The sequence below is a fragment of the Bos mutus genome, chromosome 28 (genome assembly GCF_027580195.1).
Source record: "Bos mutus isolate GX-2022 chromosome 28, NWIPB_WYAK_1.1, whole genome shotgun sequence".
NCBI classification, from domain to species: Eukaryota; Metazoa; Chordata; class Mammalia; order Artiodactyla; family Bovidae; genus Bos; species Bos mutus.
In genome coordinates, this window is record NC_091644.1 from 43,307,536 (window position 1) to 43,451,714 (window position 144,179).

At 43.5% G+C, this 144,179-nt stretch overlaps 2 protein-coding genes across 5 annotated transcripts; one reads left to right on the forward strand and one right to left on the reverse strand.

Moving 5' to 3' along the window:
• Positions 1–235: 235 nt before the first annotated feature.
• TAF5L (TATA-box binding protein associated factor 5 like) lies at positions 236–34,069 on the reverse strand. 3 transcript variants are annotated; one of them, XM_070364608.1, is made up of 7 exons: positions 33,857–34,069; positions 32,292–32,451; positions 27,039–27,390; positions 21,928–22,072; positions 18,677–18,781; positions 11,263–11,987; positions 236–4,051 (listed from the first exon to the last, which is right to left on the reverse strand). In XM_070364608.1, exons 3-7 carry the CDS (start codon positions 27,081–27,083, stop codon positions 3,254–3,256), a joined length of 1,818 nt encoding a protein of 605 aa, XP_070220709.1. In that variant the 5' UTR covers positions 27,084–27,390; positions 32,292–32,451; positions 33,857–34,069; the 3' UTR covers positions 236–3,253. The 3 variants fall into 3 exon arrangements, with proteins under 3 accessions (XP_070220709.1, XP_070220710.1, XP_070220711.1); XM_070364609.1 differs by lacking the exon at positions 27,039–27,390; XM_070364610.1 differs by lacking the exons at positions 27,039–27,390; positions 32,292–32,451 and having other exon boundaries at positions 237–4,051; positions 33,857–34,067.
• An 82-nt stretch (positions 34,070–34,151) lies between these two features.
• On the forward strand, positions 34,152–64,203 carry URB2 (URB2 ribosome biogenesis homolog). Of its 2 annotated transcripts, none has more exons than XM_070364607.1 (10): positions 34,152–34,463; positions 36,190–36,323; positions 38,326–38,502; positions 40,322–43,643; positions 47,569–47,729; positions 49,747–49,857; positions 50,336–50,578; positions 54,187–54,274; positions 57,250–57,389; positions 60,990–64,203. In XM_070364607.1, the coding sequence occupies exons 2-10, from the start codon at positions 36,198–36,200 to the stop codon at positions 61,185–61,187; spliced, it is 4,566 nt and encodes a 1,521-aa protein (XP_070220708.1). In that variant the 5' UTR covers positions 34,152–34,463; positions 36,190–36,197; the 3' UTR covers positions 61,188–64,203. The 2 variants fall into 2 exon arrangements, with proteins under 2 accessions (XP_070220708.1, XP_070220707.1); XM_070364606.1 differs by having other exon boundaries at positions 34,152–34,396.
• The last annotated feature ends 79,976 nt before the right edge of the window (positions 64,204–144,179 follow it).

Genomic DNA, 144,179 nt, shown 5'->3' on the forward strand with positions numbered 1-144,179 from the left:
TCCTTCAGTGGGTGAAACTGACAAGGAATGTCTGCATTCTTTAAGCTCCACAGTGAAGATTTTCTGTTCCCCACAAAGCAGTTTGAGTCATCTGGCTGCTATGTAGTGACAACAGTTTGGAGTCTTGGTGTCAGTCGGGCAGAGATACAACCAACACTCTTCTAAAACATGCAACTGAAAGACGACTTGAAGTACAGACTAATCTTTTAATTCATATACTTAATACCAATCTGGGCAATAGCAAAATCAGAAGCCTACATATGCAAGTTTTTTTTTTTTTTAAATACAACCAAGACATTTTAAATACAGGCATAAAACAAATGAATAACTAGGAATCATAGATATCCTTAGAAGCTGGATCTTGAACATAATTTTAAATTGTTTTCTGTTTTATGTCTTTCATTCCTTCATCCTAATTTTTGCTCTTTTGGCCAGTCTATTGCTAAATTACAGAGATTTTTCTAAGAAATTTCAGCTGTTTCTTCCCCCCACCTTACACACTTCGCAAAGATTTATCATTGTGTTTTAAAGTAACTTAATATTCTCAGGTGTCTTTCATCTATATGTTTTTTCTTACTGCCAGTTCTTGATCCTGCTTATTGTTGACTTGACAGAGAAGCATGAGTCTTTTAACTATTGCCAGAAACATTGTTACTATAGACCTCAGGCCACGCTTTACCTGGTTCTGTGGGGAGGAAGGGAAACTGCAAGAAGCATGGACCCTGAGCCAGACTGCCTAGTTTAGATTCTGACCTCATCAGTTATTAGCTGTAAGCAATGACCCTTGGCACGTGACTTAACCCTTCAGTGCCTCAGTCTTCATCTGTAAAATGAGGATAAAAATGGCACTTAACTTACAGGGATGTTATGGAGATAAATTAATTTTCATAAAGTAATTGGAGTTTCTGGCAGATAGAAGGCACTATATACATGCCTTTTAAATAATTTATGTTTCCTTTCCAGAGTTTTTTAAGTTTTTCTATCTTCAGGGCTATATCCTTTATCTAGAACTTGAAGATTTGAAATATAGACCCTCTCTATAACATATCTGAGACGTGACTATTCCATGTTGGGTACAGATAGATAAAACAGTTCTTCCGGGTATCTTAGTATTTCATCTACAAACTGGTAATATCTCTAGTCCTATCTGCCTCACAGGATTGCTCTGAAGATAATACAAGAAAGGAACCTAAAGAATTGAGTGTAACCATGTTCTTAGGCAGCTTGTGGACATAAGGACACATACAGACCCTTACAATATTTCTAAGATTCTGGGAAAATAGTGAGGGGCATTCTATAAAGTTAAATTAGTTCACATTAAAATTAATCCAGAAAAGAAAAGGGCCAAAGATGCAGATCATTAAGAGCCTGACATGAAATCACAGTGTGTATGAGATCCGTAGTATGAAGGCAAACTAAGGCATTTATGTGTTTAATCAAAGAAATTCTGCATTAAAAAACAAACATGAAACCTAAAATCAGTGATATTTTCACTTCTGAGAATGATTCAGCTCAATTTAGGAATTCATGGTTTCTAGCAATATACCACACAATCTAAGAGCTCATTTATTATAGATAAGAACACATTTGAATCCCAGGCTTTACCAGTAGACCATGTGGAAGGTGTCTGGCTAAGTTGCCAAAGATTTCTTACAATGTCTCAAATACATGAGTTTTTATGAATAAGAAACATTTCCTGTTAATTAGTATTTTAGGCTCAAGTTAAAAAAAAACTTTCTGGGCATAGAATTCTAGTGTCCTTGTCAGAAAATTATGTTTTAAAAGTACATTAAAAAATTTCACACATCATTTACATCTTTAAATAAGTCCTTTACCTGAAATGGTACAATAAATGGTTGGAGTTAGTTAAATGACATCATTTGTAATGCCCCTTAGGGATTTTATCATGGGGTCTTTAAAGAAAACGCAAATAGGATCTCACCAAATAACTACAGATAAAAAAATATATGTCATCTCTGGTCAGCAACTGGCAAGCTTGGATGTGTAAAAAAGTGTTAAATGCTTTCAATAATCCCTGTGAATGCCAAGAAGAAACACAATTTGAGGCCAGCTGAACAGAATACAAGGGGAGACAGGAGGGCAGCTGGAGAGTCCAGTCTGCACAACTGGCTGTCACTCCAAAGACAGGTGACCTGTGCCTTCCAAAACGGCCCACACACCCGCCTGTTAAAAGAGATGCCAACACTGTTTTTTGGAAACTAAACACATTTTAATAGAAAACAAAATACAAAATAACTCTTTTCAGAAAACAGAAATATTTAATCCTTTTCACAGACTGTTTATTAAACTGCTATTGCAAAGCAGGTGGGAGGGATGATCTCAGGAGGAAAAGATGCTGGAAAAGCCACACCTCGGAATCATTTGGAAATTCAACGTTTTTTAATTCTTTCACTTTTAGACTTTCCACTTCTAGTTACTTTCATTTCTTTACCACAATCCGTCCTTTCGGGGGAGAGAATCGTTAACAGAAGTGCAGCCACAAAAAGAATCTTTCTTTCCCACCATCGCTGCAAGAGCCCAAGACTTTCTCAGTCAAACGTGCCCGCCCGCTTCTAGAAACACGCCGGCTGGAGTGGTCCAGCTGTCACCCAGGAACTTTCCCTTTCTCCCAATACACTGTATGACCAAGTTCTCTGAATTCCCTGAACCTCAAAATTCCAAGTATCACAGCCAGTGCCAGGAGTAAAACCTGAAAGATGAGAGCAGAGAAGGCCCCCTCTGCCAGTGCTAGGTTTCCTCTTCTCAGTAATAATTATAATAACAATAATAAAAAATCCTGGTTCTCTGTAATCACAGAAAAGGAAAGACATTTGCCAGGATGACCCTGCCCCCTTTCCTAATTCTCACTCCCACTTTCCTACCTGGATAGAGTCCCTTCCACCCAGTGACCCTGCGGCACTGCTCCCAGGGAGGGTGCCTGGCAAACATCCTCAGGTCAAGTGCAGCCCCAGCGAGGCAAGGGCACCTTGGCGCCAGAGATAGGGAGGGCCACACGAGGACACAGCGGAATCTCCGTGATTCCTATCTCACATTTGCTCCCCATCACCACCCTTCCTGCCCCTATCCTTCCACACTTCGGGGCTAAGTCGAGAGTGGTGGTTTCAGGACATCTGCAGGGCAAGGGAGGACACGGGGAGTCTTTCACAGTCTGTCAGTGATTCCATCTGTCTGTCCTAAGACTTGCCGTCTGGAGCCTTTCGCACGCCCCAGTCTGTCATATCAAAGATCCAAATCAATGTTCCTGATTTTCTTGTGTGATTCCAGTCACCAGCAGGAGGTTGCAGGCCATGAACTGCACGCTCAGCACATTGCTCATCTGGCCGGTGTAGACGCCCACGAGCTCGCTGGATGAGCCATCGGCAGGTGTGCTACAGTGTGAGCTTCTGATGTCCCAGACACGCACGGAGTTGTCCATGGACGCTGACGCGACCAGGCTGCTGTCTGGGCTGAAGGTGAGGCTGGTGATGTTGTCCGTGTGGCCCCGCAGCTCTTTGTAGAGGGTCCCGGATGCCAAGTCCCACAGCTTCAGCCGCTGGTCCTCGCCTGCTGATGCCAGGTACTTACCGTTGGGGGAAAAAGCCAGGGAGAGCACAGGGCCGCGGTGGCCCGTGAAGAGCCTCACGGAGTTCCCCTGCTGAGTGCTCCACAGCCGCACCGTCTTGTCGGTTGAGCCCGTGGCTAAGTAGTTTGAATTGGGGTGGAACTTGACGCAGTCCACGTCTGCCAGGTGCCCGGCGTAGATTCGCAGCGGGTACGTCCGATCAAATGACCACAGCCGGGCCGTGCGGTCGTGGGACGCGCTGGCGAAGTACAGGCTGTGCGGGCTGATGTCCAGGTCCCACACGGGGTAGGCGTGGCCCTGGTACAGCACGGTGTTGGTGAAGCTGCCCAGGTCCCAGTACCTGATGGACATGTCTTCAGAGCAGGAGAGCAGCCCCGAGCTGTCCGCGAGGAACCTGGTGCTGTACACTGGCCCACAGTGTCCCCGCAGGACCTTCATCTCTGTGCCTAAGTTGTCGTCCTCGTCATCCTGGGGGTAGTGGGGACACACACAAGAGAAGAGAGTTTAGCGGTCTGCCATGGAAAACAAAATGTCCAGAAACAAAGAGAGCTGCTTGGGAAATAGCATCTACCCAGTAAATGGCTCTGTCCTTCAGGGCGACCCCAGGATAGCACCTTGTAATTGCAGAACTGAATAAAAAGTCTCCTACAACTTACAAATTTGCTTTCTTTAAATTCACCTTGCAGCTAACACTATAGCGAGGCTACTACTGCAGAGTAATGACCGTGGACCTTTCTCTTATGCTGAGGACAGACTTCAAAAGTCAATCACTCGAAAAACTTTATTTTTCATTTTATGTTCTTAGATTCTTTTATTCTACAGGCATGTCTTCCCCTGTCAGTCTTGACTGCTTTGTAGGCCACAGTGCTCCCTGTTTCTAGTCAAGAAAAATCACCCCCAGAGCTGGGGTCAATGATGGAGGCAGATGTGGCTTCACTTCAAGATGCATACAGAACCACTGTGGGAATTTAGCCAAAAAATAAAATAATGATGGAGGCAGATGTGGCTTCACTTCAAGATGCATACAGAACCACTGTGGGTGGTTAAATAAAATTTAAATAAATTTAATAAATAAATAAATAAAATTTAAATAAAATTTAGCCAAAAAATAAAACCTGGACATATCACAGAAATAACTGTGGGCCAGGAAAGTGCAGTCATCAGTAACTTACACCCATGCCCTGTAACCAGACATGAACGGCTGGTACCCAAAAAAAAGAACAGTTTTGAAACCGTGACCTTCTGGATGGGCTCAAATATTTCCCCAAAGTAAAAAAGGAGGCAAGGATTCAGAATTCCTCTCAGAGTCAAGTGACTCTTGTGATTCCTGGAAATAAACCCCTATGTGTGGGGATAAGAAAGACAACTCCTGGTAAAAGGGGCAGGGGCGGGGGGGGGGGCCCTCTGACACACGCCCAAGCATATTCTATGGGTTCAAATCTACTTTCCTTTCATTCTCTCGCAGACAAGCTCCTTACAACTTCAACTATCTCAATCCTGGAATTCATAAAGTCAAATGAGTTTCAGTTATACACTGGAGGAATAGAGTTAAGATGAAGCTTCCTGAACCAAATGGGCCTTGCTGGCTTAGAAATAAATACCTTTGTGAGCCTTTGTACAGAAAAAAGCCATCCTTTTAATTTCTATTTGAAAACTATTAAATTAAAAATAGAATGAATGCCTCCAACGTATACATTTTTGAGAAATGAGAAAATAAACATTGATGTTCATGGATATTCAAAATGGCTATTCCAGATAATCAACATTGAAAACACATAAGCATTTGGGAGCTTAAGGTTCTACTGAGCATTACCAAGAATATTAGTAATTTTCCTTTCCAAAGAGGTTACAATAATATTTTAAAATTTCAGGAATGACTCACTGCTCTACACCAGAGTTTATTGAGGCGTAAGACGTCTTCGTTTGGAGCAGGAAGTCCTGGCAGTGGGTCCTGCCTCTGAGTGCTCAGGGGCAGAGACAGGAGGATGCACTGGGAGGCAGGTGGACTTCTCAGGGGCCCCATGACTGTCCTGAGCCTGTGTAAAGTGCCTGTTGACTCTATAAACCAAGAAATCAGGAAACGAGAATAGTCCTGCAGGCTAGCCCTATCAACTCCCTGCCAGGACCACAGCTTAAAATAGTTTGGCCACATTTTCTTCTGTGGCTCAGCCAGCCCCACAATGGCCTCAGTGCAGTTGAGCTGAAACCCTGAAACAAGCAATGGGTCACCCAAGCCTGACCACACAGACCCCTCCCATCCCTCCCACGCTAATAGGACAACACCCCAAATGTTCTACAACTGTCTAACCCCGCCCCCCACCACAGTAAATTCTACCCCAGATGCATCCCAAATATGAATTTTTAATTTGTAAAATACATTCATGTAATAATAAACTGTATTATATACATTATAAGATATGCTTAAAATAGAAATTTTAAAAGAACAAGAAAAAACAGCTCTTTGAATACTACAGTCTGCTGATGCTGCCTTAGACCAAGGAGCCCTGAGTCTGCTTCTGGACTAGTGTGTCCCCAGTGCCCTCGTTACAGCGCAGTGAGTCCTAGGTCAGGGTGCTCTGGGATCTGAACACGCCTTGGGTTGTCTCCAATAAGCTACCAATGGAGCCAAAAGAAATTAAATATGGCTGGGCTTGGGAGTGGGTAACACCTGGAAGCAGGTGAGACACTGCTACTGTGTGAGCAGACAGCAGCCTGATGGAGGAGAGAAAAGGTGGCTGCTGGGCAGTGTAAATGGACATGTGCTATATGTGTAAATACACAACGGTTTCCAAGGCTTAAGACAAAAAGGCAGAATGTAACAGATTTCATTAAAATTTTGAAAATATTGCTTATATGCAGAATGATAATATTTTGGCTACAATGAATTGAAAATACATTATTAAAATTAATACCAACTACTTCTTACCTTTTTAATGTGATGACTAGAAAAACTTAAATTACACATACGGCTCACACTATATTCCTATTGGCTAGCATAGATCTATGACAGTCTGGTACACAAACTACAGAACTGAGTATTATTGACAACACTGACTTTACTTTTCAAACTTAAAGATGACCAGGTTGGGGCAGAATGACCAGACATTAAATGAACTGAACACAGGCGCTGCACTGCTGGGCTGAGGTTGCAGGGAGGCTGGTGTCCTATCCACATAACTGGAAAGGAGGGCAAGTTCTCCTTTTTGGTCCTGTGGTTTTATCATGCTGCATAAATATTAAAAATATGCAAGTGACAATCGACAAGCTCTCTCCGTTGTCCGGTATGGCGCAAAGTGGGAGAGAATGGAAACTGTAATCAGAAATCTTCCAGCAAACAAAAGCCCAGGACCAGACGGCTTCACAGTTGAATTCTACCAAAAATTCAGAGAAGAGCTAACACCTATCCTACTCAAACTCTTCCAGAAAATCACAGAGGAAGGTAAACTTCCAAACTCATTCAATGAGGCCACCATCACCCTAATACCAAAACCTGACAAAGACGTCACAAAAAAAGAAAACCACAGGCCAATATCACTGATGAACATAGATGCAAAAATCCTTAACAAAATTCTAGCAAACAGAATCCAAACAACACATTAAAAAGATCATACATCATGACCAAGTGGGCTTTATCCCAGGAATATAATATCTGCAAATCAATTAATGTAATACAACACATTAACAAACTGAAAAATAAAAACCATATTATTATCTCAATAGAAGCAGAGAAGTTTTTGACAAAATTCAACATCCATTTATGATAAAAACCCTCCAGAAAGCAGGAATAAAAGGAACATATCTCAACATAATAAAACCTATATATGACAAACCCACAGCAAACATTATCCTCAATGGTGAAAAATTGAGAGCATATCCCCTAAAGTCAGGAACAAGACAAGGGTGCCCACTCTCACCAGTACTATTCAACATAGTTTTGGAAGTTTTGGCCACAGCAATCAGAGCAGAGAAAGAAATAAAAGGAATCCAGATTGGAAAAGAAGAAGTAAAACTCTCACTGTTTGCAGATGACATGATCCTCTACATAGAAAACCCTAAAGACTCCACCAGAAAATTACTAGAGCTAATCAATGAATATAGTAAAGTTGCAGGATATAAAATCAACACACAGAAATCCCCTACATTCCTATACACTAACAATGAGAAAACAAAAAGAGAAATTAAGGAAACGATTCCGTTCACCATTGCAACAAAAAGAATAAAATACTTATGAATATATCTACCTAAAGAAACCAAAGACCTATATATAGAAAACTATAAAACACTGGTGAAAGAAATCAAAGAGGACACAAATAGATGGAGAAATATACCGTGTTCATGGATCGGAAGAATCAATATAGTGAATATGAGTATACTACCCAAAGCAATCTATAGATTCAATGCAATCCCTATCAAGCTACCAATGGTATTTTTCATAGAACTAGAACAAATAATTTCACAATTTGTATGGAAATACAAAAAACCTTGAATAGCCAAAGCAATCTTGAGAAAGAAGAATGGAACTGGAGGAATCAACCTCCCCGACTTCAGGCTCTACTATAAAGCCACAGTCATCAAGACAGTATGGTACTGGCACAAAGACAGAAATATAGATCAATAAAACAAAATAGAAAGCCCAGAGATAAATCCATGCACCTATGGACACCTTATCTTTGACAAAGGAGGCAAGAATATACAATGGAGAAAAGACAATCTTTTTAACAAATGGTGCTGGGAAGACTGGTCAACGACTTGTAAAAAAAATAAAACTAGAACACTTTCTAACACCATACACAAAAATAAACTCAAAATGGATTAAAGATTTAAACATAAGGCCAGAAACTATAAAACTCCTAGAGACATAACAAAGGCAAAACACTCTCCGACATAAAATCACAGCAGGATCCTCTATGCCCCACCTCCCAGAATATTGGAAATAAAAGCAAAAATAAACAAATGGGACCTAATTAAAATTAAAGGCTTTTGCACAACAAAGGAAACTATAAGCAAGGTGAAAAGACTGCCTTCAGAATGGGAGAAAATAGTAGCAAACGAAGCAATGGACAAAGAATTAATCTCACAAATATACAAGCAACTCCTGCAGCTCAATTTCAGAAAAATAAATGACCCAATCAAAAAATGGGCCAAAGAACTAAACAGACATTTCTCTAAAGAAGACATACAGATGGCTAACAAACACATGAAAAGATGCTCAACATCACTCATTATTAGAGAAATGCAAATCAAAACCACAATGAGGTACCATTTCACGCCAGTCAGAATGGCTGCTATCCAAAAGTCTACAAGCAATAAATGCTGGAGAGGGTGTGAAGAAAAGAGAACCCTCTTACACTGTTGGTGGAAATGCAAACTAGTACAGCTACTATGGAGAACAGTGTGGAGATTCCTGAAAAAACTGGAAATAGAACTGCCATATGACCCAGCAATCCCACTGCTGGGCATACACACTGAGGAAACCAGAATTGAAAGAGACACGTGTACCCCAATGTTCATCACAGCACTGTTTACAATAGCCAGGACATGGAAGCAACCTAGATGTCCATCAGCAGACAAATGGATAAGAAAGCTGTGGTACATATACACAATGGAGTATTACTCAGCCATTAAAAACAATACATTTGAATCAGTTCTAATGAGGTGGATGAAACTGGAGCCTATTATACAGAGTGAAGTAAGCCAGAAAGAAAAACAGCAATACTGTATACTAATGCATATATATGGAATTTAGAAAAAAGGTAACAATAACCCTGTATGCAAGACAGCAAAAGAGACACAGATGTATAGAACAGTCTTATGGACTCTGTGGGAGAGGGAGAAGGTGGGATGATTTGGGAGAATGGCATTGAAACATGTATATTATCATATGTGAAACAGATTGCCAGTCCAGGTTCGATGCATGAGACAGGGTGCTCGGGGCTGGTGCACTGGGATGACTCAGAGGGATGGTATGGGGAGGAAGGTGGGAGGGGGGTTGAAGATGGGGAACGCGTGTACACCTGTGGCAGATTCATGTTAATGTATGACAAAACCAGTACAATACTGCATAGTAATCAGCCTCCAAAAAAATAAAGTGGAAAAGAAAATATTACTGATAAAATGAAAAAAAAAGTGGGAGAGCAGTCCTGCTCTCCACTCCGCCTGTCTCTACCACAAGGCGGCTGCCGGCAGCAGGGTGACAGAAGCAGCAGTGCTGGGCCATCAAACAGATTCCCGAGGCCAATCAAGATTACCTTCCAGTACAAACGGCAGAAGCTGAGGGCAGTGCTGTAAATCCAGCTGAATTGGGGGTAATTTTATGCTTACACAGAAGATTTTGGTTATTGCTCTTTTTTAAAAAATGAGATAAAATTCACATATTATAAAATTCAGTGGTAGCTGGGGGGGATCTTAAAAATTTTTATTTTAATCTAATGTTCTTTCTATCTTTGCAGCTATCTTTCTGCCTTTGCTATCTTCCTTTATATTATTTTTTAATGCCTAGACTAATCCCCAAACCAGTATCATATCATCAAAACTAGTAAGGTCAGCAGAAATAATTTTTCTAAATAGAAAATTCAGAGTAGATGAGGGCAGTATCCCTCACTGCATGTGAAGAGCCCCCAAGAAGCTAAAACTGTCCCCAATGAAAAGAAACTTGATAATTCAAATATGCAATGAAAAGTATTCTGGAAGGCACTACAGATTGTAGAAATCAAAGTTTGTGCATCAGAATTTAGATTCTTTATTCATGATAACAAACTCCTCTAATTTTCCTCTCTCAGCTTCAAGAAGCAAAGACTCAAAGGCCATGCTAACTGGAAAATGACTCAGAAAACAGGAATAGGTAAAAAAGGCTGACTTTATACATCCAATATTCTTGACATCGTATCAGCAACTGGAAATTAACTTGGGTGACTTTTTAAAAAAACCCTTAACCTTTCAACCTAGTGCAAAGAATTTTCTATCCAAAGTAAGCTGAGTCTGAGCTACCTGAATTCCAATGGTGATATGACAAAGGTATTCATCCTGCAAATTCTGAGGCACCACTCTCAGGCAAGGTGAACTTTGTGAAGTTCCATGTCTATCTCCCTTTGCCCTCACTTTTTCTGAACCAGTGCTTCTCAGTGACCTGAAACTCAGGCCACTAGGCCTGCCCTTTCCAATGACCACCCCCAATCAAAGCAAACAAAATCATTACACAGACTGCTGGACGAAAACAGGGCACCCTGGGAGAAGTCAGAGGACTGCACTGCTGTGAAAGGCCAAGGGCACCCAGGGTTGGGGGGAGGGGAAAGACAAACCGCATCCTAGTTTACCCTTGGGAAACAGCAATATACCTTTTGACCCAGTAAACCTACTTCTGATTACTTATATATGTACACATGCACACTCACACACATAGCTAAAGGTCTTTAGGCTCAGCAATGGTATCCACATTTCAGGTAGTAATACATACTGACCATTCCTTAATGATGTTCAGCTCATATTAACATTTCCCTCTTGGCCAAGGTTGGCCATTAGCAGGAATTCACTGGTTACAGGTTACTAGGCATTAGTCTGGCATTAGTTATATTATGAGGAATATAATGAAGTCCATTTGCTGTAAGATCTGTCATGTTTGGTAAGAATACTCGAAGCACATTAGTAAGGCAGGTGCAGGGAAGAAAAATCGATATGCCTACCTCCTCCTCTAGGAAATCACAAGCCAAGTGGATGCGGGACACATCTACTTGATGGGGTTCGGACTTTAACTTCTTGGAACGCAGACTCCACAGTTTTATACAGGAGTTGTCAAAGCCTGCTGCGAGCAGCTTGCTGTCCGGGGAGACCTCTGCAGTGTTCAGCAGCTGCTCTGTGTTGTAGAAGGCATAGAAGTAGATGGTGGTGAGGGAGGGGGGGCCGTCCTTGACGCGCTTGATGCTCTCCTGCAGGAGCTCCAGCGCGGCCTCATTCTGCAGGATGGGCGCTGGCATGTCGGCGGGCTCCAGGCCGCCACCCTCGCCTCGGAAGGAGCCACCACTGGTGTAGAGCTGGTAGTCTGTCCTCTTGGCGGGCTGCACGTCCAGATGGATGTGCCAGGCGAGGATCCTGCACAGCGCAGTGTTGTTGTCACTCTGGAGGTAGCGGAGAAGGTAGTTGTAGCTGTCTTCCTGCAGACGAACCACGTATTTGTTGTCCAGGAAGGCTCGCAGCCGGAAGTTAGACAGGATGTCCTGGATGGTCTGAGTGGTCTGGAGCTGCTCGATAACATCCTTCTGGCTGGCATTCTGCAGAAACATTCCATGGAAGCGGCTGTAAAAGCTTTCCACTGTGCTCTTCGGACTGTTCTGGATCAGGGTGAGATGGAGGTAGACAAAGAGAGGGTAGAGGAGAGGCATCACTTCATGGCTGTGCTGGGAGTCAGAATCTGTAAGGAAAAACAAGTGAAGCCTTTATAATCAGCATGGTCTCCTGTGGAGCGCACAGTCCCCTTCTGGCCAGGACCCTACTTTCTGAGGCTATGGATTGAAGCATAAGCCCAACACAAAATTCTGGAAACTTGAAGCCGAAGACTTTGGACCAAGGAAGGAAGATCAGACCCAGAAGGCCAGCAAACCTGGAATTTGATGCCCAGAGGCTAAACAGTGTGCCTCTTCTCACATACATTCAAAGGAGCTTGTATCCAGGCCTTTGGGTTAGTATTTTCCCCAATGTATTAGCGTTGCTTAAATTGGGATCTCAGGCCTTGGAGAGACCTTACGTGGATTCTGGGGAGACCGAGTTCTTCACAGAAACTTTAATTTGATAATTTAAAAAGTAAACACAGGTAAATTCAGAATTATCTGGATAGTCTTTAGCAAGTACTGGCATACAGTTTTAGTGCTCTCATCTCCTGCAATAACATCAAAGTTCTTAGTTTAGTGGGTTCACTTACACATACAGCCCCCTGGTTGGCATGTCCCAATGCTAAGATGACATTGTTCATCCCTAAGTGTCTCACACCTGTCAGTGTACTTATTTTGATTTTGTTGGTTAAAAAGGACAACTTCTCTTTGCAGTGATAATTTATAAGAGGAATATTTTCATGTCATTAAAACTAAATAATTTACCAATGTGAGACTTAAACACCATGAAACCACATGACAAAGAATGTTCAAATAAGTGTCCAGTTTTGTCACAGGCTAATGAGAATAGCACAGAGGTGTGTGTGTGTGTGACACCTAAGTGAGGGAGGGCAGAGAGCTGTGACAGAGCAAAGGTTCCACGGCCACGTGGACAGAGGCAAGTGGCCAGCAAGGAGGGACGCCTGTGCACCAGCACCTCGGGGCAACAGGGGAACATCAGCCCTCGGTCCATGTGGAGCTGCTGCTGCTAAGTCACTTCAGTCGTGTCAGACTCTGTGTGACCCCACAGACGGCAGCCCACCAGGTTCCCCCATCCCTGGGATTCTCCAGGCAAGAACACTGGAGTGGGTTGCCATTTCCTTCTCTAATGCATGAAAGTGAAAAGTGAAAGTGAAGTCGCTCAGTCGTGTCCGACTCTTAGCGACCCCATGGACTGCAGCCTACCAGACTCCTCCGTCCATGGGATTTTCCAGGCAAGAGTACTGGAGTGGGGTGCCATTGCCTTCTCCGCCATGTGGAGCAGTGAGCTATTTATGGCAAAATCCATCTGTTACATTCACTGGCTAATCTGAACTTTATTTTTTGTGATTTTACTTGTACTTTATTTGTAAATGAGTTTAGGTTCAAACAAAATAAAGGAAGCATAAAAGTTTCATATCTAGTGTAATGTCTGTATGTACCTAAGTAAATTAATATAAAAATGCTTTAAGTTAGCACTTATATAACATTCTGATATTTTCTTTTTTTATTCCATGGAAAGGAATCCAGACCTGTCTCAAGACTCAGGAATACTGAATTAGGGCACTTATCTCTCTAATCAGAAGGGAGATGATTCCAGCATGTTACCTCTGCTTAATGCTCTATTTCATCTTACCACAGGTGAATTAACTGCATAGTATGTGCATTTAAGGATAAACATGCCCCCACTCAAACGCATTCTTAGAAGATGAACTTCAATTACAGCGATCCCACACTGAATCAGGGCTGCTGCCCAGCTGCTGTAGGCTCCTGCCTCTGAGCCAACAGGTGCAGGGTGCTCTGGTGCTGGCCCTGGGTGACTGAGCCTGACTGCCGAGAGGAAGCTGCACTGCTGCTCCACAGGGGGAAAGGAGAGCGTGTCTGCAACAGAGGAGGTCACTAACGGCATCTTAGTGCTACCATCCCTGAGGTGAAGGTGAATAAACAAATGCAGCAATCCAACCAAGGCAGGACTAGTAGTGGCCCAGACCCTTCAGGAACGAAGGTTTGTGTCATCCCACCATGTAAAGAACCAGGACCAGCTGAGGTGCTAACTAAAGGTAAAAGCAATACTGAATAGGGAGTAGAAAAAGGTAGTTAAAGACCAGCTATGACCATGTGACCAGTTTCAGACCTCAGAACTGTACCTATCATGAGTACTCCTCCTTATTATGAACATGTTGGTGTGAGTATCTGTACAGAAGCAAATACCTTTGTTTCCTTTCTTTTCTTATCCCCTTACCATAGAATGTAAGTTACACTGACTTTGCATCATAGTATTTACTCCTTTTTTTGGCTGTGCCACGTGGCATGCAGGGTCTTAGTTCCCTGACCAGGGACTGAACCCATGTCCCCTGCAGTGGAAGCACCGAGTCCTGACCACTGGACCACTGGGAAGTCCCTGTATCACAGTATTCAAATCACGGAGTTTCGAGAAGAGTAAACATTACCTGTGGACTTTGTTTCTTCTTCTGAGAAAGTGATTGGGGAATTCTTGGTTGTTGTTCAGTTGCTAAGTCTTGTCTGACTCTGTGTACCCCCACAGACTGCCAGACTTCCCTGTCCTTCACTATCTCCCACAGTTGGCTGAAATTCATGTCTGTTGAGTCAACAATGCAATCTAATCATCTCATCCTCTGCTGCCCCCTTCTCCTATTGCCTTCAATCCTTCCCAACATCAGGGTCTTTTCCAATTAGTCGGCTATTCGCACCCAGTGGCCAAATATAGCTGTACCGAGTGTTAGGCAGAATTATGACCTTGTTAATCATCTTTATTTGGAGATTAATTATCTTTTAAGAAGTTGGGTATGGGTGCCAAGTTCAGTGGGTAGACTTATGATGGTTAATTTTATGTGTCAATGAAGCTAGGACACAGTGCTTAGATTTTGCGTCAAACATTCTAGATGTTTCTGTGAAGGAGATTTTTTAGATGAGATGAACATTTAAATCAGTAGACTAAGCATAGTGGGTTCCCCTCCATATGTGGGTGGGACTTATCCAATCAGCTGAAGGTCTTAGGAACACAAAGAGGAGAAGAGGGAATTCTGCCAGCAGACTGCTTTTGGACATGAACTGTGGCTCTCCTGGGTCCCAGTCTGCAGGCCTACCCTGAAGATTTTGGACTTGTCAGTCTCTGCAATCATATGAGCCAACTCCTTAAGATAAATCTCTTTCTTTATATATACATTCCATTCTGTTGGTTCTGTTTCTCTAGAGAACCCTGACTAATACAGATTTTGGTATTTCTTTGAATACTGTAATTCTTTAGAAGACCTCTGGAAAATTTCAATCTCAAAATACTAACAAAAAGATTCAATTTTATCAATTAGACATTCAATATGTTCTATTGGGGTGAAGGGCTGTTTTCAACTCCTTACAATCTTAAGTTTCAGGCTTATTTTTGAAAATGAGAGGTATTTTAATTTACTAAGCTCAGAATAAAAAAAAAACACAAAACACTAGCCATCTAGAAATAGGGATGCGGTACTTTAAAAATTCCCATCAACATATCTGGAACAAGGTGAGATTAACTTGAAGTTTTAGCTCAATTTTAATCTTGTTCCCTTGTAATCATAATATACACCTTATGTTTTACTGAAAGGACACTAAGTCAAACAAACACCAATTCTCATTCCCTGGCCTTTCTCCACAGGGTTGGGCCTTCAGACACAACCCAACACCTTCCTTTGTTTGTAGGCAGCACCACTGACCTGACCCTTCCCATCCATGCCTGTGAGCTCCTCTTCCTACCTTGCTCTTCAAAGGCTCACCTCACTTTAAGGAACTAACACTGCGTGTGTGGCTTCTATGAGCCAGGCACTTACACCCAAACTGTATCTAAGAGTCCCAGGTATCTGCAGGTTCAGATCAGAGTGACTGACTCCAGTCTATGCTCTTCCTACTGAGTGTCTTAGAGAAAAGGCCCTCAACAGGCGAGCTCACAGAACCTCTCACCCCATAGCTTCTAGAGAAGAAACATGTTGCAGGTGCTACAGCCTTGGTACTCACTTTCTCCATTATTTCCTTTAGGATTTTTCATCTCCTAGCCTTTAATTTGTACTTTCCCATAGCTGATGCTGAGTTATGTACCTTACATGCTATGCAGCAGGATGCCATCATCCTAACCATTTAAAAAGTAAAACCTGACTTATTTCTGCCCAGTATACCTCCCCCCACCCCCCACTCCAAGCCCGTCATTCTCAGCTCTCCCTCCGTTACTCCTGGATATCTCACCTTGACGATAGAACTATGGACTCAAAACACCGCTTTCCACTTCCGCAGCCCTGTCTCCCTGCTCAGGGCCTCTGTGCACTTGGGCTGGCCTCCATCGCCCCGTTAACACACACTCTGTCCACTGCTCCCCTATCCACAGTCACACCCAGGCCTGTCTCCATCACGCAGGATGAAGGTCACACGTCTAAGCCTGTGGTCAAATCCTGCCTCCATTCTGTCTTTATCTTCAATCTGAAAGCCCATTTTCAACAAAGGGCTTCTTCAAGGTTCCTGAAAACATAATCACCACCTCTGCCACTCTGTCCATGCCTCTGCACAGAGCCCAAATCCTTCTACTTCTCTTCCACAGATGTCTGAAATCCAAGTGCTAATGTAAAGCCTACCCTCCTAAAGAAAGCCGCCTCTAACTGCCACACCCCAATCTCTCTCTCCCTTCACTTCAAATGCAGACTCAATACCCCACGACTGGTTCCATACTGGTTCAGGAAAACACTTCCCCTACTGTCACATTTCATGCAAAAACTGTGACTTTTAGCCCTCTTAGGATTAATCATCAATTCAGATTAATGACTATATGTTATACTTCTATCCTGGGGCTCAGGAGATAATTATTCATTTGATTTGGCTGACTACTCTTCAGAGACCTGATGGTAGAGAAAAATGTTCCAGGAAAAAGCATTCTGTAAGGAAAAACCATATATATTCTCCCTTTCAAAATAACCTGTGACCAAGGACTGAAGAATTAAATTATAGACAAACAGGCAACTTTCTCAGTTTTGAAACAAGATGAGAAATTACACAGGAAAAGGCTAATAGAGACTATCTCAGTGACAGATTTGGAGCTTCCCAAGTTGTCTGGCTCCGTCATCAGAGGGCAGGCCCCCCACCAACACACTCTACTGTTCCCCCTAGCCCCAGTGCAATCAGTGCCTCATGTACATACAGTCTGAATGGATGCAAGAGAGGGGCTAAATGAGGCCAGGCATTTCTTTCTAAACCAACTTCCTCATCACTAGATTGATGAGAGAACTCATCTAGAAAGGGGAAATCATAGCTGTATTTTAAAAACCAAGTGAAATAATTTTCTAAAAACAGATTTTAAAAAAATTTAAAAATTGCTTAAAGCCTCAAAAACCAATGCCAATAGTTAAAAATATCTCATCTCCAAGTTCTTGCTTACCTCTGATTGAAATTCTTTTTATAAATCCAGTTTTTCTTTTTTTATCTTTAGCCGACACAGAAAGCAACTAATCGCTGTTCTCAGAGATTTAACATTCATACGATATAATGATCTTACTGGAGTTTCTTTCTTTACAGTTTAAACATAATAGATTCTTTTTATTAAACTGTTAATCTTCACAATTTTTTAATTTCTGTAACAATTGAACAGACTATTCTCTATTTATGAATCCCATCACTCAACATCTGTGAAACTGATAAGATAACCCTCTCTAGGGTTTTATTTTGTAACCTTTATCTCCTGAAACATACTGGTCATTTTGCCCAACTACAGAATGCAGGAAATGTGGATTCTTTGCTTTAAAACACTAGCCACTATGAGGGTGAAGTAAAATTAGAACTCTCAGTGTATAATCAGGTATATTATTTTTGGTTTATATACTTGATTGCTTACTAAAATTATTAACTCAAGGATTGTTCAAATAAGGAAAGAAAAATAAAAAAACTTCAAAGTATTTGAACTATAATTTTCTACTAACCAATACGTGGCTAATTACTCTCCATCTGTTGAGGACAGAGAAAGTTTTGTATTTCTTGTACCTCAAGATGTTTTGTTTAAGGAAAGTACTCAACAAAAGACTTTGATTAATAACCAGAATTAACGTAGTCACTTTTATTGTAATCATCTTTCCAACATTAAAATTATAATCAGTTGTCTTAGGACTAGTCAAAATCACTTGGTTTTGTCTTTGAATAGCCTTGTTTATGCTACATATGAGGAACTAAAGGCACCAACAGGCTACATGACTTCATTTTTAAAAATGACAAAGTCAAACAGTGAATTATGAAACCTCATTATAATTAATTCTACTGGTTCTGTATTTCCACGGTTATTACACCACCACAAACTGGTCTAAATTACAACTTTTAAATTTTATGTTGCTGATGCATGAGTATTATTACTCTCTTGCACTTTTGGAAATACGGGAAAAAGGCCATTTTGAGATGTACTATCTTACTGGCAGTGATAGCAACGTCCATTTCACATCCGCTGCATGTAAGGAGGCATCCTTACAGGGCTGACTGAGCCTCCACTTATTCAGCACAAGTCACAATCACTGTGCTGAAGGCCATGGACTAGTGAATAGCATGCTCAGAGCCCTTTAACCTCCTGATTTAACTCTCTCAGGAGTTCCAACAAACTATAAGTTTGAATACAAGACTTGTGTTCAACTACCTTTGGATCCCTGGCACCTAAAACATAGCTGGAACATAGCAGGTTCTGAGGGAAATGTGCATCACCCCTTTTTGATAAAAAAGGGTGCTGGTGCTGAGTACTTACCGGTGAGAAAATTCCGCAGCCGTCCGAACTGTACTTCATATTGCTGGGGCTCTGCCTGGCAAGGGGCTGCGGACACTATGTTGGCACAACCAGATTCTGATTGGACTACAGAGGAAGAGACAGACAAGACGCGTACAGAAAGACAATCATTAGCCTAAAATGTGGCAGGATGGGTGGCAGCTGGTGTTGAGGGGCATCAGTAGCATCGGGCATCTTAGTACATTTTCAAAGGACATTGGGGCTTCTGGTTAAGTATGACTGACACATCTACCTGCCCTTCCTGACACCCAGTGACGTGACAGCAGAGGAACAAAAGGTATAAAGCACAGGATACACAAGCTGGATGAGAGGAGAGGTGCAGAGACTCATGAAAGACTCCTCTGGACGCATCTGAGCCTAGGACCTGGTACTGCACCATCATGTGCCCTGGGATGGGTCTACCTTCAACCTTGGTGCTGGACATTCAGGGGGCCCTTTCAATCTGGAAATTTACATCTTGCAATTCTGAGAAATTTTCTTGAATCATTTTGTTGACTCTCTCTTGTGTTTTCTTCTGGGACTCCTACAATTTCTAGATAGGCTTCCAGAACTGATCCTTTAACCTCTCCCAGATTCCATTTTTTATCTTTCTGCTGTACTCTCTGGAAGGCTTTCTCAACTTTCAACTCTTCTACTGATTTTTCAGTTGTACTGTCATGTAAGTACATGTACATACATAAATACGTGGTTTTGAACTGTGGTGTTGGAGAAGACTCTTGAGAGTCCCTTGGACTACAAGGAGATCAAACCAGTCAATCCTAAAGGAAATCACACTGAATATTCACTGGAAGGACTGATGCTGAAACTGAAGCTTCAATACTTTGGCCACCTGATGCGAAAAGCCGACTCGTTAAAAAAGAACCTCGATGCTGGGAATGACTGAAGGCAGGAGAAGGGGACGACAGACATGAGTTTGAGCAAGCTCCAGGAGTTGGTGATGGACAGAGAAGCCTGGCGTGCTGCAGTTCGTGAGGTCACAGAGTCGGACATGACTGAGCAACTGAACAACAACAACACAAACATTTGAATGTTCTTTTTTCTCTCAAAATAGCATTCTCTTGTTTTAAGACTATCAGTGATGGTATTTCTGAGGTTTCTCTTCTTTCTGCTGTTTGTTTTCTCCAAGATGCTTCTCATCATTTCTTTTCACTTCCATTTTTCACGTGAAATAGATCAGTTTCTTTCAAGGTCTGAACCAACAGTCTCTAGTTTTCTGAAAGTCAGCATCACAGAGCTGATAAGAACTCTGGGCGTGGGTTTATCACCCAAGAGGACGTGGATGGCATCTTCCTGGTGATGTCTTTAGGTCTCTTTTGTTGGGCAGGGCGGATTCACCAGGGACAAGCGATAGTTAATCACTTTCCTGGTCAGTAGGTGCTTGGCTGCCAAAGTTCTCAGTAATGTGAGGAGGAAGAAGGCTGGAATCTCAATACTCAGGATGTAAACATATACTTCATCACCATTCTGTGAGTTCATGCTTTCCAAAAAGAAAAGCAAAGTTCTCCTACCCTTTTTTCTGGGGGTGGGAACCTCAGGACTGGGAAAAGGTGGCTGGGGACTGAGGAGCCATCTTTAGCAACAATCTGGATGAAACACTGACACACATGTAATTAAGCACGGATGTAATTTATGCAACGAGGAAGCAGAGTCATGACATACAACACACGGAGATGGAGAGATGGGTGAGAAGAATCAGTGTCCCCTATGAAACTCAAGAGACTTGATGGAAGACTGCACATGTAGGAACAGCCTCCTTCTCCTGCTGCCCCTCCATGAGGAAGCCAGTCTTGAGTCCTTAGTCACAAGTGCTCACCACATTCTCCCCTCACTCTTCTGAGCCTTTCAGCTCAGGCTGTCCTCACTTCAGACTGGATCATACCGTAGCCTTCTGAGTAGCTCCCCTGGTTCTCATCTGGCCCTTCCTCGGTTAACATGGACGCCAGAGTCATCTTCCAAAAATCCACATTTGGTACCTTGGATGCTCCCCTTCAACTCTCCCCCTGATAAGCTCCTAATGGTTCTTTGGAAACTCAGCTCATTCTTTCTATGATTTACTGACCCCTGACTATATGCTGGGAACCACTAGACCTTTTGGGAAGCCTTTTTGACCTGTTGATCTACCTGTAAAGAGTATGTTCTTTGTTTTCATGGAGGCTGAGCATCCCCCTCACAGGACTCACCAAGTCACTCTCCCACGAATGCTGATTTACCTGCCTCATTTCCCGACTATAATATGAAGCACCTCAGAAGCCAGGATCAAGTCTCAACTCTCTCTAGAACTTCTCAGCACCTGGCCACTGGCAGGCCTTCAAGATGGTCTGCTGAATGCAGACATAATTATTCGGATTACTCAATTAAATTATTCAGGATAAAATTTTATGGTCATCACATTTCATGCTTCTCATTTTTCCTGGCAATTTTCTAGAATTTCTCCTGATATGCCATTATATCTAAATCAAGACAACTGAGAACACAAATTTTACAGTGGTTGCCCTACTGTCTATCAGCAGCAGCACAGGTTCCAAAGAAGACAAGGCAGCAGGCGCTTACCCAAGACTGTGATGACAAGCTCAGAAGGACTTACTCATGTCTGGTACACTGGCCATCTTACTAGAAACAGTAAGGCATTGAGGAATCTATTCCAAGTCCATCACCTGGCCCCTCCTTTGTCAGGGGAACCCATCTGAGTCTGAAGGTGAGGGAGAGTGAGTGAGTCTGACATGGAAGACAAGGAGGCAGATGCCTGCTGGGCTTCTTATGAGGAGCCAGGGCTGAGCGAGAGAAGGCACTGTAATCTCAAGCTTCACCATTGGCCATTTAAAGACACTTATAACCAATCTAAAAGTACTGCAGGAAAAATTTCTCAAAATTTTTTCGAAAAACTCCAAATCCAATTTCAAAACAATTTCAAACAACAAAAGCAAAAACACATTGTAAGTCTCAGGAATATGTGTATGATGCCAACACTTTCAACCACTTCCCAAAGGACTCATTCTGGAGAACCTAGCCTTCCATGAATGAGGTCCAGGTGAGATGGGAGGGGCCCATGCAAGAGGAAAGAGACGACCCTGGCCCCGTTCAGGGAAGGAGAAAGTTGCACACAACATCAGGAACAGCTCAAAAGCCCTGGGATTCCAAGGGAGGGTGTGTTATGATGGGTTTTCAAAGAGGCACTTGGGCCAGCTGCTGCCTCTGGGAGAAGGGAAAGGTACCTGTGAGGCTGGCGGCCATCTCCTCAGTGCTCTGCGATAGCCGCAGGCCTTGCTTCAGCGGACCGTCTGCATCCCCGTACTGCCGGCGTTTGAGGTAGCAGGACACGGCCATCTGGATCTGCTCCGTGCGGACCCGTTTCATGACCTGTAGGGGAGTCACACGGACAGCTGGATGTCATGCATGGGTAGGGGCCATCGAGCCGACTTGAGGGCCTTCATGACCAACCTCATGGTCTCTCCCACCTTATATACTGTCCCAATGACCACCTGGCCAACTTCCATCATGGAAAATGAGAATACCCTAGATATTAGGTTGGTACAAAAATAATTGTAGCTTTTGTGTTGTTAAATTTGCTGTTTTATACTGGAATACATTTTTAAATAAATGTGGTTATAACCATTCAATATCACAGTAATCCAAGTCTATGTCCCAACCAGTAACGCTGAAGAAGCTGAAGTTGAATGGTTCTATGAAGACCTACAAGACCTTTTAGAACTAACACCCAAAAAAGATGTCCTTTTCATTATAGGGGACTGGAATGCAAAAGTAGGAAGTCAAGAAACACCTGGAGTAACAGGCAAATAAGCAGGGCAAAGACTAACAGAGTTTTGCCAAGAAAATGCACTGGTCATAACAAACACCCTCTTCCAACAACACATGAGAAGACTCTACACATGGACATCACCAGATGGTCAACACCAAAATCAGATTGATTATATTCTTTGCAGCCAAAGATGGAGAAGCTCTATACAGTCAGCAAAAACAAGACCAGGAGCTGACTGTGGCTCAGACCATGAACTCCTTATTGCCAAATTCAGACTTAAATTGAAGAAAGTAGGGAAAACCACTAGACCATTCAGGTATGACCTAAATCAAATCTCTTATGATTATACAGTGGAAGTGAGAAATAGATTTAAGGGCCTTGATCTGATAGATAGAGTGCCTGATGAACTATGGAATGAGGTTCGTGACATTGTACAGGAGACAGGGATCAAGACCATTCCCATAGAAAAGAAATGCAAAAAAGCAAAATGGCTGTCTGGGGAGGCCTTACAAATAGCTGTGAAAAGAAGAGAAGTGAAAAGCAAAGGAGAAAAGGAAAGATATAAGCATCTGAATGCAGAGTTCCAAAGAATAGCAAGGAGAGATAAGAAAGCCTTCTTCAGCGATCAATGCAAAGAAATAGAGGAGAACAACAGAATGGGAAAGACTAGGGATCTCTTCAAGAAAATCAGAGATACCAAAGGAACATTTCATGTAAAGATGAGCTCGATAAAGGACAGAAATGGTATGGACCTAACAGAAGCAGAAGATATTAAGAAGAGGTGGCAAGAATACACAGAAGAACTGTACAAAAAAGATCTTCATGACCCAGATAATCACAATGGTATGATCACTGACCTAGAGCCAGACATCCTGGAATGTGAAGTCAAGTGGGCCTTAGAAAGCATCACTACGAACAAAGCTAGTGGAGGTGATGGAATTCCAGTTGAACTATTTCAAATCCTGAAAGATGATGCTGTGAAAGTGCTGCACTCAATATGACAGCAAATTTGGAAAACTCAGCAGTGGCCACAGGACTGGAAAAGGTCCGTTTTCATTCCAATCCCAAAGAAAGGCAATGCCAAAGAATGCTCAAACTACCGCACAATTGCACGCATCTCACACGCTAGTAAAGTAATGCTCAAAATTCTCCAAGCTAGGCTTCAGCAATATGTGAACCATGAACTTCCTGATGTTCAAGCTGGTTTTAGAAAAGGCAGAGGAACCAGAGATCAAATTGCCAACATCCGCTGGATCATGGAAAAAGCATGAGAGTTCCAGAAAAGCATCTATTTCTGCTTTATTAACTATGCCAAAGCCTTTGACTGTGTGGATCACAATAAACTGTGGAAAATTCTGAAAGAGATGGGAATACCAGACCACCTGATCTGCCTCTTGAGAAATTTGTATGCAGGTCAGGAAGCAACAGTTAGAACTGGACATGGAACAACAGACTGGTTCCAAATAGGAAAAGGAGTTCGTCAAGGCTGTTTATTGTCACCCTGTTTATTTAACTTCTATGCAGAGTACATCATGAGAAACGCTGGACTGGAAGAAACACAAACTGGAATCAAGATTGCCGAGAGAAATATAAATAACCTCAGCTATGCAGATGACACCACCCTTATGGAAGAAAGTGAAGAGGAACTCAAAAGCCTCTTGATGAAAGTGAAAGTGGAGAGGGAAAAAGTTGGCTTAAAGCTCAACATTCAGAAAACGAAGATCATGGCATCCGGTCCCACCACTTCATGGGAATTAGATGGGGAAACAGTGGAAACAGTGTCAGACTATTTTTCTGGGCTCCAAAATCACTGCAGATGGTGACTGCAGCCATGAAATTAAGAGACGCTTACTCCTTGGAAGGCAAGTTATGAGCAACCTAGATAGCATATTCAAAAGCAGAGACATTACTTTGCCAACAAAGGTTCATCTAGTCAAGGCTGTTTTTCCTGTGGTCATGTATGGATGTGAGAGTTGGACTGTGAAGAAGGCTGAGCGCCGAAGAATTGATGCTTTTGAACTGTGGTGCTGGAGAAGACTCTTGAGAGTCCCTTGGACTGCAAGGAGATCCAACCAGTCCATTCTGAAGGAGATCAGCCCTGGGATTTCTTTGGAAGGAATGATGCTAAAGCTGAAACTCCAGTACTTTGGCCACCTCGTGCGAAGATTTGACTCATTGGAAAAGACTCTGATGCTGGGAGGGATTGGGGGCAGGAGGAGAAGGGGACGACAGAGGATGAGATGGCTGGATGGCATCGCTGACTGGATGGACGTGAGTCTGAGTGAACTCCGGGAGTTGGTGATGGACAGGGAGGCCTTGCGTGCTGCGATTCATGGGGTCGCAGAGAGTCGGACACGACTGAGCGACTGATCTGATCTGATATAACCACATTTTTATAAATGTGGTTATATATTATGTTTTAATGACATTTTCTCACATTATTTTTTTTTTGCTAATGACTTTATTACTTGCTGTTTATATTTATTTTAGACCGTGGAAATGAGGTGTGACAAAGTTCAAAATGGGTCATAAAGCAGTGGAGAAAACTTGCGCCATCAACAACGCATTTGGCCTAGGAACTGCTAATGATCAATTAGCTAATGTGGTGGTTCAAGAAGTTCTGCAAAGGAGACAAGAGCCTTGAAGATGAGAAGAGTAGTGGCTGGCCATCAGAAGTTGACAACGAGCAGCTGAGAGCAATCATTGAAGCTGATCCTCTTACGACTACACAAGAAGCTGCTGAAGAACTCATTGTCGACCATTCTACAGTTATTCGGCATTTGAAGCAAATTGGAAAGGTGAAAAAACCTGGTAAGTGGGTTCCTCAGGAGCTGACCAAAAAAAAAAAAAAAATCATCATTTTGAAGTATTGTCTTCTCTTAATATACACAACAACACACCATTACTCAATCAGATTGTGATGTGGGACAAAAAGTGGATTTTATATAACAACCAGTGATTGTTTTATATAAATATATATATATATTTATTTTATATATGTATTATTTATTTATATATATATTTATACGTTTTATATAACCAGCTCAGTGACTGGACTGAGAAGCAGCTCCAAAGCACTTCGAAAAGCCAAATTTGCACCAAAAAAGGGTCACAGTTACTGTTTAGTGGTCTACTGCCTGCCTGATCCACTACAGCTTTCTGAATCCCAGTGAAACCGCTATATCTGGGAAGTATCCTCAGGAAATCGATGAGATACACTGAAAACTGCAATGCCTGCAGCCAACACTGGTCAACAGAAAGGGCCTAATTCTTCTCCATGACAACTCCTGACTGCAAGTCATACAACCAATGCTTCAAAACTTCAATGAATTGGACTACGAAGTTTTGCCTCATTCGCCACATTCACCTGACCTCTCGTCAACCAACTACCACTTCTTCAAGCATCTTGACAACTTTTTGCAGGGAAAACGTGTCCACAACCAGCAGAAGGCAGAAAATGCTTTCGAAGAGTTCATCAAATCCCAAAGCATGCATTTTTATGCTACAGAAATAAACTTTTTTCTTGTTGGCAAAAATGTGTTGATTGTAACAGCTCCTATTTTGATTAATAAAGATGTGTCTGAACCTAGTTATAATGATTTAAAATTCATGGTCCAAAACAGCAATTATTTTTGTACCAACCTAATAATAAAGCCCCACAGGGAGAATGGTTACATGTATATGCATGGCTGTTGGCTTGAGTCCCTTTGCTGTTCACCTGAAACTATCACAACATTGTTAATCGGCTATACCCCAATACAAAATGGTTAAAAAAACAGAAGCCCCACAGATTCCCCCCACAAACTCCATTTAGATCAGTGTGTTTACATTTCAGTCATGTTGCTTACCTCTTTCACTCTTCATCTATAACACCAGGTACAGATAAGCATCAGAATAATAAGAGGATATGTATACATATTAGAAAATTTCTCAGGAATTCTTTTAATTTTATTCTTGGCTGTGCTGGGTCTCCGCTGTCTTGTGTGAGCTTTCTCTAGTTGTGACAAACAGGGGCTACTCGCTATTTGAAGAGCACAGGTTCTCACGGCAGTGACCTCTCTTGTTGCAGAGCACCAGCTCTAGGGCACATGGGCTTCAGTGGTTGTGGCTCTTGGGGTTAGATGCCCCATGACACATGGGTACTTCTTGGACTAGGGATTGAACCCACATTCCCTGCACTGGCATGTGGACTCTCAACGGACAACCAGGGAAATCCTGTCATGAATTCTTAGAAGGGAGGAAATGCAGGGGTAATATTCAAACTAATCTGAGGTGGTAATTCAAGCTAGTTTGAAATTTCCCCTTCAAAAGGACTATCTCCCTTCACTGCTAAATTTATGATCAAGAAGGACAGAGACTCCCTGGACTTCCCTAGTGGCCCAGTGGTTTAGACTATGCGCTCCCAAGGCAGGGGGCCCAGGTTTAAGCCCTGGTCAGGGAACTAGGGGCTTCCCTGGTGGCTCAGATGGTAAAGAATCTGCCTGCAACGCAGGAGACCCCGGTTTGATCCCTGGGCCAGGAAGATCCCCTGGAGAAGGGAATGGCAACCCACTCCAGTATTCTTACCTGGAGAATTCCATGGACAGAGGAGCCTGGTGAGCTACAGTTCATGGGGTCACAGAGAGTTGGACATGACTAAGTGACCAACACTTTCACTTCAGGGAACGATTCCACATGCCGTAACTAAGACCTGATCCAGCCAAATACACACGCGCACGCGCACGCGCACGCGCACACACACACACACACACACACAGAATATCAGGAACCCCTGATGCTATTGGCCTCAAACACTCCTCTGCCTGAAGTGAAGAATACTGCAGTCCAGATGAACACTGACAGCTGGATGAATTTTCTAGGTTCACTCCAGTGATGTAAAAAATATTTTCTTCTTCAGAATCAAAACATGGTGTCCACTCTGGAATGCAAACAACATTATCCGTACACAAGTGATTGTCCCCATCAGGGTAACTTTCTCTAAATCAAGAGCTTCTAATTTTTTTGTCTGTATGTGGAAGATGTGTTTTTGATAATTTATTTGGATATGTTTAAGTTTTCAGTTTCAATTATAGGCATTGGACTTCTCTTTTGTGATTTCCTCCATTTGTTTTAAGATTTAAAATACCTCATATTCCAAAAATCTGTTATTCTTTAAATATTAAAAAATTTATCCATATATAATTTTTATCCATTGAAATTTCTTTCACTGAATAACTAAATAACTGTTTTATCCAGATACTGCACCGAACAAGCTGTTCCAAAATCACTGACAAATAATCCTTGCAAACTGATTCATGTTGACTCTTTCAAAACATAATCTGAAGATTTTTTAAAACATAATCTGAAGATTGATTTTTCAATTGCATAAAAGTCATACAACAGAACAAACAGTAAAGGCTGGAGATATGCATATACAAAAATACATATATTTATATACAAATATAAAATGCTGCTGCTGCTGCTAAGTTGCTTCAGTCGTGTCCGACTCTGTGCGACCCCATAGACGGCAGCCCACGAGGCTCCCCCGTCCCTGGGATTCTCTAGGCAAGAACACTGGAGTGGGTTGCCATTGCCTTCTCCAATGCAAGAAAGTGAAAGTGAAAGTGAAGTCGCTGAGTCCTGCCTGACTCTTAGCGACCCCATGGACTGCAGCCCACCAGGCTCCTCCATTCATGGGATTTTCCAGGCAAGAGTACTGGAGTGGGGTGCCATTGCCTTCTCCGACAGATCATTCTAAGTAGCATCTAAAAACCTAAGGTTTTTCATTAATCATCATGATTAAATACTCTGTGGAAATATAAATCATAGCTTAAAAATATATGAACCAGACTATCCTCGGTTTTGGTCATACATGATATAATTTTAAAACTTGCAGAATAACTAAAAGCTGTGCTCTTTCCCATGGAAATAATATGCCACAAGAATAAGGCTCACAGCTGGGGGCTTAGGAAGCAATGTACAATCTGGGAGGGGATAGGGTGGAGCAGAAATCATACAGTCTGGCAGCCAGATGACACTAGAAATTGATCTTCTCTAACATCAGCTGAGACCTCCATAAAGTCCCAGAAGTCTTTTCTTGTCAATTACTTTCTTTTCCCATAGCTTCCTACCCCCAGCCACTCCAAACCTGCAGCAATCTCCTTACTCAGCCAGCCAACATCAGCGAGCTGTTTACTTAGACTTAAGATTCCTCAACTCTTGTCAAATCTAAGTCATTTTCCCCTTATTATCTTTGCATGGTTTCCAGGATGCTGAATACGCCACCTCCCATGCAAGCGTGTCTTCTGGCTCCCCTCTTCCATCCTTCAAACAAAACCAACCAAACAAGCAAAAACTAGTGGTCATCTTCTCTTGGCTCCCCCAACCTGACCTCTAAACGGTCTTCATCTCCTTCTATTCCAGACAGGATTCTGTCTTGTAGCCACTGTGCTACATCCTCACTGCTGCTTTTTGACAGCACAAATCACTTCTCACCTGGACTATTCCAATACCCTCCCACCTCTAGGCCTACCTCAAACACCCTTTTGAAGGTGGTCAGAGAAAAAGACAAATCTGATTATGCTACTCCATGCTACAAACCATCCTCCACAACCAATGCAGCTGCCCTCTCCTGCCATCACTGTTTCTTAGTTGCCCCAGAACAGGGCTTTTATCTTGGAAATTCACATTAAAAATAAAGTGAGCTTTGTCTAGCTCCTGCTTGAATTCCCAACGGTTTACTTTGGGCACATGATTTCTCTGTATTTTTATGAACCAAGAAAGCCACAAATATTTAATTCCTACTTCAACACTTGTTTTAGGGCTCAGAAAACTTATTTTTATACAAGTTTGTTAACGTGGAAGGGTATGGCACAATCTATAGAATGGCTACGTATATCTGCTGCTGCTGCTGCTGCTAAGTCACTTCAGCCGTGTCCGACTCTGTGTGACCCCATAGACGGCAGTCCACCAGGTTCCCCCGTCCCTGGGATTCTCCAGGGAAGAGTACTGGAGTGGGGTGCCATTGCCTTCTCCAACCTATATCTACCATGTCTGATTTTATAAAGAAAACTTTTCACATGGACTCCATTTACAACGTCTGCACACAGAAGAAACAGGATATTGTGCTCTCAGAATAAGGGGGATACAGTTTCCTATGTTTATCATTCTCTCTGAAACAGGATTCAAATGAGGTTCTGGAGATGCTTTAGTGACATTAAACCCTCGTGTGTGTCTCAGTGGAAAGATCACTTTTTTATTCTATAGTACTGCCCATGGGCTTCCCAGTCTGCCAGTGCAGGAGATGTGGGTTCAATTCCTGGGTCGGGAAGATCCCTTGGAGAAGTAAATGACAACCACTTCAGTATTCCTGCCTGGGAAATCCCATGGACAGAGGAGCCTGGCGGGCTATAGTCCATGGGATCACAAAAGACTGGGACACGACTTAACAACTACAACAACAGTACTGCCCATAGGACTTCCTGCAATGATGGAAATGCTGTACCTCTGCACTGTTCAGCGCGGTAGCCACCAGCCACAAAGGGCTATTTAGCAATTAAAATGTGACTAATGCAACTGAAGAATTGAAGTTTTCATTTTAATTAAAGCAACCACACGTGGCCAATGCTTACTGTATTGAACACAGTTCCAGAGCATGGTATTATTTTGTGAAAATAAAGCAGCAGTATCATGACTTAAAAATGTCAATTCACAAAGTTTTGCAAAATACTTCTGATTACTGAACTGCCAAATCTCCAAAAGTTTAGTATTTTGCTTGTAAAAATGGTACTACCTTTTTCTTATTATCAAACCCTATAAGGTTACTAAGATACAGATACATTTAAATACATCTTACCAGAAAGATATCTTATCTGATTGCTAAACAAAGATTTATGAATAGGAATTTTCTATAATATTTTCTAAAGCTTGCCAATACACAAAGTTCTTTAAACCATCTTCAAGTTAAAAAAAAAATGAGAAAGGAAAAAGGAATTTGTTTCAGTAAACAAACAGAGCAGCAGTTACTGTCTGTAAAACATTCAAATAAAAGCAAGCTCAAACCTAAGACAACTTTACCCTTGCAATAAGAAAATTAATAAAGAAAAATATTTGGTTAACTTAAAAAAAAAAAAGGTTCCATTCCTGGATCAGGAAGATCCCCTGGAGGAGAGCATGGCAATCCACTGCAGTGTTCTTGCCTGGAGAACCCTATGGACAGAAGAGCCTGGCAGGCTCTAGTCTATAGAGTCAGAAACTACTGACCAGCAGAGAGGCAGACACCACTGAAGCGACTTAGCATGCACGCAAGCATCCATTTATATCTTCAACATCTATGCCTCTGTGGTCACTTTAGCCACCCTGAATCATCAATTCCATTTTCTAGAACACATCACCTTCGTATCTATCAAATCACCTATGACAGAGCACTTCTTGAACCCGCACATTACTGGAAATGTCAACAAAGCCATCAATACCCATTCAGGTAGGTATACCTGTTTTACTTATCACTTATTAATACTATACTGATTGTATAAAAAATCCCAAACTAGCATTGACTGAGATTGTTTCAGTCCAGTACATTTCCCAAACGGCACCTTAGTTGTTGGAAAGCGTAATTACAGTGTTTGTAATAGGAGACACTTAAGCGTGTGGTGACACTTTCTTTTAAGTGGGATACTTTCAGGGACATTTTGTCAACAAAGGTCCGTCTAGTCAAAGCTATGGTTTTTCCAGTAGTCATGTATGGATGTGAGAGTTGGACTATAAAGAAAGCTGAGCACCGAAGAATTGATGCTTTTGAACTGTGGTATTGGAGAAGACTCTTAAGAGTCCCTTGGACTGCAAGGAGATCCAACCAGTCCATCCTAAAGGAGATCAGTCGTGGGTGTTCATTGGAAGGACTGATGCTGAAGCTGAAACTCCAATACTTTGGCCACCTGATGCGAAGAGCTGACTCACTGGAAAAGACCCCGATGCTGAGAAAGATTCAGGGCAGGAGGAGAAGGGGACGACAGAGGATGAGATGGTTGGATGGCACCACCAACTCAATGGACATAGGTTTGGGTGGACTCCAGGAGTTGGTGATGGACAGGGAGGCCTGGTGTGCTGCGGTTCATGGGGTTGCAAAGAGTCGGACACGACTGAGCAACTGAACTGAACTTCATGGGGGAGGTGGGGGGGAGATCCTGTCTTGTAGTTAGGCATATAAAATATATCCCTGAAGATCTTTTCAAGAGAAAAAGTTGCCTGGAATGGTCTCCAGGTTTCTTCATGCCTTCTCAAAGTGCTCTCCAAGCTTCCAGATTTGGATTAAAATACCTGCCTCCAGTAAGCAGTCCTTTTCCTTTCAGAGTCAAAGGCAGACACAAAGCTACCAGGACAAGTGGCTGAGCCTTCCCTACTTTCAATTCCACATTACTACAGGTATAATCTTTCCAAAAAGCTAATCTGATGCCATCTGTGCTGAGCTTAAAAACTTTCTCCTTCCTCCACCAGTGGGGAAGATAAAAAAAAATCCCATCTCCATCTAGTCATCTCAAGGTTACTCTGATCTGTCTGTTTACAAAACAGGTGGGTACCACCCCGCTGTCTAGCCTTAGGGGCTTTGGTCAAATTCTCCTTCTTTAATTGGAGGAACCCGTCCCCTTTCCCTCTCCCCAAACTGGCACTCCTATCTGGTTTACCTAAGTCTCACTCAGGCTTCACAGCCCAGCTTGGCCATCTCTTCCTCAAGCCTGATTCTCTCTGTCCACCAAACCCTGGAACAAACTTCTATCCTGGGAATCACCACACTATTAGTTTCCTACACCACCATTATACTAATACCTAGCACTTACTGACCATAGGGGAGGGAACATTCCTCAGATGAGAAAGTTGAGGCTCACAGAAGTCAGACAGGTGCCGTGGGGTCCACAGTGCCCAGGTTGAGGGGGGGCGCTTGGGTCACCTGGCTGCTGGGTCTGAGCTCTTCCCCTTTATGTCTTGCTGCTCCAAGGGTTCTCTTGGGGAACAGAACAGTGAGAACTTACCACATGCTTGTTGAAGGCATGATCAGAATAGTTACTACCTGAGAAGCTACCTGTCAGAGAGGCTAGAAGGGCTTCTAGCACTGTCCTGGGTAATGCTGTTTAACAGCATCTTTGGGGCCTCCTTCCAGCTGAATCATCAAACAAAAACCCTTTCTCCAAACATGTCCTTCATAGGTATTATGAAGGATGTCTGTTTGCAAAAGTAAAACCAAAAAATTGGTTGACTGCATAGTTAAGGGAGGACTTTACCTAATTTTCCAGTGACAGAACCAAGTATTAACACATTTAGAGGCAGAAGCATCAAAATCACTCCCAAACACACTGATTTACTGTTGACGACCAAAACAAACAAAAAAAATGCTCAAGGTAAGCCCACTTTTTGGTTTCCCAGCTTAATACGGATTCTTAAGGCAGGAAATATTTATAATTCATAAAAATCAAAAGTTAGCATACCTCACATTTAATGCAAAAAACCCACGCCCACAAGGAACCTACCAAGTACTCTACCAAAAAAGTAATTGTAATAGCCGATAACTAGTATTAACAGAACACATCCTATTTGTCAGGCATTTTCAAATACGTTATTCCTTTTTGGGGTATCCTTTAAAAAGTCCACTTTTAAGTTATCAGTCAATACCCCAAAAGAAGAAACGAATGCTCATAGAGATTACAGGTAGGTATATGGTTTCCACAGAAGGCCGATGTAGACACCAAGCCCATCCACTACGAGAAGCTTCCCTGAGTGTAAGGACACGGCCCGAACTCCTCTTCAGACTTCCACCCTCAAGCAGGGCTGGGACCCAGACCGAGATCGGCCACCGCAGTCCCCTTCCCCCTACCCGGCAACGCTGGGTCACCTAGGAGCACACAGTCCCCGCACGCCCCTCCCGGCGCGGCCCGGGTCCCGCAGGCCCGCTTTCAGCTCCGAGACCTCCACCTGCAAGGTGAGAGGTCAGAGCTCAGAGCTCAGCCGGCCGACGCTGGGGGCCGACCCGGGGCGCCCCCGCCGCAGTCTGAAGGGCCGCACTTCCGCCGAGCCCGGGATGCCGGCTTGCTCACCTTCGGCTCCCCGCCCACGCCTCGCCCAGGCGCTCCGCGGCCTCCGGGCTCCGCGGCTCACAGCCCGCAGCCGGCTGTCAGGGGTGCGGCCGCCTCGAGGGCGCCCTTGCAGGTGGGGACCGCCGCGCTCGTCAGCGCCCTCCCCGCCACCATGTGCCAAGTTTCAGCCCGACTTTGGCCTAGAGACACTCCTCCAGCTTAAACGCCCGAGAGAGCGGGCCCGCGCTCCGGGCGGGGCCGCCGCCCGCAGCCACGCCGGCCCGCCCCGCCCCCACTGCCTAGGCCGCGCCGCCACCCGCGCCCGCCGCCCGCACTCACTGAACATCCCAGGCGGCTCTCGCTTCCCCCGCCGCCGCTGCCGCCGGGGTCGCCCCGCGTCCGCCTCCGTCGCCTTCGCGGCAGGCTCGCTATCCGCGGCCGGCTCAGCCGGACCCCCGAGCCCCGAGCCCCGCCGCCCCCGCGGCGGCTCTGGGCGGCCGCCCCATGACTGACTAACGCGGAGCCGCCGCGGGCTGGGCCGGGCCGTTTGGGCCTCGACGCGCAGCTGTCTCCGCCAATGGGCGCGGCGCCTCGGCGCTCGGCTGGCTATGCCTGGCGCGCGCGCCACCCCGCCCCCGCGCTCCTTCCGCCCCTCCCAGCGCCGCGCCGTCCAGCTCCGCGCGGCCGGCTTTGGGCGGTAGAAGCGAGGCTCTCACGTGGTAGCTCCGGAGTGGGTCCCGTTGTCGCTGTCAGTCCCCGTGAGGTTCCCATCCGGGACTGACCGCCGGGAGAGTTCCCGACTCGGGGACTGCCCTCCGACCAGTCCGCTGCCCCTCCCGGCGGGGCCTGCGTGAGTTCCTCACCTGGGGTGGCCTACAGGTGAGTCCCCTCCCGGCCGACCTTCCGCCCCAATCGCGGCTCCTACCAGGTGACCACGTCCCTCCAGGTGAGCTCCCAACCAAGGCAGGGTCCTCCCCGCTGGTCGCTCCTTCGGCGGCCTCTCGCCTGGCTCCCGGCTGTTAGCTTCCTTGAGTTCCTCAGGGTTCCGGCGTGTGAACGCGCAAAGACGGACGCGGCTTTGCTGTCCTCGTGGATTTGTGGTCCTCAACCCGACTTTCCACGCGCGTTCGCAGAGATCGTTGCGGTCACCGGGAGCCCAAGGTTGGCAGATCTAGAAGAGTTGTCTGGGGCGTCTTTGTAGCCAGTTCTTCAGACGCTTTTTAAGTACTTGGTAGCTGTCGTGACGGTCGTGATGGCTGTCTAACATTGAATTGAACAGTTAAGTTAGTAACTGTTGGATGTATATTGGATGTTTTGACACACGGGCAGACTGACATCTTTTGACTGTTCTGGTCTCTGTAACAGAGGAAGGGTACTTTCATTCCTATTCCCTTGTAAAGATGCGTATAGAGAATTAGTTCTGAAGGTAGGTCTGGAGAATTTCGGACCCCTTAGATTAAAAAAATCCAGTGATCCAGCTCTCAGTAGATCAAACTCTTTTTGTTTGAGAGTATTTAAAATAGAATCGTGAGTCTGCGATTTTTTCTCCATATTTCATTGGTCCTATTTTGTTGTTATTTGCAGTGCTGTGGTCAGTCCTTCAGTCGTGTCAGACTCTTTGTGACCCTGTGGACTGTGGTCCACCAGGTTCCTCTGTCCACGGGGTTCTCCAGGCAAGAATACTGAAGTGTGTTGCCATGCCCTTCTCCAGGGGATCTTCTGGACCCCGGGATGGACTTGGCATCTCTGTGTGTCCTACATTGCAGGCATATTCTTTACCCACTGAGCCACCTGGGATCTCTTTATTTCAGTATTAAGTATCATGAAAAACTTTCTCCTTTGAGTAACTGACTTGTTTACTTTTATATAATGAAAATGATTTAATCTGATATGTTTTCCATTTTTACTATGACTTTTAGGAAACTCAAAGCTACATTTACCTCAGTTTTATAGGATTATAAGTGGTTGGTATGTTTGTATTGCTGCTTTAGTCATAATTTTTTTGTATTGTATTTTTCTAGCGTTAATTGTATACGTGTATTCTGTAGAGACTTTAGAAGCAGTGTATTTTCCTAAGTTAATGAAGTTATTGTTGCAACTGAAATAAGTCTTTCTATTGGCACTGGGTTTATACTTTATTTCTTTTGAACTTGGAGAAATATTACCATTTCCAAATACTGCTTATCTTTTTAAACTGTTTAAAGTTTAAAACTCCTATGTATTAGGAGTGGATCCTAATACATACTCTACAGTATGTATGTATTAGGACATTTTTGCTGTAACAACCCTTTCAATCTAAAGCCATGTGTGAAAATAAAAGTAATTTGAGTGTTCGCAAGTAATATGAACACTTTGGGTTTTGTTTCAGTGAATTCCTGCACACTGACTTCTGAGGATGTCATATTGGATCACAGCAGGAGTACTTGTACATGTGTGTGTAATCCATCTTCTGTCTGCTTTCATGTGAAAAGCATGAAAGTTTTCTTCTAGAAAACTCATGGACTCAAGCATCTTATATATTGACTTCTGCCCAATGGTGTTTTAATTCATTGAAGAATTTTTTTAAAAGGAGTATAAGTTATGTAGACAATAAGGTACATAATGTTCATTTTTGGTGCCTATTAAGTTTGACCTTTATATAATGTATTATTTTCCATTGCTTTAAATTGTAGGTGCCGAAATGGCAGCTGTTTATTCTGGCATTTCTGTGAAACTTAAAAGCAAGACAACGTCCTGGGAAGATAAACTAAAACTAGCTCACTTTGCTTGGATTTCCCACCAGTGTCTTCTTCCAAATAAAGAACAAGTAAGTTTAATGCACAAGTAACATTTTTATGACCTAAACTAATGATCACTTATTAAATTGCATATTGATGTTTAGTTAAAATTTTAAAAGATTAGGGAAAAGGCTGAAGAAGGAAGCATGGTTAGAAAGTTAAAAGTAGTTTCAGTGAGAAAAAGTTAATAGATATTTCACTAACAAACTTTTTCTGTTACAAAACCTCAGCATGTCTTTTATGTTTGAAAATATCTCTTATATTCCAAATTATGTGGGTGTGTGCTAAGTTACTTCAACTCTGTTCAACTCTTTGTGACCCTATGGACCGTAGCCTGCCAGGCTCCTCTGTCCATGGGATTCTCCAGGCAAGAATACTGGAGTGGGTTGCCATGCCCTCCTCCAGGGGATCTTCCCAACCCAGGGATTGAACCCACGTCTCTATATCACCTGCATTGGCAGGCAGGTTCTTTACCACTGGTGCCACTTGGGAAGCCCTAAGTATGTGCATCAGTGAACAAATTTGGACTTGGGTTACAGGAATTAGGTTCTGAGTCTGTTGGCAGTTTCATTTATTTGTAAATCCTAAGTGATGCTCCATAAGCAATTCTTATTGGTGCTTTTTAAACATCTTTGGAACTTGATAAATCAAAGGTTGGGAAGTAGAGAAGCTTTAGCATTTGCAATAACCCAAGGGGAAATAGATTATAAAGTGATAGATTAGAAACAGATTAGGAAGCAAGAAAGACATCGTTCTTTGTTAACATTTCTCAAACTTATCTGACTAAGAAAAACTGTTAATATAGTGGAGACACCAGGATGATGAACTCATTAAATTGGATTAACATACAGTCATTTGGTGCCTCATCAGTAAAGAAGTCACCTGCCAATGCAGGAGACACAGGTTCGATCTCTGGGTTGGGAAGATCCCCTGAAGAAGGAAATGGCAACCCACTCCAGTATTCTTGCCTGGGAAATCCCATGGACAGAGGAGTCTGGTGGGCTACAGTACATGGGGTTGCAAAAGATATCAGACACAACTTAGTGACTAAACAACAACAATAAAGCAGTTCAAAATGTGTCAAAGATGGATTACCACTGTTGAAATGATGAGATCCATTTTGTACAGCACCAGCAGAACTAGTAGTGTCTAAATCTGCCTGAGGGTCACCTGACAGCTGTGGCAGGCAATTTGATCAAGGTTTCCCCTATCCTTCTCGGGAGAGTTTTTTTCTTTTAGCATTTGCACTATTCATGCTGTCATGGACATTTCTGGTGTCTTGAGCTGAGGCCTCACCACCTTTCCTTGTGTTTATGAATAAGGAATCATGTCACAATAATGAAAACTATCCATGTTCAGCCCTCCTCCTAATACAGCATTTGTGAGTCATTCATAGAAGACTCTGTCTTCTGAATGCAATAAGTAGGTTTAGAGATGAAGCTGCAGGTAACTCAGGAAGCCAGGACACAAACTCTGGTCTCCTGACTCTGCATCTTTGCGTTTGTGTGTCATTCTTTTTGTGGCCATCCTGAGCAATTGTGCTTTTACCTTTTAAAATTTAGAAGTGATTAGTTAGAAGAAACTGTTTCACTTGAAACTTTTTATTGGCCCCAGGTAAAGGCAAAATTAGTTTTTTTCTTTTTTGTTTAATTTATTTATTTGGCTGTGCTGGGTCTTAGTTGGGGCACACAAGATCTTTGTTGCAGTATTCAGGATCTTTTAGTTGTGGCATGTGGGATCCTATTCCCTGACAAGGGATTGAACCCATGCCCCCTGCATTGGGAGCATGGAGTCTTAGCCACTGGACCACCAGGGCAATCCCCAAAGTTAGTTTTGTTTTTTTTTTAATTGATTGTTTAATAAACATATTTTAAGGTACCAAAACATAATATTACCAAAGATAAATTTTAAAGAAAGTTTTTCCCCCTGGCAGTTGTATTTGGTTATTCATGGGATGTCCCTATAAATGTCCAGTGTTTTTCTTGATAAAGAAATTCATTTATTTTTAAGTATATTTTTTTCCAAATTTAGGTACTGCTTGATTGGGCAAGGCAGTCGTTGGTTGCATTTTATAAGAAAAAACTTGAACTGAAGGAAGACATTGTTGAAAGGCTTTGGATCTATGTAGATAACATTCTACATAGCAGAAAACTGCAGAACCTCCTCAAGAATGGAAAGACAGTTAACCTTCAGATTTCCCTCATCAAGGTAATTAACAGTTTCCTGTGTTATCCTGTATGTGTTACATGTATCTCTGTTGATTTCCTGTTAATACCAGAGGCTTAATTGTCTTATGGTTAATTATATCAAGATGCAGAAAATATCAAGGTAGGAGGGGAGATGGCTTCCCAGGTGGTGCTAGTGATAAAGAATCCACCTGCCAATGTAGGAGATGCATGAGACTCAGGTTTGATCCTTGTGTCTAGAAGATCTCGTGGAGTAGGAAATGGCAACACGCTCCAGTATTCTTGCTGGAAAATTTCATGGATGGAGGAGCCTGGAGTCTTTGGGGTTGCAAAGAGTCGGAAACGACTGAGCACACACACAGCACAACAGCAGGGGAGAAGAAAAAATAGTATGTTTAGAGTTATAATAATGATTGATATTTATTGAATGCATATCAAATTCTCTATACCAGGTGTCCCTAACCCCTGGGAGTTAGGAACTGGGCTGCACAGCAGGAGGTGAGCGGTGGGCAGGCTTCATCTGCCATGGCTTTCATTACTGACTGAACTAAGCACTTTATATTATTTAATATTGAATAAAAGATTAGAAATTTTTCATAAGCTGGTTAATTACCTTTTTAATTACGAAAGGTATCCAGCAAATGATGCTACTTTATAACTTTTTTCCCCCACCTTTTTGCTGGACTAGAGGGAAATCAAAGGTCAAAATCTAGATGAGAATTTCCTCAAAGGTTTTTGACTCAGTGGGCAGGAGAAAAGCAGTAGAGGCTGGGAACAGAGGAATTAAATGGTTGATGCCTTATGGTTTATAGGCTTTAGTGGTTCTTGAAATTATGCTCTGAATTATATCACTTTATAAAATAATAGGTCAGTGGTCACCAAACTGGATTATTCTGAATGGTCCTTAGGGGATGTGAGAAGAAACTATTTCATCTTTATATGATTTTTAAAAGGTCACCTTAATTTTTATGTATGTTTTATAATTGTATAAAATACTCATACTATGGTGCATGTGTGTAATTTATAACCTTATCAGGTATAAAAGTGGAAAAAGTTGTATAATCAGAAATATTTGGAGATTACTGTAGTAAAGTGCTGGCATTTAAGTACAAAGTATTTTTGGTTCAGCTTTTCCGGAGCCAGCAGTTACATGGATGGAGATAAACACATGTGTGTCATTGGGCTACTCATAACTTAGCACCTGGGATAAATTTGATATTCAGATGTTGTGAGGCTGGAAGCAAGTTGCATATCCCATAAGTGAATTTTGGAATCTGCCTGGCCCTCGTGATTTCTGTTTTTTGTGAATTTCAGAATTTTGAAAGCTATAGACTGGGTTTGCTATTACCATAAGTAGTAACTGGCAACGTTTGTTTTCTTCTTTTAAGAATGCCTTTTGCTTTGGCTTTTTCAGGTACAAACAGTATTACTGATTATAGAAATGTGTTTTGGACCACAGGATCATAACCAAAGGCTACTGTCCCATCTACCTGTAGCATCTAAGTTGAATTATAGGTTTAGGTTCTAAGAAAACATGAAATCTTTGGACTTTAAGCCTTATAAAACTCTGCTATTTAGAAAGGGTCAGCAGATATATAAAGGCATGGAGCCCTTTTCTTAATTTATATTGGTAGGAGATGGATGTGTGTAGGAATTAAGACAGGTCCTCTGCCTTACTTTGATGTGCTAAGGAAAAGTCAGGTTCATTTAGATGTGCTAATCTGGGCATTTCTTTCTCATTAAAATCAGGGCAAGGAGTGAGTTTGCTCATTGTGTTGTGTTTTTTGAGTGTCTGCGGGTTTAGGGTCAGTGACAAGTTTCCTTTCTTTCTCAATACTCAGATCATCAATGAGAGGATAGCCGAGTTCTCTCTTTTGGGATCCCAGAGGAACATCTGTGTTGTGCTGAGCTGCTGCCAGGGTATCCTCTCGACACCTGCACTTGCTGTCATCTACACGGCCAGGCAGGAGCTGATAGTTGACCTGCTGAGCCAGCTCTGCTGGTTGGCCTGTCGGCAGCCAGGAGCCATAATACCCCAGTTGTTTGAAGTCATTCACCTGAGCCTCAGCCACTACCTCTCACTTCAGCAGCAGCAGGTCAACCCGAGACGCGCCTTTGGGGAGGTAACTGGGCACCTGCTCCAGCCCTGCCTGGTCTTGAGACACTATCTCTTGGGGGGCACATGGACTCAGGCTGGCCAGGGCCAGCTGCGGCCAGCACTAGGCCGGGACATTAGGAATCAGATTGAGGCTGTGCTTCAAGGTGGAGCTTTTCAGCCTGAGCTGCTCCCTTCATACAAAGAGGAGCTCTTGGATCAGCAGCAAGGCGACTCAAAGATAGGGGCCATGAAGAATCTTCTAGCTCCCCTGGGCACTATGATTGCCAGGCTGGTGGATGCCGGCTACTGTGACCCATCCCTTCAGGCTTCAGTGGTGGCCAACTCTGTGGCCTTGCTGTACAAACTCTTTGTTGAGTCTTACCTCAAGGAGGGGAACCAACTGCTTTGCTTCAAGGTGCTCCCTCAACTTTTTGGCTGCTTAAGAATTTCACACTTGGAGGAGCAGAGGCAAGCCCTGTCCATGTCCGACTGGACCACAGAACTCCTGGTTGTGGAACAGCTTCTAAACTCAGTGGCCAGTAACACTATCTACAACATCGCTGCTGACCGAATCCGGCATGGTGAGGCTCAGTTCCACTTTTACCGTCATCTGGCTGAGTTGCTGCTAAAACACCCACAGGCCCTTGTGCCAGCCTGGTTCCGCTGCCTGAAGGTTTTGCTCTCCCTGAATCATTTGATCCTGGAGCCAGACCTGGATGACCTGTTGGCTTCAGCATGGATCGATGCAGAAGTCACAGAGTTGCGGACCCAGAAAGCCCAGGAGGCACTGATCCACACGCTCTTCCAGACATACGCCAAGCTCCGGCAGGTACCCCGGCTGTTCGAGGAGGTGCTGGGGGTGCTCTGTCGCCCCGCAGCCGAGGCGCTGAGGCTGCCAGTGCTGACTGCTGGCCCTGCTGCGGTGCTCCAAGAGTGCCTCCCGGAGCTGCCCCTGAGCCAGGTCCTGGACACGTGGGCCCTCGTGCAGGAGCGGTTCCAGTCTCTGGTCTTGTCTGGCTTGAGGGGTGACGAGGACATGGCCCTGAAGTCCCTGTCGCTGAGCTCGCTGCTGTGCTGTGTCATGGTCAACGCGCGGAGCCTGGATGCTGGCTCACCCCTGCCCATGGTCAGGCGCATGCGGCAGGCCATGGACGGGATGCTGCAGGGCCTCTTGAAGCCCCTGCTGGACCTTCTTCGCAAGCCCTGGCCCTCAACGCCTGAGCTCTGGCAGCAGAAGGTTGGCGACTCTGCGCTTCTGCTTGCCCACACCTGGGCCCAGGTGGACACCGTGCTGCGCTTGAGCTGCAGCCCATACCGCTCTGAGCCCGGGACCTTGGCGGGCGCCACCCCAGAGCCCTCAGGCCCCCTTCCGCTACTCCCTGGCGTCGAGGCCAAGCATTGGGAGGAGATAGAGGAGTTCACGGTTCAGTCCGACTCCCTCAGTCGGTACTGCTTGGAGCAGCTCCACCTGCAGAGAATGAAGAACACCTTACTGCAAGCCAGTTTCCAGTCTGAAGAAGCCCTCTGTGCTCTGAGGCGTGATGCCGCCTACATCCTGGGCTCTGGGAGAGCGAGTGTGACCCGGGGGATGTCGGCTTCCTGGGATGGCCAGGTCGGGACAGTGAGTGTGCTCACCTACCCCATTGCCCACTGGCACTTGGTCATGTCCAATATCATGATTTTAATATCATATCTTGGTCCAGATGACCTACAGTACCTGGCCAGCATCCTGCTGAGAACTTTACCAGTGAGCAAAGCCCAGGAAGGCTTAGTGGAGGAGGAACCAGATATCACACTTGGAAAGATCTCCCAGGCCGTCCTCCACAGCCCTCTCTTCCCCGAAATGCAGTCCCTCCACTCTGCGTTCTTCCTGGGCTTGACTGCACGCTGCGGCAGCATCCTGTGTGCCGCTGCGCAGAGGGAGACAGCTCTTCTCCGCCAGCAGCTGCCCTGGCTCTTTGAAGAGGATTACATGGTCATGGCTCACTGGGAAAGCAGATTTGCCAAAGTTGGAGCTGAAGGTGTAGAACCAAGAGAAGAAATTGCCCAAAACATACTCTCGTTGGTCAGGGGTGACTCCCCCATTCAGTTGGAGGGGGAGCAGTTGGAGAGCATCCTGCAGCTTTTGGGAGTTCTTTCTGCTCTACAGCTGGACAGCCTCCTGGCACCCTATCATGTGCATTGTTTTCTTCTGTTACTGTCTGTGGCCGTCACCACACCAGGCAGCTCTTGCTCCTCCTCCCTCACCCTCAGGGTTTTGAGGACGTGCTACCAGCTTCTCGGTTGCCTGCAGAGAGGCAAGAGTGCCCAGGCTGTGCTTAGGGTCATGTATGTTAGCGATATCTTTGAGGTCACACTGACCTCCTTGTTCAGAGCCAGTAGGAGGTTTCTTGTGAGTGTGAATGACCCCTCTTGGCTGGAATTCCTCCAGGTGGTGGGAACGTTCTTAGAACAGCTCCTGCAGATGCTTATCCAGAGAAAGCTCAGTCTGGGGCTCAATTTTGGGAAAATCCTTGCCTTCCTCTCAGGGCACCAACTGCACAATGAAGTGACTTCAGGCCAACGGTCAGAAGATCAGGTTCCTCTGGGCCAGCAGCTCATGCTGGTGTCCTTATCTAAGGTGTGCCAAGTGCTGGGGCCTTTAGTCAAGGAGCAGAAGCAGCAGGACGAGGCCCCAGAAGTGCTGCCCAAGCTGTTGAAGGAGGTGGTGCTGCAGGCGGGGGCCCTGCTCCAGCACTGCATGGCCCCTGGGGCCCAGGGCCGCCTCCCTCCCGCTGTCATCTCGTCCTTGGGCTCACTCTTGGAGGCCGATGTGGCCCTGCGTTCCAGGCAAAATTGGACAGATGTTTCGAAAGGGACAGACAAAGCGCTGTCCGCCTACACCACCCTCTACCAGACCATCTATGCTCAGATCCTGTTGGAATTGCCAGCCCTAGTGGGAGATCCCCCATCTTTCCAGGCAGCTGTGCAGTTTTTAACTCTGTTCTTTTTGGTCCCAGAACTACATCCTCAGAAGGATTCTGTGTGTACCTCCGTGTTTCATTCTGTGAGAAAAGTCCTTGCAGGTGAGATGTTTTCTCTTGAGCTACTTGTGTACTGTAGAGCTTTTGGTGAAAGGTCACTGGGTGGCAGCCAGGTGACTTTCTGCCCACCCCCTTTTTTGAAACAGGCATGCATTTCAGAGGGTACTACACCAGGAGCTGGTAGAAGCCCTCTCTGGTGTTCATTTCTAGTGTCTCCCTTTGTGCATGTGAGCAGTTACTCACAATTGTTTCCCTGCTTTTTACACAAATAGCAGGCTTCTAGATGTATTGTTTCATGCTTTAGTTCTTCACTTATTTTGGAGGTCGTTCTAGTTTATAGTTTTGAGTCACTCTTCTCTGATTGAGTCTTTCTGTCTTGGCCCCAGAAGTCAACGTAGACAGCTTCATCCCTATTTGTAGGCTCTCCAGTATCAGATCTTCAGCACCACCAGTGGACTTAAGAAAGATTAAACCTGCCAACCTTTTAAAATTGCAGGTGACTTAATTTATAGGGAACCTCATGAAATTCCGTGAGGGCGGATGTTGTCCCCCAGGTCTCTGTGGTCCTGGCCATTGTGGGGCCCTGAGTCCTGATTGGACAGCGGCTCAGCCCATGATGTCATTGCAGTGTTTTAGCTGGATGTCAGCCTTGCAGGCCAGCTAATCAGGACCAAAAACCTGGCCAGTGTCTTCATGCAGAATTCACTCCCTGCTGTCCCCAGGTCAGAGGTCAGCAGACCAGAGTCCATCCCTAACGTGATCTCATCAGGGCAGCACTGTCCCAGTTGCCATAGACCTGTTGGCTTCTCGTTTGCTTGTTCCTGAGGTGGGGGCTGGTTAGGATCGTCTGAGGAGGGGCGGGGGCCGCCAGCCTAGCCCAGCCCTCAGTGCACACCGACCTCTCTGTGCCCTGATGGGAGGCTGTGGTGGCGAGCGGGGGCTGTGGTATGCTCACACCCACAGATGTCCTTGGGCTTTGTAGGAAGAGAGGCCTCCTGAGCCATGGCCAGGGCAGAGCAGGGCCAGGGTCTGCTCTGGGTATGGGCTGACTGGGGGGCCTTGGTCACGTGTTCTGTTTCACTCTGTCAGCCTCTCTCAGGGAATGGTGTCACCTTGTTAATGGGTAAAATTCAGTCTTCTGTTAACTCATTTAACATGTTCTGTTAGAGCATTTAAAACCAATGTCCTAAGAAATGGCCGCTGGTGGTCTAAAGCTCTGGCCCCCTTCCCCTTTGTTAAATAGAATGGAGTGTCTTCCTTTATCCCTGAGACCCCTGTGATTGGAGGCAGCCTCTGAGTCCTAATTATGTGTCCCTGGACTTGTGGTACTTTGTACCCCAGACAGAGCTGGGTCAGGGGGTGAGGCCTCATACCCCACTGCACTCCCAGATCACCGGCCTAAGTATTGCCAGTGTTGCCATGGGGGCAGGCCTCACGCACCTGAGCTGCTAGATTCGCCTCTAGAAGGGACCAGGGTGGTGAGAGGTCTGGAGGAAAGGCCAAGGAGGGTGGCCCGGGGCTTTGGGCTAGGAGAGACAGGGTTAAGGTGACCACCTTGGTCCTTGGGGGTGAGTCAAGTAGGTCTCAGCTCAGAAAAATGAGAATTTATAAGAAATGCTGTCTGACAGGAGAATTGACTACCTCGATTCAGTTATAAAAAACCATCACTTTTAAAAATGCTTCCTATATGGGTGTAACTGTGTCCTCCTCTGGAGATGAATGAGGTGTTGGCTTTGACCTAATTTAGTAAACAGACATTCACACAAGTTACCAGAGTCACAGGGTGATGAAAGGCTTTGAAGCAACCAGCACAGTGGACTCTGGCAGGCAAGGCTGCCGGGGACCAGCCCCGGCTGATCCAGGGTATTCGAAGGAGAGACGGCATAGGCGAAGATCAGGAAACAATAGCTTAATTAAACGTTAATTAAGGATATAAAGAGTAATAGAATAAGGATAGCTCAGTAGGAAAATTCAGTGGAGAAAAGAGGCTGAGTAGCTTGGTTTACGCGGGAGACCAATAAAACTTCAAGACAAGAAGTTTGCACCACTTACGTAGGCCGCAGGCGTCCTTCCGTTCTCCCGAAGGAGAGGAGACACTGAGGCCTCCCCGGTCGGATCTTAGAAGCCCAGGCATAATTAGTAAGCATGGTGGGTTCCGCGCCCAGATGGAGACTCAACCAGAGTGAGAGAGAGCGACATGGGGAGACCAGTATTTGAGAAACTGATCCCAATTCTTTATTTTCCAGAGTCTGTTTTTATACACTGAGATGTTATGCAAAAGTCACGCGGGGGTCAGCAGTCCTGACTTTTATCAAAGTCAGGTGCTTCATACAAATGTATACAGAGGTCTTAGGGGTGTTACATCATCTTCTGGCCAGGGGGCCTGCTGACAATTTCTGACCCTCTCCTTGTGACAGCGGTCAGTCAATCAGGACACTTATTTCTCCAGGGCTGATTATTCTCAAAACAGACGCCACCCAAATAAAGTTACATTCCTACAGGGTGAGGGTGTAGTGGGTTTTAGTTAAGGAAAGAATTTACTTAGCCTAAGGTCTAACGTGATGAATATCAAAGGTTAATACTTATTTCTTCTATATATTCATTAATGTGTAAGGGCAGGGGATGTGGAGACTTAGCAACAAACATTGGCTCAACAAATGAAAAACCCTTCACCAATACAATTTCTAATCAGCCCATTATACTTATACTAATAGTTTTCTAACTTTTCTAAGGAACCTGTTTTTAGAAGGTTTAAAGCATCTCGTGCCTCTCACGGTTGGGAGGCTGTGAGCAATCACATGTGGCCGGACAAGCCTGTCAGGCAGGCTAGAGAACCTTCAGAGGAGTTTGTAGGTTAAAACACTCTTATCACGCCCAGGAATTATTATTAACTGGAGCTCTAGGTTAACTCCTTCTCCGAAAGAGGTGGTGGGGGACAGCCCCCCGTAAAGTCAGAGATGTAGGTGAGAGCACAAAGTAGTAAAGTAGGCAGGCTCTGGTTATGGGGGTAGACGCTCTAGGATTTCCAGGGGGACTCCTGAGGCTCGATCCCGCCTTTGCGTATGTCGAGCCTCCTTCCTCATGACCTTTGTCACGGGCGGAGTACCTCACTCTGGCCCCCAACACAAGGCCTCCTGCGGGAGATGGGTGAGGGGAGGGCAGTGAGGTCACGGTGCTGACGTTCAGCCGTCCAGTGTTTGACCAACTCTAGGAGTTGGTGCTGTCCCACCCATTTCACAGATCGAGAGAGTTGAGGCTCAGGGAGGTCGTGCCTCCAGAATCCTGCAGCTGTGGGACACTTGGACCTGGATGAGCCTTGGGCCTGTCCACTCGCCCCCAGTGCTGCCTGTAGGAAACACAGATTGGGGCACAGGAGGGACTTGCTCAGGGTGGGCTCATCTGCTGGCTGGAACAGTTATGCTGGGGTTAGATCATAAAGGGCCTTGAGCCCACTGACTGTGGCTCTCTGATGAACCTGTGGACCCTGGGTGTAGTTCGTAAGACTGTCCTGCATTAATAGGGGTACTGGGGTGACTGCAGCAGGTGGGCTCCATGAACCTGGGCTTCTTTCCATCCCTTCAACATCCCCATCTATGTAAAAGACCACCCCACCCCTGAGCCCCTACTGAGTTCATAAAAGAATATAAGAAAAGTAGAAAAGAGTATGAAGCAATTGTCAGTCACCTGTCTCCCACAGTCCAGAGATAAGCCCTGCTAAACATCACCATCATCATCCTCTTGGACTCTCTACACGGGTGCACAGGTGCTGTGGGCAGGGCACAAGGGCCGGGTATGAGAGGGTGGTGTCAGGCTGTGAGTGTGCCCTGCTTTTTCACTTGCACCATAACTGTCCCCATGTCTCCGAAATGCTGGCCTTTACTGACTGCACACCATTTCATCTTATTGAAATGGTTTATTTAACCTGCCCCTTGTCTGCCATATCTTAGCAGTCTTGTTTCCCTCACAGATCCTGCAATTCCGGTTCAGATAGTTGAGGAGATTGAGCCTCACTTGGGAGCCTTGTTCACCCAAATGTTAGAGGCTGGGACGACAGAGGACTTCCGCATGTGGCTGCAGTGTATCCTCCAGGGACTGGACGTCAGTAACCTGTGGAGAGCAGATCTGCAGGTGGGTTGCTCCTTTGGCTTCAATGGGAAAAGTTAGAAATGGCTGTGTCAGTGCTGAAATGACACAAATGTGCAATATCAATCCGATAGCGACTGTAGGCACTGCGGGAGTTTGGGACGAAGCTGTGGACTCAGGGGAGCCCAGGTCCTCAATGCACAGAGGCTGTATTTTCCAAAGGGGAACTCTTTCAAATTACAACTGTGTTCTTATCATATGGAATACTATTGGACTTCCCAGGTGGTGCTAGTGGTAAAGAACCTGCTTGCCAGTGCAGGAGATGATGTAAGAGATGTGAGTTCCATCCCTGGGTCGGGAAAATCCCCTGGAGAAGGAAATGGCAAGCCACTCCAATATTCTTGCTTGGAGAATCCCATGGACAGAGGAGCCTGGCAAGCTACAGTTCATAGGGTCGCATAGAGTCAGACACAACTAAAGAGACTTAGCATGCATAGCATGCACACACGCATAATATTGACACACAAAAAGTTAAGTTCTACTCTCCATTGTTTGATATCACTCACATCATACTTTTGAAAATGTTACTTGGTTTGGTTACATAGCCCAGCTCCCATTTGAGAATCTCTCAGGGTAGCAAGCTGCCCTTGGGCCCTCTGCCCCCAGCCTACTCGGTCATTGCTAACGAAGCCCTGACTTCACACTAGGTCAATGTGTCCAGGGAGCCTCTGTGCAGAGCCAAAGTGCTCGAGTTTGGCCCCCTGACCTGAGCACCAGACTGGCTGGAGGCTGTCGCTTGCACAGGAGGAGGAAACCTAGGGGCTCACTGGGTCCCAGGCTCTCTCTGCTTCAGAGGGCTTTCTTGACTCCTGGTTAGAATTGGCACCCAGAGGTGGGTTTTGACGTGAGTGGGAGGAGAGCTGGTTGGGGGCAGATTGGGGGCGACAGAGGGAGCTTGCTTCTCCATGTGAGCCCTGCCCCCCTGCCCCCTGTCTGCAGCTCCGAAGGCCTAGCTTTGAGAAGGCCTCTGGGCTTTCCTTCAGCCAACAAGCTAATACAACTCATGAATTTCCATTTACACCTGTCAGGGACTGCCCTGGCAGTTCAGTGGTTAAGACCCTGTGCTTCTACTGTGGGGAGCTCGGATTTGATCCCTGGTCAAGAAACAGATCTTGCATGCAGTATTTATTTATTAAAGAGAAAGAAAGATACCCATCAGCTAGTCAGAGGAACGTCGTGGAAGAGGTGAAGACTGAGCTGAGTTCAGAGATAAAGATTTGAATGGAACTGGGGATGTTGCTGTGGAGACAGGGGAAGGTGGAATGGATGTGAGTGGAGAGATGGATGGCAGGGGCTGGGGCAGTGAGCAGACCCTTGATGGGGAGACACAACCTCCAGGGAGGTGGAGAGGGGAGTGGATCTCAGCAGAGAGAGAGGGGGGTGTCTGGTCAGAGGGAGCAAGGGCAAAGCGCAGAAGCTAGGATTTCGTGGTGGGGGAGACTACAATATTAGGAGAGGAGGAAGGGGCCACCATAAGGCTCGAGTTCACGGTGTGAGATGCCCATATGGGTCATAGTCACTTTCCGTCCCTTCTCATGGTTTAAAACCATCACCTGTCATCATGGCACTTGGTCTAATTGTTACACTTTGTCCGTGTTTTCTTCTGGCCCTGCTTTTTATCCCTGAGCACAGATGGATCTCTTGGGTAAGGTACAGTGGCCTCCTCTTTTGACACCACCTTGATGAACTGGGCCTCTGATTAAAATGTCTGCAACCTCTTCTGTTTCACTGTCCCGGCATGTTTCTGTGTTTGGTTTAGTGAGGCGCTACAGAGAAGGCTCTTCCTTTGCCACAGTTCTGCCCACCTAGTTCATGTATTCCCTCAGGTGGTGTAAAGGGCGTCACCCTCAGGACTTGACCAGAGCCAAGTCTCATTCCCACCCCAGCATGGGACTCTAACGGGCTCTGCTTTGTCACTGCACCGTGACTGGCCTGCTTCCCGAGATGGGCCTCCTTCCGGAGCCAGCTCCTTCCACTGCTAATATTTTCCCTTGTCCCCTAGGCTGTGTTGTCGGCTGCAACATTGGTTAAGTTACTCCTGAACTGTCCATGCAGTGAAGAGAAGGCCAGTTTATTCTGGCGCACATGCCCGCAGATGGTCACGGCTCTGATGGTGAGTACCTCTGGGTTGTGCATACCCCTGTCCCTGCCTTTCAGTCGCTTCTGCTTCTGTCATGCTCTGGTTTTCTTATGCAGAGCGTGTTTCTGGGGCTGTGTCCTGAAGTCAGCTGTGAGCACTGTGCTCACAGCTTGTGCTTACGTCATTATCAGCTCCGAGTCTAACTTGTGCTACATGAGCATAGCCCTGGATTAGCACATTCTCTGGGCATAGGGTCTAAGCCTTCTCTCTGATCTTCTGTTTTGTTGCTTTATTGTTTCACTGGGAACCTGCATTAGTGGGCAAAGCCCATTTGTACTTAGGTATGGGTAGGGGGAGCATCAGGAGGAAGAGGGTAGGGGTGTGGATGGAGATTAGGGTGGGACCTGGTCAGTGCTGGAGTCTGGACTTTCTTACCTCTGTCACTTGGGGTTTGGGGCTATTTCCTTGGAGATTTGCCTTCATTTTCTGTCCCTTGTTCCTTGCCCTGTAGCTGCAGACCCGAGAGGCTTGTCAGGAGCAGCCCTCAGCCCTGGCTCTGGTGGGGCCTGTCTTGGACGTCCTGGCTGCGCTGCTGCGGCAGGGGGAAGGGGCCATCAGCAACCCACACCACGTCAGCCTGGCCTTCAGCATCCTGCTGACCGCGCCCTTGGACCACCTGAAGCCCCTTGAGTATGGGCATATCTTCTCGAGGGCACACAACGTGCTCTTTTCAATCCTGCAGTGTCACCCGAAGGTGAGGAGGGCAGGGTGCGTGTGGACAGGGAAGTGCAACCCTCAGAAGAACAGCAGCAGGACGAGCGTAAGGATTTGCAAGGCAAACTTTTTGCTTCCAGTGGTTTCTAGGGCCCAAGTGGTTTCTCATGCACAGGAGTGTGTGACCTTCACATCAGGCTGTGTTGAATCTGACACTTGAAACATGTCTGTGTAGTAGGTGTTTCTGGAAGCCCATTAGAAATTATTCTGTTTTTGCAGTTGTTGTTTAGTCACTAAGATGTGTCTGACTCTTTGTGACCCCTTGGACTGTGGCCCACCAGGCTTCTCTGTCCATGGGATTTCCCAGACAAGAATACTGGAGTAGATTGCCATTTTCTTCTCCAGGGGATCTTCCCAACCCAGGGATTGAACCTGCATCTCCTGCATTGCAGGCAGATTCATTACTGCTGAGACACAGGGATCATATATTTAAATGTCACTCATTGGCTTAGGTTTATAATTCATATAAATTATGAATTATAATTTATAATCATCTTGGGTTTATAATTCAGTTGGATATAGTGAGTGAGGCATCCTGAGTTCTGGTTTTATAGTATGCCACTTTTTAAATAAAATGAGACTAGGAACAAATGCTTCATAGAAAAGATTTCAGTTCAGCTAACATTTACTGAACATGTTCTGTGTGTCTTGTTTCACCCCTACAGCACTTCTGTAGTCAGTGACAATCCCATTTCATTGGCAGAGAAACTGATGCTCAGGGCTGCTCAATGATTTGATCACTGTCACCCCGCTGAGTCTGAATTTTGTCTAGAAGACTGGATTTCTTTGACCAATGTTCATTTTGCTGTGCCACTGCTCAACATGATACATGGGAACTTCTGAATAGGACAGATGCACATATTCATAGGCACATTCAAATATTTTTAAATGTTTTAATGCTCTAAGTTTGGAGACCTGCCAATAGTGTAGTTTTTGAAAAATTTATTTTCTGGTAAACTAAGCACTCCATCCAGTGTCCTCCCCACTTAACAATCACCTTTGGCCCTGCCCATCTTGTCAGCATCTTTGTTTGTTAGATCCCTGCTGATTCTTAGATTATTGTGTGACTGTAGAATATACATACAATAAAGTGGAAGTGAAGTTGCTCAGTCGTGTCCGACTCTTTGCAGCCCCATGGAATGTAGCCTACCAGGTTCCTCCGTCCATGGGATTTTCCAGGCGAGAATACTGGAGTGGGTTGCCATTTCCCTCTCCAGGAGATCTTCCCAACCCAGGGATTGAACCTGGGTCTCCCGCATTATAGGCAGACGCTTTACCATGTGAGCCACCAGGGAAGAGGTCAATACCAATCAGTTATAAACTGGAACTGCAGATCTTGCAAAAGCTGTGGGGTTTCATGCAGTTTTTGAAAGTAACATTGGAAAGCTGTGTGCATCTCCTGCAAAACCAATGATGAAAAACCATTGAGCAGAATTAGACCGTTTAATAGTAGAAGAGAGCTGGCAAGGATAACAACATGGCATTGCAATAAAGAAGGACGTGACGTGTGACAGCCTGTGGGCACACTGCAGGGAGCAGGGCCCATGCGTTGAGTCATGTATGTATGCAGTAGGTGATACAAAAGGGTTGATACAAACCCCAGGCTAGAATCTGCTCGGGTGAATCTGAAGGGAACAGCACAAAGTGAGCCCAGCCAGGGTACCCAGCAGTACAGCAGCTGGTGCCATTCTGAGCTTTTGATGTTTTACCTTATCTAACCCTCATGACAACCTGTTGTTATCCTCAGTTTGCAAATGAGGAAATGGGCGCGGAAAGACTCAGCGCTGTCTAGGACTGCATGTTAAGCGGGGTGTGAGCTCAGATGGTCTGACCTTGGATTTGTGTGCTTTTCATCACTGTGATGTCAGGATGAAGCGAGGGCCTCAGGAAACATGGTGACACACTGAAAGACTTGGCAGGATGACCTCTTTCTGAACATGTTGCGGAAGTTGATGTTTTGACATAAAGAATGGTATATTATGCTCTCCAGACCTTGCTTGAATAAACTTGTACCAAAGAAGAGAGTCAGCACTCGATTCACTCTTTGTTCACCCTGAGCCTTAGAGCAGTGCTGCCGAATAGAACTTCTCCTGGGGGGCGGTGTTTGTGCCTGCATCTCCCAGGGGAACTGTTGGCCATGTCTTGACCATGTGAAATTTGGGCTAGAGATTGTATGACTAGGAACTGAATTTTAACTTAATTTAAATTTCAGTAGCCACATGTGGCTTCTGGCTGCTTTATTTGACAGTGCCTTGTTTTGACTATGATCTCAGGATCAGTTCAATTCAGTTTGGTTTTCTCAATCGTGTCCGACCCTTTGTGACCCCATGGACTGCAGCACGCCAGGCTTTCCTGTCCATCACCAACTCCCAGAGCTTGTTCAAACTCATGTCCATTGAGTCAGTGATGCCATCTAACCATCGCATCCTCTGTCGTCCCCTTCTCCTGCCTTCAATCTTTCCCAGCATCAGGGTCTTTACCATTAAGTCAATTCTTCGCATCTGGTGGCCAAAGAATTGGAGTTTCAGCTTCAGATCAGTCCTTCCAATGAATATTCAGGACTGATTTCCTTTAGGATGGACTGGTTTGATCTTGCAGTCCAAGGGACTCTCAAGATTGTTTTCTAAACACCACAGTTCAAAAGTATCAGTTCTTCAGCACTCAGCTCTCTTTATAATCCAACTCTCATACGTGACTACTGGAAAAACCATAACTTTGACTAGATGGACCTTTGTTGGCAAAGTAATGTCTGCTTTTCAATATGCTGTCTAGGTTGGTCATAGCTTTTCTTCCAAGGAGCAAGTGTCTTTTAATTTCATGGCTGCAGTCACCATCTGCAGTGATTTTGGAGCCCCCAAAATAAAGTCTGTCACTGTTTCCATTGTTTCCCCATCTATTTGCCATGAAGTAATGAGACTGGATGCCATGATCTTCGTTTTCTGAATGTTGAGCTTTAAGCCAACTTTTTCACTCTCCTCTTTCACTTTCGTCAAGAGGCTTTTTAGTTCCTCTTCACTTTCTGCCGTAAGAGTGGTGTCATCTGCATATCTGAGGTTATTGATATTTCTCCTGGCAACCTTGAGATCTCAGGACGGTTGAGCATAAAAGAATCCTGTTTATAACTTAGATATCATTTTTCAAGATAAAGTCTCAGCCAGACCTTTTCATTGCTAAATAATGAGAAATTTTGTTTCTCATTTTAAATGGGTTTGCTTTATGTAACCTTTTTCTCTAGTGCCCATTGTACTTGAATACATTGGCTACTGTACTTTTTGTTATTTGTTTCTACCCATATCCAGAATGCACCAGAAACAACTTAGATTCAGCAAATTCTAAACCAGGATGGCTTCATTAGATTCCTAAAGTTAGGCAGTGTGGGAGCCCTATTCCAACCATGAAAACAGGATGTAAAGCAGTTAAGTAAGTAGAGTGAGCATTTCCCTAGAAAGTCCTGGCTAGAAGGAGTTGCTGCAACTGTTTTGAGTATCCTGATGGATAAAGTTAAGAAGGAAATAAATACAACTTCCTTTAAAGTAGAACTTAAACAGTTGCCTACATATTTTTATATTCTTTTGTCTCTTATTGCAGGTAATGCTGAAAACCATCCCTTCTTTCCTGAACTGTTTTCATAGATTGGTGCGTTCAATTATACATGAAGGACGGCAGAAAGATAAAGGTAATTCAGAGAAACGGTATTATGCGCAATTTCAAATGTGTTTATTTTACAGGAGTCTCTGGCCACACGTTACCAAAGGTAAAAAACCACCCAACTTAAACAACCCAGTGAAGTTTAAATAAGATACATGTTCAGATCATTAAAGAAATACTCAGAACAGTTTTTTTTAATGTTAGATTAAAAAAAAAAGTCATTGCTGCTGCTGCTAAGTCGCTTCAGTTGTGTCCAACTCTGTGAACCCAGAGATGGCAGCCCACCAGGCTCCCCTGTCCCTGGGATTCTCCAGGCAAGAACACAGTTTTTACTATATCCACAGCAGTGAATGCATTTGATATCCCCTAATTGAAATAGTTCTTTTCTGAAGGAAAAGAAGTGTGTGGATTCAAGAACTATTTCTGGAGCTCGTAGGTCAGTGGGGAAATTAAAGGGGAGCAGGCAGTGGCCGAGCCAGCTCATCACTCATGTTTTAAAAGGGTGGAGTCTCTGCAGCTCACCATTCCCACTGTATCTCTGCAAGTTCGTGTTTGTTTAACAGTGAAGCAAACTGCCATATGGCAATCGCATAAATTATGTGTACAGCTGGTTTTCCAGCCTTGAAGTTGGTTGATTCTTGCTAAACTTCTAATTTGTAGGAGATTCTCATTATTTAGAAATTTGCATATAAAGTGAGGCGCTCTATACTGTGCTGTTTCAAATTTGTGTGGCATGAACATACCATGTGATGTGCCTGGCACAAGGGTGGGTGTGCTGGGTGCTCGGGACTACAAAGGAGGGCCTGAGAGCTCAGCTTGGAGGGCATCAGGGGGGAAAGCCCAAGGCAATAGTTCTGAACTAGAAATATATAGGTGGTAATCACCCAAGTATATGGTGGTAATCCCCACTTGTGAATCAGGTTAATGGGTTTAGACTTGGAGATTTAAGCTACTTAACCAATTACCTTTTGCAGAAAGAGAATAGGTAGAGTTATTACTGTAATTCCCAAATTATTTTGCCTAATTTTGGGGTCAGCTAGTAGCACAATTAGGTATTTTGCATTTTCATGTGACTTTGTGAGTCTTTCTGGCAACAGGATTTGGAAACAGGTTCCTGCCCCTGTGCTTTGTGAGTCTGTCTGGCAACAGGATTTGGAAACAGGTTCCTGCCCCTGGGCGTGACCCCAGCTCTTTGCTTAGGCCACTGAGATCAGTTCTGAACTCAAGAGCAAGAGCCTGGTTCTGGCTGTGCCATCCACTGTGGCAGAAGACCTGGTCCTGGCCTGGCAGTCAGGGTGGATTGGGTGTGTGTAGCATGTGGTCATCAGCATGCCTCAAGTTTGATCTTGGGCTCTGGGTTCTGCCTCGTCGTTGCTGGTGTGGCCCAGTCACCTCCCATCAGGCCAGACTGGGCTCTCTGATGTGTTCATGGCTTAATTGCAGAGCATCTTAGCTGGTTATTTTTTTTGTGTGTGGGTGGTTATACTCTTTATGGAGGAGGCAATGGCACCCCACTCCAGTACTCTTGCCTGGAAAATCCCATGGATGGAGGAGCCTAGTAGGCTATGGTCCATGGGGTCGCTAAGAGTCGGACAGGACTGAGCAACTTCCCTTTCACTTTTCACTTTCATGCATTGGAGAAGGCAATGGCAACCCACTCCAGTGTTCTTGCCTGGAGAATCCCAAGGACGGGGGAGCCTGGTGGGCTTCCGTCTATGGGGTCACACAGGGTCGGACACAACTCAAGTGACTTAAAAAAAAAAATACTCTTTAATGACCACATGTTAAATTTGGACTGAAATAACAGGTGCCAGGAATTCCTGAGTGAACCGCATGTGTCTTCAGAGTTTCAAGAGAGAAGATGTGGTATAGATTAGAAGCTAAAGAGGCTCACTCATAAGTATTACTTATTGAAATGTTCAGTGGAGTGATGTTAACAGTTTATGTACTTTCATAAAAGAGCATTCACCTAGAAAAATTGCTTATGTGTAAGATATTTGTATGTATATTCAATGTTTAAAAAAGGTTATTGTGCATTCCAAAAATTAAGCTCAATGTTGCATATATATGTGTGAGAAACTGCATCCATTTGAAATTTATACTTCAGTGAGTTTTGATGGATAAATTCATGCAGGAAAGCACCACGACAATTAAAACAGCATTTGTTTCATCCACAGAAGAGCCCTCTTGGGGTCCAGCCCCAGCCCCTGGCAGCAGCCAATGTGCTTTTTGTCATTATAGGCTTATTTGCATTTTCTAGAATTTAATAAAAACAGTGTATTACTCTGCTGAGGGAAAACCAGGGAGGTTGCTCTGCTGTGCCAGGGTACCCGGCCCACCCTGCTGTGACAGACTTGGGATGGCATATGTACCCTGGGTTGTGGTACATTTCAGACTGTTAGAATTCTGAGGAGGAGTTTGTTAAGGCCTGGGTGATCCTGGCACTCTAGGGGAAGAGCTAGGAGTCTGAAATAAATCTGGAAAACTGGGTAGATCTAGTAATGTTAGTTGAGTCATATATACATATATATATATATATCCGACTACGAAAGAAAAATCCTAGACGACTTCTGAAACTTAATGAGGCAAAGACCCATCTTATCTTTAGAACCATTTGATATCAAAAACCTTTTTTTTAAGATGGTTTTTCTTTTTTTCCACATTAAAATTTTTCTTTTAGATATTCATGTCCTTTTTAAATACAATAGCAATCCTAGATTCATCCTAAAATCTTGGTTATTCTAGTTCATCTCTTAAAAAAACAATCACGGACTCTTGAGTATTGTAAGTGTTCTTCTCTTTGTAATATAGATAAATATTTGAATGCATTGTCTCCCCCTAATTCTGTCTTCAAATTGAGCCAATTAAAGCGTCTAGGGAAAAACAAAACAAAACAAAAACAAAAGGTTTGAATAATTGGGGCTATGTTGAAAGTGTAAAATTAGGAGAGTTAAAATACATGGTTTCTGAATTAATCAGTTTGGAAACACTTTTCTTCCACAGGAAGTGCAGAGGACCTGCCGGCAGTACTGGAGTGTGCCCGCCTCGTGGAAAGGATGTACAGCCACATGGCAGCGCGGGCCGAGGAGTTCCGGGTGTTTTCCCCCTTCATGGTGGCCCAGTATGTGGTGGAGGCACAGAAGGTAGGCCGAGCCGCCTGCCTTCCCAGGTGCTTCTGTTCGCAGCCCTTGATCACAGGCCTTCTGGCAGTGTGACCCATGGGCCCTGGTGGTCCTCCCTGGTGGCAGCTGCTCTGAGAGTGCAGCAGCCCTGCAGGGTCACTGAGAGAGCCATACAAAGATGCAGAGGCTGGCAGCGAGGCCTGCAGGCTCCTGCGGCCACCGTTAGGCCTTTTCTTGCTCCAGCACAAACCCTAGGCCTATTTTGCTTGGTCTCTTGGGTCATAAGGGAGATGAAATATTACCCAAGTCCTAGAGCAGGAGACAGAAAGAGGTCCTAGGGTCCCTCAGCAGCAGGGGGCTCAAGGGTTCTTTGTGCATGTGACTCAGCTGCTCTCACTCAAGTAGGTGACCTGGGAAAGATCCCGGTAGACTTGTTCAGTTGGATTAAAGGCTGTAATCCCAGTTCATCTGACTTTAGGCTTCGGGATAATTCATTCATTCTTCAACAGTGATCTCACTTTGGTGTGTCAATGTGCTATTTTTGTAATTCCACAAGACCCCCTGTGACCTGTGTAGTAAGTTCATTATAAGACTTCTTTGTATAAGTCTTATTTGTTTAAATGGAAAGTCAGAGGCTTAGAGTACACTATGTTCAGGTATATATCTCTCTACTTGTGTAGTATATCTTGCTCTCAATAGAATATCCTATTGTGACTCTTAAGAATGGTGGTGAGTCGCTGGTAAAGTGTTAAATTAGAGGAGTCAGTGTTTCCTCCAAGGAGGGTCATCTAAATGGGATTCCTCAGAAAGCCTGGCGTGGTCTTGGCTTCCGTCCTGACCCTGTTTCAGGGCGTTTCCACAGCCCCGATTCTGCTCCCTCAGTCAGTGGAGATGCCCATCATGTGGGCGGGAGGCAGGTGTATGGGAGCCAGAGCCGCACGCAAGAGCCCCTTCAAGTCATCCTTTGAATGAGATGTGGGCTTGGAGTTTGGTTTCCTTGCAATTGTTTAGCATTTTTATAGACTCTTGATATTTCCCAAGCAGTCATTACTGTGTGAGCTTTTGTTGGAACACGAGCTGAAGAACTGAATGAGACACCACAGTATCTCTTACCTAAGGACAAGAGGGGAGTCTAATTTGAAGTGTGAAGTCACTGTTTATCATCCTGAGATTTACTGTATGAAAAGTCTTTCACATCCCAGCCTCATTATACATGTCTAATTTATGCTTATCAGTTATTTTTAAATTTTTAATCTTGAAGACCAAAGGCTTTGGGAATTATCTTAGGGAGTTGTGTCCCAGAATCCATTGGCAGGACACTCTGTGTTTTACCTTTTATTTGTTTTTAAAATTGGTAATGAAGAAAGTATTTTGTGTGCATTAGCAGCTTCTACTGAGAGAACCGTAAATCTTTGGTGACCAGGAAGACATGTTGTTTTAATTACAAGCTGGATGGTGGGGTGACTTGCCTTCCCCTCACGTTTTGGAGGCAGGTGCCATGGGTGAAGGTGTGTCAGTGATTGGGGCTGATGACAGCCTCGGTCAGGGGGAGGCAGCCGCTACTGAAGACCTTGTTTCTTCCATGCAGTGTTGTGTTACCCTGGGTATGTGTCAGGGAAATTATGGTCACTTTTATCTTCTCTTTTACCCGTAGATCAGATTTACAGTTTTCCCTCTTTATTGATAGCTTTGGGTAAATAGTTTGCACTACTCACCTGGCCTGCTGCTGCTGCTAAGTCACTTCAGTTGTGTCCAACTTCTGTGCAACCCCATCGACGGCAGCCCACCAGGCTCCCCCGTCCCTGGGATTCTGCAGGCAAGAACACTGGAGTGGGTTGCCATTTCCTTCTCCAATGCATGAAAGTGAAAAGTGAAAGTGAAGTCGCTCAGTCGTGTCCGACTCCTAGCGATCCCATGGACCGCAGCCTACCAGGCTCCTCCGTCCATGGGATTTTCCAGGTGAGAGTACTAGAGTGGGTTGCCATTGCCTTCTCCTACTCACCTGGCCTAGGGGCCTTTTAAAAGTTACCTAGAAGTGTTTTCATTCATTGGCCAATGTTGTAGAAACTGGCTTCCCCCCCTTGTTTTCTAAATAAGTTGTCTAAAGTAAAGGTGTGCAGGGCTTGTGGTGTTCTGATCCTACTGCCTTCCTGTTCCCCCACCCCACCCCACCCTGTGCTCTGGGCTTTGCCTTCACCAGGAGACGCCAGGTAAAAGGATTGTGACATCTGAACTCCAGCACTTAGTTCAGATATCTGTTCTGCCACTGGGGAAATTACTGTGCCTCTTCTTGCCATTGGAAGGGGGATTATTTGTTTCGTGAGTGATGATTCAGTGAATGAGTGAGCAGGTCCTCACCCCAGCTAGTGAGGTTAAAGACTTCTGTTTTTAGTTTGTCTGTTTCATTTTTTCTTTCCTTCCCTAATACCTTAGTATGGAATCACAGACCAGTCACTCCTGCCGTCCTTGAATGTTCTTATCATCTATAAAATAGTAAAATTTAATTAAGGTAATCATCTGTCAAATGCTTTTTGAGCTATCATATGAAAATAACCATAACTGTGAAGAATAGCATCATTAGCAGTAGAAACAAATCGCCTCTTTAGGACTATGCCTCCCAGAGGTTACCTTGGTGAATCACGCTTCTTCTAGTTAATAAACTGTATCCTCGCTAGAAGCTGCATGTCTGCAGAGAGGCATGAGCTGCTAGGTCATCAGGACACTAATAAAGAACCGGCCACCCCCCAGGCTTGTCGGCTCGAACCTTCCTGCAGCTTCTGGTTGCTGCTGCTGTGGTGTGCAGACGCTGTGCAGCCCAGGTCCAGCTGAAGCCTCTGAGGCCCTTGCAGGGTGAGCAGTGCCTGCTGTCTTGGCCTTTTTGTCCAGATACCAGTCTGAATCTCTGATCTGAAAGTTTGTGCCAGTAGCAGATGTGGTCACACCAGGGCTGGACTGCCCACTTCTCCTGCTGCAGCCCAGATTTTGGTTAACCCAGATTCTTTGGAAGGATTGCCTCTTTGAATATAGGGACCGATTAAATTATTCTGGGCATTTAGGGATTTAGGGCCCATTGTGTTATTGTTGAAAGAACTAAAAACCTATTAAATGGTAATTAGAAATCAGAAATCACATCTGACGTTGGGCCCTGTGACAAGATCTATCAGGGATCTGCTTGGAGAATGCTGCCCACCTGCCCTGCTCTGGGGGAAAGTGGTCACTTTGCTGCCCTCATCCCACAGGTAGGATAGCTTCCAGTAAGATTGGCCACATGGAAGAATGGGACCCATAAGGTGACTTTTACTATAAGATTTTTAAATCTAAAGCTTCCAGTTTTTAAATACCCCTGGTAAGCACAGAAGCATCATTTACTGAATAGCAAAGCTACCTCTGTGATTTCATGATGTTTTGCTACAGGTTTTTGTTGGCTTGAATTGACCTCTATTTCCTCCAAATATAAACTTTTGAGATATGAATATTCAATTAAGTTAAGGTGCAAAATGACATTTTAAAAGGAGCATCTTTTCTCAAATTGGCAGCCAAAGTTGGACTCCCTCATCAGGTATTCTAGGGCCTGGCATCTGCCTGTTTGCTCTCACAGACAAGTGTATTCCCTCATCCCAGGTCACTTTGTATCCAGCGGTGAAAGTCCTCCTGCAAGAGGGTATCTACCTCATCCTGGACCTGTGCATTGAGTCCGACATCCAGTTCCTGCGGGCCTCACTGCAACTGGGGGTGAGAGACGTCTTCAAGGAGCTGCACAGCGACTATGTGAAGCACCATAAGGCCAAGCGCGAGGGGGAGAAAAGATACGCTGTCTAAGCTGCGCCAGGACATGCCACCGTGGCCCTGGGCCTGGGCGAGCTGGAGGATGTCGGGCTTCAGATGCTTAAATTCACAGCATTGAAATGTGTGCAAAATCCTTTGGGGTTTATAAAATATGTATTGCCTTTTACACTGATTTTTTCACACCAAATATTTTCTAACGTATTTTTTTAATGCAGTAAACATTACAATGCTGCTGCTGCTGCTAAGTCGCTTTAGTCATGTCCGACTCTGCGTGACCCCATAGACGGCAGCCAACCCCCGTCCCCGGGATTCTCCAGGCAAGAACACTGGAGTGGGTTGCCATTTCCTTCTCCAATGCATGAAAGTGAAAAGTGAAAGTCAAGTCGCTCAGTCGTGTCAGACTCTTAGTGACCCAATGGACTGCAGCCTACCAGGCTCCTCCGCCCATGGGGTTTTCCAGGAAAGAGTCCTGGAGTGGGGTGCCATTGCCTTCTCCGAAAACATTACAATAGCATCCTGAAAATAGATCCTGGTGGGTTGAATAAAAATTGCCAGATCTCCCTTGTGGCTGTTCTAAATGTGGTTCTTTGTCTTAGTCCAGTGGTTTAAGGTCCCCTCTTCCCACTAGGAACTGTATGCTCAGTTGCTCAGTTATGTCAGACTCTTTGCAACCCTATGGACTGTAACCTGCCAGGCTCCTCTGTCCATGGATTTTTCCAGGTGAGAATACTGAAGTGGGTTGTCATTTCCTACTCCAGGGGCTCTTCCCAGCCCAGAGATCGAACCCACGTCTCCTGTGTCTCTTTCATTGGTAGGCAGATTCTTAACCACTGTGCTACCTGCGAAGTCCCTAGGAATTATGTAGAACTTGTTTTTTTCACTTCAGGTACATGGTTATATAATGAAGTCCAATTTAAATCTCTTTGCCTTTTACATTCTTCAAGAAACATGGGGCATGTTCTTAAAACACAGCTTTTCTGCCCTCCTTCCAAGGAGGTGCCCTCCTCCTGCACCCTTGGATGGAGCTGGGCAAATAGGAGCGTTGAGACGTGGTTGGCGTCAGCCGGGTGGCTGCTCCAGGCAAGGATAGTGGCCCCTACTGTGCAAGTGGATGCTTGGTGAGAAGATTCTAGGCCTGGGGTTCCATGTTCTTCCTGCTTCCGCACACAGAAGTTTATTTTGGAATTTTATTTTCTTATTTTTTAAATTTTAATTTAATATTAAATACTCTTTTTTCTCATATTGCCTAAGCAATATGCAGCAACCTCAGAAAATAAAAATAAAGGAAAAAATGTAGAAATATCCTCTGTCTTAGCTTCCCGGACAGCCACAATCATCATTCCACCTACACACATATATATATGTAGATACGTGTTTTGGAGAAGGAAATGGCAACCCACTCCAGTGTTCTTGCCTAGAGAATCCCAGGGACGGGGGAACTTGGTGGGCTGCTGTCTATGGGGTCACACAGAGTCGGACACAACTGAAGTGACTTAGCGGCAGCAGCACCAGCAGATATGTGTTTAAGTAAATGTGTAGTTGCCGAATTAGATCATAAATGTATTTTTTTGTTGTACTTACCAGGCTTTTTTTCCTGGGTAATATTTTAGTAACATCTTGAGGACTATACAGATACCAGACACACTTTGTAGAGGCTACATAGTAATCTGCTGAGCAGATGCAGCTGTTTTATTTAATAAATCCCCGATGATAGATGTCAGATTCTTTCCAAATTTTCTTTTACAGATGATGCTTGCAGCCAATTCTTTACTTCTGTCTTTAATTATTTCTATAAGATAAATTCCCATAAGTTGTATTGTCAAAATCCTGTTGGTTTTTAAGGATTTATGTAAATATTGGCAAATTGTCCTCCAGAAAGTGTACAAATTTATTTTCCCTCCAGTGAATCAACTTTATTGATTTTCTTTCTTTTGATGCCTCTTTGATGGTGCAATGTTTTGTTTTGAATTTCTCTAATTACTAAGAGATTTTTCATTTTTTATGTCTTACCATTTTATTTCTTCAGTTCAGTTCAGTTCAGTCACTTAGTTGTGTCCGACTCTTTGCGACCCCATGAATCGCAGCATGCCAGACCTCCCTGTCCATCACCAACTCCCAGAGTTCACTCAGACTCACGTCCATCGAGTCAGTGATGCCATCCAGCCATCTCATCCTCTGTCATCCCCTTCTCCTGCCCCCAATTCCTCCCAGCATCAGAGTCTTTTCCAATGAGTCAACTCTTTGCATGAGGTGGCCAAAGTACTGGAGTTTCAGCTTTAGCATCATTCCTTCCAAAGAAATCCCAGGGTTGATCTCCTTCAGAATGGACTGGTTGGATCTCCTTGAAGTCCAAGGGACTCTCAAGAGTCTTCTCCAACACCACAGTTCAAAAGCATCAATTCTTCTGTGATCAGCCTTCTTCACAGTCCAACTCTCACATCCATACATGACCACAGGAAAAACCATAGCCTTGACTAGACGAACCTTTGTTGGCAAAGTAATGTCTCTGCTTTTGAATATGTTGTCTAGGTTGGTCATAACTTTACTTCCAAGGAGTAAGCGTCTCTTAATTTCATGGCTGCAGTCATCATCTGCAGTGATTTTGGAGCCCAGAAAAATAAAGTCTGACACTGTTTCCACTGTTTCCCCGTCTATTTCCCATGAAGTGATGGGACTGGATGCTATGATCTTCGTTTTCTGAATGTTGAGCTTTAAGCCAACTTTTTCACTCTCTTTCACCTTCATCAAGAGGCTTTTGAGTTCCTCTTCACTTTCTGCCATAAGGGTGGTGTCATCTTCATATCTGAGGTTATTGATATTTCTCCCGACAATCTTGATTCCAGCTTGTGTTTCTTCCAGCCCAGCGTTTCTCATGATGTACTCTGCATAGAAGTTAAATAAGCCTTGACGAACTCCTTTTCCTATTTGGAACCAATCTGTTGTTCCATGTCCAGTTCTAACTGTTGCCTCATGACCTGCATACAAATTTCTCAAGAGGCAGATCAGGTGGTCTGGTATTCCCATCTCTTTCAGAATTTTCCACAGTTTATTGTGATCCACACAGTCAAAGGCTTTGGCATAGTCAATAAAGCAGAAATAGATGCTTTTCTGGAACTCTCTTGCTTTTTCCATGATCCATCGGATGTTGGCAATTTGAACTCTGGTTCCTCTGCCTTTTCTAAAACCAGCTTGAACATCTGGAAGTTCATGGTTCACATATTGCTGAAGCCTGGCTTGGAGATTTTTGAGCATTACTTTACTAGTGTGTGAGATGAGTGCAATTGTGCGGTAGTTTGAGCATTCTTTGGCATTGCCTTTCTTCGGGATTGGAATGAAAACTGACCTTTTCCAGTCCTGTGGCCACTGCTGAGTTTTCCAAATTTGCTGGCATATTGAGTGCAGCACTTTCACAGCATCATCTTTCAGGATTTGAAATAGCTCAACTGGAATTCCATCACCTCCACTAGCTTTGTTCGTAGTGATGCTTTGTAAGGCCCACTTGACTTCACATTCCAGGATGTCTGGCTCTAGGTGAGTGATTACACCATCGTGATTATCTTAAATTATGCAATTATGTTTCTTATGTAATATTGGCCTATTTCTCAATTGGGATATTTGCTTTTTTTCTTACACATTTTCTTTGTGGAATTTATGTTGGAATTCTCTTGATATCCCTTTTTTAGTCAGCCAAAATATAAACTTGAATTATTTGAAGGATCATCACTAAGCAAAAGGCTTTTTATTTTAGTGCTAATTTTTCAAGCACCTGTAGCAGACAGTATAAAATGGATTTTTTGGCTGCCTAACGGAAATACCCCATGTTCAGGCCTCAGATTTGATTGTATTTCTTGTGTTGGGTAACTGAGCCTGTGTAGTGCTTTACTGGAGGTGGGTCCAGGGCTCTCCCATTTTTTACTTCATGCTCTGTGTTGGCGGAATTCTGTCCATGTGTCTGGTTCTCTGCATCATCCTCTGAGGGGTTGATGATGTTACTTCTCTTCACACCTGGAAATGGTGTGCTAGAGCTGGTGGGGGAACTTTCAAGGACACAGATTATAAACAGAGCTGGAATTAAAACCATATTTTTGGCTTAGCCTCCTGGTCAAATACCCCAGCAGGAGAGTCACTGGTCTCCAAGACCCTCACAGATTTGCGCCTATTTTTTCCTCTGCCAGAAGTTCAGGAATCCCTCCTGCTTTGGGACTGTCTGAGGGCTCAGGCCTGGAGCTGTTCCATGGGCGTCCTGGTGGTGGAACTGCAGGGCCACGCTCCAGGCTCAGAGGTGCCTGCAGTCTGGGAGAGGGGATGAGGGGTCTATGGATCCAGGTATCCCTGGAGCGAATGACCCCACTCCCACCTGCCCCATCATTTCCTCAGTCATCTCTGCTTGGACTCTAAATCTTCCTTGGAGGAGGAAAAATTTTCCACTCTGTTGTGGTTATAACAGGGAAGAGAAAACCACATTCTTAGTGATAATCATGGGAGCTCAGCTGTGCTCATTTTTACTTTATTAGACTAGACTTCTGGGCTTCACTGGTGGCTCAGTGGTAAAGAATCTGGCTGCCAATGCAGGAGACTCAGGTTTGATCTCTGGGTCAGTAAGCTCTCCTGAAGTAGGAAATAGCAACCCACTCCAGTATTCTTGCCTGGGAAATCCCATGGACAGAGGAACCTGGTGGGCTACAGTCCATGGGGTTGCCAAAGAGTTGGACATGACTCAGCGACTAAACAGCAACAGACTAGACCTCATGGGGAGAGAGGTGGCCCCAACAAGCGGGCATCAGTCCATCTGTGCCAAGTGGTGCTGCTCTTTGTGGAGCTGGATGACTGAGCCCGCCACTAGGTAAGCAGGGTCATTGCAGGGGGCATGAGTGCAGGCACGGGGTGAGGCAAGGCTCCCCTGGGCAAGTGACATCTGAGTTGAGACTTGCCTGAATGACTAGGAGCCAATAGGGGCCTTCAGGAGGCTGCACAGATGTCACTTGTCTCACTGGTTTGGCCAAAGACGGGCACCTGAAGGGTGAGTCAGAGGTGTTGGGAGTTGGGTAGAGAGGATTAGTGTGGGGGCTCTGCCTGGGGTGTGATTTTGTGGGGCTGCTCTGGCTGTCCTGGGGAGCAAAGCCCTGGCTGTACCACACCCCATGGACCAAAGCAGCTGGGCCTTCATGACCTGTGTTCTTCCTCCACAGCTCCCCAGCATCAGGTCAAGAAAGGCTCATGCTTTCCTGGGAGGGATTTAGGTTAAAAGTTTCACTTGCCTGGTTCCTCATGTTATCTTCAAAATAATTCAGCTGCAACCCTGCCTCTTCTGTCTAATCAGCTTTATGCTTTGAGTTTTATGTCTACTGCAGAGGCCAGGGCTAGATCACTTTTGACTCTCTGTTCCCTCTTGTGTGTTCCTAACTCTCTTGTTTCTCTTTCTCATTTCACTTTCCTTTCTGAGGGTTTCACGCCTGTCTCTGTCTCTCCTCACCCTGTGTGGAAAGTTCTCTCTCTGATGGGTGTCACTTGTGTCATCCTGGGCCCTGGGCTGGAGCACCCTGGTTGACTTGTTGTGGACTCTGCCCTCCCTCCACTCCCGCTCCCTCCAAGCCCCTCCCACTTGCCGGCGATGTGGCTCTATCCCGTCCCTCTGGTTTCCTGCCGCTGTTCTTTGTAGCTGAGGATCCTCCCCAGCCCCTGGCCCCACTTCTGGGGTCGCCATGTCTGTTCCCATTGGCCACCAGGCGCCAGCAGTTTGCCCTCCCTCAGAAGCCTCCACACGCCAAGGGCTTGTCCTCAGTGTCGCCTCCCCTCCACACGCCCTGTCTCGGCCTGCCTGTCGTCCTTCCACCCGTGTGCCCACCATACTCTCACAAACATCCTCTCCTTTGTTGTTCTCTGGTTGTCCTGTGCCCACTCCCACTCCAGGGGGCAGCAAACCGTGGCAGGAGGAAGTAACAAGCACAGTGGTTCTCCACAAAATCCTATTCTCAATCCTCATCTGGGCCCACCTGTTGGGAGGAAAATGTCTTCCTTAGAGGGAGATGTGCGTCTGAGGCAGCACAGCTTTGCAGTGGTCTGAATTAATGGTTCCTGGACTGTGGTAATGATTCTGTATGAGGTTGAGGCTGATTGTAGGACATAAATGTCATGGATGAGAGAAAGGTTTGACAAAGGTTCATCCTGAATGCAGCTGAGTTGAGTAGGACAGGGTTCTTGTTACAAAGGAGTGCCAAGGCTGCGACTCATCAGAATGGGCGCCAGGCATGCTGCAGGCGGCTGGACCAGGCTCCACAGGCTTTGGGATGAGAAACGTATTCAGGAAAACAGAACCATGAAGTTCCCAGCAGAGCATGCCTGGTGGATGCCACAGTGGTGATGAACTCCACAGCAAGCATGAGGGCAGCCATGGCAGTCAGTGTGTAGCACGTGGCCATGCTGAACTGGCCACCGAGGCCACTTTCAGGACTGAGGTGACCGCCCTTGTGTGTTCAGATGTGGGTGCCCACAGCATGCAGTGTCCTGGGTCTCTGGCTGGTATCTTCTCTGACTGGTATCTTCTCTATCTTCTGTATTCTGAGCTTTTGTCACAGGTTAAATTAGTCAAACGGGCTTCTCCAATGACTCAGTGGTAAAGAGTTCCTGCAGTGCAGGAAACATGGATTTGATCCCTGAATCAAAAATGTCCCCTGGGGGAGGAAATGACAACCTGCTCCAGTATTCCTGCCTGAAAAATCCCATGGACAGAGGAGCCTGGCGGGCTACAGTCCAAAGGGTTGCAGCAAGTCGGACATGACTGAATGACTGAGCACACACACACACAAATGAGTCAAACAAGCCTTTTCCCAATCTTCTCACCACATCCTCTGTCTCTCTGCTCAGCATTTTCCTTTCTGTTTACCGATGGACCCAGAATATCCTTAATTTAATAAACTTGATTACTGATCCTATGAAAGAAAGTGACATTGCTCAGTTGTGTCCAACTCTTTGCGACCCCATGGACTGTAGCCCACCAGACTCCTCCGTCCCTGGGATTTTCCAGGCAAGAGTACTGCAGTGGGTTGCCATTTCCTTCTCCAGGGGATCTTCTCAACCCAGGGATTGAACCTGGGTCTCCTGCATTGTAGGCAGACGCTTTACCGTCTGAGCTACCAGGGAAGTCCAATAATCACCCAAATCACCCCAGCCTCTTCTGACCACTAACCAGATATAAGGAGTAGTCTACACTTGTGGTTCCTATTTACCTTGACATCCTTCCTGCTGAAGCTGCTCTTGAGACGATCCTAGGGCTCCCGGGTTGGCCCCTCTTCCTCATCTTCAGGCACCTTTGGCTTTTCTGCCTCCTTCAGCTCCAGGGCCCCAGGTGCTCACTCTCCCTCAGACCCCATCTCCCCAGGGGCCACTCCCAGTCTCAGCTGCTTCCTTTCCATCCCTCCTCTATCAGCAATTTGCTCTGAGCAAAGTCCGTCTCAAAATTTCCAGTTTCTACTCCTTGAGTTGCCTTTTCTCTGGAGTTGATGACCATAGAGGGCAGGGCGGCTGTTCTGTCGGCTGCCTGGACTGTTACCTAACCCTGCTGTGCCCCAAGCACCCACCACCAGCGTCCACGCTACACACCAGCCCCTGTCATCCCCCTGTCTCATACTCCCTCTGGTCATCTGTCCCACACATTGTGTCTAAATGGTTCAGACCTTAAAAACCTCACCTTAAAAACCTTTAAGAACCCTTTTTCTTCTAAAAATCACTGTCTAATCCTGGCACCAGAGGTTCTCTGTGATCTGACTACAGTCCATTGACAGCCTTTCTAGCTGTCAAGGACAGACCTTCAGCAAGGTGTCTGCTGTCCTCCAACACACCCTACTTATTAAACCTGCAGCTCGTTCCCTCCACCCCAGTGCCCTCCCTAATTCATTGCCTCTCCCGGTCCCTGTAGCTGAAAACAGGTTTCTGTAGGTTAGATCTCTAGCTCACTAGCAGCCTGATGCTGCCTTTTACCATGTCCCTGTGTACTCCCTCACCTCGCTTCCTGGCTGTGGTTCCTTGAAGGCAGTTCCCAATCTGTGCATCTCTCAAGCCCAGCCTGACCGTGGTAGAGGAGGATCAGGGAATCAGTCCTCTGAGTCCTGGTAAGTTGCAAACTCTATGCCAGGTGCTCTTTCTCCAAGCCCCCTCTACTAGGTGGGCAGAAAGGGAGGGTCAGATGTAAGTCAGAGCTGCAGGATGCTCAGGCCACGAATGACAGACCTGGGGACTGAACCCAGCACCATCTTATTCCAAAGGCTTTCATACCACATGGCTGAAAGGTGTTTTCAAACTGTTCCTCCCTTCCTTTAACAGTGAATGATTTTCCAATGCAAAATCACCTGTAATTTTAACAGATGAAAATAGGGTTACCACAATGAAATGCCTGGGTACATGGCACAGCTTGCTCTGCCCTCTCTTCCTTTCCCAGTTCCCTGCTTCTTCTGGCTCAGCCTCCCTCCCCCTTCCCAGGCTCTGCCCTTCCTTTCTGGTTCTTTCCTCCCCACCCCCCCCTCCTCTCACCTTCGTCTACCCCATAGTTTCCTGGCTCTGCCTCCTTCTCCCCCTACTACCCTTATTGGATCACCAGGGTCTCCTTTTCTTTCAGAGCTTTACTTGAAAGTCTCTTCTCTGGGAAGCCTTCTCTAGGAACCCAAACTAGAGCTCCGGACTCCCCACTTTGAATGTCCTGTTCCCTTTGCTGCATTATCCCTTTTCCCTCAGTATTTATTACTCCCAATTTATACGTGTTTTATGGGCTAATTCTGTCTGGTAGAAGTTGAACTCCACTTGAACAGGGACTGTGCTGTTTGCTGCTGTTTCAGCACCAGGGACAGTGCCAGCACATAGTAGGTGCTTGGTTCATGTTTGTTAATGAAAGCCTCTTGGATATTCTGGGTTTTTAGCAGAGCAGTTTAAAAGCCTGCTCTCCCACTTCCTGCTTCCACAAATGTCAATGTAAGTGTCTTTGTAGAATAAATATTTGAGAGAATGAGCGAGTGGGCTGATGCTGTGTGGCTTGAACCTCTGAGGTTGCTATTTACCACAGGGAAGCTTTACTGCAGCCTCCTTCCACTTAAAGCCCACCCACAGCTTACATTTTAGTCACATCTGGAAATGTGATGCCAGCATTGTATTTTTTAGCTTCTTAATTGTTGCAATTTCCAGATCCATCATCTGTAATCTGGCATATGTCAGGAGGGTGCTTTCAGCTGCAGAGGCTGAGGTTTTCTGAACCTGTCTGCCAGGTGCCTAGTTTTTGCTGTTATTTAGATTTGAGACCAGGCAGAAGACAGCTGTGCTGAATTTGAATTCCCGTGAGGCTCCTGGCCACACGTCCTGCTGCTGGCTCATCACCTCGCAGGGCTGGAAATGCGGGGGCTGGTGGCTCACTTTGCAATGGGGATGTGAAAAGCTGAGCACGTATCCAGAGGAGCTGAAGTGGGTTAAAAGCAGCCGGCCTGTCTGTCTGTAGTGACTTTGCACAAAATAGGGGCACCGGGCAGATCTGAGTGCTTACTTGCCCCTTGGAGGTTCTCTGCGTAGCTTTTGGATGTTGCTGCTGGTTGTCAGTTGACAGGCTCTCAAAATGATTAGCCTGCATGTCTATTAGCTGTGTGTCTGGCAATTGCTGATAATTTCCTCCAGCTCCTTCCAAGCACATCCTCGTAGAGACAGGCACCTAGCCGTGGGGCTGCTTCTTCCCTCCTTAGGATGAGGGAGAACCTTCAGGTCTTTCAATGTCTCTGGTAAACTCTAGGTGACCAAACCTCAATATCTTAAAATGTCAGCCATCTAATAACAAAACCCACCCACATCCCAGGTGGTAGGGTGTGGATACAGGGTGTTGGGGGAGGGGTGCAGTGGTTTAGGTGTCTGGTCATGTGGGATGGCTGGAGGAGCTGTGGTCTGGGCGAGTAGCCCTTCCTGTTGGTGGGCTTCTGGACCGTGAAAAGTTTTGTAATGAAATTTTCATCTTATTGAACAATGTTGATGCTTCTTGCTGATACAAAGGGCATTTTTGGGAAAAGACCATGTGAGCTGAGATTGGTCAAGGGCTGAGCAGTCGGACAGGAACACACTTTCCCATCTCAGATTCATTTCAAACCTCCCTCCAGCTCTTCGGGAGCCTCACTACCATCTGCTTTCTGCTTCTTGTGCTGTTTTGAGGCTTCTCTGTGCTTTGATGAGCTCCCCTTCCCATGATTAACTCTTGAGCTTTCCCAGTGTCAGAAGTCCTGGAGTGTCTTCATGAATAAGAGAAGCAAAGTATGTGTCTACTTAGAAACTGAAACTACTACCTACCCCCCTAAGATGGAAGGTCTTAACCTGGCCCACAGGGGAACCATAAACCCACGGAGACACCATGCCTCAGTTTGCTTGCATGTGCATTTTTCTGGGGAAGGGGGCTTCTGTTGATTCTCTCTTAGCCTGGGCTCACTAGAAAGCAGAGTGTGAGACAGAGGACATGTGTGATCTTACTTTATTTCTGGACTATGATCCAGGGAGCAGGAGCTAGGGCAGGACCATGAAGCAGAGAGAGAGATTAGAAAGGAAATTGTGTCTGCTCCTGTCCCTTGGGCTGCACCTGCTTTGTTAGGCTTCAGGTGGGAGATGGGGAGGAGGCCTCTGTCCAGAGAAGCTCAGGGGTAGGATGCTCAGTGAGGCCAGCTTGTATCAGCAGGAGGTCACAGTCCACACAGAGCTGGACCAGGAGACAGGTAGTGTCCAGGGTCCAGAGGCTCTGAAAGAGATTCTCCAACTATCTGTCTACCTTCAGGGCTACTGTGTACAGATGTACAGTTGGTGCACTGCGCCAAATTTCCTGATCTGAGTTCTGTTTGCTGAGCCTGTGTCCAGGGACCTGTGCCCACCCACAGCTAAAAGCCTTTTTCTCTCAGCTCTGAGGGGATCCTCCTCACCTGCTTTTCCAGAGTGACCAGTGGGGTCACCCAGACTGCCTTTGCCTTCTGCTCCAGCTCAGACACCTCCTCCTGAGTGGACTCTGCACTGAGTGCTCATGGGTGTGCACCAACTGCTCCAAGTTTGGTTCTAGAACCTGCTTCTCAGAGTCAGCTGGTATTGCCTTGGGTTTCCTGTGACTGTTTAGATGTGAGAATTTGGCTCTGAGTTCTTTCCCTTCATCCACCATACCCTCCCAGTGTGCCCATGGTAGGGTTGTCAATACATCTAGCTTATGGAATCTGACAGCTTCTGTGTTTTTATTTTTAAATTATGAAACTATATATTTGTGCTTTCATTCAGCAAACACTTGTTAACTTTGTGTAGCAAGAACCATTTCTTAGTGGTGAGATTCTGGGGAAGTGACCTAATTTCCCAAGTTTCATTTTCTCCTCTGTGACATGGAGATAATTATTATTTACCCCAGAGGGGTCCTGCATCTTAAGCAGGACAATGGGTATTAAAGGACTACACCTGCTATCAGCCGTGGAAGTTCAACAGGTATGGGTATTCTCCCCTGCCAATCCCCTGTCTCCTCCTCAGAGAGTAATATGATGCCATGGCCACTGCCAGGGTACTCACAGCCAGCCCTGCCTTTACCCTGTTTCTGTGTGACAAGCTCTTTGGGGATGGCACCTCCCACCCTGCCCTGCTGTGGTGAAAAGCATGTTCTGGAACTATGCTCCAAGGCTTTGCTTACTGCCTGAGGCTTTGGTGCGTCATTTTCCTCCCAGAACACAGCTCACAGAGTGGTTGGAGGATTGAGTTAGGTAGTATGTGAGAGCATTCACAAGACTGATTGGCACCAGCAAGTGTTCAGTAAGCAGTAACTGTTCTCAATATCGTCACTATTCTACTACCAATGAGAGAGAAATGAGCTGAAATCCGATTTAGCTTTAGGACCAGTAGTATTTGAATTAACTTGGGTCTGTTCTAGGATGGAGAAGATCATCATAGTTCTTGGAGACAATAGACCAAGCAAGTGCAAAGCCCCGTTGATGTCAGGGGACAAGGCACCTCTGGTGCTGTGAGCAGGTCTGCCCTTGGGTGCTGTCAACATCAGGGTCCTGAATCAAGGTTTGAGTTTTCTAAGTTCATATCCTACTGCTGCTGGATCCTCAGAATAAATACCTAGGAAAATGCCTTTTCCAAATGTTGATTCTTTGTTGTGAATGCTGAGGAGACAATGCATTTTTCTGGTTCAGAACACAGAGTCCAAGTTAGACGTACTTAATTTCAACCATCCTTGTCATTTATTAAACTGAGTGAATTTATGCAAATCACCTAACTTCTCTGTTCCTTGGTTCTCCTGTCAGGAAAAGTGGGACAATAATAGCACCTACCTTGTCTAGTTGTTTCAGGGAGTAAATGTGACGATGGACTTTTAATACATTTTAGCATAGTCCTCGGAAGAGAATAAGTGCTATTATCATTATTTCAAAAAACTTGCCCTCAAATCTTTCTTGTAAAATATTTCAGAATTATAGAAAGATCAAAGTATAGTACAATAAGCACTCATATGCTCTGCACCCGGATTGAAAAATGTAAATATTTAGACATATTTACTTTATCTCTCTGTAAATGTGTCAGATTTATCTGTATCTACATATATAAAACTTTTGCTAATATAGTGTAAAAGGAAGTTGCCAACATCATGATGTTTCACTCCTAAAAACTTTATCCTGCTCCTAATAATGTGATTCTTCTGCATAGCCACAATCCCCTTATCACACATAAGAAAAGTTAAAATAATTCTATAAAATCATTTAATGTCAGTCTATATTAAAATTATTCCTGTTGTCCCAAGAATGATGTGAAATATCCTCCCAAGGACTACTTGCTGAGTACAGGAGGGAGGAAGGAATCTTTGGTAAAGAGATCTGGTAAAAAAGTCTTTGGTGAAAGAGAGATCTGGCCATGTTAACATACCACCACTAAGTAGTGACCTGCTGACATATTATCTCCTGAGAAATATTGCTGCCAGAATCCAGTCAAGTCTCCAGACCTGTACTATTTAATATGGTAGCCACAAGCCAGTCATATGTGCTTGAGATGTGCTCTAAGTATAAAAAAAACACGTGTAATGTATACCCATGGCTGATTCATTCAATGTATGGCAAAAACCACTACAATATTGTAAAGTAATTAGCCTCCAATTAAAATAAATAAATTTAAAAATGTTTCATGTTTTGAAAATTTAGTATGAAGAAATAATGTAAAATATTTCATTATTAATCTAAAAACACTAAGTGCTAAAATGATTTTTAGTTATGAAAAGAGTTTAGTTATGGGACTTCAGTATGTTATTAACAGTAACTTCACCTGTTTTAAAAAATGTTTTAGTGGGGAAACAGGCAAATTTAGAATCATGTGTGATACACATCATACTTCTATTGGTCAGCACTGTTCTGGATCTAACTTTCAGAAAGTTGAGGATTAGAGGAACAACTTAAGTGACACTGCAAGAAAACAGTCTGACAAAACAAGAATTTGGGACATTCTAGAAAGCTCATCAAAAAGTGAATGTCCTGAAAAAAGAAAAAGAGGATATTCTAGATTAAGAAATTACTGAGATAAAATAAGCAATCCTTGAATCTGGATTAGGTCCCACGACAAAAGCAACCAAACAGCTCTGTGCTCCTATAACCAAACAGAAAGTCACAAGAAACATTCTTAGAAAACGTTATGATTAAAGATAAACAGGTACATACGCACAATGGAATATTACTCAGCCATTAAAAAGAATACATTTGAATCAGTTCTAATGAGGTGGATGAAACGAGCCTATGAGTGAAGTAAGCCAGAAAGAAAAACACCAATACAGTATACTAACACATATATATGGAATTTAGAAAGATGGTAATGATAAACCTGTATATGACACAGCAAAAGAGACACAATATGTACAGAACAGTCTTCTGGACTCTATGGGAGAAGGCGAGAGTGGGAAGATCTGAGAGAATAGCACTGAAACATGTATATTATCATATATGAAACAGATCGCCAGTCCAGGTTCGATACATGATACAGGGTGCTCAGGGCTGGTGCACTGGGATGACCCAGAGGGATGGGGTGGGGGTTCAGGATGGGGAACACATGTACACCCGTGGCTGATTCATATCAGTTCAGTTCAGTTCAGTTCAGTCACTCAGTCGTGTCCGACGCTTTGCGACCCCATGAATCGCAGCACACCAGGCCTCCCTGTCCATCACCAACTCTCAGAGTTCGCTCAGACTCACATCTATCGAGTCGGTGATGCCATCCAGCCATCTCATCCTCTGTCGTCCCCTTCTCCTCCTGCCCCCAATCCCTCCCAGCATCAGAGTTTTTTCCAATGAGTCATCTCTTTGCATGAGGTGGCCAAAGTACTGGAGTTTCAGCTTTAGCATCGTTCCTTCCAAAGAACACCCAGGGCTGATCTCCTTCAGAATGGACTGGTTGGATCTCCTTGCAGTCCAAGGGACTTGCAAGAGTCTTCTCCAACACCACAGTTCAAAAGCATCAATTCTTCAGTGCTCAGCTTTCTTCACAGTCCAACTCTCACATCCATACATGACCACTGGAAAAACCACAGCCTTGACTAGACGGACCTTTGTTGGCAAAGTAATGTCTCTGTTTTTCAATATGCTCTCTAGCATGGTCATAACATGCCTTCCAAGGAGTAAGCATCTTTTAATTTCATGGCTGGAATCACCATCTGCAGTGATTTTGGAGCCCCCAAAAATAAAGTCTGACACTGTTTCCTCTGTTTCCCCATCTATTTCCCATGAAGTGATGGGACCAGATGCCATGATCTTCGTTTTCTGAATGTTGAGCTTTAAGCCAACTTTTTCACTCTCCACTTTCATCAAGAGGCTTTTTAGTTCCTCTTCACTTTCTGCCATAAGGGTGGTGTCATCTGCATATCTGAGGTTATTGATGTTTCTCCCGGCAATCTTGATTCCAGCTTGTGCTTCTTCCAGCCCAGCGTTTCTCATGATGTACTCTGCATATAAGTTAAATAAGCAGGGTGATAATATACAGCCTTGACATACTCCTTTTCCCGATTTGGAACCAGTCTGTTGTTCCATGTCCAGTTCTAACTGTTGCCTCATGACCTGCATATAGGTTTCTCAGGACGCAGGTCAGGTGGTCTGGTATTCCCATCTCTTTCAGAATTTTCCACAGTTTATTGTGATCCACACAGTCAAAGGCTTTGGCATAGCCAATAAAGCAGAAATAGATGTTTTTCTGGAACTGTCTTGCTTTTTCCATGATTCAGCAGATGTTGGCAATTTGATCTCTGGTTCCTCTGCCTTTTCTAAAACCAGCTTGAACATCTGGAAGTTCACGGATCACATATTGCTGAAGCCTAGCTTGGAGAATTTTGAGCATTACTTTACTAGCGTGTGAGATGAATGCAATTGTGCGGTAGTTCGAGCGTTCTTTGGCATTGCCTTTCTTTGGGATTAGAATGAAAATCCTTTTCCAGTCCTGTGGCCACTGCTGAGTTTTCCAAATTTGCTGGCATATTGAGTGCAGCACTTTCACAGCATCATCTTTCAGGATTTGAAATAGCTCCACTGGAATTCCATCACCTCCACTAGCTGTGTTCATAGTGATGCTTTCTAAGGCCCACTTGACTTCACATTCCAGGATGTCTGGCTCTAGGTGAGTGATCATACCATCGTGATTATCTTGGTCATGAAGATCTTTTCTGTACAGTTCTGTGTATTCCTGCCACCTCTTCTTAATATCTTCTGCTTCTGTTAGGTCCATACCATTTCTGTCGTTTATCGAGCCCATCTTTGCATGAAATGTTCCCTTGGTATTTCTAATATTCTTGAAGAGATTTCTAGTCTTTCCAATTCTGTTGTTCTCCTCTATTTCTTTGCATTGATTGCTGAGGAAGGCTTTCTTATCTCTTCTTGCTATTCTTTGGAACTCTGCATTCAGATGCTTGTATCTTTGTTTTCTCCTTTGCTTTTTGCTTCTCTTCTTTTCACAGCTATTTGTAAGGCCTCCCCAGACAGCCATTTTGCTTTTTTGCATTTCTTTTCTATGGGGATTATTTTGATCCCTGTCTCCTGTACAATGTCATGAACCTCAGTCCATAGTTCATGAGGCACTCTATCTATCAGATCTAGTCCCTTAAATCTATTTCTCACTTCCAGTGTATAATCATAAGGGATTTGATTTCGGTCATACCTGAATGGTCTAGTGGTTTTCCCTGCTTTCTTCAATTTAAGTCTGAATTTGGCAATAAGGGATTCATGATCTGAGCCACAGTCATCTCCCGGTCTTGTTTTTGCTGACTGTATAGAGCTTCTCCATCTTTGGCTGCAAAGAATATAATCAATCTGATTTTGGTGTTGACCATCTGGTGATGTCCATGTGTAGAGTCTTCTCTTGTGTTGTTGGAAGAGGGTGTTTGCTATGACCAATGCATTCTCTTGGCAAAACTCTATTAGCCTTTGTCCTGCTTCATTCTGTATTCCAAGGCCAAATTTGCCTGTTACTCCAGGTGTTTCTTGACTTCCTACTTTTGCATTCCAGTCCCCTATAATGAAAAGGACATCCTTTTGGGGTGTTAGTTCTAAAAGGTCTTGCAGGTCTTCACAGAACTGTTCAGCTTCTTCAGCATTGGTGGTTGGGGCATAGACTTGGATTACCATGATATTGAATGGTTTGCCTTGGAAATGAACAGAGATCATTCTGTCGTTTTTGAGATTGCATCCAAGTACTGCATTTCAGACTCTTTTGTTGACTATGATGGCTACTCCATTTCTTCTAAGGGGTTCCTGCCCACAGTAGTAGATATAATGGTCATCTGAGTTAAATTCACCCATTCCAGTCCATCTTAGTTCGTTGATTCCTATAATGTCGATGTTCACTCTTGCCGTCTCCTGTTTGACCACTTCCAATTTGCCTTGATTCATGGGCCTGACATTCCAGGTTCCTATGCAATATTGCTCTTTACAGCATCGGACCTTGTTTCTATCACCAGTCACATCCACAACTGGGTGTTGTTTTTGCTTTGGCTCCACCCCTTCATTCTTTCTGGAGTTATTTCTCCATTGATCTCCAGTAGCATATTGGGCACCTACTGACCTGGGGAGTTCCTTTTTCAGTATTGTATCATTTTGCCTTTTCATACTGCTAATGGGGTTCTCAAGGCAAGAATACTGAAGTGGTTTGCCATTCCCTTCTCTAGTGGGCCACATTCTGTCAGACCTCTCCACCATGACCCACCCGTCTTGGGTGGCCCCACAGGCATGGCTTAGTTTCATTGAGTTAGACAAGGCTGTGGTCCTAGTGTGATTAGATTGACTAGTTTTCTGTAATTATGGTTTCAGTGTGTCTGCCCTCTGATGCCTTCTTGGAACACTTACCATCTTACTTGGGTTTCCCTTACCTTGGACATGGGGTATCTCTTCACGGCTGCTCCTTACCTTGGACAAGGGGTATCTCCTCACTGTCGCCCCTCATGACCTTGAATGTGGAGTAGCTCCTCTAGGCCCTCCTGCACCCATGCAGCCACCACTCCATGGATATGATACATTCATATCAATGTATGGCAAAAACCACTACAATACTGTAAAGTAATTAGCCTCCAACTAAAATAAATAAATTAAAAAAAAATTAAGTTAAACAAGAACTGGGTAGTGATGGGCATGCTCTGTATTTGGTGAGGACAACATAGGGAGTTTAAGAGGGGCTTGTTATTCGTTGTGGCTCTTTTGAAGATTTCCACTGGAAACTGGGATGCTGACATTTTAATATATTAATGTTTGGTCACCTAGAGTTGACCAGACAAGATCCATCCCATCCCTGGGCCGGAGAGGCACAGGGAAAGGATGTTTATGTTGAGGGATCCCCTTGCATGAAGTTGGAGTTTGGTGGGTTTTCCTTTTGGACACTGAAGTTGCTTTTGAAAGTATCAGAAATTGGGGTTTAATAACAGAACCAGTAAAAGAAAATGCAAAATTTATGAAAAGCCTTGACCTTCATAGCCATTACTATCTTAGTGGTCTTTGCCCTTAGGTCATATACTTAAACTGATAGTCTTCACTCCAGGCAACGCAAAATGTTTTAATATGTAGATAGAAAGACATTTGGGTTCCTAAAGTGGACACAATCTACTGGAATCAGAACATCCTCTGAGGGCTGGATGCTGGGGGTTTTGCACGTGTTTCCTTTTTATTTGATACTTCTTTGAATCCAGTAACTTTTTGGGAGCTTTGAAATTGTTTCTGTTCTATTTCATTTTAGAAATAGCTAAACACCAACTGATGGAGATGAATTTTACACTAGCTCTGGGCTTTTCTCCATCCAAATTACACATTTGTTGAGAATGCTATGTGTATAATTTTCACTGAAAATGAAAAGATCACTTAAGCAAATTGATAGGCAGAGCACTATATACCTTTGATTATATTTACAGTGTATTTCTGATTTGGATATTTTTGTAAAGTTTTGTTATTTTATTTCCATTGTAGCTGTTGGCAAGAGATTTGTCATTTTTTCCTCTCCTGAGATGTGAATCTCAAATCAGCCATGTTAAATCAGAAATATTGGAATAGTCTTAATTTTTTAGTGCTGGGGAAAAGGTATTTGGGGATTTTCTGTGTTTATTTGCCCTGAGAGTTTCTGTGATTCTTGGTGACCAGAGTTTCACCTGTGTCCCACATGGATGGCTGTATGGACAGGTGTGCCCATTCTGTTGCATTTTCTAGTTGGTAGGCAGTCATCCTGGTATAAACACACATGTTTAAGCCATGAGGTCACATGCTTGGTGTTAGGCTAATTCTGTTGCCATGAGTCATGCCAGTGATAGAAATGCTGAGGTGGTACAAGCAGGTCACTCGTATGGGCAGGGCTTGCGGTGGGTCGGACCCCTAACCCAGGGTTCCCCTGTGATCTGATGACATACATTCATGCTAGCTTGGGAACCTTCACTGTGTCAGTGAGCCAAGTGTCAGCTAGTTTCTGAGTTAACTCACAATGTTATGATCCCCAAACTTGGAAGAGGTTTACAGGGGACAGATCTGTTGATGGTGATTCTTACTGAATGTATGAACCCCTACCCAGTTTCAGAGTCCTTGGGAAGCTTGTTCTCATCCTTTGTGGGTGATTTTTGTGTAAAGGGATCTGCAAGGTCCTTCACATGGGTCTTTACATCATTCCTCTGAGCTTCAAATGCTGACAGTCCCAACTTGCTCCTGGACTCCCACCTGGCTGTCTAGCCCAGGCTTCTGCACTCTCCCCCAACCCCAGCATTAAAATGTGGTCTGTGCCTTTCTCCCCTTCCCTATCCCTGCTGTCACATGCTTGTCTGATGGAGTCCACGGGCCATCAAAGCCTTATTCATTTACACAGGTGTGCCAACCACAGCTCTCTGCCTTGATCATCATTCAGAGTCCTGTTGAAATGAAAGACAATCAAGGAGAGATATAATTGGCAAACTGCAACAACTTATTTACAAACATCAACATTTTAATTTTACTGGTGCCAGATTACCTTCCCCTGCAAAATAGCCCACAAATGGCCCCACCACACCAGTAAAGGACCGATGCTGTCCTTCTGTATCTATCTTCCCTTTGCAGAGGAAGAGATTCACCAGGGATGTGGCCACACAGCATAAAGACTGTGCTTCCCAGCCTACTTGGTGTGGCCATGTGGCTACTGACTCACGAACTGAAGTTGTATGTGCATCTGCCTGGTCATTCTCCAGGAGAAAGTAGACTGGGTTCTTTTCCTGTTACCTGGAGTGCAGCCAGGTAGACAAGAGATATACCTGGGGGTAAGCAGGTGACCAGGCAGAAGAGCTGGGTGATGCCCGTGAGCATCTGTCTGTTCTTGCAGAGCTGGAAGGTGGGGGTCACAGTTCACCTCATGTTCTCATGCCCGCCTTTCCCTGGCAGCGAGACACAGCCATGCTCAGTCTTCCAGGATGTGCACCTCTCCTATGAGGCCCCTGCAGCTGGTGGAGATGCAGGCATGGGGAACAGGGGGCTTGGGATGCAGTGAGTCTCTTACCATTTGGATTAGTGTGGACAAGTCTTTGAAAAGTGAAAGTGTTAGTCTCTCAGGCGTGTCTGACTCTTTGCGATGTCGTGGACTGTGGCCGGCCAGGCTCCTCTGTCCATGGAATCCTCCAGGCAAGCATACTGGAGTGGTTAGCCATTCCCTTCTCCAGGGGATCTTCCCAACTGAGGGATCGAACCCAGGTCTGCATTGCAGGAAGATTCTGTACCGTCTGAGCCACTAGGGAAACTCCTACAGTTCTTTACTACATGGATGAATGAATCATCTGTCCATTCCTTCATCTACCCATCCATGAACCCACCCACCCATATATCCCTTCATCCATCCATCCATCCAAACCAAAAAGAGTCTCTGCTCTCATGGAGCTTATTTTCTTACTATTAAGGTAGCCAGGGGAAAAAAAATTCTTAATCATTGACACCCCCTATTTACCAGATCCCATTCTGTTACTTAATTTTTTACAGCAACATATAAAAATTAGTCTTTTATTTTCTTGGCTGCCATCATGTTATGTCATAACTCCCTAGTACATAACCCATATCTTGATTATATTTTGTTGTTTTTGTTTAGTTGCTAAGTCATGTCCAACTCCTTTTTTGACCCCATGGACCATAACTTGCCAGGCTCCTGTGTCCAGGCTCCTGTGGGATTTCCCAGGCAAGAATACTGGAGTGGGTTGCCATTTCCTTCATCTTCCTGACCCAGGGATCAAACCCACATCTCCTGCATTGGCAGGCAATTCTTTACCACTGTATATCTTATTAATGTCATTTTCAGAGAGTCAATTTGTTTCCAAGTTTTTGAGGCATTTACTTCTGTATCTAAATGATATTCATTCACTCATTCAAAACGGTTTATTCTTTTATCAAATGTTTCTTTTTTTTTTTTTATTTAAGTTTTCTTTTTTTTTTTTTTTTTTTTTTTTTATTTTTTTAATTTATTTTTTTTATTCTTCCAATTTTATTTTATTTTGCTGGGTATTAGTTTTGCCAAATATCAAAGAGACTGAATCAGACAGAATCAACAAGTCTTCTCAGTGGTGCAACTGGGAGCAACATACCGTTCGGCTGTGATCACAAGGGCAAATGTGAGTGAGGTCAAAAGAAAAGGAAAGTGTTTAACCAAGTTATTTTCATTCTAGTTAAAACTAGAACTAAAAAACTAAAAATGGATGAATTCACCTAAAGTCTGCATCCTAACTTAAACATCAATATATAACTGTATGTCACAGCAGTAAAGATGTTTTTAAGTTCCATATTTTTATTCAATGAATTTTTTCTGGTTTCTGTAATTGGTGTCATAAAGACATCAGCCCATTTTCACTAATCATTATCCCATTTTTTCTCATTAAATATACACGCCATTCATTTTTTGCAGAGTTGGATCTTAGCCACCATTAAATTCAGTCTGTATTATGAACACCATTTCACGAGCAAAAACTATCACAGATGATTCTAAAATGAATTTAATAGTTTTCTTTTACATTGAAATCCAGAAATTCTTTTTGATGAGCCAAATTGTAAATTCTTCACTTCATGCTAATAGGCCTACTAGTTTTTCATTTCATTCCTGACTTAAATAGAAACATCAGAATATTTTGTTTCCAGTTTTAAGCTATATGCTGAATACTACCTAGCTGACATTCCAAGTCATATTTTATTTGACATTTTCATATATTTTGATGTACATTCTACTAATATGTCTTCCTCACCAATTCCACCGCATTCCAAGTTCCTTTTGTTCTCATTGCTTTCTTTCAATTCTTAATAAAAGCTTCATTTATAAGGCACTTTGTTTCCATTATAAAGAAGAGAGGAAAATCAAACAATTCTTTATTGCATGATCAAAGCTATACTTTAAAGGGAGCTGCCTCATTTGCTTCCATCTATAATTCAACTGCTCACACTGGCCATTGTTTATTAGATTATTAAAATGCTATTTTTTCTTTTCTTGTTTATTGTTTTTGGCTGCACCGGGTCTTTGTTGCTCTACATGGGCTTTCTCTAGCTGTCATGCATGGACTGTGGAGCTCAGGCTCAGCAGTTGTGGCGTACAGGCTTAGTTGCCCCACAGTATGTGAGATCTTCCTGGACCAGGGATTGAGCCCATGTACACTGCGTTGGCAGGCAGATTCTCAACCACTGGACCATGAGAGAAGTCCTAAAATACTTTTCTATTTAGAATTAAACAGTAAGAATCACCACTTTATTTTCAAAACAATTGAGAGAACACAAAGTAGCATTGGCATGTGAATTTGTATTTCATATATTGTTCTTAAAAGAACAATTCATAGAATTTCATAGAATTCAAAAAAATTCATATTAATTCAAAATTCAGAGAATTTTGCTTGCTTGCTTAGTCACTTCAGTTGTGTCTGACTCTTTGCAACTCCATGAACTATAGCCGGCCAGGCTCCTCTGTCCATGGGATTTCCTGGGCAAGAATAGTGGAGCGGGTTGCCATTTCCTTCTTCGTGGGTTCTTCCTGACCCAGGGATTAAACCCCGGTCTCCTGCATTGCAGGTAGATTCTTTTACCATTGAGCTACTGGAGAAGCCCCACTTAGGTAGGGGTGAAGGCAAAAAAGGAAAGTGATTTACTCTGAGATATTCGAGGCTTGAAGCTACACATGCAATAGCACCTCCTTTCTTAAAATACCTTCATTCTTTGAGAACTTTTCTATATTCTCAATGGGAAATGATGGATGAGGGATCAGAAGACATTCTGACAAACATTCAAGAAGTGGACTCCCGGGGCCTTTTACTGAAGTAGCAGGCAGTGACTGCTGTCTTAAATTTGGTCTCCTGTGAATGACTTTACATTGCTTATTGATATTTAAAAACAATATTTATAAAACTGTTGTTGTTCAGTTGCTAAGTCGTTTCTGACTCTTTTGCGACCCCACTGACTGTAACCCACCAGTCTCCTCTGTCCATGGGATTTCCCAGGCAAGAATACTGGAGTGGGTTGCCATTTCCTTCTCCAGGCAATCTTCCTGAGACTCCTACACTGCAGGCAGATTCTTTACCGCTGAGCCACCAGAGAATAACAGTGATCAAAACCAAATTATTCCACGTAGACAGGGCGACCATCCACCCGGGTCCACCTTCCTTAGCACCTTAATTTTAACAGAAATCACAACAAGGGCTCCCTGTATAACTCCCAGTCAAATACATACAGAGGATCCCTTGAAAGAAGTGCAGGCTGAACACACACACACACACACACACACACACACACACACACACACACACCCTGGCTCAGATCAGTTCCTCAGAGAGCTGTGAATTGGATTGCAATGGTTTGGCCTCACACAGAACTTCTCAAACTCACACATTCTTTTGTTTTATCCTAACTGTGGTGAAGTGTGTGAATTGCAAGTGTAAGACGTATAAAGCTTATCATTGTATTCATTGCAAAGGTTTGGTCAGGACATTATCCATGACATCATACACTATTATTCTCTTTGTGAAGACTCGTGGGTAAAATTCACAATATCACAAAAGTTGGGCTGTCCTAAATTTGTTTTTATCTTAAGGATATTGTGACTCATAATCAATATTCATTTTTGCTTTGTCTGCTGGGAATCTTCAGTATTTCTGGCTCATTCCTGACTTCCAATCAGGATGATATGGAATGCAATTCTAGGGTATAATCAGGCTGCAATTTCTTAATTATGTTTTTCCTTTACCTTGACTTTTCAGCTATTTAATCTAACAGTTAAGAGCTTAAGGCCTTGGACCTGACTTGAATTCTAGCTTTACTGCATACTAACTGTATCACATTGTGCAAATTAATGTCTCTTTAAATCCCATTTTTTTAATCCCCAAAAATGGAGATAATAATACTGCCTACCAAAGGGCTATTGTAGATAAAATGCAATGGTGTAGGTAAAAGCTCTAGCATGTGCCTGCTGGCATGGTAAATGCTTAATAAGTAATTTTTGAAAATTATGTGTTTTTGTATGCCTCTAAGAAACCTTAAAAAACCAAGTCATTATATCAGCAAACAAACCAATGAATAGCTTTATGAGCTTTTTTTCGTACTTGCTTAGACTGGCAAAATATTTTTCTACCTAAAGAGCTATAGTGATGAGCAAAGGAAAGAGCATGGGCTTTGAAATTGGATAGGGTTGGCCTCAGCACTCAATCTGCAAGTTACCAGCTGTGTGAACTTGAACTGTAAATCTTTCTGGTTCCCATGGACCACCTTCAAGTCTTGAGTTTCCAATCACTGCCTTGCTAGGACTGTCTTTCTTGGTTCTGGCTTTAGAAAACAAACAAATGAACCAATGAATGAATAAACAAACAAATGTATATAGCCCAAGCTTGTGTGCAGCTGCTTTATTCAAAACGGTGTGCCCCTCTCTGTCCCACTGTGTAGACGTTGGGGCCCCTCTGCACCGTCCCCTGTGCTTACCACCGAACAGTAGTACAGTGTTATTGTTTATATTCTGATGCTTCCCACTCACCATAGCGGACACCTCTTATTTTTTTTAATCTCTTCTGTCCCTCAAATCCACACTGTAATGATGTTGGCATCCTGTAGCTACCTCCAGTGTGTGATCATGTCTCCCTTGTTACAGTCACTGGACAAGAAAAAGACAGTTAATATAGGCCAATTACTGTTCTTTACTTAGGCCATAGTTGAGGAATTGATGGGTAAATACTTGTCCTCAAATATCTCTTCCAAGGATGTGGGATTAGACTAGAGGGAGTGTGTCTAGACTAGTATGCAAATGTGGTTACTGTCCTTGCTGTGCTTCTTATCAGGTGTGTCCTCCTAAGACATGTGGGAACTGCATTTGGCTCACAGGGGCTGAGAGGGGCTGGCTCCCTCCTGTGTGTCCTGTCAGAGACTGAGGCAGGGCAGTTGGAGGAGAGTCCAGACTGCACTTCCGACGGCAGTGGAGCTCTGTGCCTCTGAGGGGCACGGCCCACCTAGTCTCTCTGAATCAGAAGTTTCTGGGTAATACTGGGCAGCCAGGGCTGAGAGCTCATCTAGGGCCCCTTTTTCTGCTGGGGGAAGTGCTTGTGGGAGGCACCCCTATGTTGGCTCATGGTGGATGGTGAGATCAGAGCTGGAGGATGAGGCAGTGGGAACCACCTCACCCAACTGGCACATACCCCAGCTCATCCTCACCTTTGCTGATCACACTGGGGAGATGCTGTCCCAAATAACCAGCTGCAACTGCTGGGTGTGGCCCCACAGGCTGTGAGGCTGGGATTGATCTGCAGCCGGGCTCTCCTGCTGGGTCAGGGCCACCTTGCCACCTATGGTCTCCCTTCATTCCCAGCCTAACCTGTCCCTTGAGCAGTGAAGTTGGGAGAGGCGTTTAGATTCAAAGAACATCTGGTCCTATGGAGTCAGAGCACTTGGTATTTTTCCATTAAACCAAAGGCAGGCCTTTATTTCAAGATCTGGTCTGTGTCATCTGAAAGGCAGGTGATGGGAAATTGTCTCATATGTTTGTGGTTGGAATTTTGGCCATTTCAGATGACAAAGGTATACAGAATTTGGCCCCTGAGAATGAATTCTGGACTCTTCTGGTAACTTCTAGAGAATGGCCTGTCCCCTGGCACCTCTCCAGCAGCATCCCTCAGGTTTCACAGGTACACTGGGGTCATCCAGGTATTCAGCTGCCCAGCACTTCACTTTGTGCCCACAATTTTCCTCTGCCCAGACTGCATTCATCTTTGCTGGCTGGGATAACACCAGTGCATTCTTCAAAACTCAGGTCAGGAGTCACACTTCCTGGAAACCTTGAAGGTTCTGTCTCCCCATCTGGGTAAAATTCACCATGCTATGTGTGCCCAGGTCAACATTGGTCAGACCACATCACTGTTGACGTGGGCAAGTGCAGTGCCCTGCCAGCCCCAACTCCCTTGTGTGTAAAATGGGACTAAAGACATCCTGTGATCATGTGGCAGGGTTATGCCAGCTCACCTGTGCCAAGCATTTAACATGATCTGATGCTTAGTAAATTTTCAGCAAATGACTGCCGCTATCCCCTACTGACACATTGGGTTAGAAATCTCCAGGGAGTAGTTCAGATCCTGGCACTGAGGGACTACTCAATAAGGGTCTGAAAATGAATGTTTGAGGCTTGAGAAGGTAACAGCCTAGTGGGGTGGGATGGGGAGGGAAGCGGGTGGGGTGTTCAGGTGGGAGGGGATGTGGGTGAACCTATGGCTGATTCATGTTGATGTTTGGTAGAAAGCAATGCAATACTGTAAAGCAACTACCCTTCGATTAAAAATAAATAAATTTTAAAAGAAGAAAGAAAAACTAGTGGCTCAGATGGTAAAGAATCTGCCTGCAATACAGGCAGAGCTGGGTTCAATCCCTAGGTTGGGAAGATCCCTTCGAGAAGGAAATGGCTCCCTACTCCAGTAGTCTTGCCTGGAGAATTCCATGGACAGAGGAGCCTGGTGGACTACAGTCTATGGGGTTGCAAAGAGTTGGACAAGACTGAGCAACTAAGAACCATGTCAGTCGGTAAAATTAATGGTGATTACAACCATTTTTTGAACTAATGGTCATTTGTGCCTAATTACTAGACAGTACTCTACAAACTTAACAAGCACTTCCATTATATTTTCTATGTTCTGGACATGTTTTAGGTATAGTAACTCATTTGAGATTCACAGTAACCCTATAAAGGGTGCTCAGTCATTCAGTCATGTCTGACTCTTTGCAGTCCCATGGACTGGAGCCCACCATGCTCCTCTACCCATGGAATTCTCCAGGCAAGAATACTGGCATGGGTAGCCATTTCCTTCTCCAGTGGATCTTCCCAACCCAGGAATCGAACCCAGTTCTCCTGCATTGCAGGCAGATTCTTTACCACTAGAGTCACCTGGGGCCTTATTAATTTTAATATCATAATTTGCATTTATAGATGAGGAGGCTGGGGCAGGGCAGGGTTAGTAAACTCATCCTAAGGTCAGGCAGGACAGCCAGAACTTTGGCCGTGTGGCCCAACATGACGCTGCAGCAACCTTGCCAGACTCCACCATGATAAGCCATGCATGGAACCCATCCAAGTGAAAGAGGGCCCCTGTGGCTCAGACCTTTTCAGACCACAGACGGGTGGTCTTTGGTCTTGGATGGATTGAGCATCCTCCAGAGAAGGCACAGCTTTGCGTTTTTATTCCAACTATGTACACAGTCCCAGATGGAGCCCCTCAAAGCAGGCAGCTTGGAAAGACGGCAGGGGCAGGGAGATGCTGGGATGGAGGGGCTGGGCATGGAGAATGGAGCTGAAGAAGGAGCAGCTTCTTGAAGGGGTCCCCTTCCTACAATAAGGAGCGAGAAGGCCCCTCCAGGATCTGCTTTGGCCTCAGCCGCCAGCCCTGCCGAGGGAGCCCTTCTCTCCTACTAGGAATCAAAGCCTGCCATCCCTGTGTGCCTGTGTAGCATCCTGAGAAATGGAGGGTGTCAGGGTGGCTTTACAAACAACTACTTCATTGTAGTTGTGCGCTTTTTATTGATGTATAATATACATACAAGGGGGTGACCAGATTACATGCTGTATTCATCACATCTTTTTATTTTCTGTATTTCTGATGTTTTGACGTCTTGAGTCTTCATGACTCTGGAGGGGCTGCCCCTCCGAAAGTTGGCTGACTCCTAAAGACAATAAACTCCTTTCATATACAAACCAACCAATCCACAGCCCACATCCCAACCACCTCCCCTATGAGACTCTCACTTGGGGCCACTGTCCCCCTGCCCTGATCACCCAGGTCCAGGTACCAGACCACTGGGGAAGACCCTCCTCCCTGGAGCCCTGAAATTATTCCAATCAGCCAGTCCTGAGCCTGCTGACCCTGCCTCACCGGTTCATTTCCATGGAAGCCATAGTCCAGACTCATGCCCGTGATTCTGCCTCCCTCTTGACACCCTGGTGCCTTCCCTTTACCTGCCCTCCTCCCTGTGGCACAGGGCACCCCTTCCTCATGGGAACCGTGACTAATAAACTATCTTTGCAATAGTCATTGTCTCCTGATCTGTTGGACTGGCCACATCTGAACAAGAATGAAACCTACATTTTGAAATTTGTATGTATGGCCGATGGATGTCACCAGCACCCAGGTCAAGAATCAACATCAGCAGCCCTTGCTGATCACCTTGCTCTTTTGTGATTCAACAAATACTCAGTGCTTTCCTCTCACTCAGACAATCACATACTCACCAACTATTCACCAGTTATGTACTGTATGCTAGAGAGTGTACTGTGAGTCACTGAAGTGCAGAAGCAGCAAAACAGCTTTCAGCTTCACCAAGTGTGTCTGTTAGTGGATAAGACAGTCCTTAATCAAGTAATCACACCCATGAACATGCAGTAGCAAATGATGACAAGTGCCAGCAGCTAACCTGCTCTGTGCAGGTCACAATCATGAGTGACCTGCTTCAGAAGACCTGTTAGGTGGGTGTCTGGGCATCAACATTCTGCACATGAGGACACAAAAAGGAGGCCTTGCCCCAAAGTTGTGCGGCCAGAGAGGCAGAACCAGACTCATCCTCGCTGCGCCCTCCCCATGCTGCCAAGATCTCGCCAAGTCACTGACTCTGAGATGTAACAGGCTCCTCAGGCTGGAGTAGCCATGCCAAAGTCTCATTACACTGTTTTCCCCTCCTCTTATGCCTGATGTTTGGGAGCTGATATACAGTAAGTCCCTACATATGAACAAGTTCTGTTCTGAGAGTGCATTCATAAGTCCAATTTGTAAGTCCAACAAATTTAGCCTAGGCACCCAGCTAAACAATTGGTTATATAGTACTGTACTGTAATAGGTTTGCAATACTTTTCACACAAATAATACATAAAACATAAACACAAAGTAAAAAACCCAATATTTCAAACCTTACAGTACAGTACCTTGAAAAACACAGTAGGACAATAGAACAGCTGGCATACAGGTGCTGGCATTGAGTGAACAGGCAGGAAGAGTTACTTGCTGGAGGAGGGAGAGGAGGTGGGATATAGAAGAGCCAAAGGCTTGTCAGCAATAGGAGAAGGAGGGCAAGCTGCAACTTCACTCATGCCTGATGTTGACGGAATGTTATGTTCATACTTTTGAAAGTTTGCAAGATGAAGGTTTGTATTTAGGGGACTTACTATGCAGGGTTAAATGCCCAAGAGAAGCGCTGAGGAGCTGGTGAGCAAGGTCCTGTCTGTGGGAGCACTTTGTGAGAAACCATGGCCCCCAAACATGTGACTCTGACCCTCACCCAGAATGATGCTGTGACCATGTGACAGCCTCAGGTGACAGCTCACAGCCACCTGCCAAATGGGTGGCAGGTACCATGCAGGGGTGTACACCTGACAGGTGAAGGACTCACTCTGAGCTAGGTACTAGACTAGCTAGTGCACGAGGACATTCAGTTCAGTTCAGTCGCTCAGTCGTGTCCGACTCTTTGCGACCCCATTAATCCCAGCACGCCAGGCGTCCCTGTCCATCACCAACTCCCAGAGTTCACTCAAACTTATGTCCCTCAAGTCAGTGATGCCATCAAGCCATCTCATCCTCTGTCATCCCCTTCTCCTCCTGCCCCCAAACCCTCCCAGCATCAGAGTCTTTTCTAATGCGTCAACTCTTTGCATGAGGTGGCTAAAGTACTGGAGTTTCAGCTTTAGCATCAGTCCTTCCAATGAACAGCCAGGGCTGATCTCCTATAGAATGGACTGGTTGGATCTTCTTGAAGTCCAAGGGACTCTCAAGAGTCTTCTCCAACATCACAGTTCAAAAGCGTCAATTCTTTGGCGCTCAGCTTTCTTCACAGTCCAACTCTCATGTCCATACATAACCACAGGAAAAACCATAGCCTTGACTAGATGGACCTTTGTTGGCAAAGTAATGTCTCTGCTTTTCAATATGCTATCTAGGTTGGTCATAACTTTCCTTCCAAGGAGTAAGCGTCTTTTAATTTCATGGCTGCAGTCACCATCTGCAGTGATTTTGGAGCCCCAAAATTAAAGTCTGACACTGTTTCCACTGTTTCCTCATCTATTTCCCATGAAGTGATGGGACCGGATGCCATGATCTTTGTTTTCTGAATGTTGAGCTTTAAGCCAACTTTTTCACTCTCCTCTTTCACTTTCATCAAGAGGCTTTTATGTTCCTCTTCTCTTCTGCCATAAGGGTGAGGTTATTGATATTTCTCCCAGCAATCTTGATTCCAGCTTGTGTTTCTTCCAGCCCAGCATTTCTCATGATGTAGTCTGTATAGAAGTTAAATAAGCAGGGTGACAATATACAGCCTTGACATACTCTTTTTCCTATTTGGAACCAGTCTGTTGTTCCATGTCCAGTTCTAACTGTTGCTTCCTGACCTGCATATAGGTTTCCCAAGATGGGCGGGTCATAGTGGAGAGGTCTGACAGAATGTGGTCCACTGGAGAAGGGAATGGCAAACCACTCAGTATTCTTGTCTTGAGAACCCCATGAACAGTATAAAAAGGCAAAATGATAGGATACTGAAAGATGAACTCCCCAGGTCAGTAGGTGCTCAATATGCTACTGGAGATCAGTGGATAAATAACTCCAGAAAAAATGAAGGGATGGAGCCAAAGCAAAAACAATACCCAGTTGTGGATGTGACTGGTAATAGAAGCAAGGTCCGATGCTGTAAAGAGCAATATTGCATAGGAACCTGGAATGTCAGGCCCATGAATCAAGGCAAACTGGAAGCGCTCAAACAGGAGATGGAAAAAGTGAACGTTGACATTCTAGGAATCAGCGAACTAAAATGGACTGGAATGGGTGAATTTAACTCAGATGACCATTATATCTACTACTGTGGGCAGGAATCCCTTAGAAGAAATGGAGTAGCCATCATGGTCAACAAAAGAGTCTGAAATGCAGTACTTGGATGCAATCTCAAAAACGACAGAATGATCTCTGTTCATTTCCAAGGCAAACCATTCAATATCACAGTAATCCAAGTCTATGCCCCAACCAGTAACGCTGAAGAAGCTGAAGTTGAACAGTTCTATGAAGACCTACAAGACCTTTTAGAACTAACACCCAAAAAGGATGTGCTTTTCATTATGGGGGACTGGAATGCAAAAGTAGGAAGTCAAGAAACACCTGTGGTAACAGGCAAATTTGGCCTTTGAGTACAGAATGAAGCAGGGCAAAGGCTAATAGAGTTTTGCCAAGAGAACGCACTGGTCATAGCAAACACCCTCTTCCAACAACACAAGAGAAGACTCTAACATGGACATCATCAGAGGGTCAACACCAAAATCAGATTGATTATATTCTTTGCAGCCAAAGATGGGGAAGCTCTATACAGTCAACAAAACAAAACTGGGAGCTGACTGTGGCTCAGATCATGAACTCCTTATTGCCAAATTCAGACTTAAATTGAAGAAAGTAGGGAAAACCACTAGACCATTCAGGTATGACCGAAATCAAATCCCTTATGATTATACAGTGGAAGTGAGAAATAGATTTAAGGGACTAGATCTGATAGACAGAGTGCCTGATGAACTATGGATGGAAGTTCGTGACATTGCACAGGAGACAGGGATCAAGACCATCCCCATGGAAAAGAAATGCAAAAAAGCAAAATGGCTGTCTGGGGAGGCCTTACAAATAGCTGTAAAAAGAAGAAAAAGCAAAGGAGAAAAGGAAAGATATAAGCATCTGAATGCAGAGTTTCAAAGAATAGCAAGGAGAGATAAGAAAGCCTTCCTCAGCGATCAATGCAAAGAAATAGAAGAAAACAGAATGGGAAAGACTAGAGATCTGTTCAAGAAAATTAGAGATACCAAGGGAACATTTCATGCAAAGATGGGCTCAATAAAGGACAGAAATGGTATGGACCTAACAGGAGCAGAAGATGTTAAGAAGAGGTGGCAAGAATACACAGAAGAACTGTACAAAAAAGATCTTCACGACCAAGATAATCATGATGGTGTGATCACTCACCTAGAGCCAGACATCCTGGAATGTGAAGTCAAGTGAGCCTTAGAAAGCATCACTATGAACAAAGCTAGTGGAGGTGATGGAATTCTAGTTGAGCTATTTCAAATCCTGAAAGATGATGCTGTGAAAGTGCTGCACTCAATATGCCAGCAAATTTGGAAAACTCAGCAGTGGCCACAGGACTGGAAAAGGTCACTTTTCATTCCAATCCCAAAGAAAGGCAATGCCAAAGAATGCTCAAACTACTGCACAATTGCACTCATCTCACACACTAGTAAAGTAATGCTCAAAATTCTCCAAGCCAGGCTTCAGCAATACGTGAACTGTGAACTTCCTAATGTCCAAGCTGGTTTTAGAAAAGGCAGAGGAACCAGAGATCAAATTGCCAACATCTGCTGAATCATGGAAAAAACAAGAGAGTTTCAGAAAAACATCTATTTCTGCTTTATTGACTATGAGGACATTAGGAGGGGGTTAAATTTGACCTTGGCCTTGAGGGAGGGGTTGGATTCAGGTGTACTTCCCTGGTCACCCGCAGAGTTTGGTCCATGCAGTGGAGCTGGGTGCCACTGACACACAAAATCCCTACTGCCCGGGGGACACAGTCCTGAGTCAGCAGCCCCGGCTGCCCACCAGCATCCAAGGAGCTCTGCCACCGCAGAGAACTTCCAAGCAGGGACCACGCAATGTCCTCAGATGGAAGGGACATTGTTTTCTAACTCAGTCTGGGATGAACATCTGACATCCTTTGGGAGTCAGGCCTAAACAAGCCTCTGACTGTCCTCAGATGGGCCGCAGGTACACAGAAGGAGCTGCACTGAGGGCCAGGCATCTCACTAAGAGCAGGGTTACCTTGGGCAAAGCCTTCAAACTTCACTTCCTAACTGGGGGTTTGGACAAACTGGCATTTCACATCTTAAGAATCATTGAATCATTGGCTGACAAAGTGTCTCGAACAGGACAGATGAAGACCACAGTTAGAGAATCCCAAAAAATAGCCCTGGCAAAACTTGGCCAGCCCAGTGAGGCTGATCCAGGATTATAGGCTGCTGTCCTTCCTGCCAGGTGGAGCTACTTCCTGGGCTGCAAGTGGAAATGCACTTCAGGATGGAGGCAGCTGGTGCCTTGAAGGAAGGTAGGGCTTTAACAGGATTGAATTCTGATTTGGTCACTTATTAGCTGTGCAACCTTGCATAAGTTACTTAGCCTCACCAAGCTGGCCTCTGCATTGATCCAGTGGGAACACAATGTAAGTCTTGCTCGGTTGAGTTAGAATAGACTTCAGACATGTCTGGACCTTGCCCAGCATGGAACAGGCAGCTCTGGGGCTCTGCTTTTACTCATCCACATGCCCACATTCTTTCACAGCCCTGTGCTGTGAAAGGGTCAAACAGCTAAGCCAAGTACTCTGGCAGCAGTAGGCTGACCCTCAGAGGTAGCACAGGGATACGAGGATGCTTTGTTCTTTTTTGTATTTTCTTGCTTTTTTCTCCCCTCCTCTGTGCAAGCAACTTAAACAGGTACAACTGTGGAATCAAAGACATTCTCCAAATTTTGGAGTTGGTCAAAATGTTCATTTGGGTTTTTCCGTAAGATGTTAGGGAAAACCTGAACGAACCTTTGGTTCACCCAATATTACTGAGCACAAACCTGCTGCTGCTGCTAAGTCGCTTCAGTCGTGTCCGACTCTGTGTGACCCCATAGACGACGGCCCACCAGGCTCCCCGTCCCTGGGATTCTCCAGGCAAGAACACTGGAGTGGGTTGCCATTTCCTTCTCCAATGCATGAAAGTGAAAAGTGAAAGTGAATTCGCTCAGTCGTGTCTGACTCTTAGCGACCCCATGGACTGCAGCCCACCAGGCTCGGCTCCTCGTCCATGGGATTTTCCAGGCAAGAGTACTGGAGTGGGGTGCCATTGCCTTCTCCGAGCCCAGACATAAGTGACCTCAAATACACCCGCCTTTGGCTGACCTCACTATGTGAACACACACTGCTCAGAGGCTCATCCCTCAGAGAACCTTGCTACATAGTTTCCCCAGGAGCATAAATGCCCAGGAAATAGTTCCACACCAATGAGAGACAGCTGGGCCCCGTTTGTGACTTGTAGGAGAGAAGTGTGCTTGGAAGAGATTTAACTCTCTCTTTAGTTTTTCTACGCTGTTTCTTTGTTCCCTATCTTGATCCAACAGTGCCTCAGAATTTCTGAAAGAAAAAAGTCTCCACTATATAGAAATGACTTGAAGTCATGTAATAAATTAAATCTTTTACATAAGTCTTAGTAATTTCTATTAAATATGTCAAAAAATAACAGGAAAAGATGCCATAAAAATGACTACTTCTGCCCACACACATACTCATCCTATACGTATAGAAAGCACTGTTCCCAGTGTTGATAAATCCACAAATCAAATTATGTTCGCTTTGCTTGGGACAAGGAGATACATTTCAGGTGCCGCTCTATTTCTGTGACTGAAATATCTGCCCTTTCTAGGTTAGAAAGCTATATTTTATCTGCTTTTAGGGGCAAGAATCAGGATTCAGGGAAGATACATTCTTTGGTTCCAGACTTAGGATAGATTTTGCCAGCTGCCAGCACATGTTGTCCTTTATTGTAAATGCTGGAGTCATGTTGTCCCCCAGCTTTGAATGCGGGTGGAAGGATATGTATGTTAATCTATGATCATATGATACTAATTCTGATAATGAAGATCTGCTAAGCTAAGGGTACTCCAGAGACCATTTATCTTGCTTACCAGATGGTATCAAATATGCCAGTCTTTGAGAGGGCATTGGGATGTTTTAACCAGGAATTATATCTTTGTATATTAGCCTTAAATTTTTAAAATCAAAAGTAGAAAAATCTACTGCAGGTATAATCTTTTTTTCCGTCCTCATTTAGACGTCTTGTAACCAGCTTCTCAGTTGTGTGATTAGCATTTACCCTGGCTCATTTCACAATCAATTTCATTTCTCCCCTTTCCCTTGTTTCTCTAAAAATGTTTTTATTAAATATCTAGTTAAATATTTGTTAGCTATTAAGTAGAATTTTCACTGCTACTTATGACGCAGAAAGTTGCAATATCACATTGCTCCTACCTGATGAGAAAGATCTAAACAATCTGCAAAATTTTAACTTTTTAAAGGCCTACGTAGAGCTGAGGCTGTTGAGCTCCTAATGAAGGTAAACAAAGGGAGCAGCTGTGCAATGGTTTCCTAGTACCTCAAACAGATCAAATGCAAGAGTGTCAGTCACACAAAAGCACTTTGAGGAGATGAAAGTACTCAAGGTTAAGGGCCCTGCAATGGGGAGATCGATCCTGGATTATGCAGGTGAGTCCAGTGTCATCACACAAGTCCTTGTAAGTGGAGAGGTTTTCCTGGCCACAGAGAAATGGTAGCACAAGAAAGACTCTGCCCTCTGTTTCTGGCTTTGAAAACGGAGGAAGGGGATCACAAGCCAAGGAACATGGGTGACCCACTTTTATTAAATAGCAAATCATATATAAGATAAAAGTCAGTCGATGAGAACAGTAAACAAAAGAAAGCTGGAATGGTTATTACTGTCAGACAAAACCAATTCTTAAGCCCAGAATCTCACCAGGGTTAAGGCAAGTCTTTTTATGACAAAGGAAACCGTGCCCTATGAAGATGTAATAGCTCTAAATGTGCATGCATCTAAACACACAGCTCCAAAATGCATAAACAGAAAGTGACAGAGCTGAAAGGAGAGTCGTATTCACAATTTCAGCTGGACATATCGGCATTCCTCTCTCTACCTGATAGAACCAGTCAACTACATAGCAGTAGGATGCAGAAATTTGAATAACGCATTTGTGGGATCTGGTATTTGCACCTCTGGGTCCTCCTCTCTGCATCTCACAGTGCTGATCTGTGGCCCATGTCATAGTGGCAGAAGTGGTGGTCTGCCACATGCAAGGTGAGGTTTGAAAAGACAGTGACTCCTGTCCTGGGGCTCACACCCTATCTCAGTCTACTCACCCCGTGGGGGAAGCCAGTGTGTGATCAGCCCTAAAGAGAGGACAGCGTGGCCGGGAGCTGAGGCCTTGAGGCTGTCTGCCAATAGCCTCATAACAGAGCTTGGCACTGAATGCTCCAGCTCCAACCAAGTTTTCAGCAACTCTGGCCAACAGATTGGCCACAACCCTACAAGAGACTCTGAGTCAGAACTACTTACCTAAGCCACTCCCAGATTCCTGACTCTCAGAAACTATTATTTCAGGGTAATTTGTCATACAACAATAGGTAATACAACTGCCAAGATTTGATATAATTGTGATTATAGCCTCAGTCCAGTTCAGCCTTGACGTACTCCTTTTCCTATTTGAAACCAGTCTATTGTTCCATGTCCAGTTCTAACTGTTGCTTCCTGACCTGCATACAGATTTCTCAAGAGGCAGATCAGGTGGTCTGGTATTCCCATCTCTTTCAGAATTTTCCACAATTTATTGTGATCCACACAGTCAAAGGCTTTGGCATAGTCAATAAAGCAGAAATAGATGTTTTTCTGGAACTCTCTTGCTTTTCTGATGATCTAGCAGATGTTGGCAATTTGATCTCTGGTTCCTCTGCCTTTTCTAAAACCAGCTTGAACATCTGGAAGTTCACGGTTCACATATTGCTGAAGCCTGGCTTGGAGAATTTTGAGCATTACTTTACTAGTGTGTGAGATGAGTGCAATTGTGCGGTAGTTTGAGCATTCCTTGGCATTGCCTTTCTTTGGGATTGGAATGAAAACGGATCTTTTCCAGTCCTGTGGCCACTGCTGAGTTTTCCAAATTTGCTGACATGTTGAGTGTATCACTTTCACAGCATCGTATTTTAAGGTTTGAAATAGCTCCACTGGAATTCCATCACCTCCATTAGCTTTGTTCATAGTGATACTTCCTAAGGCTCACTTGACTTCACATTCTAGGAAGACTGGCTCTAGGTGAATGATCACACCATCATGATTATCTGGGTTGTGAAGATCTTTTTTGTATAGTTTTTCTGTATATACTTGCCACCTCTTAATATTTTCTGCTTCTGTTAGGTCCATACCATTTCTGTCCTTTATTGAGCCCATCTTTGCATGAAACGTTCCCTTGGAATCTCTAATTTTCTTGAACAGATCTCTAGTCTCTCCTGTTATATTGTTTTCCTCTATTTTGTTGCATTGATCACTGAGGAAGGCTTTCTTATCTCTCCTTGCTATTCTTTGGAACTCTGCATTCAGATGCTTATATCTTTCCTTTTCTCCTTTGCTTTTCGCTTCTCTTCTTTTCACAGCTGTTTTTAGGACCTCCTCAGACAGCCATTTTGCTTTTTTGCATTTATTTTCCATGGGGATGGTCTTGATCTCTGTCTCCTGTACAATGTCACGAACCTCCATCCATGGTTCATCAGGCACTCTGTCTATCAGGTCTAGTCCCTTAAATCTATTTCTCACTTCCACTGTATAATCATAAGGGATTTGATTTAGGTCATACCTGAATGGTCTAATGGTTTTCCCCACTTTCTTCAATTTAAGTCTGAATTTGGCAGTAAGGAGTTCATGATCTGAGCCACAGTCAGCTCCCGGTCTTGTTTTTGCTGACTGTATAGAGCTTCTCCATCTTTGGCTGCAGAGAATATAATCAATCTGATTTTGGTGTTGACCATCTGGTGATGTCCATGTGTAGAGTCTTATCTTGTGTTGCTGGAAGAGGGTGTTTGCTATGACCAGTGCATTCTCTTGGCAAAAGTCTATTAGCCTTTGCCCTGCTGCATTCTGTACTCAAAGGCCAAATTTGCCTGTTACTCCAGGTGTTTCTTGACTTCTTACCTTTGCCTTCCAGTCTCCTATAATGAAAAGGATATCTTTTTTGGGTGTTCATTCTAAAAGGTCTTGTAGGTCTTCATAGAACTGTTCAACTTCAGCTTCTTCAGCGTTACTGGTTGGTGCATAGACTTGGATTACTGTGATATTGAATGGTTTGCCTTGGAAATGAACAGAGATCATTCTGTCATTTTTGAGATTGCATCCAAGTACTGCATTTCAGATTCTTTTGTTGACCATGATGTCTACTCCATTTTTTCTAAGGGATTTCTGCCCACAGTAGTAGATGTAACAGTCATCTGAGTTAAATTCACCCATTCCAGTCCATCTTAGTTCACTGATTCCTAGAATGTCGGTGTTCACCCTTGCCATCTCCTGTTTGACCACTTCCAATTTGCCTTGATTCATGGACCTAACATTCCAGGTTCCTAAGCATTATTGCTCTTTACAGCATCAGACCTTGCTTCTATCACCAGTCACATCCACAGCTGTGTATTGTTTTTGGTTTGGCTCCATCCCTTCATTCCCTGTAAAATTATTCTCCTTTACTTGAGGATCCTGTTCTTCAGCTCTTTTAGATTTTTTCTGGTTCTACCTGTTTTCAGCCCTCAGAATATCCCTTGAGGTATTCTGCTTTAGGCAGCTGAAATGTTAAACAACTGCTACTGATTGTTTTTGATGAATGCCCTGGGAATAGGACTGCTTGTTCTGAGTCAGGTCAAATAAAGACAGGGGCTGAGAAAGGAGCTTTTCAGTCAGCTGTCAAACTGTTTAAAGAGTGATAATGCTCTGGAGACAAGTTTTTAGAAGCGTTCCAAACCCATTCTCCCCACTCTAGTGGCTGTTTGGCTGACGACTTTCATAGTCACTGTATTGTTAGGCTTTTGGTTTTTGAGGCTAATATGGAGCTAGGGAAATGGGAGTGGAATTAAAACAAGTGAAAATACTGCAAGGCTCATTGTTCTTACCAATATTCAGCTGTTTTTCTTGAATACATTTTTTTTTTTTTTTGAATTGTTGCAAGACTTTGGTTAACTTTGAGAATTCTGAAACCTTGACTTTGGTAACTTTCTTTCTAGTGTTATAGTTGTTGTTATGGAGGAGCTGGGATTTGGGGATCCTTACTCTGCTGTTGCATAAGTGCTTCCTTTCTTCTTACTTCACATCATTTTAAAAAGCATGCAGATTCATTTTGATATTTGGCAAAACTAATACAATATTGTAAAGTTTAAAAAATTAAAAAAAAAAAAAGCATGTGGAAATGAGGGCCATTCCCTGGAGAAAGGATACGTGGAACTGGCAGTTGTTTTCTAGCGTAGAGGGGCTAAAGAAGTTTTACAGCTCAGCTCTCTAGGTAGGAAATAAGTTAGGGATTTGAGACTAAAAGTTGCATAGGTCTGAACTGTTTTCTAAAGAGTTCTTCTAAACCCTTGGGAATTCATTGATGTAGCAGGTGGCACACTGAGTTTGGAAGCCCTAAGGTTACTAATTACAACTAGCAGGTTGGCTACCTTTACCCTTTACCAAAGATTTCTTCATTCTTGGAACATTGCGTCTTCCAAATTTTTTTCACATGTGTGGGTGTGAATCTTGGCTCATTTCCCCAACAAGTTCACTTCTCTGTCCACCCTTCCTCCACTGTCCTTTCTTATTGTTACCTCTGCCGTCCCTTTCTGTTTCTTAGTTCCTCAATTTGAGTTCTAATAGAACTTTATAAAGACCACCATATGGATCCCAGTGTCATAATTTAGAAAAAGAATATGGGTATAGTAGGAACACGGAGAAACACCACGCAGGTAAACCCCTACGATGAAGAACAGAATACATACTGTCACCTAAAGTAAATGTGATAGAGACAGAGTAAAGGGACAAAGTAGGAGATTAAATAGTTAATCTCACTAGGGAATTGTATGTAAAAAAAATATGGAAATATGGGAGACCCCTTTAAGTTAATAATTACACAAGAAAGCAAGTTTGATTAACCACAAAACCAAGCAGGCTTGCTTAGCAAGAAAACCATGCAACAGATGCACAAGATATGCCCCCAAACACTAAAACAGCAGTGGCACGAGACTCACATTGTGCCCAGTGAGCTCAGTAAGTTCGGGCGCACTCTGCACACATAAAAAGCAGTAATTTGTAGACCTAGCCTAAACATGTAGGGACAAGGAAACTTCCCTGCCCAACTTTGAGGAGGAGCCAATGTAGGAGCATGATGTCAAGAATGACAAAGAATTCTTGTCCAGCTTTCCTTTGATTATAAAAAAATCTTTTCCTCCACCTTTCCTTTGATTATGAAACTGTAGCTCACAAAGTTCTCGGAACATGGTACCTTCTTGCCCACCCACCTGCAAGCCTCACAAACATCGTATTCTAATAAATCACTTCTTATCTATCACTTTGCTTCTGGCTGAATTCTTTCTATGCTGAGACATAAAGGACTGGGAGCTCTTCAGAGCCTCCCTGAAATGCCACCGATCTGTTTTAAATTTATTATTTTTATGTGATAAACATATAATATTGGTAACTGCAACATTTTATGATAAATGCCAACTGTAGGGTGGTAGTATATATAGAGCTTAGAAAAAGAAGGGTTCAGAAACAAAGAGTTTGTATTTATGTAGCATTGCCTGATGGGGAGAAAAAAGATGGAATTTAAAAGAAAGATAAAAATTATAGTTTCTCCAACAGTAAACTCTAGTTCAGCCCTGAGACCATTCTCCATGGTCTTCCCTAAACTGGATACGCTACGTCGCTTCAGTTGTGTCCAACTCTGTGCGACCCCAGAGACAGCAGCCCACCAGGCTTCCCCATCTCTGGGATTCTCCAGGCAAGAACACTGGAGTGGGTTGCCATTTCCTTCTCCAATGCATGAAAGTGAAAAGTGAAAGTGAAGTCGCTCAGTCATGTCCAACCCTTAGCAACCCCATGGACTGCAGCCTACCAGGCTCCTCCATCCATGGGATTTTCCAGGCAAGAGTACTGGAGTGGGTTGCCATTGCTAAACTGGATAAAATAACCCATAAATCTCCCTTTGCTCTGACTCTGCTTAATTTTCCAATTACTACTTCAGATAACTTCAGATAGTCAGATGCACAGGACAGTGGCTCTGAGTGTTTCTGTCTGCAAACACACACATATCTCCTCCTTCCGCATTATGTGCTTCCCGGGCTGTACATCGGTGGTCTTCTCCTTTATAATTCCATCTCCCATGGCCTTAGCTGCTGAGATTTATCCCCTTAGAGACTGGTCTGAGATCTGCAGAATTCCTAGAATCCTTTACCTGGACCAATCTCTCTCTTTGCTCTTCATTACAACATTGGAGAAATACAAGATCACAAGCATAAAAGAAAAAGGCCCCATGAGAAGGCAGTACTTCTTTTTTGGGACCAGTGTGGTTAAAAATGACAGTCAGTAACCTTGTTTACAAGTAACTAGGCCCATTTAAAAGCACTGTGGATAGGGATAATTCCAAAACAAGCATCCAGCCCAAGGATCTGAGTGGTACACATGCATGCCTGTGAAGGAAGGCCTCTCATTTACCTACAACGCTTCAGGTCTTATTTAAAAACACACCATTTTCCTCACCCTGTCAAATGGAAGCCACATTGATTTATATTAGTGAGGATTCTTAGGACCTCTGGGTTTATGGCTGGTGTCTCTCCAGACCGCTGCTCCCTGCCTGAGCCAGGATGTGATATGCTTTCAAGCAAAAGGAGCATCTCCACAGAAACAGCGGTTAACATCCCCTGGCACAGTGTGCCCTCACCCTGTGATTTCTCCTACAAATTTGCATTCGTGCTGTCAGTTGGGGAATTGCATAGAATGACAATTGATGCCACCAGTGAGAGAAGCTTTGATGGTAATGAGGGATGGGGAAGAAGCAGACTTATTAATTAATGACTCCAGAAGAAGGAATGGGCTCTCTCTGCTCACATAAGCTGCTTGAACTCAAGTGGGGTTAATTGTTTCCTGTGTGAGTCCATGGTAGCTTTCATCTCAGGAGATGGCAGAGAATGAGCCTTGATTAACCAATCTGACCTAATCTCATGTTCTGTTCCATGTATAACATCACTGGTTTTCTCTCAGTTCTTCTGGAGTAGATGCATGTGTATGTGTGTACACACACACACACACACACACACACACACACACCACTCTGCAGTTAGTCATCCTTTCAGCAAGAGGTGTGGGATGAAGTGTTCCTTTGTCATTCTAAAACATCTGAATGAGCCTGTTTGTGGATGTGGTGTGTAACTGTCCTAGATTAGATTAGCTTCTTTGCTGAGAGACAGACTCTGAGCTAGAGACTGAGTAAGGGGGTTAAGGGGTGTGGGAGGGCTCTGGGCTGCAGCACCTGTAAGGGAATGAGAATGTTCAGGGGAAGTTGACTGTGATATAATTCTAATAAAAGCCTCAGTTCATCTCCCAGGGATTCTGCCACGGGGTCAGCTCTTTGTAAATGAGACCAGGGGACTGGAACTTTGGTTTCCACACGATGAGTCCCCAGCAAGGAGTGTAGCTTGGTGCCCTGGAGTTCCGTCCATGTGGTGGGGATTCTCAAAGAACACCTTGGGTGGGGCTCTCAGCAGCCTTGGTCCAGGACCTGGGACCTGGAGGGGCGATAGGGCTTCATCACAGGGCTGTTGCCCCTTTCAGTGAATGCGCCGGGAGGAAATATGGGCCGTTCCCTCACTCCCTGACCACCTGCCGGCTTCCTATTCAGAGCAGAGTTTAGAAGGTGGTTCTGGAAACAGGAAGCAAATAGTCACTCTTTCATTGAGGTAAGGAATGAAGGACCAGCCCTCAGCTCTCCTGTGAAGCAGGACTCAGACACCAATGGGCTCTGCATACCTTGTGAAATGCGTACCCCAAATTCAGGGGCAAATGGGTGACGTGAGGTGTCTGAGTGTTGTGAATCAGTTGGCCCAGCACTAGTTTGTAACAGAGTTGGGATGCCAGCTCTTCTCCTTCTTCTTTAAAATTAATTAATTGATTAACTATGTTTGGCTATGCTGGTTCTTTGTTGCGGTGCACAGGCTTTCTGTCGCTGCACACGGGCTTTCTTTGGTTGCAGTGTGTGGTCTTCTCATTGTGGCGGCTTCTCTTGCTGCGAAACGCGGGCTCTAGATGCACAGGCTTCAGTATTTGCGACTCAGGGGCTCTAGAGCGTGGATTCAGCAGTTGTGGCTCATGGGCCCCATTGTCCCATGACATGTGGAATCTTCCTGGACCCGGGATTTAACCCATGTCCCCTGCACTGTCAGGCAGATTCTTAACCACTGGACCTTTAGGGACGTCCCCACCAGGTCTCCTTAAACCCCAGGATAGTTAGTGCTGCTTCAGTTTCACATGCTGCCTGCAAAATACAATCTTTTTTTAAAAAGTAAGTGAGGTCACATTTGCAAATGTTGGCTTTTCTATGATGTGGCTTACTCTCTCTCTCTCTTTTTTTTTAGCTATATTGAGATATAATTGACATATAACTTTGTGTAAGTTTAAAGTGTCCAATGTGTTGATTTGATATATGTATATATCTTGAAATCATTCCAAAATGTTAATTAACATCTCCATCAACTCATGTAATTACTTTGTCTGTGTGTGTTAAAAACATTTATGATCTACTCTTTAGTAGCTTTCCAGTTATAATACAGTTATTGTTCAGTCGCTAAGTTGTGTCTGATTCTTTGCGACCCCATGAACTGTAGCACACCAGGCTTCCCTGTCCTTCGCTATCTCCTGGAATTTGCTCAGATTCATGTCCATTGACTTGGTGATGGTATTTAACCATCTCATCCTCTGCTGCCTTCTTTTCCTTTGGCCTTCAATCTTTCCCAGCAACAGGGTCTTTTCCGGAGAGTCAGCTCTTCACATCAGATGGCCAAACCATTGGAGCTTCAGCTTCAGCATCAGTCCTTTCTTTAGGATTGACTGGTTTGATCTTTTAGCAGTCCAAGGGACTCTCAAGAGTCTTCTTCAGCACCACAATTTGAAAGCATCCATTCTTCAGCACTCAGCCTTCTTTATGGTCCAACTCTCACATCCATACATGACTACTGAAAACCATAGCTTTGACTATATGGACCTTTGTTGGCAAAGTGATGTCTCTGATTTTAATATGCTGCCTAGATTTGTCATAATTTTCCTTCCAGCAATAATACAGTATTATTACCTATAGTCACCATGCTGTACATCACATGTCCAGAGCTTATTCATTTAACTGATAATTGTACTTTGGAACATCTCCCTGTTTCCACCAGCTCCCAGCCCCTGGCAACCACTCATCTACTCTATGTTTCTGTGAATTTGGCTTTCTTAGAGTCCACACATAAGTGAGATCATACCATACAGTATTTGTCTTTCTCGTCTGACTTATTTCACTTAAAATAATGCACTCAGGTCTATTCATGTTGTTACAAATGGCATGGTTGTTTTCTTTTTTATGGCTGAATAATATTCCATTGTATGTGTATAGTATAAATATAGGTTTATTTATAAATAAAATATATGTAGATCACATTTTATTTAACTACTTATGTTGTTTCCATATCTCAACTGTAACACTTCAGTGAACATGGAGGTGCAGATAACTCTTCAAGGTAGTGTTTCATTTTCTTCTGATAAATACCAAAACATGGTATTGCTGGATCATATGTGTGTGTTGTGTGTTAGTTGCTCAGTTATGTCTGATTCTTTGCAACCTTGTGGACTATGGCCTTCTAGGTTCCTCTGTCCATGGAATTCTCCAGCCAAGAATACTACAGTGGATTGCCATTTCCTCCTCCAGGGGATCTTCCTGACCCAGAGACTGAACCCAGATCTTCTGCATTACAGGCAGATATTTCACCATTTGAGCCACCAGGGAAGGAATGGATCATATGGTAACTCTATTTTTAATTTTTGAGTAACCTCCACACTCTTTTCCATAGAGGTTGCATGAGTTTACATTCCTACCAATCATGCACAAGTGTTAACCCTTTTCTCTACATTCTCATCAGCATTTGTTATCTCTCGTCTTTTTTATAACAGTTGTATGACTTTAAACCGATCTTGAACTAACAGGTAGGGACTGACCCCTGAAGAGTTTCTAGGCCCATGTGTGCCTTGAAAACCTGAGTTACAGCAAAGTAGTTGAAGTGTATTCCCTATTTTTTGCTCTACCGAGACCATTAGCTCAGCGGTAAAGAATCTGCCTACAGTGAAGGAGACAAGGGGGACACTGGTTTGATCCCTGGGTAGGGAAAATCCCCTGAAGGAGGGCATGGCAACCCACTCCAGTATTCTTGCCTGGAGAACCCCATGGGCAGAGGGGTCTGGGGGCTACAGTCCATGGGGTCACAAAAAGTTGCAGACACGACTGAAGCGACTGAGCATGCATACAGACACCAAGACCAGAATGAAGGATTCCTTTATGGTCTTGCTGGTTCCATGTGACACAGATTCCTACCAACCTCGTGGGTCTGGGCCATCACCCTCTATGGATCCCTAAAGCTTGGGAGGAAAGCAGAAGGCACAGGGCAGGCAGAAGGGGTTCTGGTCTCAGGGTGGAGTTTGGGATGGCACATGGTGACTCATCAGGCAGCTACAGAGACTGTACCAAGCCCATGCGTGCCTTAGTCTCTTCCTCATTCTTCTTCCTAATCTTTTTCTGCCTACTCCCCTCCATGCTGTGGGAAGTGGGGGTTTCCTCTGAAGGTCAGCACCCAGAGTGCATAGTAACTACCTGATAGATGTTTGTGGATGACTGAATGTTGGTCCCAGAGGCTCTCAGGTGGGCCCTGGGAGAGACGACAGGATCTTATCAATCCTCCCTGCTTACATTCACTCTGTGGCCCACCTGTATTTGCTCCTCAGACTGAGGTGATATTTGCATAACTTTTCCTCCTTTTACCATGCAAGCAGCTTACATGCCAACAGTCACAACTTATGACCGACCTCTTCAAGTGTCCTAACCATGATGTGGCCACAGCTGAGGGGCCTGGGAAAGAGGAATGTTTTGAGCACCAAGGAACCCTATCTTTACACAGTAGGATGTTTTAGCCATAGATAGGCTGCTTGTCTTCCAATTCTAGGACTTGATGAGGGCAAGGACAGCCTGCTCTTCAGGCGAGTTTATCTCCAGGCTGCAGTTTTTTGTCCAGATTGGGCTGTTTCTCCCAGCTTTTTCTTGTTGCTGTGAATGCACTGGAATGGTGTATGCAGCGGCCCTGGCATCTGCTTCTTTCTTTAAGAAATAAGTTATCAGCAAATGCAGAAATAGGGGCAGGGAGAGTGGGGGAGCTGGGTTCTTTCCAGTCAATTGAGAAACTAGAGGAAGTGAACGTGACAAAACTTTGAACAGAGTATTTCTTTCCCAGGTGTTCTCATGAAGGAGGAAAGATAGACATGCATATACACACACACACATACACACATACTTTATATTTTACATAAAGGTATTGTTGTGCTAAACAAACACATATAAGCTCTTGGGAAAGGAATTAAACCGGAAACTTCGAGACCAGGTCTGACAGGTGGCAACCTCAGCCACCAGACATCTGACTCCATCTCTCCTATTGACTTGTAGTGCTGACTTAAGCAAGTCAATTAACCTTTCTGTGACCCACTCCCTAACCTTCTAAGTGGAAAAGAACAGCAGTGGCCCAGCTCCAAGGGGTGCCAGGAGCTTATCACCTTCCAAGAGCTTATCATCATCAGTGTGCTGTGTAAGAGCAGGTGCTATACTTGTATTAAAGGCTGGGTGAATACTCCTGAGTGTGTCTGTGCTGCCACTTTCCCCAGCCTCCCTGCATCTTGCTGAGCTGTTGGGGAGGCTTCTGGAAAGTGTAAAATGGAAATGTCCCGGGCTTCAAATTGTCTCTGTAAATAGCACACTTCAACAGTGTGTATTTACCAATGAAATGTTAACAGGAATGACATTTGGGTGTGAAACCAAATGGAACTCTCAAGGTGGCAGGGGTAGTGGTGGGAGAAGAAGTAACATTTCAGCAGCACCAAGTACTGTGAACACTTCTTACCCAGTGTGGTCGGATTGGTGCTGTGGGCTGTGAAAGTTGAAGTGGGGAAGCATACAGAGTGATTTCTTCAGACTTTAAACATTTTACTTTAAAACATGATTCTGTTCATTTTGCAGGATGATCTATTGATACAAGGCTGAAACTCTTCCTTTGAGGACAGAAGCTGACTGGTGTTCCATATGTTATTCTTGCATAAACCACTTCTGTGATCTATCTGCTAAGATTTCCAGTTTGAGATCCTCTTAAGTGGAGCAAGGACTTAAAGGTATGTGGACCAATGAAGCAAAGCATCTTTATAGATTTTAACTGTTTTCCCACGCTTTCACAGATGTCTCACGTTTATGAAGTCTGATAGTAATTTATTTAACAACTTGCCTTTAGGAGACTTTCCAAAGCATTCAAGTTGTCTTTCATAGAAACAATAGTGTTCTTTCTTTTTGCACTCATATTTCATGGATTTAAGTAATATTGAGTTAAATTACATAATTACATTGGTAAGTATAGCCAGCACACAGGTTTGATAACAGACACACCTGATTTGTAATGCCTCTGACTCTGCTGGTGGTAGCAAAAGTACAGTATCAATCCATGTTATCCATGGGGATTGGTTCCAGGACTCCCATGGGTACCAAAAGCCATAGATGTTCAAGTCCCTTATACAATATAAAATAGTGGAGTATAGACAGCTCTCCACATCCAAGTGTCTGCATCTGTGGATACAGAAGGCTGATTCCATGGGAAGGACAGGCAAGACTATGCTGGCCATGAACCTGCAGCAGGCCTAGGTCAGGAAGATGGAGAAATTAAATTGGCAAGTTGGTTGAGTAGTGTTGGGGATTTTCTCCCTGGGACTTGGAAGCAATGAACCTGAAAGAAGGACACTCGGACAGTCTCTTGCAAGGACTGACAAGTTTATTTCTGCAGTCAAGCCTTTTTATAGAAGTAGGAACAAAGAGCTTAGAGCATACAGCCAGCAGAGCGCGTACAGGGTTAACACCTAATCAGTAAAAATATTTCAAGGACAGCGCGTTCTAAGTGACCCATGTGCTTATCCCATAACCCGTTTTCTCAAGCAACATCCTTAATATTTATTATTAAATCTCGGCGCCAGGCATAACCAAAGGCAGGAGATGTTTTTCTGCCCAAGCACACCAAGCTGGGGTATTTCTGGCCCTTTGCCATTTTCCCAAGGACTTCCTCCAACTGGCTATTTGTACTGGGCTTCCCAACATATCCTCCTTTTGTTTTTAATTTAAGCATGGCAGCTGCTAGTTGGACTCCATTGTGGGAGGCATGGAGTCTTGAGTAGAGACATCTATATCCTATAAGCAATGACAGAAAAAGCAGGGTGATTAATACATATATAAAAATGTTGCTTCCTGAAAACCAAGCTCTAGGGTCTAGAGACGATAGGGTTTTGGTTAAAGTATCGTAAAATTGAGTGCTGTACAATTCCTTAGGTACCTTAATTTGAAAATTAGCAACTTGTTGTTTCAACAAAGTGATGTCTAAACTCGAGTTGTCTGTGAGATCCTGCAAATGCGCTTTAACTTTATCCCAAGGATATTCAGTGCTATTATAGGGCATGTGAGTCAGACAAAAAGAAGTAAAATTCCAGTGACAATGTATACGTGTTTGGAAAGTCAGTTGCTGCACTTGATCTCCTAAGTGGATAACCACAGTTTGTAACTCATTAATTCATGTTTGTAATTGCTGATCTATTTGAGCTTGTCGAGTCCAAAGATCATGAGAGTCTTTGTGCCAAGCAGTGATAAAATCATGACTTTGTATAGAATTATGTAAAGCCATACCAGAAAAGTTCCTACAGTCACAATAGAGATAAGGCTTAAGATGCCTGCAATAATCTACCCAATGATGCGCTTAGATCACCTAAGTCCAGTTTTCAACAATACAGAAAGAAATACAGAATCAGTCCAAGGCTCAGTTAAGTTTACAGGAAGCCATAACTCAGATCTTTGTTTAACTAGCACAATGCTAGCATTGTGATATGAAATGATGTGATTAAGGCATTTATACAATGCACATGCAGTACAACTGACAATCTTAGTCGATAAGTCAATATCAAAATGCCCTACAATAAACAAATACGGAAGGTGAACACATGATTGAATATAGCCAGTACTATTGTATAGGAAGGTATAATTAGAAGGACGAAACATACCCACAGTCCCGTAAACACTAGCAAAGTGCTCTAAGGCTGCTGGAATTTTCCAAATTTGCCATTGCTTTAGCCCCACAAAGGGGATGACAATCCTGGGTCATGGGGGTGATAAGCCCCCATTATACCAATTCAGCAATATGTCTTTATCAGTCCAGAAACTTGTCTTAGATTTATGAAAGCCTCCAATGCTTGATCTATTAAACCAGGAGCAGTTATGATGTTCTTCCTGCTCTTCAGAACAGTTTACAAACAACCCGTGAGGTCCCCAGTCAACAAATTTAAATGTATGATTAGAATGATTTTGCTGAATTATAGAAACTTTCCCAAATTGGCCTCGACAATCAGACCAATGTAACGGTTGTATCTCCTGTTTTCTTCTCCAAGATACAGTATGACATGAAGGTTCCTCTGGTTGAAAAAGCGAGTTCGAATAGTTGGCTATCTGGCCTGGATAATGTCGCTCGGAGCCATTAAGTAAGAAAGATACCGTAGTAAACATTCCCAGATGCAAAGCAGTCCCATTGTTGGCAGAGTATGCCCACCACTGTGGGAAGATAGTCACGCAAAGGGGATGAGATCCGAAACAGATAGGCAAGGTTTTGAATCCCATGGAAATGTTGATTGGCTTTCCCTCACCTTTTTCATGAATTGGTCTCTTTTTGGACCAGGGACTTGGAAAATGCATGCTGTCATTAGTAAAGATCATAGAGGCTTTATCTACCCAATCCACTATGGAGAGAAGTGGTGGGTTGGGTATGTATGCCCAATAAACATATTTTGCACTTACCCCAGAGGAACAGGAAAGAACAGCTAACATTGCCAGAAACAGCTTATCTGGAGTCATAGGAGTTCCAGTACTCTTCAGTGTCTGCTCAGCCTGACGAGTCATGTTTTTCACTTTAGTCCATGTCAGGTAAGGATTCAGACGATGGCGTTTCCTCATTGGCTCCTCCAAGGTCATTGACGAGACCCTTTTCGTCAACTTCGTCACTTCCCGAGGGAGTCCGGTCTTGGGGCCCCTCTCGGTAACAGACATGGCGAAGGGGAACCCAGATTTCCTCTCCATCTGCAATGACAAGACCATAACCCTTGCCTAGGAGTCATAAGATTCCTGGAAGCCACTGATTAAATTGCTTATACCATATTGGTGTATTGATTTCTAATTTGCTGTTTTTGTCTTCTGCAAAATGTCTATTTGCACGAGTATTAGAATTATTTTTTGTTAAGTTTAAAAAATTCAGGGAATAAAGAGTTAAAGGTAATAGTAATTGAGGGTTCATGGGATAAGAAGTGTATCTCCTCTTCCATATTCCCCCTTTCTGTTTTAATAAATGAGTTTTTAGGGTGTGGTGGGCTCTTTCAATAATGATTTGACCCTGAGGATTATAGGGTATTCCTGTAATGTGTGTTATGTTCCATTCTGATAAAAATGAACGAAATGAATGCGAGATGAATGCAGGTCCATTGTCTGTTTTCAAGACAGAAGGAATCCCCATAATGGGGAAGGTGAGTAAGAGTGCGGAAATGGCGTGTTTACTGGATTCTGAAGAGACAGGTATTGTCTAGATACAGCCTGAAAATGTATCAACTGAGACAAAAAGCAAAGAAAACTTTCCTAAGGAGCAGTGAGTAAAACCAGATTGCCAAAGGGAGTTAGGCTGTTGCTCCCGGGAATTAACTCCTGAAATCATAGTTCGTAAGTGCAGAGGGGCGCAGACATCATAGGTTTTAATAATATACCGTGCTTCAGTGAGAGGAATATGGTATTTAGAGTGCAATCTGTTAGCATTGGTATGAATATTAGCACGTTCATCATTGGCAGATGTAAAAATGGGAGCTATGAGCCTGTCAATAGCATCATTTCTTGCAACCAGAGGGCCAGGTAAACCTGAATGAGCACGTATATGTGCAATAAAGAAAGGTTCCGTACATGAGTGAACTAAAGCTTGAGTTTGTGAAAAGAGAGTATATAATTCTTCATCTAGGTAGTATAAAAAGGCGGTAACAAAATGAGGAAAAAGGGAAGCGAGGTATTTGGAATCAGTATATATGTTGAAGGATAATGGTTGAAGTGATAAAAGAGCATATAAAGCATATAACTCAACTCTTTGTACTGAAGAATAGGTAGTGGGTAATTTCTCTTTGATATCAGGGCCGACAATCCCTGCTATGCCTTTCTTGTTACCATCAATGAAGTAGGTGGGTGCATTGGAAATAGGTTGGGATGTAATGATATTAGTTACAATGAATTTAGTACATTGTAGAAAGTCCCATAATTTTCTTTACGGCAAATGAAATGAGATAACATTTTGGAAATCATTTAATGCCATTTACATGGTCAAGTTATATTGTAAGGCAATTTGCAATTCCTTTTTTGTCAAGGGAACGTGTATTGCATATGGATCAAATCCAGTCAAAGTTTGTATATGGCTTCTTCTTGACACAATTAAGTGCCCTATTTTCTCACTATATGATACAATTTTTTTAGACTGTTTAGTGTGTAAATATACCCATTCTATTGGGCTATGCTGAACTAAAATTGCAGTGGGCGAATGTTCAGTGGGTAATATGTATAAAGAAACTGGTTGATCATAATCTAGCCAAGTTGAAAAAGATTGTTGAATGCGTTTCTCCATTAAGGCCAGTTCCTCTTTGGCCTCTTTTGTTAGCTGCCTAGGGCTATTAGGGTCAGGGAATCCCTTTAAAATTTTAAATAGATTTTGTAAGGCATAGGTGGGGATGCCAACAGATGGCCGCAGCCAATTAATATCTCCTAGCAATTTTTGAAAATCATTCATCGTGCATAGAGACTGCACAGAAATTTGAGTTATTTGAGGTTTGATTTTAGATTCTTCCATAACATGTCCTAAATAATTAAAGGGTGCTTTCCATTGAATTTTATCTGGTGCAATAAGCAGGCTATGATTTTGAAGAGTAGTAGTAACTTCATTGTATAACTGTTACAAACAGAGTTCAGATTCCATAGAAAGAAGTATATCATCTATGTAATGAATTATAAATGCAGTAGGATACTTATCTCTAATGGGTTGTAATAAAACAGATATGAGATATTGGCAAATGGTAGGAGAGTTTATCATTTCCTGAGGTAGCACCTTCCATTGAAATCTTTTAACAGGAGCCATGTGAACAGGATTTATGGAAGGAACTGAAAAGGCAAAACGTTTTCTATCTTTAGGGTGCAAAGGTATAGTAAAAAAGCAGTCTTTTAAGTCAATAATAACTATAGACCATCCTTTTGGTACCATAGAAGGGGAGGGCAATCTGGGTTGTAAGGGCCCCATAGGTAACATGGTATTATTAACATTTCTTAAATCTATCAACATTCGCTATTTTCCTGATTTCTTTTTTATTACAAAAACAGGGGAATTCCATGGGGAAAATGAAGGTTCTATATGAGCTTTTTGTAATTGTTCATTTACTAATTGTGTGCTGCTAAGTCGCTTCAGTAGTGTCCGACTCTGTGTGACCCCACAGACGGCAGCCCACCAGGCTCCCCCATCCCTGGGATTCTCCAGGCAAGAACACTGGAGTGGGTTGCCATTTCCGTCTCCAACTAATTGTGTAAGAGTTGCCAATTTTTCTTTAGTTAGGGGCCATTGAGGTGTCCATATTGGCGTATCAGATTCCCAATCGAAAGGCAGCAGTGTTAACTCAATGGCCCCCATTAAGAAGTTAAGAAGTTTCATTTAAAGAAATTGTGGCTTTCGTTTGTTCAAGAAAATCCCATCCCCATAAACTGATAGGGATATTAGTAATATATGGTTTAAGATAAGCTACAATTTGATCAGGGCCATACACTTGTAAATAGGATGCACTGACAAAAGTTTGTGTGGCATCAGTTTTATTTACTCCTAATAGTCTAGAAGGAGCCATAATCTTACCCCAATCAAGAGGCCATTCTGCAGCTCTAATGATTGAACTATTAGCTCCAGTATCTAACATGCCTGTGAAATTTTTTCCTCGTATGCGTAAAGTAAGCATGGGTTTCTGATGTTCCTTTAATAATGTAGATAGTGCAGCAGTAAGGTTGGTACTGCCAAAGCCTCCCTGCCAAACTTTATCAGATGCCTTCATTGGATTGACGTATGGCAAAAGTAATAATTGTGCAAAATGTTCCCCTTTTTGTAAGTATATATTTCCCATTTTCACAACATTTACCATAACATGTATTTCCCCTTCATAATCTTCATCTATAACACCAGTCAATACCACTAAACCTCTCATTGTGCAGCTATTACGTCCCAAAATCAGTCCCACTGTCCCAGGTGGAATCAGGCCATAATATCCAGTGGGAATTTTGTGGGGGTTGTATAATTCTATTAGTTCCATATCATAAGGACTAGGTATATCAATGCAAGCACTCTTAGATGTAGCTGCTTGTAGCATCATAACTCTAGGTCCTTCTTTTGTAGTGGGGCTAGAGGATGGCCCCTTCATCAGTTTCCCTGTTGTTTTTGCTGTGCACCGGATTCAAAGTGTTTCTATCCTTATCAAATTTAGAATGACATTCATTCAGCCAATGGAACCCCTTTTTACATCTTGGACATACTCCTGGGGGGCTCTTCTTATTAGAAGTAGTATTATTTTTTCCGGCCTGTGTTGGCATGACATTGTTTTTTCACATTGCTTTTTTCATTTGGCATTAGTAGCTTTCTGTACATTAAAAGGTTTCTTTTTTTTTTTCTAATTTTATTTTATTTTTAAACATTTGGCAAATATAAAAGATTTCTGTACATTAACATGTTTCCAATGCTGCCAATTTTGCTCTATGGGAATTAGATCTGATATCCTTATAAGCTTTCAAATATTCCATAAGAGAGCTAGTCTCTTGAATTGGTCTAAGCATGGATTGACATTTCTCATTAGCATTTTCAAAAGCAAGTTGTTTTAAAACAATATTTTGTAAAGTCACATCCTTAATAGATTTCTCAATTGTATCCTTTAATTTTCCTATAAATTGAGAATATTCCTCCTCATGTCCTTGAATAATCTTAACAAATGAACATCAGAGTTAGTGCTATCAACCTTTGTTTATGCCCTGCAGGCAGTTTCTTTAATGAAATGTAACATTTGAGGGGGTAATATTAGCTAATTGCACAATCATATCGGCCATGGCTCTTGTTCCAGTGAGTATATCATAGGTTAAATTGGCAGGGTTACCATGAGATTGCTGGTCAATCAGCATTTGTTGGGCCTCATCATTAACCCATATTTGCCATTGAAGTAATTGTTGAGGATTTTGAATTATCTTTGCTATTTGAAAAAAATCATATGGCATCCAATGGTCAGCCCATCCTCCAAGAAATTCTATACAATAAGGAGAAGTAGGTTCATACAGAGTGCATGCTTTCTTAAAGCTAGAAAACATGCCAAAATCTAGATTAGCCCAAGTATTTTGGTCTTGGGCACGTTGATTAAATTGCATTGGGAAAGCGAGAGTGCAAGCAGGCATCTCCTGAGGAGGAGTGAAATGATTAGTACGAGCAAAGTTAGCAATTGCTGTTACAGGCGGAGCAGAAGGAAAAACCTCAGATTTGGGCTGTCCATTGAATGAAATGACCTCCATTCTAAGTGGCTTCAGTTTTGACACATCCTGTATATATGTCTCTAAGTTGTTTTTTTAAGGACTGTGTCTGATTGAGCATAACATTCTTATATTTCAAAGCACCTTGCATATCTTGTTCCTTATGCTCATATTCATGTAAAGATTGAATAGTTTTTTACTTCTAAATTAACATTATGCCCTTCAATTTGTTCTATGATAGCCCGTATGAGTGACCATGTAACCCTTGCCAATATGCTCGCAAAACATTATTTTTAACCCTTTTCTATATGTCTAGATTGAGTGTTCCCTCTTCTGGGAACCATGAATTGTTCCAGTAAAATATGATAGCAGTCGTTCAACTGATCTCTTGAAACATTAACACTGTTTTGTTTCAAAAAATGATGTATTGTAGAAATGAAAGGAATTTTACTGCTATGTTGTCCCATCCTGCTTACCTCTTTCTGCAGGGGCTCGTTGCTTTGTTCAGCCTTCTTTTCAAGTCCCTGTTCATGGCACCACTTGTTGGGGACTTTTCTCCCCGGGACTTGGAAGCGACGAACCTGAAAGAAGGACACTCAGACAGTCTCTTGCAAGGACTGACAAGTTTATTTCTGCAGTCAAGCCTTTTTATAGAAGTAGGAACAAAGAGCTTAGAGTATATAGCCAGCAGAGCGCGTACAGGGTTAACACCTAATCAGTAAAAATATTTCAAGGACAGCGCGTTCTAAGTGACCCATGTGCTTATCCCATAACCTGTTCTCTCAAGCAACATCCTTAATACTTATTATTAAATCTTGGCACCGGGCATAACCAAAGGCAGGAGATGTTATTCTGCCCAAGCACACCAAGCCGGGGTATTTCTGGCCCTTCGCCATTTTCCCAAGGACTTCCTCCAACCGGCTATTTTGTACTGGGCTTCCCAACAAGTAGCAGTTGGGTAAGAGAGCATTGCCTATATTTTAATTTTGCTCTTTTTCTTCTAAAGCTTATGATAACCCCATCAGTTTTCTGTTACCATCTCTATTTTGTGCTGTGCTTAGTTGCTCAGTCATATCCAACTCTTTGTGACCCCATGTACTTCAGCCCACTAGGCTCCTCTGTCCATGGGGATAATCCAGGCAAGAAAACTGGAATGGCCATGAGCTTCTCCAGGGGATCTTCCCAACCCTGGGACGAAACCTAGGTCTCCCACACTGCATGCATATCTTTACTGTCAGAACCACCAGAAGCTTTATACAGTCATCAAAAAACAAGACCAGGAGCTGACTGTGGTTCAGATCATGAACTCCTTATTGCAAAATTCAGATGTAAATTGAAGAAAGTAGGGGAAATTACTAGCACATTTAGGTATAAGCTAAATCAAATCCCTTATGATTATACAGTAGAAGTGACAAATAGATTCAAGGGATTAGATCTGATAGACAGAGTGCCTGAAAAGCTATGGACAGAGGTTTGTGACATTTTACAGAACGCAGTGATCATGACCATCCCCAAGGAAAAAAAATGCAAAATTGTTAGAGGAGGCCTTACATATAGCTGAGAAAAGAAGAGAAGCTAAAGGAAAAGGAAAAAGGAAAGATATACCCATCTGAATGCAGAGTTGCAAAGAATAGCAAGGAGAAATAAGAAAGCCTTCTTCAGCGATCAATGCGAAGAAATAGAGGAAAACAATAGAATGGAAAAGACTGCTATCTCTTCAAGAAAATTAAAGATACCAAGGGAACATTTCATGCAAAGATGGGCTCAATACAGGACAGAAATGGTATGGACCTAACAGAAGCAGAAGATATTAAGAAAAGGTGGCAAGAATACACGGAACTATACAGAAAAGATCTTAATAACCATGATGGTGTTATCACTCACCTAGAGCCAGACATCCTGGAATGCCAAGTCAAGTTGGCCTTAGGAAGCAACACTATGAATAAAGCTAGTGGAGGTGATGTAATTCCAGCTGAGCTGTTTCAAATCCTCAAAGATGATGCTGTGAAAGTGCTGCACTCAATATGTCAGCAAATTTGGAAAACTCAGCTGGAAAAGGTCAGTTTTCATTCCAATCCCAAAGAAAGGCAATGCCAAAGAAAGTTCAAACTACCTCACAGTTGCACTCATCTCACACGCTAGCGAAGTAATGCTCAAAATTCTCCAAGCCAGGCTTCAACAGTACATGAACCATGAACTTCCAGATGTTCAAGCCCGGTTTAGAAAAGGCAGAGGACCCAGAGGTCAAATTGCCAACATCTGCTGGATCATCTAAAAGGCCAGAGAGTTCCAGAAAAACATCTACTTCTGCTTTATTGACTATGCTAGAGCCTTTGATTGTGTGGATAACCACAAACTGGAAAATTTTTCAAGAGATGGGAATACCAGACCACCTTACCTGTCTCTTGAGAAATCTGTATGCAGGTCAAGAAGCAACAGTTAGAACTAGACATGGAACAACAGACTAGTTCCAAATTGGGAAAGGAGTGCATCAAGGCTGTATATTGTCACCCTGCTTATTTAGATTATATGCAGAGTACATCATGCAAAATGTTCAGCTGGATGAAACACAACCTGGAATCAAGATTTCTGGGAGAAATATCAATAACCTCAGATATGTAGATGACACCACCCTTATGGCAGAAAGTGAAGAGGAACTGAAGAACCTCTTGATGAAAGTGAAACAGCAGACTGACAAAGCTGGCTTAAAACTCAGTAGTCAAAAAATTAAGATCATGGCATCCGGTCCTATCACTTAATGGCAAATAGATGTGGAAACAATGGAAACAGTGACAAATTTTATTTTTTTGGGTTCCAATATCAATACAGATGGTGACTGCAGCCATGAAATTAAAAGACACTTGCTCCTTGGAAGAAAAGCTATGACCAACCTAGACAGCATATTAAAAAGCAGAGACATTACTTTGCTGACAAAAGTCCATCTAGTCAAAGCTGTGGTTTTTCCAGTAGTCATGTATGGATGTGAGAGTTGGAGTATAAAGAAAGCTGAGCATTGAAGAATTGACGCTTTTGAACTGTGTTGGAGAAGACTTTTAAGAGTCCCTGGGACTGCAAGGAGATCAAACCAGTCAATCTTAAAGTAAATCAGTCCTGAATATTCATTGGAAGGACTGATGCTGAAGCTGAAGCTCCAATACTTTGCCCACCTGATTTGAAGAGCCGAATCATTAGAAAAGAAAGTTGTGGTACATATACACAATGGGATACTACTCAGCTACTAAAAAGAATGCATTTGAATCAATTCTAAGGAGGTGAATGAAACTCAAGCCTATTATACAGAGTGAAGTAAGCCATAAAGGAAAGCACCATATTAATGCATATATATGGAATTTAGAAAGATGGTATCAATGACCCTATATGCGAGACAGCAAAAGAGATACAGATGTAAAACAGACTTTTGGACTCTGTGGGAGAAGGAGAGGGTGGGATGATTTGAGAGAATAGCACTGAAACATGTATATTGCCATATGTGAAATAGATCACCAGTCCAAGTTTGATGCATGAAACAGGGCACTCAAAGCACTGGGACAGCCCAGAGGGATGGGGAACACATGTACACCTGTGGCTGATTCATGTCAAAGTATGGCAAAAACCACCACAACATTGCAAAGTAATTAGCCTCCAATTAAAATAAATTAATTTTTTTTAAAAGAAAAGACTCTGATGCTGGGAAAGATTGAAGGTAGGAGGAGAAGGGGATGACAAAGGATGAGATGATTGGATGGCATTATCAACTTGATGGATGAGTTTGAGCAAGCTCCGGGAGTTGGTGATGAACAGGGAAGCCTGGTTTGCTGAAGTCCATGGGGTCACAAAGAGTCGGACATGACTGAGTGACTGAACTGAACTAACCTGAGCCACCAGGGAAGCCCATCTCTATTTTAAGGTATAGTATTTGAAGTTCAGAGAACAACTTAGGGATATTCCACCCTAAGTTACCCAACTAGTGAGCAGCAGACTCAGAATTTCAATCCGTTTCTGGTTTTGCCTTTATGGGTCTCATTGAGGACTAACTTCCTTCAGGAACTGGTTTCTTTACCTGCTTTATTGAGTAAAAATTTAATAGTCACATACACAAAAAGCTTTATTACTTTCTCTTTCAATCTTATTAAATCTGGCTTTCTGTATCCTCCACTTAGGGTGATAAGAGATTCAGTCATGTTTTGGGCTCCCCAGACTAGGATTTTGAGAGGAATCTAAGGCTTTACTTATTTACTTCATATCTGAGCAGGGGCCTTGTTCTTCAACAGTGGTGATTATTCTCGTAAATCAGGAGTTCTCAATGTGTGGTCCCAGACTGGCAGCATCAGTGTTACCTTGGAAACTTGTCAGAAATGCAAATTCTCAGGTTTCATCCCTGATCTGTGCCCAGCAATTTATGCGCTGACAAGGCCTCCAAGGATTCTGACACAGAGATACTCTGATATCACACAGTTTGAGAACTGCTTCTTGCTAACATTCATTCATTCATGCATGCATTCGACAAATACTTTTTGAGTGTCTGCAGTGAGTCAGGCGCTGGTGATAAAATGACAAATGTGGACAGTGTACCTGGGTTGATCTTTTTATTTTATTTTACATTATTATTGATTTAATTTATTTTTGGCTGCACTGGGCCTTTGTTGCTGCACAAGGGCTTCCTCTGGCTGCAGTGGGTAGGAGCTACCCTTTAGTTGCGGCATGCAGTCTTCCCCCTGGGGTGGCTTTTCTTGTTCTGGTGCACAAGCTCTAGGGTACTCAGGACTCAGCAGTTGTGGTGCTCAGACCTAGTGGCCTCATGGCATCTGTGATCCTCCCAGACCAGGGATTGAATCTGTGTCCCCTGCACTGGCAGGCAGACTCTTAACCACTGAACCACCGCACACCAGGGAAGCCCTATTTTATTTTATTATTTTTATATTGTGACAAAATACAAAAAAATTTCCTTTTTTAACCATCTTAAGTGAACAATTCAATGGCATTAAATACATTCACACTGTTGTGTAAGCACCACCACTATTCAATTCCAGATAATTTTCATTATCCTAAATAGAAACTCTGTATGCATTCAAAAATACCTCTCCACTACCACACTGAGCAGCCTCAAGTTACTTCTACTTTCTGTCTCATGAGTTTACCTATTCTATATACCTCAAATAAGTGGACTTATTACCATATTTATTGTTTTGTGTCTGGGTTATTTTATGTAGCATAATGTCTTCAAGGTCATCCATGTTCTAGGATGTGTCAGGATTTCTTTTTTTTTAGGCCTAAATAGTATTCTGTTGTATGGTTTCTTTTTTAAAAAAATTATTTATCTTTAATTGAAGGATGATTGCTTTACAATACTGTGTTGGTTTCTGCCACACGTCAACATGAATCAGTCAAAGGTACACATATGTCCCGTCCCTGTTCTACCTCCCACCCCATCCCACCCCATCCCACCCCTCTAGGTGGTTACAGAGCCTGAGTTTGAGTTTCCTGAGTCACACAGCAAATTCCCACTGGCTATATTATACATGACAGTGTATATGTTTCTATGTTATTCTCTCCATTTGTCCTACCCTCTCCTTCTTCCCTCCACCCCCAACCACAAATTCTTTATCCATCCATCTGCTGATGGATGTTTGAACTCTTTGTACCTTTTGGTATATTGTGAACAATGCTGCTGTAAACATGAGTATAAAAGTATCTGTTTTGAATACTTGCTTTCAATTCTTTGGGCATATACTTAGAATTAAATTGATGGATCTTATGGTAATTCTATGTTTACCTTTTTGAGGTAACCACTAAATGGTGTGATGCAGCAACTATAACATTGTATGTTCTCACCAGCAGTGTCTAAGTGTTCCAACTTCTTCACATCCTCACCAACACTTTTTATTTTCTAATTTTTCATAATAATCATGCTAGTGGATATGAAGTGGTATCTCATTGCAGTTTTTTGATTTGTATTTCTCTAAAGACTAAGGTTATTTACATCTTTTCATGTATTTGTTTCCATTTGTATATCTTCTTTGGAGAAATGTCCATCAAATCCTTTGTCCATTTTTGATTTGGGCTGTTTGATTTTTTTGTTGTTGAGTTTTAGAGGTTCTTTATATATTCTGTATTTTAACTGTGTATCAGATATATGATTTGTAGTTGTTTTTTTTTTTTGCAAATATTTTCTCTCATTCTGTGCACTATATTATCACTCTCTTGATGACATCCTTGGTGGTGGTTTAGTCACTAAGTTGTGTCCGAGTCTTGAGATCCCCATGGATGTAGCCCACCAGACTCTTCTGTCCATGAGATTTTCCAGGCAAGAACTGAAGGGGGTTGCCATTTCATTCTCCAGGGGATCTTCTCAATCCAAGGATCGAACACAGGCTTTCTGAACTGCAGGCAGACTCTTTACTGACTGAAGCCATTCTGTAGTGGCTTTTAATTTCAGTCTGAAGAATTCTCTTTTGCATTTCTTACAAAGCAGGTCTACTGGTGATTAACTCTCAGCATTTGTTTATCTAGAAATATGTTAATTTCTCCCTCATTCTTGAAAGATAGTTTTTCTAGGTATAGACTTTTAGGTTGATAGAAGTCCTACTGTCTTCTGGCTTTTATGGTTATTGAGAAGAAATTAACTATTTATTTCATTGAAGATTGCTTGGCCATAATGAGTCATTTTTTTTCTTGCTACTTTCAAGATTCTCTGTTTGTTTTTGTGTTTTAACAATTTGGCTCTAATGTGTTTCTATGTGGATTTCTTTCTTTTTTGGGGGCTTAAGTATTTTTTTTTTTTTGATTGAAATTTTATTTTATTTATTTATTTTTAATTCTATGTGGATTTCTTTAGAATTTAATCCTTATTGGAGTTCTGAGATTGGAAACCTGAGATTCTTGAATGTGTATATTCATATCTTCCCTCAGATTTGGGTAGCTTGGGACTATTTTTTCTCAAATTATTTTTCTGTTCATTTCTTTCTTCCCCTGTGGAAGTCTGATAATCTGAACATTGGTGCATTTGATGGTGTTCTATAGCTCCCTCAGCCTCTGGTCATTTTCCTCATTCTTTTTTCTTCCTGCACCAAAGACAGGATAATTTCAATGTTTTTCTCTTTAAATTCACTGATCCTTTCTTCCACTTACTCAACTTGCTATTGAACTCCTCTGGTAAAGTTTTTATTTTAGTTATTGTACTTTTTAGCACCACAATGTGCTCAGTTTCTTTTTATAATATCAATATTTTGATTAACATTCTTATTTTGTTCATATATTGTCCCCCTGATTTCCTTTTGTTTGTTGTCCATGATTTCTTTTAGCTCACAGAACATATTTGAGACAGTTGATTTAACATTGTGAGTAATAATTTCAATTTCTAGGCTTCCCTAGGGATCAGTCAGTTCAGTTCAGTTGCTCAGTCATGTCCGACTCCCTGCAACCCCATGAAGTGCAGTACGCCAGGCTTCCCTGTCCATCACTAACTCCCAGAGCTTACTCAAACTCATGTCCATCGAATCAGTAATACCATTCAACCATTTCATCCTCTGTCATCACCTTCTTCTCCTGCCTCCAATCTTTCCCAGCATCAGGGTCTTTTCAGATGAGTCAGTTCTTCCCACAGGTGGCCAAAGTATTGGAGTTTCAGCTTCACTATCAGTCCTTCCAATGAATATTTAGAACTGATTTCCTTTAGGATGGACTTGTTGGATCTCTTTGCAGTCCAAGGGACTCTCAAGAATCTCCTCCAATACCACAGTTCAAAAGCTTCTTTCCCATGAATGGGCTATGTTTTCCTATTTATTTGTAAGTTTTATAATTTTTTATTGAGAAGCTGGACATTTCAGATATTATGGTGGTTCTGGAAGTCCTCAGGAGTTGCTTTTTGAGAGTTGGAGCCATCTTTTGTGACTTTTCCAGACTATTTTTGCAAAGTGTGTATTCCTTGTTGTGTATTGTTGTTGAAGTTTCTATTCCATTTTCTCTGCAGTCAATGTCTTGACAAAGATTTATTTAAATGTTTGACTCCAAAAAGGAGAGTCTCTTTAAGTTCTTGGGAAGCCACTGCAGCCCATGGGAGCTGAAACAGTGACTGCTGGTCCCTCAGTGACCAAAAGCAGCAACCAGCAATCAGAATACACAGTCTTGACATTTGGAAGAGAAGGTCCTATGTCCAGCCTGGTTCTAGGAAGCCACACCAGGAGTGCTGGCAATTATCCCCACAGATGCCTGTCACAGGGTTAGGCACTGGTGACTGGTAATCTAATATACAATAGGCTGAAATTCATTGAAACATGCTATCCTCTTTATCAAGGTCTCCCCTGGATACTACAAGTGTTTAACTAGATGATAGGGTTCAAAAATTGTTACTCCAGACAGTTGTGGCCATTTGGATCATTGTTTAAGTGGAAAGATGGACTGCTTGAACTTCCCACTCTGTTTTACTGTCACCATTTCCATCTGTACAATAGTGTATGCATTTAAGTATTTTAGTACATTTGTCCCTTGTTATTTTATAAAAATGAAAGGAAAATGACAATGCCAATAATAGTGATAAAAGTATAGATCTTATAAACTTAATTTGATTAAAACAATGATACAAACCATCAGGTATGCTGACAGTGAAACTTTAACCTCAGTTGACTGGTATTTACAATTAAGCCAGTTGAGAATGTGTTCAATTTCTTTAAAAAATTGTCAAAGAAAAAGTACAAAATTTAGGAATGTTTAAAGAATGATGAAAATGTCATCAAATATGAAATGCAAAGGTGTGAGGAGCAATTTTATAATTTTTTTTAGCTCTTTGGGAAATAGGATCCTCTTATAGGATGCCTTCAAACTTTGGTGCTGGAGAAGACTCCTGAAAGTCTCTTGGACAGCAAGGAGATCAAACCAGTCAATCTGAAGGGAGATCAACCCTGAATATTCACTGGAAGGACTGAGGCTGAAGCTGAAGCTCCAGTATTTTGGTCATCTGATTCGAAAAGATGGCTCATTGGAAAAGTCCCTGGTACTGGGAAAGATTGAGGGCAGAAGGAGAAGAGGGCGTCAGAGGATGAGATGACTGGATGGCATCACCAATGCAATGAACACGAACTTGTGCAAACTCCAAAAGATGGTGAGTGACAGGGAGGCCTGGCATGCTGTAGTCCATGGCGTGGCAGAGTCAGACGTGACTGGGTGATTGAACAACAAATAACATGTAAACACATTTAAATTTTTCCTTTCACTTTATCATGGTTTTTAGGGGATTATTAATGTTAAATTAGAGGACTTGGACCTTAGTGACCACACTCGTTGCTCAGGTTTCTCAAATGATTAAGGTAAAATGTTATTGTCTGTTTTTCTTTCTCTTTACTCACTGATGCAACAATGATTGAGTATCTGTGCCAGATATAGGCTAGGTCCCAGAGAAACTACTGTGAATAAAATTTTATACTAGGTTTACACTCTAATGAGCAAGAGGGATGTTAATCACATGATCACTAGAATAAATATAAAACTCCCCTGGAAAGAAGGGTTGACACTTGTAGGATGGCTGGAGCTCAGGGCTTGAGGCTTCTGAGGAAAGGGATACAGGAACCAAGGTCTGAAGGGTGAGCAGTCAGAGTTTCCTGGGTCATTGTTGGGGCACAAGGCTCTGGGTGGTGAGAGGCGACATGGGGGGCTCTAACAGGGAGACAAGAGACAAGATGAATACATATGGCTCATGGGAAGGATGTAGTCTTTACTGAAAGATATTACTTGAAAAAAAAAAAGATATTGCTTGAAAATATATTGTTATATACATTACTGTTACTTAATTCTGTTAGGTTTTAGATCTATGCAACTCATTACAAATACCTTATAACGTAAAAAAGTGAGACATGTGAATTATGTTCCAGCCTCTAATCTTTGGCTGTGGTGACATTCACAGTCAGAGGTGACTGGGCTATGTCTGGGGCTGCCGTTTTCACCCCAACTTTCCCTGAGCTGCCAGCTGTTGCATACAACCACCTCCTCAACCACTCCACATCTAGTCAGCTTCTAAGACTAAGTCCAAACCTGAACTCCCGGTCCCTCTCACCAAATCTCTCTTCCTTTGGTCTTCTCAGCAAATGGCAAGCCAAACCTACAGGTAGCTCAGGCCAAAGTCCGGACATCATTTAACCCTCTCTTTCCCTCACACTCCACGTCCAAATCATCACCAAGTGTTGACAGCTTAACCTTCAAAATATATCTAAACCCTGACAACTTCCTCCACAACCATCACTCCCACCCTCATCCCAGCTACTGCCATCTGTCCTGGATTATGTCAATTGCATTCTAACTGGCTTCTCTGCTTGCAATCAGCCCTAGACAGTTTCCTCTTTTTGCCAAATACTCCAACAGAATGATATGTAAAAAACAGGAGTTAGGTCACACCATCCCTCATTCTAACTCCTCTGGGGCTTGCCAGCTCTCTCAGAATAAGACCCAAAGTCCCTGCACAATTTGGTCCCCTGCTACTCTTGACATTGTTTCCTCTCACTTTCCCTTCTCCCGTCCGTTCAAGCCACATGGGTTTCCTTACTGTCCCTCCAACATCCCTCGGCTTGTTTCTACCCTAGTGGTTTTTCTCATTCTCTTTCTTCTGTCTGGTAGTTCTTCTCCCAGATACCTGAATGGTTCACTCCTCTCAATCCCTCTGTTCCTTCAGATCTCTATTCAAATGTCACTATAATAGAGGGTCTATTTCTGGTCTTTCTGTATAACATGGGAACACATACCAGTCCTGCCAATGTACTACTTTTACCTTTACTCTGTCATTCTCTCCATAGAACTTGCCATCTAAAATGCTATGTATTTCCTTAATCATCAGCTTCCTTCTCTATCATGAAAACTCCATGAAGGTGGGACTTGTCTATTTTGTTCAATGGTCTAACCTCCAGTGTCTCCAAAAGTGCCTGACACATAGAACAAGCTCAGTAAATAAATGAACTTCGATCACCGTCTGTTAACTTCTCTCAAGATGTTTCTGTTGGTGTTTTTGATCTTGGGAAGATAGCAGCAAGTGGTCTTGAAGCAGAGTCTTAGTTCCCTGCTAGGAATTGAACTTGAGTAGCCTGGATGGAAAACCAGGAATCCTGACCACTAGATCACCGAGGACTGGAAATTAGAAGCAGTTTCCCTGACTCTTGCCCTGTTTGAAAAATTAATTTCTCAAAGAGTCAAAAACGGTAGAGATGGGTACAAAGTTTACTATTAGAGACACAGTACAACATATGGCAGAGCACACAGAGAAAGGGTTTGTTTAGTTAAGACAGAAGCAAGGCAGAAATATGCACCTAAAGAGAAAGGGTGTGGGTATCCTCCCTGAGGAAGAGCACTATAAACAGGTGATTAAATCATTATATAGAACAGTTTTGCCTTTGTCCAGTTATCTCACTTCTTTTCCCACATCTGATCTGCCCTAGGACCCTCCCCTATCTGCATGCGCATCTTTTTCTAAGATGGATTTCAGCACAGAGGTATGGGGGAGGCTTGATATCACCTATTATGGGGTGGTGCCCTTTTCTTTTTGACTCCTGAGGAGTCTTTCTTTAGTTAGGTAGATCTTGACATCAGGAGTGGTCATCTTATCTCTTTACTCCAGCAGAGCTCAGCTCCTGTCATTAATTTTGTCCTTGGAGTCTCTAGGAAAGAGAGCTTTCAATTTTGCCCCACTTGACAGACACCAGGTGTCCAGCCCAGGGGCCTATCTATCTCCTACCTCGTTTCTACTGTCCTTATTGCTTATGACCTGTGGAAGACTTGTAGGCTCTTATTCACAGGAAGCTTGGTTTCTTTTACTCTCTTTCTCCTAACTGTGGTCTATATTCCTTGAAATCCATAATATCTTCTATCATTTATCCTCTTGTTTTATATTTTTCCCATTATTCTCTTTTGCTGCTGTTACATATGTTAAGAGATGCCATTATTTTTTTATCCTCAGGAAATGTCTGGCTTCCTGACAATGACACCAGGAAGACAGTTCAATGGGAAACAACCCATGGTTTCTCCAAAATTTTCTGGGTTCTTGAAAATGTTGGTGAGAAAATGGAGAAATTAGAACATTTACGCACTATTGGTTGGAAAATAAAATGTAAAATGGCATTGTCACTGTGAAAAACAAGGCCTTGAACAGATATCTGTACAAGCATGTCCATTGAAGAATTACTCAAAATACCCAAAAGATGGAAACAACCTGTGTCCATCCACAGACGAATAGATAAACCAATGTAACATACACATGCAATGAAATATTGCATGTGTGTTGAGTCACTCAGTCCTGTCCAACTCTTTGTGACCCCATGGACTATAGCCCGCCAGGCTCCTCTGTCTATGGGATTATCCAGGCAAGGATTTTGGATGTGTTGCCATTTCCTCCTCCAAGGGATCTTTTTGACCCAGGGATAGAACCCACATCTTCTGTTATTCCTGCATTGGCTTCTTTTTTTTTTTTTAAACCACTGAGCCAAATATTATTCAGCCTTAAAAAGGAAGGAAGTTCTGACACAGGCTACAACATGGATGAAACTTGAGGACATTGTAGTAAGTAAAACAAGTCAGTCACAAGAGGACAAATACTGTATATGAGATACATGAAAAGTGAAAGTGAAAGTGAAGTCGCTCAGTTGTGTCTGACTCTTTGCGACCCTGTAGACTGTAGCCTACCAGGCTCCTCCGTCCATGGGATTCTCCAGGCACGAGTACTAGAGTGGGTTGCCATTTCCTTCTCCAGGGGATCTTCCTGACACAGGGATCGAACCCAGGTCTCCACATTGTAGGCAGACGCTTTACTGTCTGAGCCACCAGTGAAGTCCTATATGAGGTACATCAGATCAGATTAGTCGCTCAGTCGTGTCCGACTCTTTGTGACCCCATGAATTGCAGCACGCCAGGCCTCCCTGTCCATCACCAACTCCCGGAGTTCACTCAGACTCACATCCATCGAGTCAGTGATGCCATCCAGCCATCTCCTCCTCTGTTGTCCCCTTCTCCTCTTGCCCCCAATCCCTCCCAGCAGCAGAGTCTTTTCCAATGAGTCAACTCTTCGCATGAGGTGGCCAAAGTACTGGAGTTTCAGCTTTAGCATCATTCCTTCCAAAGAAATCCCAGGGCTGATCTCCTTCAGAATGGACTCGTTGGATCTCCTTGCAGTCCAAGGGATTCTCAAGAGTCTTCTCAACACCACAGTTCAAAAGCATCAATTCTTCGGTGCTCAGCCTTCTTCACAGTCCAACTCTCACGTCCATACATGACCACAGGAAAAACCACAGCCTTGACTAGACGAACCTTTGTTGGCAAAGTAATGTCTCTGCTTTTGAATATGCTATCTAGGTTGGTCATAACTTTCCTTCCAAGGAGTAAGTGTCTTTTAATTTCATGGCTGCAGTCACCATCTGCAGTGATTTTGGAGCCCAGAAAAATAAAGTCTGACACTGTTTCCACTGTTTCCCCATCTATTTCCCATGAAGTGATGGGACCGGATGCCATGATCTTTGTTTTCTGAATGCTGAGCTTTAAGCCAACTTTTTCACTCTCCTCTTTCACTTTCATCAAGAGGCTTTTGAGTTCCTCTTCACTTTCTACCATAAGGGTGGTGTCATCTGCATAGCTGAGGTTATTGATATTTCTCCCGGCAATCTTGATTCCAGCTTGTGTTTCTTCCAGTCCAGTGTTTCTCATGATGTACTCTGCATATAAGTTAAATAAGCAGGGTGACAATATACAGCCTTGATGTGCTCCTTTTCCTATTTGGAACCAGTCTGTTGTTCCATGTCCAGTTCTAACTGTTGCTTCCTGATCTGCATACAAATTTTTCAAGAGGCAGATCAGGTGGTCTGGTATTCCCATCTCTTTCAGAATTTCCCACAGTTTATTGTGATCCACACAGTCAAAGGCTTTGGCATAGTCAATAAAGCAGAAATAGATGTTTTTCTGGAACTCTTTTGCTTTTTCCATGATCCAGCGGATGTTGGCAATTTGATCTCTGGTTCCTCTGCCTTTTCTAAAACCAGCTTGAACATTAGGAGGTTCACAGTTCACATATTGCTGAAGCCTGGCTTGGAGAATTTTGAGCATTACTTTACTAGAGTGTGAGATGAATGCAATTATGCAGTAGTTTGAGCATTCTTTGACATTGCCTTTCTTTGGGATTGGAATGAAAACTGACCTTTTCCAGTCCTGTGGCCACTGCTGAGTTTTCCAAATTTGCTGGCATATTGAGTACAGGACTTTCACAGCATCATCTTTCAGGATTTGAAATAGCTCAACTGGAATTCTATCACCTCCACTAGCTTTGTTCGTAGTGATGCTTTCTAAGGCCCACTTGACTTCACATTCCAGGATGTCTGGCTCTAGGTCAATGATCACACCATCATGATTATCTGGGTCGAGAAGATCTTTTTTGTACAATTCTTCTGTGTATTCTTGCCATCTCTTCTTAATAACTTCTGCTTCTGTTAGGTCCATACCATTTCTGTCCTTTATCGAGCCCATCTTTGCATAAAATGTTCCTTTGGTATCTCTGATTTTCTTGAAGAGATCTCTAGTCTTTTCCCTTTCTGTTGTTTTCCTCTATTTCTTTGCATTGATGGCTGAGGAAGGCTTTCTTATCTCTTCTTGCTATTCTTTGGAACTCTGCATTCAGATGCTTACATCTTTCCTTTTCTCCTTTGCTTTTCACTTTTCTTCTTTTCACAGCTGTTTTTAAGGCCTCCCCAGACAGGTATTTTGCTTTTTTGCATTTCTTTTCCATGGGGATGGTCTTGATCCCTGTCTCCTGTGCAATGTTATGAACCTCAGTCCATAGTTCATCAGGCACTCTATCTATCAGATCTAGTCCTTTAAATCTATTTTTTGCTTCCACTGTATAATCATAAGGGATTTGATTTAGGTCATACCTGAATGGTCTAGTGGTTTTCCCTACTTTCTTCAATTTAAGCCTGAATTTGGCAATAAGGAGTTCATGGTCTGAGCCACAGTCAGCTCCTGGTCTTGTTTTTGCTGACTGTATAGAGCTTCTCCATCTTTGGCTGCAAAGAATATAATCAATCTGATTTTGATGTTGACCATCTGGTGATGTCCATGTATAGAGTCTTCTCTTGTGTTGTCAGAAGAGGGTGTTTGTTATGACCAGTGCAACAGTCAAATTCATGGAGACAGAAAGTGGAATGGTGGTTGCTAGATGCTGGGTAAAGGGGAGAATGGGGAGGTGATGTTTCATGGGTATAAAATTTTAATTTTACAATATGAAAAGAGTAATGGAGATTGGTTTCACAACAATGTGAATATAACTTAACACTACTGAACTGTACGGGCTTCCCTGGTGGCTCGGAGGGTAAAGCGTCTGCCCACAATGTGGGAGACCTCGGTTCGATCCCTGGGTCGGGAAGATCCTGTGGAGAAAGAAATGGCAACCCACTCCAGTATTTTTTCCTGGAGAATCCCACGGCAGGAGAAGCCTGGTAGGCTACAGTCTACAGGGTCTCAAAGAGTCGGATATGACTGACCGAGTTCATTTCACATCATTTCACTGAACTGTACACTGAATAATGGCTAAGATGACAAATTTTATGCTATGTGTATTTTACTACAATTAAAAAATCTTCAGAGACCAATAAACTGTGGAAATATAATGAAAGATTTAAGTTGGAAAGAAGGATTTATAAAATCTTACTATTTTGAAAAATTGTATTGGCCAAATTTATATAATATTTTAGCCCTGATAGTGATCAACTTTGTTAATGATTAAATGCATAAAATAAAGCATCCTAAAAATCTGCTGACACATACTACATTATCAGAAATGAACCAGGGGCTTCGGTAGTGGCTCACTGATAAAGAATCTGCCTGCCAATGAAGGAGACATGTTTGATCCCTGATCCAGGAAGATCCCGTATGCTGTGGAACAACTAAGTCCATGTGCCACAACTATTGAGCCTGTGCTCTAGAGTCCAGGAGTCACAGCCATTGAGTCCACGTGCTTCAGCTACTGAAGCTCTCACGCCCTAGAGCCCATGCTCCGAAACAAGAAAAGCCACTGCAGTAAGAAGCCTGTGCATTGCAGCTAGAGAGTAGCGCCTGCTCGCCACAGCTAGAGAAAAGCCTGAGCAGCAACAAAGACCCAGCAGAGCCGAAAGTAAAGAATAAATACATATTTATTTATTTATAAATAAACAACAAACAGAATGTACTGCATGAGTCCCTTGCATAGCTATCCTAATATTGTTGTTGTCCAGTCACTCAGTCGTGTCCAACTCTTTACGACTCCATAGGCTGCAGCATGCCAGGCTTCCCTGTCCTTCACCATCTTCTGGAGCTTACTCAAACTATGTCCATCGAGTCAGTGATGCCATCCAACCATCTCATCCTCTGTAGACCCTTGTCCTCCTGCCTTCAATCTTTCCCAGAATCAGGGTCTTTTCCAATGAGTTGGCTATTTGAATCAGGTGGCCAAAGTTTTGAAGCTTCAGCTTCAGCTTCAGCATCATTCCTTCCAATGAATATTCAGGACTGATTTCCTTTAGGATTGACTGGTTTGATCTCCTTGCTGTTCAAGGGACTCTCAAGAGTCTTTTCCAACACCACAGTTCAAAAGCATCAATTCTTCAACACTCAACCTTCTTTATGGTCCAACTCTCACATCTGTACATGACCACTGGAAAAGCATAGCTTTGACTAGATGGACCTTTGTTGGTAAAGTAATGTCTCTGCCTTTTACTATGCTGTCTAGGTTGGTTATAACTTTTCTTCCAAGGAGCAAGAGTCTTTTAATTTCATGCCTGCTGCACCATCTGCAGTAATTTTGGAGCCCCTCAAAATAAAGTCAACCACTGTTTCCATTGTTTCCACATCTATTTGCCATGAAGTGATGGGACCAGATGCCATGATCTTAGTTTTTTGAACGTTGAGTTTTAAGGCAATTTTTTCACTCCTCTTTCACCTTCATCAAGAGGCTCGTCAGTTCTTCTCCACTTTCTGCCATAAAGGTGGTGTTATCTGCATATCTGAGGTTATTGGTATTACTCTGGCCATCTTGATTCCAGCTTGTGCTTCATCCAATCTGGCATTTCTCATGATGTACTCTGCATAGAAGCTAAATAAGCAGGGTAACAATATACAGCCTTGATGTACTCCTTTCCCAATTTGGAACTAGTCTGTTGTAATCCTGATGTGCATTACCATCAACCTATTCTTTACCACAATTCTATTATACATTGGTACTTTTTTTTTTTCTGGAGATGAATCTGGCAGCAGGTAATAAGACCTTTAGGCAAAACCAATACAATATTGTAAAGTAATTAACCTCCAATTAAAATAAAGAAATTTATATTTTTTAAAAAAATGCTTAATTCCTCTGGCTTGGTTATTTCACTTTGGGGAATTTTTTTCCATTCAGTGTGAATAGTCACTAACTACTCACCTTCCCTGTGTCAGACATTGTTCTGGGTGTTGTGAACACAATGGTGAAGTCTGCATAATCCCTGTCCTCAGAGTTTATAGTCCTATACGGAGAAAGAGACATATTAATGGTTGTAGTGGACTGCATGCTCCTTCTTTCTGACAACAAAAGTCCAAATCTTCTTGAGGAAACATCTTCAATTCCACCATGTGAATAGATTGACCACTCACCCAGCCACCCTTAATTTAATTCTATCACTGTATTTCACCAACCACCTCAATCCCCTAGCCACAGTAATTGGTTCAGAGATGGTATATAACTCATTTGGAGCCAATGAGACGAATAAAGATGTTTGCTGGGGCTTGTGGGAAAGGTACATTTTCTTTTACTGTATTTTATGAAGGTGTGAGCTTAGCAGCTGCTGTTGCCTTCACAGTTCCATGGAGTATGTAGCAGAGGACAAAATCAACTGCTGGAGAATGCAGAACAAAGAGATTAGAAAAACAGCCAGCTGATGTGCTCTGAGCCTCTGCATTGAAGTACTGTGGCCAGCCCCGCCCTTGGACTTTCAGTTGTATGAGCCAATAAGGTCTCTTCTGTGTATACGCCAGCCTGAGTTGCACGCTATCAACTATACAGAAGGAAAACCAACTCATCACATTTGTCACACTGATGGCATGTCACAGTAGAGTGACAGGGTAGATGTGAGGAAGGGACCTATAGAAGGGAGTCTTCAGGCATATGCCTAAGGACATAGCTAAGAAAAAATAAAGAGTGATGTATCCCAGGATGTTTATAGCAAACTTATCTTTAAGGGGAAAAATGAAAATAGCTCAAATGTTCAATGAAAGGTACATTATTAAGCACATCATTGCATCTACAAAAAATGCAACACACACCAGTGTGATGAAATGCCATCAAAACTGACAAATATGTACACTATTTAGGTACACAGTAATACTCAGTCTGGTTCTGTCAAACCCTCAAAAGTTAGTGAGGTGTTAACAAGAAAAGTTTAATGCTTTCCCAATCACTGTACTTCACCAAGTCCCCCTTTCTTTACCATGGCAACATTTTTGGCCAACTCCACAGTTTCCATTCTCTTTCAGTTATTCAGACTCCAGATTTAGATGTAACTTCAGACTGAGTCTGTCTGCTTACCCAGCGCCGCAGAGCCCAGAGGCCTCTCTTGGGAGGGAGGGAATGTGAGCTTCTCTGTCACTGCCTTCTCTGCAATGTTTAGAAGGAAGGTGATTTTGAGCTTGTTATTATCCCAACTCCCATTGGTTTTCAAGTTCTAATTCCCATGGTGTTGGAGATTGGAAGAGGAGGAGGGGCAGAGATCTTAGAGGCCTGACTTGAGAATACCCCCCTTGACAGGTGGCTTCTGGGCCATCATCTTGGCTTTCATCTTCTTGTCTCTTCCACACTTGGGGCTCTCTGCCTGTGGGGCTGCAGGGACTCTGCTTCTCCCTTCCAATTCTCTGAGCTGGGAGAGGATGCTGAAAATCCTTTTCTTGAGAGTCATAGCACTTTCTTTTCCTTCTGCCTTCAGCTGCTCATATAGGCTTCTTGCCTCCAGAAATTTCCAGAGAAGAAAATGTTTTTATCAAACTCACAGGTGCTGTACAACTTCCAGGGACATAGATCAAGTTCTCCCAATAATTCTCATATTTCTCTCCATACATTATTATGGGCCTGCTGGCTTATTGCTCACCAAGGATGCAGCCAGTGGAGAGATGGTAGTCTCTCCTTCAAGCAAGAAATCTCAGATTCTAAAAGGGATTTTAACCCTCCTAAAACTGTTCTGGGGAGGCTCTTTAATATGAACCTTAGACTCCTTCCAAGGTCAAAGACTTCCAACTTTAATTTTTCATCTTAACAATTGTTTCCCCATATGGGCTAGTGGAGAGGCAGGTAGATGTTAGTTGGAATGATGGTGGGGAGTAGTAGTAGGGCTAATTTGTCTGTCTCTTAATAAAGGGGTGTTGGCTTCAATTTTTGGCAGCTTTCTTTAGAATATTGGATACTTAGAGTCTGTTGTTTTCAGCTATAGGCCTTAGTGCCAATTCCAGGACATAAGTCTTACTGAACATCCTATTTTATGTATCCTTCAAGTCTTATACATCTCTGCCAACTTTCTGTCTACTTGTTGTATTATTACTGAGATAAGAGTGAAAGATTCTCTAGTTCTGTGGATTTGTCTATTTTTCCTTACAGTCCTATCAGTTTTGCTTTATGTTTTTTGAAGCTGTGTTTTTAGGTGTTTCTATATTTAGCATTGTTATGTCCTCCCAGTGAATTCACACCACTATCAATATAAAATGTCTTTCTTTATTCCTGGTAGTATTTCTTGTTTTGAGATCTACTTTTCGGATATTAATATTGGTATTCCAGCTTTGGGGGGAATAGTGTTTGAATAGTTTATCTTTTCCATTTTTTACTTCTACTTGTGTATATTTAATGTATCTTATAGACTGTATATAATCCAGTTTTGATTTTTAAATCTAGACTGGCAATACATGCATTTTGATAGTAGTGTTTACATTCTATAATACAGTTATGGACCTGATAGGGATTAAGTCTAACATGTTGCTATTTTTCTTTTTATCCCTTATTATTGAATTGAAGTCGCTCAGTCAGGTCTGAGTCTTTGTTACCCCAAGGACTGTAGCCTACCAGGCTCCTCCGTCCGTGGAATTTTCTAGGCAAGAGTACTGGTTCAGTTCAGTTCAGTTACTCAGTCGTGTCCAACTCTTTGCGACCCCATGGACTGCAGCCCGCCAGGCCTCCCTGTCCATCATCAACTCCCAGAGCTTACTCAAACTCATGTCCATTGAGTCAGTGATGCCATCCAACCATCTCATCCTCTGTTGTCCCCTTCTCCTCCTGCCTCCAATCCCTCCCAGCATCAGGGTCTTTTCCAATGAGTCAACTCTTCGCATGAGGTGGCCAAAGTATTGGAGTTTCAGCTTCAACATCAGTCCTTCCAATGAACACACAGGACTGATCTCCTTTAGGATGGACTGGTTGGATCTCCTTGCTATCCAAGGGACTCTCAAAAGTCTTCTCTACCACCACAGTTCAAAAGTATCAATTCTTTGGCACTCAGCTTTCTTTACAGTCCAACTCTCACATCTATACATAATTACTGGAAAAACCATAGCCTTGACTAGACAGACCTTTGTTGGCAAAGTAATGTCTCTGCTTTTTAACATGCTGTCTAGGTTGGTCATAACTTTCCTTCCAAGGAGTAAGCATCTTTTTATGCCATGGTGAAAGAGTCATTCCTAGGTAGGTTAATAAGAAGTCTAGGGGTCCCCAAGGAGAGAGGGGTCTGGAATTCTCAAGGAGGAAGAAAGGACAAACTTTTTTCCCCTCTACATTTCTTAGCATTATGTATCCTGCCTGAGGACAGTCTCTGGGTTAAACCATCTGGCTGATCCTGTTATCTTAAAATGTAAATTATGGGAGTAGGTGTGGTCTTTCTCTTGGCAAAACTCTTATTAACCTTTGCCCTGCTGCAGATGGTGAATGCAGCCATGAAATTAAAAGATGCTTACTCCTTGGAAGGAAAGTTATGACTAACCTAGATAGCATATTCAAAAGCAGAGACATTACTTTGCCAACAAAGGTCCATCTAGTCAAGGCTATGGTTTTTCCAGTGGTCATGTATGGATGTGAAAGTTGGACTGTGAAGAAGGCTGAGTGCCAAAGAATTGATGCTTTTGAACTGTGGTGTTGAGAAGACTCTTGAGAGTCCCTTGGACTGCAAGGAGATCCAACAAGTCCATTCTAAAAGAGATCATCCCTGGGATTTCTTTGGAAGGAATGATGCTAAAGCTGAAACTCCAGTACTTTGGCCACCTCATGCGAAGAGTTGACTTATTGGAAAAGACTCTGATGCTGGGAGGGATTGGGGGCAGGAGGAGAAGGGGACGACAGAGGATGAGATGGCTGGATGGCATCACTGACTCGATGGACATGAGTCTGGGTGAACTCCGGGAGTTGGTGATGGACAGGGAGGCCTGGCATGCTGCGATTCATGGGGTCGCAGGGAGTTGGACACGACTGAGTGACTGAACTGAACTGAACTGAACTGCTTCATTCTGTATTCCAAGGCCAAATTTGCCTGTTACTCCAGGTGTTTCTTGACTTCCTACTTTTGCATTCCAGTCCCCTATAATGAAAAGGATATCTTTTTTGGGTGTTAGTTCTGAAAGGTCTTGTAGGTCTTCATAGAACTGTTCAACTTCACGTTCTTCAACATTATTGGTTGGGGCATAGACTTGGATTACTGTGATATTGAATGGTTTGCCTTGGAAACGAAAAGAGATCATTCTGTGTTTTTGAGATTGCATGCAAGTACTGCATTTCAGACTCGTTTGTTGACCATGATGACTACTCTATTTCTTCTAAGGGATTCCTGCCCACAGTAGTAGATATAATGGTCATCTGAGTTAAATTCACCCATTCCAGTCCATTTTAGTTCGCTGATTCCTAGAATGTCAGTGTTCACTCTTGCCATCTCCTGTTTGACCACTTCCAATTTGACTTGATTCATGGACCTAACATTCCAGGTTCCTATGCAATATTGCTCTTTACAGCATCGGACCTTGCTTCTATCACCAGTCACATCCACAACTGGATATTGTGTTTGCTTTGGCGCCATCCCTTCATTCTTTCTGGAGTTATTTCTCCACTGATCTCTAGTAGCATATTGGGCACCTACTGACCTCGGGATTTCCTCTTTCAGTATCCTATCATTTTGCCTTTTCATACTGTTCATGGGGTTCTCAAGGCAAGAATACTGAAGTTGTTTGCCATTCCCTCTCCAGTGGACCACATTCTGTCAGACCTCTCCACCATGACCCACCCGTCTTGGGTGGCCCCACAGGGCATGGCTTAGTTTCATTGAGTTAGACAAGGCTGTGGTCCTAGTGTGATTAGATTGACTAGTTTTCTGTGATTATGGTTTCAGTTTGTCTGCCTTCTGATGCCCTCTTGCAACACGTACCATCTTACTTGGGTTTCCCTTACCTTGGACATGGGGTATCTCTTCATGGCTGCTCCAGCAAAGCGCAGCTGCTGCTCCTTACCTTGGACAAGGGGTATTCTATCCAGGACACACAGAGAACATTTATAACTCAATAATGAAAATACAAATGACCCAATTATAAAACAGGGAAAGATTTAAGTAGACATTTCATGAAGGAAAACAGACAAGTTGCTAAAAGTATATGAAAAGATGTGCAACAGCATTAGTCATTAGGGAAATGCAAATTAAAAGTACAATGAAATACTTAATCTCATTAAGTATTAAGCCATCTATTAGGAAAAGATGGAGAAGCTCTATACAGTCAGCAAAAACAAGACCAGGAGCTGACTGTGGCTCAGATCATGAGCTCCTTATTTCCAAATTCAGACTTAAATTGAAGAAAGTAGGGAAAACCACTAGACCACTCAGATATGACCTAAATCAAATCCCTTATGATTATACAGTGGAAGTGAGAAATATGTTTAAGGAACTAGATCTGATAGATGGAGTTCCTGATGAACTATGGACTGAGGTTCGTGACATTATACAGGAGACAGGGATCAAGACCATCCCCATGGAAAAGAAATGCAAAAAAGCAAAATGACTGTCTGAGGAGGCCTTACAAATAGCTGTGAAAAGAAGAGAAGCAAAAAGCAAAGGAGGAAAGGAATGATATAAGCATCTGAATGCAGAGTTCCAAAGAATAGCAAGGAGAGATAAGAAAGCCTTCCTCAGTGATCAATGCAAACAAATAGAGGAAAACAACAGAATGGGAAAGACTAGAGATCTCTTCAAGAAAATTAGAGATACCAAAGGAACATTTCATGCAAAGATGGGCTCGATAAAGGACGGAAATTGTATGGACCTAACAGAAGCAGAAGATATTAAGAAGAGGTGGCAAGAATACACAGAAGAACTGTACAAAAAAGAGCTTCACTATGGTGTGATCACTCACCTAGAGCCAGACATCCTGGAATGTGAATCAAGTGGGCCTTAGAAAGCATCACTGCGAACAAAGCTAGTGGAGGTGATGGAATTCCAGTTGAGCTATTTCAAATCCTGAAAGATGATGCTGTGAAAGTGCTGCACTCAATATGCCAGCAAATTTGGAAAACTCATCAGTGGCCACAGGACTGGAAAAGGTCAGTTTTCATTCCAGTCCCAAAGAAACGCAATGCCTAAGAGTGCTCAAACTACCGCACAATTGCATTCATCTCACACACTAGTAAAGTAATGCTCAAAATTCTCCAAACCAGGCTTCAGCAATACGTGAACTGTGAACTTCCAGATGTTCAAGCTGGTTTTAGAAAAGGCAGAGGAACCAGAGATCAAATTGTCAACATCTACTGGATCATGGAAAAAGCAAGAGAGTTCCAGAAAAACATCTATTTCTGCTTTATTGACCATGCCAAAGCCTTTGACTGTGTGGATCACAATAAACTGTGGGAAATTCTGAAAGAGATGGGAATACCAGACCACCTGACCTGCTTCTTGAGAAACCTATATGCAGGTCAGGAAGCAACAGTTAGAACTGGACCTGGAACAACAGACTGGTTCCAAATAGGAAAAGGAGTACGTCAAGGCTGTATATTGTCACCCTGCTTTTTAACTTATGTGAAGAGTACGTCATGACAAACGCTGGGCTGGAAGAAGCACAAGCTGGAATCAAGATTGCCAGGACAAATATCAATAACCTCAGATACGCAGATGACACCACCTTTATGGCAGAAAGTGAAGAGGAACTAAAGAGCCTCTTGATGAAAATGAACGCGGAGAGTGAAAAAGTTGGCTTAAAGCTCAACTATCTAGAGCTGCATTAGGCATTACTGACAAAATGGAGGCATGGCCCCAGCCCCCTCTCCTCGTCCCACAGGCATGGTCCTGGGATGAAGGAGTTAGGTCTTGTGATTCTGACTTGTTTTTTCCTTTCTTCGGTTGAGTTGGATGGAAGGAATGTTAAGGTGCTTATTGTTCTTGAGAGAAGCATGAGAAAGCACAAAGCCTTCTGCAGTTGTGCCCAGAAAATAATCTATAAAGTAACCATTGACATTTGTTCAAGTATCTTTTCAAAGAACGTTCCAGAATAAGCACATAGGCCGCAGCTTGAGGCCATGGGAAGGATGGTTATCTGAGACCTGTTTGTGAGGGAAATATTTATGGCAAAAGAAGTTTGCTGAGTTTAGGGTTTAAGAGTAATTAAGAATAGTTAGAAGCTTAAAGTTTAAGGAATGTTGTAGTGTTAGCATATTTTACTATAGCTTATAGAGATTAGGGGAGAAGGCAATGGCACCCTGCTCCAGTACTCTTGCCTGGAAAATCCCATGGATGGAGGAGCCTGGTAGGCTGCAGTCCATGGGGTCAGACACGACTGAGCGACTTCACTTTCACTTTTCACTTTTATGCATTGGAGAAGGAAATGGCAACCCACTCCAGTGTTCTTGCCTGGAGAATCCCAGGGACGTGGGAGCCTGGTGAGCTTCTGTCTCTGGGGTCGCACAGAGTCGGACACGACTGAAGCGACTTAGCAGCAGCAGCAGCATAGAAATTAGGAATTTTAGGGATATTAATAGCTAGAAGCCTTTTTAGGAGATCGTGATCTTAAGATACTAAGGGCAAACAGGATTTAGAAAGATTAGAAATAAACTGAGGAATGTGGCATGAGTTACAATGTAATCACAAGTGAAGTATAGGACACATAAGAGGAAGTAGATAATGGATAGTAAAGTGGATTAATTGCTGAAGCAGGAACTCTGTTTGAAGGTCAACAGTTATTTCTGGAGACAATAAATCTGGGTGGAGGGAGAACTAAAAATGTCAAACCTCTGACCTAATGCTTTTGTCAAAGTATAAGAGAAAACCTGAAGCTTGAAATAAACATGTAGTCCCGCACCTTGAGCCAGAGGCTACATCATCCCCTGCTGATACCGCTCATCCCTTCAGGCTGATTCCCTGGCTGCTGGAGCTGGACTCCAAACTCAACATTCAGAAAATGAAGATCATGACATCTGGTCTCATCACTTCATGGGAAATAGATGGGGAAACAGTGGAAACAGTGTCAGACTTTATTTTTGGGGGCTCCAAAATCACTGCAGATGGTGACTACAGCCATGAAATTAAAAGACTCTTACTCCTTGGAGGAAAGTTATGACCAACCTAGATAGCATATTCAAAAGCAGAGACATTACTCTGCCAACAAATGTCCATCTAGTCAAGGCTATGGTTTTTCCAGTAGTCATGTATGGATGTGAGAGTTGGACTGTGAAGAAAGCTGAGCGCTGAAGAATTGATGCTTTTGAACTATGGTGTTGGAGAAGACTCTTGAGAGTCCCTTGGACTGCAAGGAGATCCAACCAGTCCATTCTAAAGGAGATCAGTTCTGGGTGTTCTTTGGAAGGAATGATGCTAAAGCTGAAACTCCAGTACTTTGGCTGCCTCATGTGAAGAGTTGACTCATTGGAAAAGACTCTGATGCTGGGAGTGATCGGGGGCAGGAGGAAAAGTGGGACAACAGAGGATGATATGGCTGGATGGCATCACGGACTCGATGGACATGAGTGTGGGTGAACTCCGGGAGTTGGTGATGGACAGGGAGGCCTGGTGTGCTGCGATTTATGGGGTCGCAAAGAGTCGGACACAGCTGAGTGACTGAACTGAACTGAACTGAGGTCTGGTCTTTACAAGGATTATATAACAATAATGTATCCTACCTGAAGGCAGTCTCTGGACTAAACATTCTAGCTAATCCTGTTATCTTAAAATGTAAATTATGGGAGTAAGTCTGGTGAGATCTTTACAACCTCCAGACATTCTTTGGATTCATTGGAGAGTATATAACTCCATTGCTAACACTAGCAAGTGGGTACTCTTTCTACCCTCTTCTGATGTCTATGTCAGAGGCTTTCTCTATCTCCTTTATACTTTAATAAAACTTTATTACACAAAAGCTCTGAGTGATCAGTCGAGCCCTGTCTCTGGCCCCAGATTGAATTCTTCTCCTCCGGAGGCCAAGAATCCCGGTGTCTTTGCATGATTCAGCAACAAACTTTCAGTCTGCAATCACCATCTGCAGTGATTTTGGAGCCCCCCAAAATAAAGTCAACCACTGTTTCCCCATCTATTTGCCATGAAGTGATGGGACCAGATGCCATGTCCTTAGTTTTCTGAATGTTGAGTTTTAAGCCAACTTTTTCACTCTCCTCTTTCACTTTCATCAAGAGGCTCTTTAGTTCTTCACTTTCTGCCATAAGGATTGTGTCATCTGCATATCTGAGGTTATTGATATTTCTCCCGGCAATCTTGATTCCAGCTTGTGCTTCATCCAGCCCAGCGTTTCTCATGATGCACTCTGCATATAAGTTAAATAACAGGGTGACAATATACAGCCTTGATGTACTCCTTTTCCTATTTGGAACCAGTCTATTGTTCTCTGTCCAGGTCTAACTGTTGCTTCCTGACCTGCATACAGGTTTCTCATGAGGAAGGTCAGGTGGTCTGGTATTCCCACCTCTTTCAGTATTTTCTACAATATTTTTGTGATCCACACAGTCAAAGGATTTGGCATAGTCAATAAAGCAGAAATAGATATTTTTCTGGAACTCTCTTGCTTTTTCGATGATCTAGCCGATGTTGACAATTTGATCTCTGGTTCCTCTGCCTTTTCTAAAACCAGCTTGAACATCTGAAAGTTCATGGTTCACGTATTGCTGAAGCCTGGTTTGGAGAATTTTGAGCATTACTTTGCTAGCGTGTGAGATAAGTGCAATTGTGTGGTAGTTTGAGTATTCTTTGGCATTGCCTTTCTTTCGGGTTGGAGTGAAAACTAACCTTTTCCTGTGGACCCTGCTGAGTTTTCCAAAATGGAAAGAAATCATAAGGATCAAGCAGAAATAAATGAAATAGAAATGAAGAAAATAATAGAAAAGATCAATGAAAGTAAAACCTGGTTCTTTGAGAACCAATTGAAACAGTGCCAGACTTTATTTTCTTGGGCTACACGACGCTCAGTCGTGTCCGACTATTTGCAACTCCATGAATTGCAGCATGTCAGGCCTCCCTGTCCATTACCAACTCCTGGAGTTCACTCAAACTCACATCCATCGAGTCAGTGATGACATCCAGCCATCTCATCCTCTGTCATCCCACTTTTCCTCCTGCCCCCAATCACTCCCAGCATCAGAGTCTTTTCCAATGAGTCAACTCTTCACATGAGGTGGCCAAAGTACTGGAGTTTCAGCTTTAGCATCATTCCTTCTAGAGAATCCCCAGGACTGATCTCCATTAGAATGGACTGGTTGGATCTCCTTGCAGTCCAAGGGACTCTCAAGAGTCTTCTCCAACACCACAGTTCAAAAGCATCAATTCTTCAGCGCTCAGCTTTCTTCACAGTCCAACTCTCACATCCATACATGACCACAGGAAAAACCATAGCCTTGACTAAATGGACATTTGTTGGCAGAGTAATGTCTCTGCTTTTGAATATGCTATCTAGGTTGGTCATAACTTTCCTTCCAAGGAGTAAGCGTCTTTTAATTTCATGGCTGCAATCACCATCTGCAGTGATTTTGGACTGTTAGTATTTGCCATATATACTGGGGTGCTATATGTGTGCATATATAATCACAATTATTATATATTCTTCTTGATTGGTCCCTTGATCATTATATAGTGTCCTTCTTTTCTCGTTATCAGTCTTTATTTTAAAGTCTATTTTTTCTGATATTAGTATTGCTGCTCCAGCTTTCTTTTGATTTCCATTTTCATGGTCTACCTTTTTCCATCCACTCACTTTCAGTTTGCAGGTGTCTCTAGATCTGAAGTGGGTCTCTTATAGATGCCATATATATGGGTCTTGCTTTTGAATCCATTTAGCCAGTCTGTATTCTTTGGTTGTAGCACTTAATCCATTTACATTTAAGGAAATTGTCTATATACATGTTCCAGTTGCTATTTTCTTAATTGTTTCAGCTTTGTTTCTGTAGGTCTTTTTCCTTCCCGTCCTCTTTTGTATTCTTCTCTTGCGATTTGATGACTGACTTTAGCGTTGTGTTTGGATTCCTTTTTCTTTTGTGTGTGTGTATCTATTACAAACTTTTGGTTTGCACTTATCATGAG

What these genes read in the sequence shown, in the direction of transcription:
- URB2 (XM_070364607.1), top strand. Translation starts at nt 36,198, where the DNA reads ATGGCAGCTGTTTATTCTGGCATTTCTGTGAAACTTAAAAGCAAGACA. An exon ending in AGATGGTCACGGCTCTGATG is followed by an intron (nt 49,858 to 50,335) that starts GTGAGTACCTCT and finishes CTTGCCCTGTAG; the next exon opens with CTGCAGACCCGAGAGGCTTG. An exon ending in ATGTGGTGGAGGCACAGAAG is followed by an intron (nt 57,390 to 60,989) that starts GTAGGCCGAGCC and finishes CCCTCATCCCAG; the next exon opens with GTCACTTTGTATCCAGCGGT.
- TAF5L (XM_070364608.1), bottom strand. Translation starts at nt 27,083, where the DNA reads ATGAACTGTAGCTCACCAGGCTCCTCTGTCCATGGAATTCTCCAG. An exon ending in GATGGCCGCCAGCCTCACAG is followed by an intron (nt 18,782 to 21,927) that starts GTACCTTTCCCT and finishes CTTCCTCTGTAG; the next exon opens with TCCAATCAGAATCTGGTTGT. An exon ending in GCTGCGGAATTTTCTCACCG is followed by an intron (nt 11,988 to 18,676) that starts GTAAGTACTCAG and finishes TTTTCCTTACAG; the next exon opens with ATTCTGACTCCCAGCACAGC.